This window comes from Oncorhynchus kisutch, linkage group LG15 (assembly GCF_002021735.2).
Source record: "Oncorhynchus kisutch isolate 150728-3 linkage group LG15, Okis_V2, whole genome shotgun sequence".
In the NCBI taxonomy this organism is placed as follows: domain Eukaryota; kingdom Metazoa; phylum Chordata; class Actinopteri; order Salmoniformes; family Salmonidae; genus Oncorhynchus; species Oncorhynchus kisutch.
Window position 1 is genome coordinate 72,888,165 of NC_034188.2, and position 142,323 is coordinate 73,030,487.

General features: G+C 45.2%; 5 protein-coding genes across 6 annotated transcripts in view; 3 read left to right on the plus strand and 2 right to left on the minus strand.

Annotated features, from left to right (window-relative positions):
* The window catches only part of LOC109905843 (uncharacterized), an 8,230-nt gene extending 5,007 nt beyond the window's left edge, over positions 1-3,223 (minus strand). The window contains exons 1-4 of the mRNA XM_031791438.1: positions 3,073-3,223; positions 2,392-2,438; positions 1,461-1,501; positions 1-30 (exon numbers count right to left, since the gene is read on the minus strand). The exon at positions 1-30 is cut by the window's left edge and continues 72 nt beyond it. Of these exons, the coding sequence (XP_031647298.1) occupies positions 1-30; positions 1,461-1,501; positions 2,392-2,438; positions 3,073-3,219 (265 nt within the window). The 5' untranslated portion in view covers positions 3,220-3,223. The remainder of the gene's footprint in view (positions 31-1,460; positions 1,502-2,391; positions 2,439-3,072) is intronic.
* A 21,533-nt stretch (positions 3,224-24,756) lies between these two features.
* On the plus strand, positions 24,757-33,300 carry LOC109906104 (V-set and transmembrane domain-containing protein 5-like). The gene is made up of 4 exons (XM_020503762.2): positions 24,757-25,119; positions 32,118-32,444; positions 32,725-32,868; positions 32,987-33,300. The coding sequence occupies exons 1-4, from the start codon at positions 25,053-25,055 to the stop codon at positions 33,016-33,018; spliced, it is 570 nt and encodes a 189-aa protein (XP_020359351.1). The 5' UTR covers positions 24,757-25,052; the 3' UTR covers positions 33,019-33,300.
* A 4,548-nt stretch (positions 33,301-37,848) lies between these two features.
* LOC109905844 (uncharacterized) lies at positions 37,849-51,300 on the plus strand. Of its 2 annotated transcripts, XM_020503477.2 has the most exons (28): positions 37,850-38,649; positions 38,752-38,952; positions 39,136-39,260; positions 39,376-39,469; positions 39,715-39,828; positions 39,921-40,061; positions 40,262-40,445; positions 40,718-40,864; positions 41,022-41,276; positions 41,398-41,498; positions 41,670-41,876; positions 42,240-42,319; positions 43,288-44,083; positions 44,313-44,634; positions 44,759-44,971; positions 45,142-45,221; positions 45,989-46,172; positions 46,290-46,505; positions 46,614-46,759; positions 46,881-47,262; positions 47,408-47,599; positions 47,799-48,346; positions 48,512-48,619; positions 48,780-48,852; positions 48,982-49,368; positions 49,536-49,623; positions 49,732-49,831; positions 51,124-51,300. In XM_020503477.2, the coding sequence occupies exons 1-28, from the start codon at positions 38,551-38,553 to the stop codon at positions 51,163-51,165; spliced, it is 5,625 nt and encodes a 1,874-aa protein (XP_020359066.1). In that variant the 5' UTR covers positions 37,850-38,550; the 3' UTR covers positions 51,166-51,300. The 2 variants fall into 2 exon arrangements, with proteins under 2 accessions (XP_020359067.1, XP_020359066.1); XM_020503478.2 differs by lacking the exon at positions 51,124-51,300 and having other exon boundaries at positions 37,849-38,649; positions 49,536-49,630; positions 49,732-49,820.
* Positions 51,301-51,837: 537 nt separating this feature from the next.
* On the plus strand, positions 51,838-67,581 carry ccdc150 (coiled-coil domain containing 150). The gene is made up of 25 exons (XM_020503479.2): positions 51,838-52,623; positions 52,790-52,968; positions 53,132-53,200; positions 53,353-53,469; positions 53,543-53,672; positions 53,806-53,849; positions 53,956-54,048; positions 56,209-56,316; positions 56,456-56,580; positions 56,713-56,890; positions 57,605-57,673; positions 57,831-57,923; positions 62,460-62,543; positions 63,451-63,558; positions 63,649-63,840; positions 63,958-64,127; positions 64,198-64,291; positions 64,394-64,542; positions 64,666-64,792; positions 64,922-65,113; positions 65,462-65,530; positions 65,616-65,747; positions 65,913-65,999; positions 66,222-66,398; positions 67,154-67,581. Exons 1-25 carry the CDS (start codon positions 52,212-52,214, stop codon positions 67,304-67,306), a joined length of 3,351 nt encoding a protein of 1,116 aa, XP_020359068.2. The 5' UTR covers positions 51,838-52,211; the 3' UTR covers positions 67,307-67,581.
* On the minus strand, positions 67,364-105,412 carry ecel1 (endothelin converting enzyme-like 1). The gene is made up of 17 exons (XM_031791062.1): positions 103,531-105,412; positions 103,308-103,376; positions 103,006-103,116; positions 100,626-100,718; positions 98,230-98,354; positions 86,269-86,491; positions 72,865-72,963; positions 72,476-72,550; positions 72,289-72,392; positions 71,570-71,628; positions 71,120-71,171; positions 70,162-70,229; positions 69,694-69,818; positions 69,532-69,597; positions 69,117-69,212; positions 68,950-69,026; positions 67,364-68,843 (listed from the first exon to the last, which is right to left on the minus strand). Exons 1-17 carry the CDS (start codon positions 104,389-104,391, stop codon positions 68,744-68,746), a joined length of 2,403 nt encoding a protein of 800 aa, XP_031646922.1. The 5' UTR covers positions 104,392-105,412; the 3' UTR covers positions 67,364-68,743.
* Positions 105,413-142,323: the final 36,911 nt, after the last annotated feature.

Here is a 142,323-nt window from a genome sequence, read left to right on the forward strand (position 1 = left end):
GAGCACTATTGCAGACGGCAGAGGCTTGATCTGCAGGGAGAGAAATCAAAACCATTAAGGGGTTTATTTGGCTGACCAAGGTCAGGGCACACCACAGTGAAATCAAAATGGAGGCCCTAAGTACCACAGACAGCCAAGTAGGTAACTGTGACTGGCAATGAGAGTTTAAGCTGGGCTTTCCAATTGTCTTTTTTAATATGTCCTCCCTTCCAAAATGAATTGCTGTAGTAGACTCATGGGACAATCCCAATGATCTTTTTACCTCATTCAGCACAAAAACATCCAGAGGTTTTGGTGCAATGCTCTCTTGGTAATATAACGTTTTGTCTGTGCATTGCTCATGTTTGACAATTTGTTGTAATTGTATGTCCGGCTAATGCTAAACTGTTGATTGATCGTCTTTCAGATGTGACGTTAAACGGGTGTCCTGACTCTCTGTGTTCACTAAAGATCGTAAGAGTAGGGGTGTTAACACCGGTGTCCTGGCTAAATTCCCAATCTGGCCACCTTATCATCCCCAGCTTCCAAAAGTCTCATTTCATCCCCCCTCCTCTCTCCTGTAACTATACCCCTTATCGTTGCTGTAAATGAGAATGTGTTCTCAGTCAACTTACCTGGTATAATAAGGGTAAAATAAAATAAAAATCTATTTTTGATCTTAGTGGTACAGTATATCATTAAGTCTTGAAAAAAATCTGCATGGCTAGCACTTTCTTTTTTATTTATTTTATATTTAAATTCTTTATATATATATATATATATATATATATATGTATTTTTTATATTTCTCTCCAATTTCATGGTATCCAATTGGTAGTTACAGTCTTGTCCCATCGCTGCAACTCCCGTACAGACTCAGGAGAGGCGGAGGTCGAGAGCCGTGCGTCCTCCGAAACACAACCCAGCCAAGCCGCACTGCTTCTTGACACAATGCCCGCTTAACCTGGAAGTCAGCTGCACCAATGTGTCAGAGGAAACACTGTACACCTGGCGATCGTGTCAGCGTGCATTGCGCCCGGATCCGAAACAGGAGTCGCTATAGCGCGATGGGACAAGAACATCCCTGCCGGCCAAACCTTCCCCTAACCCGGACGACGCTGGGCCAATTGTGCGCCGTCCCATGGGTCTCCCTGTCGCGAACCAGGATCTGTAGTGGCAGAGCTAGCACTGCGGTACAGTGCCTTAGACCACTGCACCACTCAGGAGGTCCTATTTATTTGTATTTAACCTTTATTTAACTAGGCAAGTCAATTAAGAACAAATTCTTATTTACAATGATGGACAATGCTGGGCCAATTGTGCGCCAACCTATGGGACTCCCAATCACGGCCGGATATGATACAGCCTAAATTCGAACCAGGGACTGTAGTGACGCCTCTTGCACTGAGATGTAGTGCCTTAGACTGCTGCGCCACTCGGGAGTGCAGTACACGACACAAGCAGACCTTTATCATACATACCTAAAGTTCTGTTTTCTGGTGCTGATTTGGATACATGTGTTCTGAAATGAAAGGACAGAAAAATGTCAGGATTAAGCCCCAATCTGCCATTTCAACAGCCTGATTGACCCAAAGGGATACTGTACACTTAAGACAGCAAGTCCCAGGGATCTTTGCAGTAGATCTGACTACATTTTAAGTGTGGATATTTTTTTAATCCCCAGTCTAACCACAACACAATTGTATTAACAAAGGGATGTGAACCATATTGTGGTCTACTGCTACATATGTATTTAAAGAAATTCCTGGTATGTCTTCAAGTGAGAGAGAATCCCCATACAGTTCAATCATGTACGTTGTAGTGGTTCAACATTTCTCTTTGTAGTTTATAGCTGTATAACAACAGAAAGATCATAGAGTTTGCTCTGAGGCACTGCTTGCGTAGCTTTTGAAGTGGGACATCAATTAGAATAGCCAAAGGTGTTGACTGAGACTTGACTGAGAAATGTACTCAAATTAGCACAGAACCTTGCGCCGCCTGCTTTCTTGGCAAACAACATAACAGGGGATCCTCTTCATCTGATCACATAGATTGCTTTGACAAGTGACACTGAAATGAAAATGACATTTTCCAGTGTGTAATTGATTTAGATTGTGATGTTCCTTCCTTCTCAATCTTTCGCTTTAGAGAGTATTGTATAAATAGACAGATGCTTGGGGGCTTACAGTGTGAAATCTACATAGGGGCAGAAAGTCAGGAAGCTTGGTAAAGAGCTGCGACTTAAAGTATTATCCCTTGGGAGGATAGAGCGCCTTTGGAGCCATTTTACTCTACTGACTAAGGCTGAACTCAGGGCTGCTGCACTTTCACTGTGCTTTTTATTATGGATACACTGCCCTGCACGCACACTCTGTCAAAAGAGACCGATCAGAGCAAATGACATAAACTCACATTCTTTTAATTTTTTTGGTGTTGTTGGTCTGAATTTGGGAGATCTCCTGAAAGCAAAAGAGAACATTATCAATATTTGATTCTACATGCTTAAATGTGGAAGAGTTTGCATATTGGCATGAACAAGTTTGCATAAATATGACAAAACTATTGGTTGTGATGTCCATGCTAACTTAGAAGAACTGAATGGATTGGCGGCTAATGGTAATGACTTTAGGACCAGCTGTAAATTGATTGTTTCATCATCATAATTTCATAATCAGCTTTATTGTTTGGGTCAAATCTGATCCTCTGGCAGACCACAAGTCTCAACTCCTGCATGAACAGGTACCCCACAAGATTTAGCTCTGGTTTGTCCAGATAGCTAACGTATACCCATGACATGGCATTATATAAATTATAAACTATACAGTTGACAATTTCATGAACTCGCTTATCAGTGAGTATGTTGGGCACACAGAGAAGAGGAGCTACAGCTTTTAACATTTGGTCTATTCAAGGTCAAGAGCTTCATTCTGGAAAATTTACTTCCCAATGAAAACTCAATCTAAGGGTACAAAGTGTGTGCGCTCGTGTGTGTGTGTCTGTATGTGTGCGTCGGTGTGTGAATGCATGCATTTGCATAGGTATGTGCATGCGTTTGTGCACAAGTGTGTACAATGCATATGTAAGTGTACTCACCATGGAAATGGACCGTCCCGAGCAACGCAACTTGGGGTTTTCATCTAGCAGCATGGCAAGGCTACAGGAGCGGCTGGAGGAACGGCTGGGGATGGTGTAGACCTGGGCATCACTGGAGTCCTGCACAGCCTCATACAGACTGTCCATAGAACCCTCCTGGACACACACACACACACACACACACACACACAATCAGGGACACACTGTAGACTGCGTGGAATTGGCTTGCTGACTGCAGCAAAGCCCACCAGAGCTGTTGCCAGATAATTGAATGTTAATTTCTCTACTATAAGCCGCCTCCAACATCGTTTTAGAGAATTTGGCAGTACATCCAACCGGCCTCACAACCGCAGACCACGTCTAACCACGCTAGCCTAGGACTTTCACATCCGGGTTCTTCACCAGCCACCCAGACAGCTGATGAAAATGTGGGTTTGCAGAAGCGAAGAATTTCTGCACAAACTGTCAGAAACCGTCTCAGGGAAGCTCATCTGCGTGCTCCTCATCCTCACCTGACTGCAATTTGGCGTTGTAACCAGCTTCAGCGGGCAAATGCTCACCTTTGATTGCCACTGTCACGCTGGAGAAGGGTGCTCTTCACAGGTGAATACCGGTTTCAACTCTACCAGGCAGATGTAGACAACGTATATGGCATCATGTGGCAAGCAGTTTGCTGATGTCAACGTTGTGAACAGAGTGCCCATGGCTGCGGTGGGGTTAGGGTATGGCAGGCATAAACTACGGACAAGGAACACAAGTACATTTTATCAATGGCAGTTTGAATGCACAGAGATAGCATGACAAGATCCTGAGGCCCATTGTCGTGCCATTCATCCGCCACCATCACCTCATGTTTCAGCATGATAAGACATGGCCCCATGACGCAAGGATCTGTACACAATTCCTGGAATCTGAAAATGTCCCAGTTCTTCCATGGCCTGCATCCTCAGACATGTCAACCGTTGAGCATGTTTGGGATGCTCTGGATCGATTTGTATGGCAGTGTGTTACAGTTCCCGCCACTATCCAGCAACTTCCAGCCATTGAAGAGTGAGTTGACTGATTTCCTTATATGAACTATAACTCAGTAAAATCTATGAAATTGTTGCATGTTGTGTTTATATTTTAGTTTAGAAGACATCATTTCTCAGCTGCACCTCTAGAACTTTCTTGATCCATTACATCCATTGATCCATTTTGTAGTAGATCCTGATACACGTGGTGGTGAATAACAACAGAAACAACAACGCTGCAATCAAAAGCCTGAAGCAGCAATCATGCTTCTTCAACCTGATGACCTTGGATCAGTTCTGAGGACATGTTGGTCAATAATCCTGAACTGTGTTCAACATTCCCAACATCTGGCCAAGGAGAGGACTGTACTCCTCTAATACAGTTGTGCTTGTGATTATTTCCTTCTATAAATCTATGAAATCTCCCATATTTCGGTCATCTAAAAAAACACACGTCAAAGCTACTCTCTAGTGTAATAAGTACTGTAATAGCATCACTTAGTTGCTTCCATACACAATCACAGACATTTACAGTACAAGACACAATTGCACTGCTTCCAATGACTAAACTGAGATTTTATAGCATCATAAAATTCATAAAAAGACGCTGAAGTAAAGCCCCACAGAAATCCTAGTCCGTTTCGAGGAAGCCCCCCCCCCCCCCCCATTTTATTGGAATTTATTTTTCCATGGGGAAGATAAAAAAATGTCAAGTGGTACAGCTAATCTCATGTTATTTTACATATTTTGCAGTGAGGCAAATTTTCTGTCATAGAAATAATAAATTAACGCTTGCCACCCCCCTCTTCTTGCGGGGGGGGGGGGGCTATGCTAGTGTGCCTCCGCTGTAATTTTAGGAATACATCAGCCCCTCTTCACCACACACGTCTGAGAGAGAGAGAGCCCGACACTCTGAAGAGAAGTAAAAAAAGAGCCTTACCAGAGAGAAGCAGAAGAGGTTCATCTTTGCGGAGAGGAGAAACTATACGTCTCTTTCCCTTGGAGCTGTTGAGAGCCGTGTAGACTGGACAGAGCTGTAGAGAGCAGTGTGGACTGGACAGAGCTGTAGAGAGCAGTGTGGACTGGACAGAGCTGTAGAGAGCCGTGTAGACTGGACAGAGCTGTAGAGAGCAGTGTGGACTGGACAGAGCTGTAGAGAGTGGTGTGGACTGGACAGAGCTGTAGAGAGCAGTGTGGACTGGACAGAGCAGTAGAGCGGTGTGAAGTCACTCTAACAGAAACACAATAGCCCTCCGCTAGTCGCTAGTCAAGGGCAGGCTGCCTGCCGTCTGCTCAGATTAATACCACAATACCACACCCATCCCATAATCCAATAGAAGTAGGGACCATTACTCCATTCGACCAAAGAGACCTCACTCATTCACAAAAGAAGCCCCTCACTGGAGTACCAGAATACTAGATTAAGCCATGGGGTGGATAGAAAGTCTATGTTTCTGGTGCTATGCTTTCATAGGTTATTTCAGTGGATCACTAGTACTACTGAAGGACGTGAACAGTGATTTAGAGGTATTGAATTCATAATGGTGTGATGTTTTCCACTTCCAGCTTATGCATATTACTGACGTATGTTCTTCTTTTAACAGGTCTGTTAGGGATGGTATAGCTTTGTTCAGTATTTCAGAAGCACAGAGTCACTTCCTCTTTTGGTACCATATCACAACCTTTATAATACTACTGAAAAGGCTTGAGCTCATTTGACTGTGCTGCTGCTCTTTGACCTCCACAATAGTTCAAATAGTCAGGCGTGCAACGGTCACATGGTCACATTTGCAAACTAGCAATTTCCTATTTTCTGTAAACGATCAGAAATGTATTCTAAATAAATTGTACCTGGATAAGCCGATTCTCAATCAACTTCTGGGAAATCCTGGAAGCTCTTTGTTCAATTGGGTTTTGATGTTAATGTGATATGCACGCTACTTCCTGTTTTTTTCTTCAGCTTGGGATATTTAAATGGTATTATTTAAATGTAAAATGTTGGTAAGCTGCCATTTCATAAATGTATTACTCTTATAAGCATTAATACTACAGTATTACCACAGTTGGCTATCCCACAACTCCATGAGGAAATACTACCTTGTTTTAAAGCGCAATGGAAAGGGGACATTATTGAATGTTATTGAACTGCATAAAAGGAATAGTTGAAAATGTTATATGATTCTTAGAAAGGTTTTTTGGGTATAAATTAGTGTTCAGAAAATACCAGTCAAGTGATCTTCTCTCTCTCTCTGTCTCTCCATCTCTCTCGCTCTATCTGTCTCTCACTCTCTCTCTCCTCCCCTTTTTATTCTTTCTTCAGGATTAAAGAAGTAGTCCATATCACAGCTTAAGTTAACTGTCTTTTAAGTGTCTTTTCTGCACCGCTTTCATCTCTTTCCCCTTCTCCTAACCTGAAATGAGCAGAGCAGCGTTACAGTAGAAGCCTACATAGCATGCTCTTCCACAGTTGGCCTGTGGATGTGGAAAACCAGTGGGGTGCATGTTAGTGTTATAGACCCTACTGTGATTCAGTATATAGGATGAGAGACCTAGACAGGCGAGACTGTAGTATGTACTCTTACATCACTGTACAATATCCTCACTTCACTCTCACCCTGGTCAAGCACTCTCCCTCCCAGACACCCACCACTCAACACAGCAGGGGACCTTAACAACTGACAGATCATTTACCCAAGTCATTTTCTCCACCCTTATTAATGTGTATATTCATGTTGTGTACGGTGCATTTGGAAAGTATTCAGACCCCTTGACTGTTTCCACATTTTGTTACGTTACAGTCTTATAACATTTATTAAATAGTTATAATTACAAAGCATTTATTAAATAGCCATAATGACAAAACAAAAACAGTTTTTTGAAATCTTTGCACATTTATAAAAAATGTAAAATGTAAATATCACATATACATAAGTATTCAGACCCTTTCCTCAGTACTTTCTTGAAGCACCTTTGGCAGAGATTACAGTGTTGGTCTTTTTTTGGGTATGATGCGACAAGATTGGCACACCTGTATTTGAGGAGTTTCTCACATTCTTCTCTGCAGATCCTCTCAAGCTCTGTCAGGTTGCTGACAGGATCCTGACTGGGCTCCCAGTCCCTGCCACTGAAAAACATCCCAACGGCATGATGCTGCCACCACCATGCTTCACCGTAGGGATGGTGCCAGGCTTCCTCCAGACGTGACGCTTGGCATTCAGGCCAAAGGGTTCAATCTTGGTTTCATCAGATCAGATAATCTTGTTTTCATGGTCTGAGAGTCTTTAGGTGGCTTTTGGCAAACTCCAAGTGGGCTGTCATGCTTCTTTTACTGAGGAGTGGCTTCTGTCTGGCCACTCTACCATAAAGGCCTTATTGGTGGAGTGCTGCAGAGATGGTTATCCATCTGGAAGGTTCTCCCATCTCCACAGAGGAACTCTGGAGTGACAACCGGGTTCTTGGTCAGCTCCCTGCTCTTGGTCAGCTCAGTTTGGCCGGGCTGCCTGCTCTAGGAATAGTCTTGGTGGTTCCAAACTTCTTCCATTTTAGAATGATGTAGGCCACTGTGTTCTTAGGGACCTTCAATGCTGCAGACATCTTTTGGTACCCTTCCACTCGACACATTCCTGTCTCTGAGCTCATAGCTTGGTTTTTGCTCTGACATGCTCTGTCAACTGTGGGAGCTTATATAGACAGGTGTGTGCCCTTCCAAATCATGTCCAATCAATTGAATTTACCACAGGTGGACTCCAATCAAGTTGTAGAAACATCTTAAGGATGATCAAAGGAAACAGGATGCAGCTGAGTGTCACGCCCTGACCTTAGTTATCTTTGTTTTCTTTATTATACCACGCTGCGCCTTGTTCTCCTCTTTATGAAGACCGTGACACTGAGCTCAAACGGTCTGAATACTTATGTAAATAAAGTTTTTTATTTTTAATACATATGCAAACATTTCTAAAAACCTGTTTTCACTTTGTCATTAAGGGGCACTGTGTGTAGACTGACAAGGAACATTTTAATTGAATCCATTTTAGAATAAGGCTGTAACATAACAGAATGTGGAAAAAGTCAAGGGGTCTGAATCCTTTCTGAATGCACATATTGAGAGGTCTGCAGGTCTCAATATCCTCCCTGTTAAAATGAAGGTAATGCTGATCCTGGTGACTTTTGTTCTTTACTGTAAGTTAGGCAACTGCATGTGTTTATCATAAAGCCTGCTAATAACAGTGTGTCTTATGATTCAAAATAGATATTAAAACAATAATGGAAAGCTGTATACCAGGCCGCTAATTGTCTACATGTGATGTAGTTGTTGGATCACAATGGGAAAAGGAAACAAATCATTTAATTCAGAAATTCATTTGTATAACATTTCGTTAATTTGGTTGAATGCCAAACATGACATTCATGTCATTCATATCATAATGTATTGTTTTAATGCACAATATCTAATCCATTTGAGTGCTGTTTCTGTAAACTGTAAATCAGTTTCTGCCTTTTCTGGACAACTATAAATTGATAAAAGTGCCCTGTAAGATCAGAGAAAGCAAGGTTTTCTGGGATTACATTTGCTCTTTTGTTCATGGGATGTGTGTTTTACACTGACCCCTTTATGAGGACTGAATGAAACACCCTTCACATGATGTGTAAAGGAGTGAAGGTTGTCTGTCTAAAGCTCCAGGGTTATTTTTAACACAAACTGTTGGAGCTCTAATGGAAAAGGAAATAATGGCTGGAAGATAAATAAACATCTAGACGGGACCATTATTTCCCATTTAATTAAGATGACCAGCCACAGACCACCCACTGGGCACGCACTGGCTGAATCAACATTGTTTCCATGTCATGTCAATGACATTTAGTTGAATAGACGTTAGACGTTGAATAGACGAATAGACGTTGAATTGACGTCTTGACGTGTGCTGAGTGACGACATTTAAACATTTGGCTCATCTACAGTTAAGCAGAATAAGATGATTTTTTATGTATGAAGTCTTCCTCTTTTCTCCCTCAAAAACATATGCTTACTTCCTTTTTCTTTGTTCTTAATCTCTCAAAAACAAAGCAAACTACACCATGATCAAGCATACTTTTTTCAGAGGGAGGGAGAGTGGAGTTGAGTTGCCAGGTGAGTCGTACAGGTTCTCCACAACTCCCCCTCATCGGAGGGATTTAGGTAATCCTGCCTGCCCAGATGCATACGGCTACAACAGGCAGGCATTGTCACTGTCTGGCGACCCACATCCCAGCAGGAGGCCATGAGCCAGCATGACCCACTCAGGAGCATCAGGAGAGAGAGGAGATTAGGAGAGGCTACACTAGCTGCCTGGCTGGGGCGCCTCTTAGTATTCATTTATAAAAGTGACACACCAGCATCACAGCTCAGGCATTGGAAATCCTCATTGCTGTAAAACCTCCACATCTTTGAATATCATAGTTTAATGGCATTAATTCAAGCCATAGAAGGACAGCAGAAACAGATTCATCGTTCAAAGGGCTTTCTGTACCCCAAAATATTGATAGAATCATAAGGTTTTGATTTTTTAAGATTATCACAAATAATAGCATTGACTTGCTGATAACTTCTTTATTGAGGAAAAATGTACATACTACGACTGTCATATGTGGTTGTATCACCTAGCTATCTTAAGATGAATGCACTAAATGTATGTTAGATAAGAGTGTCTGCTAAATGGCTAAAATGTAAATGTATGTTATTCAAAGGTTATAATGTATCCCGATATTCTAACGTATTTCCCACACAACATTCTACTGTATTCAAACAGAAGGTGAAAGTGTTTAGTGGCGATAGCTCTCCAGTAGTGTGAAGGATCAACCTGCAACTGCAGCTTTTATACTGGTACACCTTGTACTGCCCCGAGAACTCACTTAAACAGGCTGCTTTATTTCCTTGTGAATTTTTTAATTTGACCTTTATTTAAGAACAAATTCTTATTTTCAATAACGGCCTAGGAACAGTGGGTTAACTGCCTGTTCAAGGGCAGAACGACAGATTTGTACCTTGTTGGCTCGGGGGTTTGAACTTGCAACCTTCCGGTTACTAGTCCAACGCTCTAACCACTAGGCTACCCTGCCGCCCCACAATGCACTTACAGTAAATGCATTCCTTTCCCCTTCATTTTCTAAGAGAAATTCAAGTAATCAACAAGACAATGAGGAGGAGCAACTACAGTGGAGGGACTGATTGGGATCTTTATTTGACAATCAATAATCATTTCAAAGATGATCTGATGATGTTTGATTGTAGAGGATGGAAATTGTAGGATTGAACATGACTTAAACATGTATGTCCTACTAGTTGACGTCTACTAAAATCATCCTAGTCCTGCACTGAAAGCACTTTCAATGAGCTTGATTTTATTGTCCAGGAGTGGGCTTAATCTGTGAAATTTGCCCTTGGTGTGTACTTTTGTGGCGTGTATTTATTTCATAAGTTGACCTGCTTATAGATGGTGAAGTGGTTTTTCAGTCCTCTCTAGGTTCAAAGAATGCGGTCTTCCCAGTGAATCTGGCTGCAGCATCTGGGCATGCAAATCAGACAATAGAGTGTTGTCCCCATTGCTGGGAAATAACCAGGAAATAACCTGGTTAAAGAAGCTAATCAGTTGAACTGAATTTTCTAATTATAGTCCAAACAACTCAATTAATAGAACCTCACAAGCATAGGCCTATTCATTAACTTTAAAAAACATATTCATTTCAGAAGTTTTCATATTGGGATGCACACCTGCCCATTTTTTCTCCAGAGGCCCTATTATTAGCCAAATAATGATACATATGTGCATAAATATCAACTTAGACAGGACCACTGTGCTACAGATGGACCAGCCCATCTGGCATTTGCCCTATGGACAGTCTGCCTCTGTAGAAATGTGTGACACAGATGACATACAACATTACAACCTATAGTCTATACATATGTTTTTCAAAGACTAAATGGAAAAATCTCCCACAAGGTTAAGGTTTGCATGGTCTTGCTCAGACAAGTAGCTGGTGGGGAGTAAAGTTATACCTCTGGCAACCTTTCACTCCATCTCGCATTGCTTTATAGTTGTATTTGGGTCCTTTTTAGGCAAGGCTGTTAGAACAACTTGTACATGCTTACCTATATTTAATTGAAGGGACCCAAATGGCCCGTTGAAACCAAACCACTTTACAGCACAACACATGTTGACTTGCTTAGGACTGAGAACAGTGGTTTGTGGTAAACAGTGCCTTCTTCAGGTCAAATATAGTAAGGTTGGCATTGTGCGAGCTTGCTCCTCAATAATGAAAACTCTCTTGTTTACCAATCAAGGTTATGTCCTCGCCAGGGGAGAACTACTGCCCCCTCTTATTGAAGCCATGGGAGTTCAAGGCCGACCCGGTACTTATTATCTCTCATTATAGTGAATGGAAAAATGTCAATCTTCACGGTCAATCTTCCTGAAAAAAAAACAACATTCTGAGACAATCATCATCAATAACTGCTTCTAATACACTAGATGATTGTCCTTGACCTGATTATTATAAGGATAATTTAGTTGTTAATGGCAGTCTGCAGTACCACGGTCGGCCTTCAACTTGAGTCAAAAATTATTATTATTATTTTTATTTTTTTCACCTTTATTTAACCAGGTAGGCTAGTTGAGAACAAGTTCTCATTAACAACTGCGACCTGGCCAAGATAAAGCATAGCAGTGTGAACAGACAACACAGGGTTACACATGGAGTAAACAATTAACAAGTCAATAACACAGTAGAAAAAAAAGAGAGTCTATATACATTGTGTGCAAAAGGCATGAGGAGGTAGGCGATTAATTATAATTTTGCAGATTAACACTGGAGTGATACATGATCAGATGGTCATGTACAGGTAGAGATACTGGTGTGCAAAAGAGCAGAAAAGTAAATAAATATAAACAGTATGGGGATGAGGTAGGTAAAATTGGGTGGGCTATTTACTGATAGACTATGTACAGCTGCAGCGATCGGTTAGCTGCTCATATAGCAGATGTTTGAAGTGGGTGAGGGAGATAAAAGTCTCCAACTTCAGCAATTTTTGCAATTCGTTCCAGTCACAGGCAGCAGAGAACTGGAACGAAAGGCGGCCAAATGAGGTGTTGGCTTTAGGGATGATCAGTGAGATACACCTGCTGGAGTGCGTGCTACGGGTGGGTGTTGCCATCGTGACCAGTGAACTGAGATAAGGCGGAGCTTTACCTAGCATGGACTTGTAGATGACCTGGAGCCAGTGGGTCTGGCGACGAATATGTAGCGAGGGCCAGCCGACTAGAGCATAGAGGTCGCATTGGTAGGTGGTATAAGGTGCTTTAGTAACAAAACAGATGGCACTGTGATAAACTGCATTCAGTTTGCTGAGTAGACTATTGGAAGCTATTTTGTAGATGACATCGCCGAAGTCAAGGATCGGTCGGATAGTCAGTTTTACCAGGGTAAGTTTGGCTGCGTGAGTGAAGGAGGCTTTGTTGTGGAAGCGTAGCCTAGTGGTTAGAGCGTTGGACTAGTAACCGGAAGGTTGTGAGTTCAAACCCCCGAGCTGACAAGGTACAAATCTGTCGTTCTGCCCCTGAACAGGCAGTTAACCCACTGTTCCCAGGCCGTCATTGAAAATAAGAATGTGTTCTTAACTGACTTGCCTGGTTAAATAAAGGTAAAACAAGAAAGCCAATTGGTTTTAGATTGGAGATGTTTGATATGAGTCTGGAAGGAGAGTTTACAGTCTAGCCAGACACCTAGGTACTTATAGATGTGCACATATTCTAGGTCGGAACCATCCAGGGTGGGGATGCTAGTCGGGCGTGCATTTGGTTTTACTAGCGTTTAAGAGCAGTTGGAGGCCACGGAAGGAGTGTTGTATGGCATTGAAGCTCGTTTGGAGGTTAGATAGCACAGTGTCCAAGGAAGGGCCGGAAGTATACAGAATGGTGTCGTCTGCGTAGAGGTGGATCAGGGAGTCGCCCGCAGCAAGAGCAACATCATTGATGTATACAGAGAAAAGAGTCGGCCAGAGAATCGAACCCTGTGGCACCCACATAGAGACTGCCAGAGGACAGGACAACATGCCCTCCGATTTAACACACTGAACTCTGTCTGCAAAGTATTTGGTGAACCAGGCAAGGCAGTCATTAGAAAAACCGAGGCTACTGAGTCTGAAAACAGACTGTGCAATCTCAGAAACCAGATTGCACAGCGGAGAAGGTACGGTGGGATTCGAGATGGTCAGTGACCTGTTTTTTGACTTGGTTTTCGAAGACCTTAGATAGGCAGGGCAGGATGGATATAGGTCTGTTTGGGTCCAGGGTGTCTCCTCCAGGGTGTCTCCTCCTTTGAAGAGGGGGATGACTGCAGCAGCTTTCCAATCTTTGGGGATCTCAGACGATATGAATGAGAGGTTGAACAGGCTGGTAATAGGGGTTGCGACAATGGCGGCAGATAGTTTCAGAAATAGAGGGTCCAGATTGTCAAGCCCAGCTGATTTGTATGGGTCCAGTTTTTGCAGCTCTTTCAGAACATCTGCTATCTGGATTTGGGTAGATGAGAACCTGACGAGTAGCTTGCTTTCCTGACTGACTGCATGTATTGGTTCCTGACTTCCCTGAACAGTTGCATATCGCGGGGACTATTCGATGCTATTGCAGTCCGACACAGGATGTTTTTGTGCTGGTCGAGGGCAGTCAGGTCTGGAGTGAACCAAGGGCTATATCTGTTCTTAGTTCTGCATTTTTTGAACGGAGCATGCTTATCGAAAATGGTGAGGAAGTTAAAAGAATGTTTTAAAGAATGACCAGGCATCCTCAACAGACGGGATGAGGTCAATATCCTTCCAGGATACCCGGGACAGGTCGATTAGAAAGGCCTGCTCGCAGAAGTGTTTTAGGGAGCATTTGACAGTGATGAGGGGTGGTCGTTTGACTGCGGATCCGTAGCGGATACAGGCAATGAGGCAGTGATCACTGAGATCCTGGTTGAAGACAGCGGAGGTGTATTTGGAGGGCCAGTTGGTCAGGATGACGTCTATGAGGGTGCCCTTGTTTACAGATTTAGGGTTGTACCTGGTGGGTTCCTTGATGATTTGTGTGAGATTGAGGGCATCTAGCTTAGATTGTAGGACTGCCTGGGTGTTAAACATATCCCAGTTTAGGTCACCTAACAGAACAAACTCTGAAGCTAGATGGGGGGCGATCAATTCACAAATGGTGTCCAGGGCACAGCTGGGAGCTGAGGGGGGTCGGTAGCAGGCGGCAACAGTGAGAGACTTATTTCTGGAGAGAGTCATTTTTCAAATTAGTAGTTCGACCTGTTTGGTTATGGACCTGGAAAGTATGACATTACTTTGCAGGCTATCTCTGCAGTAGACTGCAACTCCTCCCCCTTTGGCAGTTCTATCTTGACGGAAAATGTTATAGTTGGGTATGGAAATCTCCACATTTTTGGTGTGGTGGCCTTCCTAAGCCAGGATTCAGACACGGCAAGGACATCAGGGTTAGCAGAGTGTGCTAAAGCAGTGAGTAAAACAAACTTAGGGAGGAGGCTTCTGATGTTGACATGCATGAAACCAAGGCTTTTTCGATCACAGAAGTCAACAAATGAGGGTGCCTGGGGACATGCAGGGCCTGGGTTTACCTCCACATCACCCGCGGAACAGAGGAGGAGTAGTATGAGGGTGCGGCTAAAGGCTATCAAAACTGGTCGCCTAGAGCGTTGGGGACAAAGAATAAAAGGAGCAGATTTCTGGGCATGGTAGAATATATTCAGGGCATAATGCGCAGACAGGGGTATGGTGGGGTGCGGGTACAGTGGAGGTAAGCCCAGGCACTGGGTGATGACAAGAGAGGTTGTATCTCTGGACATGCTGGTTGTAATGGGTGAGGTCACCGCATGTGTGGGAGGTGGGACAAAGGAGGTATCAGAGGTATGAAGAGTGGAACAAGGGGCTCCATTGTAAACTAAAACAATGCTAACTAACCTGAACAACAGTATACAAGGCATATTGACATTTGAGAGAGACATACAGTGAGGCATACAGTAATCGCAGGTGTTGATTGGGAGAGCTAGCTAAAACAGCAGGTGAGACAACAACAGCTAATCAGCTAGCACAACAACAGCAGGTAAAATGGCGTTGACTAGGCAGAGAGGGTCGGATTAACTACACACAGAGCCTGAGTGCGGCTGGGGCCGACAGATAAAAACATAAACAAACAGAATGGAGTACCGTGATTAATGGACAGTCCAGCAGGCATCAGCTATGTAGCCAAGTGATCACAGTGTCCAGCAGGCATCAGCTATGTAGCCAAGTGATCACGGTGTCCAGGGGGCAGCAGTAGATGGGACAGGGAAGCTGCCACTACGCTAGTGACACAGCGTTTAAAGTTAGTAGCCCAGGGGGTGGTAGGGGGGGTTGGCAGGGAGATGTGCCTGCTAGCAGGGAGATGTGCCTGGCTCACAGCTAACTGGTGCTAGCTTCGTGGCAGTGGCGTTAGCCAAGGTCCAGAGTTTACAGCAAGGATCCGGTGGAGTATTGGGTTCTAGCCGTGTATGAGTGTGGTTCGGGTGAACAGCTGAGTAGGCCGGGAAGTGGGACTCAGGGATAGCTTCGGTACTGCGTGCAAGCTAGCTGTGAAGATCAGAAGTAGTGGTCCAGGGATTACAGCAGGAAACCGGCGTTGTTGTGGAGAGACAGTTCGATACTGGTAGACTGGCGAGTATTATCCAGGCAAAAAAAAACCTGGCTGGCTGTGCAGAAGGTAAAAGCCGCTAGCAGTGGCTAACAATGACTAAATAGCTTGTAGCTCGTTAGCTGGTTAGCTTCTGGAGGTTCTTGAATGTGTTCTAAAAATTAAAAATAATAGCGATTCCGTATCACATTGGGTCAGGCAGGTTACCGGAAGGTATAATCAAATTACAAATCGAAAAGAGATTGAAAATAAATATGGGTCCAGTGAGTGGTTGGGCTGGCTGGGGACACAGCGATTCAGACAGTTAGCAGGCCTGTGCTAACAAGCTAACAGTTAGTAGGGCGGGGGCTAAACAAGCTAGCAGTTAGCAGACCGGGGCTAAACAAGCTAGCAGTTAGTAGACTGGGGCAGGCTAGCAGTTAGCAGGCAGAATTAGCAAGCAAGCAGATAGCAAGGGCTAGAAAGTTAGCCTTTGGGGAACGTCGCGATGGGTTAAGTCTGTTTAAGCCTCTTCATGCAGTGACATCGATATACCGGTCGTGGGCCCGGATATTGTAGCCCAGGAGTATGCTTCGGTGGTAGCACAGGAGCTCTGGCCGGGCTAGCTTCAAGCTAAGTGGATGGAAACGCTAGCCAGGAGTAGTCATCCGGGGTTGCGGTTAGCTAGTTGTGAAGATCCAGATGAAAATGTTCCGTTTGCGGTGGGAACCCGGGGATAAAAATAATAGGTCCGTTATACTCTGGTTAGAGTCGCGTTGTTCGAACTGGTGAGAGCTTTCCGAGCTAAAGGTTAGCTGATGACCGCTAGCAATGGTTTGCTGACTGATAGCTGGTAGTTAGCTGGCTAGCTTCAGTTGAGGGGTTCCAGATCCGAAGTAAACATAAAAACTTTAGAAAAAAAGCAGATCCACGCTACATTGGGTGAGGCGGGTTGCAGGAGAGTATTTAGATGTTGAGGTTTAGCAAAATATTTTAAAAGATATGCAAAGAAAAATATGTAAAAAATTATATTTACAAGGGACATGACAGGACAAGACATCTGACTGCTACGCCATCTTGGATTCGATGAGAGGGGTCAGAGGCAGCAGCACTGAACTAGCCTGCAACGTCACTTCCTGAATGAGTTCAAACTGCGGGACGACTGATCCGTGTAAAGGAAAGAATGAATGGGGCCATGTATCGTGAGATTTTGAGTGAAAACCTCCTTCGATCAGCAAGGGCATTGAAGATGAAACGTGGCTGGGTCTTTCAGCATGACAATGATCCCAAACACACCGCCCGGGCAACGAAGGAGTGGCTTCGTAAGAAGCATTTCAAGGTCCTGGAGTGGCCTAGCCAGTCTCCAGATCTCAACTCCATAGAAAATCTTTGGAGGGAGTTGAAAGTCCGTGTTGCCCAGCAACAGCCCCAAAACATCACTGCTCTAGAGGAGATCTGCATGGAGGAATAGGCCAAAATACCAGCAACAGTGTGTGAAAACCTTGTGAAGACTTACAGAAAATGTTTTACCTCTGTCATTGCCAACAAAGGGTATATAACAAAGTATTGAGATAAACTTTGTTATTGACCAAATACTTATTTTCCACCATAATTTGCAAATAAATTCATTAAAAATCCTACAATGTGATTTTCTGGATTTTTTTTCTCCTTTTGTCTGTCATAGTTGAAGTGTACCTATGATGAAAATTACAGTCCTCTCTCATCTTTTTAAGTGGGAGAACTTGCACAATTGGTGGCTGACTAAATACCTTTTTGCCCCACTGTATGTGGTAAACACAGGCTTAGAAGATCTTATAGGTTTTGTTCTATGAGATCATCTTAATCAGCTAACGTTACTTTTTGTGAATTTTGAAAGATTTATGTCATGTAAAAAAGCACATAAAGGCTTCATAATTCATGAGTATCATATTATGTCATAGAGCAAAATGTATAAGATCTCCTAAGCCTGTGTTTATCACATACCTTTTCAACGGTTATCTCGAAACCCTATTCTTTCCCCATAGGATGGTTGAACGAATAAGAGGTGTCATTTCTGGGTTTTAGGACTACAAACTGGCGATCTCTATTAAATCTTCACATAGGGATAAATGGTGGCTTTGATGGCTGTCCATTCATATACAGCCATTGGTCCTCACCCCAAAAGTAGACGAGTCTACAGATATAGGATCTTAATTTGACCAGTTTCGCACAGCAAGAAAATAATCCTGCAGCAACAAGAAATGGGAATTATTGTGTGGTTTATAATTAATTAAAATATGTGTTACTATATTTTTTGTTAGGGTAAATCAAGTATGACATTTTAACGTGGAAATTATGAACTTAAGAAGCCTTTTTAAACTTTGAATACACTTCAAGTTTGCATGCAACAACAGGGTGATCAAATTAAGATCCTACTTCTGTACTTTGATTGGGAGTGGTTGAATAAGTGACAAAAACACGACTCATTTAATCCAATTCATACATAATATAGTGTTACACCAAACCCCTTTAGATAGGATAAAGGCTGACTGCAGACTGAAACAGAAGGATCACAGTTCTTACATTTATCCTTGACTAAACAAAACACATTTAGAGGAAAGACATTACTTTGTTTTCTTCCACTTTAGTTTTAGAAGTGGGGGAGTGGGTATAACCTGGGGGGGGGGGGGGGGGGGGGTCTCTGGATCCTCCCCCAGAATTATTTTAGGCATCTAAAGCTCATTTCTTGCATTTTTACACGATCCAATATGCCGTCTTTATTTAGAACAAAAATAAAGCAAAAATGCCCACAATCATCAAGGTAAGTAAGAGATCATTATTACATTTGTTTGTGATTAATAAGACTGAACTATATCCTAGGAAATTCAATAATACATATTGTGTTAACCAATAGACTTTGATTGTCTTTATTAAGACATCCTCTATATCAAATTTCAGCCAGACCGACCAGCCAGCCTGAGCCTCCTGCGCTCCCAACCCCCAGCAGTCTAGTCTATAAATCTGCTCACTCCCAACACAATTTCCTTCCCAGTTCACACCTAATTTGTTTAATTACCAAGGGAAACGTTTGGAAACAAAAATCCAACAACAAAAAACACAAACACCACAAATATACATTAACACACAGAAACAGCAAATCCTAGGCCAAGGTCAGAGTGCCAACACACAGGATGGCCCCCAGGACCATGACTGAGCAGCCCAGTAGCTAGGGATTGCCTAAATAGGTATGTCCCCTGATGCGGGCATGTTTTCAATACAGACTCCTTTAGTTGTACTGTATTCCATATAAGGCATCCAGAACTTATGAAGGTTGCCCAGTATACCCTTAATCTTATAATAAATCCAATCTAGAGATGCATAACTTGCCATTGGCAATTGTAGGATAAACCAAACTTTCAATTAATGGCAATGCATTTCTTAGTGGCTATAAATGCTTGGTTACACAGTTTATTCTGATAACAGTCTCCAGTATCAATATTTCCAAGCAAACAAAAACAGGGAGAAGGGAGAATCTGTAGACATGCTGAGATAAAGAACATATTGAACATTACATTTCTGAGTGCATGTACAGTGCCTTCGGAAAGTATTCAGACCCCTTGACTTTTTCCACATTTCGTTATGTTACAGCCTTATTCTAAAATTGATTAAATATTATTTTTTATCTCAGCAATCTACACACAATACCCATAATGGCAAAGCAAAAACATGTTTTTAGAACAAATAAATAACAGAAATACCTTATTTACATAAGTATTCAGACCCTTTGCTATGAGACTCAAAATTAAACTCAGGTGCACCCTGTTTCCATTGATCATCCTTGAGATGTTTCTACAACTTGATTGAGGTCCAGCTGTGGTAATTGATTGGACATGATTTGGAAAGGCACACACCTGTCCATATAAGGTCCCACAGTTGACAGTGCATGTCAGAGCAAAAACCAAGCCATGAGATTGAAGGAATTGTCCGTTGAGCCATGAGACAGGATTGTGTCAAGGCACAGATTTGGGGAAGGGTACCAAAACATTTCTGCACCGTTGAAGGTCCCCAAGAACACAGTGGCCTCCATGAATCTGAAATGGAAGAAGTTTCACCACTCTTCCTAGAGCAGGCCTCCTGGCCAATCTGAGCAATCAGGGGGAGAAGGCCTTGGTCAGGGAGGTGACCAAGAACCCGATGGTCACTCTGACAGAGCTCCAGAGTTCCTCTGTGGAGATGGGAGAACCTCTCCAGAAGGACAACCATCTCTGCAGTACTCCACCAATCAGGACTTTATGGTAGAGTGGCCAGACTGAAGCCACTCCTCAGTAAAAGGCACATGACAGCCCGGTTGGAGTTCGCCAGGAGGCACCTAAAGACTCTCAGACCATGAGAAACCAGATTCTCTGGTTTGATGAAACCAAGACTGAACTCTTTGACCTGAATGTCAAGCGTCATGTATGGAGTAAACCTGGCACCATCCCTACCGTGAAGCATGAAGGTGGCAGCATCATGCTGTGGGGATGTTTTTCAGCGGCAGGGACTGGGAGACCAGTCAGGATCGAGGCAAAATGAACAGAGCAAAGTACAGAAAGATCTCTAATGAAAACCAGCTCTAAAGCTCTCAGGATCTCAGACTGGGGCGACAGTTCACTTTCCAACATTCTTTGTCATGCCTCATTTTAGGAGGATCAGATGGTGACTTACCAACATGACAACGACCCTAAGCACACAGCCAAGACAATGCAGAAGTGGCTTCAGTACAAGTCTCTGAATGTCCTTGAGTGGCCCAGCCATAGCCTGGGCTTGAACCCAAGTTAGCATCTCTGGAGAGACCTGAAAATAGCTGTGCAGCAACGCTGGCCTGACAGAGCTTGAGAGGATCTGCAGAGAAGAATGGGAGAAACTCCCGAAAATATAGGTGTGCCAAGCTTGTAGTGTCATACCAAAGAATACTTGATTCTGTAATCGCTGCCAAAGATGCTTCAACAAATTACTGAGTAAAGGGTCTGAATATTTATGTAAATGTCATATTTCATTTATTAACTTTTTTCAAATTTTCAAAAATGTCTACAAACCTGTTTTTGCTTTCTCATTATGGCGTAATGTGTGTAGATTAATGAGGGGGAAAAAATATTTAATCCATTTTAGAATAATGCTGTAATGTAACAAAATGTGGAAAAAGTCAAGGGGTCTGAATACTTTCCGAAGGCGCTGTAATTCAGTTTCACTGGCATGTAGTATGTTCTATGGATGGTCTTAGGGTGTAATTTAAAAAGTAATTTATGTCTGAGATTATATGAACATGATGGAGCATTCAAACCTATCTGACTCCATTCATCATCATCAATAGCTTCTACCATTTTTGTGTCATCAGGAAAAGCCTCTATCAACCATTGATACAGTTTGTAAATCGACTTTGGAGGTTTGTCATACTGTCTTAAAATAGCATCTGGCTTGTCCAGTGTTTGCTGCTAAAACAGAATAAAGTGTTGTATCTTCAAAAATTCACCTCACCTCTGTCATAGACTGGTCTTCCCTGTTTCACATCTGCTCCTGCAACGCCCTCTACTGCTCATCCTGTGTCTCCTAGACCTGCTTCCACTCCTCCAGTACTCTCTCTCTCTCCGTCTCTCTCTCTTTGTGTGAGTATGATTGGGTGGGTGGGGACAGATGTGCTGGAGTCAGAGCAGATCCCCACCAGCTGCAACCTGTTCCATAATCAAGATCTCTACAAACACTCAGCCCTGCCACTTTCACGCTGCCAGATCATAATCTCTGCTCAGTCAGTCTAAGTACCTAGCCATTTGTTAGTATTCAGATCCTGTTATCCTGTTGTGCCTGTTTTCCTTGCCTGATGCTGTTTTCCTCTCCGCTACAGTTCTGCCCGCTCTGACTCTGGTCCTGTCTCCAGTCCCACGTCTCGTCATCCTGCTACTCTGTCCTGGATTCCCCACTCTACTATGCCCTTGGATTCCCCTCCGGACCTGCTTACCCCGTCTCAATCCCTCTCGCTCCAGCCTCAGCCTCCGCACCTGGTTTCCAGCAACCCGCCCGAGCTTCCCCTGACCTGCACTCTATCTCCCCCCTGTGTTTCAATAAATACCTTGGTTTCTTCATCCCAGTCTCCTTGTCTGAGTCTGCTCTTGAGTTCCCCTGTTCCACTCCGCGTAACACCCTGGCTGCCTGAACCTGCTGAGACCCCTGTCACCATCTGATCCTCCTAAAATTAGGCATGACAAAGAATTACCTTTATGTACATTTATACATTATATTATCCAAGAATAGAATATATGGTTCAATAATTGAACTGACCATTATTCCCAGATCCCAGACTGTAGATTTAAGCTGCTGTCCTGTAGCTACTGTAGGTCTACCCATCATTTCAAAATGGAGCTTTGTATCAGTCACTGATACTGTTAATATACTGCAAAATTCACCTGAGCTCCGTAGACTGGTCATCCCTGGCTGTCTGACCCTGCAGGGACATCATCTGATCCTGTCACCATCTGATCCTAAGACATGATGAGCATAGTGTTGTGTACTGAATGCACTAAAGGGCTGCAGGTCCTGACAGAGATCATTGCAGCGCGTTAGTCATTTTTCATGCTGTGGGCGGGTGCTGTCGGTCAGACAGAAGACTTTGGGATGAAAATACTTTTTGTTACCCCATAGGTTATTTGGAGACAGGCCTCTTTCTGCTTTGTATGCATTAGCCTACCTATTGTATTAAAAGCACATATTTTTCACATTATTCACATACTCAGAATTCACTGCTTCATCTTCAGTACCTCTCCTAGTTTGGCGTGCGAGTTCAAGTGCGCCTAGTATGTGTGGTCCCATTGAAATAGAGTAGGCTGCCTACATGGGTGGTGAATAACGTGGCAGTTAACTTGAATATGAAATTAACTTAAATATGATTAGACTGTAGTTTCCTACAGTGTCTTTAAATAAATATTGACAATGGAAAGAATTGGAGGGCATCCAACCAAAGCGAGTCGAAGTCAAAATATGTAATCATCAATAAAAAAGAAAATGGCACAATGCGCACATAGCGCACATAGCTTAGGCTACTAACATTTTCAATAAGTATTGATTAATCTCTCCCTGCAAATCGTACTCCTAAAAGGTAGGCTATATCCTATAGGCCTATGCAAAACGTAGCAAGTGTCAATGTCATCATTCTTGCTGCTTCCAGTTCAGCAGCCATACCTGCCAGATCAGGTGCACATGTGGTCTCAATTAAATAGAGTAGACTATAGCCTATGCACAGGAGGTTGGTGGCATCTTAATTGGGGAGGACAGGCTTGTGGTAACGACTGAAGCAAAATAAGTGGAATGGTATCAAATACATTAAACACATGGTTTCTATTTGTTTTGATGGTTTCTATTTGCTCTAATTGCATCGTTCCAGCCATTATTATGAGCAATCCTCCCCTCGGCAGACTCCACTGAGCCTATGCATGGGCGGAGACGCAAGGAAATTTCCAAGGAAATGTACTTCATAAATAGGCCTATGATTAGGCTATAGTTTACTACTTTGCCTAGAAACAGGCCTAAATATTGATCACCCATATTTCTCCGTCTGAAAATCTTCCCACTCCTAAATGGTAGGCTATAAGAAGTCTCTCCAGCTCTGTTCTATTCAAACTACATCTAGCATATTGGCTGATATAGCCCAGTAATACAATGTAAGGGCCATGTGAGAATCTCCGGTAAGTTGACCTATTTCATAAGTTATTTTTGCACATTTGATGTTGCCTATAGGGTGCAAATTTGCTGGCACCATTGCTGGCAAATGAGTTGCGTCACATACACCTAAAACAACTGCGGATGGGTTTGGGAACAGTTCTTGCAGTAGCAGGTGGGAGTCGGACAGAAGTCCAGTGGGTACGGGTCGGAGAGGGATGAAGAAATTGGTATACAGAAGTCTACTGTGCACCATGAGAGTGAAGCCTGTAATGTTAGAGCTGTTTATTACTGTGTCAGTGTGAAAAGTAAGGAAATAGCTAGGGAAACTGACAGGTCAATAACGTTACATAACCATACTGACTAATACAACTCACATTTCACTGAAAAATCATCAGAATATCAATCTTCAATCATTTGGCCAATGGTTTCATCATCTGATTCAGGTCTAGTGTGATTGAGGCAAAAATAATAGCTACCGTTAGTCAACATTTGGCCAGGTCTCTCTCGAATGATAAATCAACTGGCGAAAGCTAGCCAAGTTGATTTACTTCTGAAACAGGACAAAACAAAGGCTACAAAGCATGTCCATACAAACAACAGCTGTTAGATAGTAATAATAGCCAGCTCATATCGCTATCTGACAGATAACTAGAGGCTAGAGCTGACTTGGCTGTGGTAGCTACTAGCTAGGGTAGCTTATTCATTCACCTCAGTCAAGAGGGGATGAAACATTAACTAACGTTACATGTCAGTTAAAATAATAGCTCAGCACTGCGAATAAAGTTAAGATAAACAACAGTTACCTTGCCAACTACATCAGTCAACTAAATAGTATCCACTTTCTGCTTGGTTTGGTTTTACAACTCTGTAAAAGAGCGCAACACATACACACTGAACTATGCTCAACTCTCCTGTGCAGGTCCAGCCAGCCTAGTCCTAAAGCACACGTTGTCGCTTTCTGTATCACATTACAATGATGAAACTGGGGGGGACAAATATGCAATTTCAGAATGTGGGGGGGACATGACACCCCCGTCCCCAGTGAAAGTCGCACCCCTGATTATCTGCCTCAAAAATAAGCTATTGCAACAGTGACCAGGCAGCATATATACTATATTGTAACTTCTGTTAATGTGGCCATTGTAAAGAAGTGCAGTCATCTCAGAATAGACACTCCTCCCTGTCTGACCTGCTCAGCAAGGTGTGTCCAATACCACTTATTCATCCCACGTGGTGCATTTGTGGGAGGCAGTACAGGGAGGCCATACAGGCGTGTCTCTCTGTGTGTTTCTGCATGAGTATTTACTATGTTATTGGCTCCCTCTCTCTTACTCTCTCTCTCGCTCTCTCAGTGCTTGTTTCTTAGTATGAATGTTTGCACAGTAATCTCCTGCTGATCCTGTCTGATGGGTGAGGTGCCACAGAGCTGAGAAGGACAGAAGAGAACATCACCAACAAGAGATACTCTTTTCCACCAGATTAAGACATTAACAAAAATAAAAAGGAAGGAGGAACACAGGAAATAATGGATTTTGAGAGAAGAGCAAAGCGAATGCTCCAGAATGTGGAATGACCCAGTAGACACTCCGTACTGGTGAGAATAGATGGACCTGGGGTTCTAATGTGGCTCTGGGACACACAGGAAGTCGCTCTTTTCTTCAGCATCACATTGTATGTGTGCCACCTAGGTATGTGTCCTATCCATACATGGAAACACTTCTGTGAGCATGTATCCATATATGGACATACTGATTTGTATGTGTTTAAATGTGAGTGCTTGTGTGTTTAAGGGCATGCCTATGTTTGCCTCAGAGTGTATGGTGTATGCCAAGCAATTTCAGAAGAAACTTTCTTCTGGTATCGGTTGACTAACTTTGAGTATTTCTCAACTTTTGCTCTGATGTGGTTTGTACCGGTGAAACAGAATGATAGTCCACTTAGACACACAGTGGTTTGTTAATTCCCCAAAACCTGGATAGGGTGTGATGGTTTCAAGGCATACCTCTGGCAGCCATAATGTTTCTCTGTCATTCTTTGCATGCTTTAACTAAATTCTTTGTGCATGCTTCATCTTGTGTGCACACACCTTGAGTTGGACTGGTGTGTCTGAGTCAGTAATTCACATTGATTGAAACACATCTTACATGAGAAAACAACCGAAAGCAGGTGGCTATGAGGGCAATTCAAAACCAATCAATCAATCAATCAATTTATAAATCCCTTTTTAAATCAGCACATGTCACAAAGTGCTTATAGTGAAACCCAGCCTAAAACCCAAAAGAGTAAACAATGCAGATTTGGAAGCACAGTGGCAAGGAAAAACTCCCTAGAAAGGCAGTTACCTAGGAAGAAACGTAGAAAGGAACCAGGCTCTGAGGGGTGGCCTGTCCTCTTCTGGTTGTGCCCGGTGGAGATTATAAGAGTACATAGCCATTTAGGCCAGATCATTCTTCAAGATTTTCAAACGTTCATAGATGACCAGAAGGGTCAAATAACAATCACAGTGGTTATAGAGAGAGAACGAGAGAGACAGCAGGTCCGGGACAAGGTAGCACATCAGGTAAACAGGTCTTGGGACCGACGAATTGCCACAATCATACCCTGGATCTAGTTTTGTGTAATAAATTACACAAAACCATTTTATTACATTTGCAATCGCAACAAATAATTTGCTAAGACCCCAACCAAGGATTATCAAAACACGTGCTATAAATTCTCGGACAACCCAAAGATTCCGAGATGCCCTTCCAGACTGCCCACACCTACCTAAGGACTCCGGAGTACAAAATTCAAAATGCACCTAACCAAGGATCTAAACTTAACCTTGCGTAATACCCCAGATGCAGTCGCACCGTTAAAGACAAAAACATTTGTCACAAGAAACTAGCTCCCTGGTTTACAGAAAATACCCAAGCCCTGAAGCAAGCTTCCAGAAGATTGGAACGGAAATGGCGCTCCACCAAATTGGAAGTTTTCCGACTAGCTACACGGACAAGTTCCTGCCTGGTTTAGATCTTATCTGTAGGAAAGATATCAGTTTGTCTCTGTGGATGGTTTTAGGACCACTATTCTTTTCACAGTGTATAAAACATTAGGAACACCTTCATAATATTGTGTTTTGCCCTCAGAACAGCTTAAATTCTTCGGTGCCTGGACTCTAAAAGGTGTCAAAAGAGTTCCACAGGGATGCTGGCCCATGTTGACTCCAATGCTTCCCACAGTTGTGTCAAGTTGGATGGATGTCCTTTGGGTGATGGACCATTCTTGATACACACGGGAAACTGTAGAGCGTGAAAACCCCAGCAGCGTTGCAGTTCTTGACACAAACTGGTGCGCCTGGCACCTACTACCATACCCTGTTCAAAGGCAATTAAATATTTTGTCTTGCCCATTCCTCCTCTGAATGGCGCACATACATAATGCCTCAATTGTCTCAAGGCTTAAAAGTCCTTCTTTAATCTCCTCCCCTTCATCTACGCTGATTGAAGTGGATTTAACAAGTGACAACAGTAAGGGATCATTGCTTTCACCTGGATTCACCTGGTCAGTCTATGTCATGGAAAGAGCAGGTGTTGCTAATGTTTTGTACACTCAATGTATACTCTGCCTCTTGGGTATGTCATTCGGAAACTCAATGTAAACTTTCACTGCTATGCAGACGACACACAGCTGTACATTTCGATGAAACTTGGTGAAGCCCCAAAATTGCCTAGCCTCGAAGCCTGTGTTTCAGACATAAGGAAGTGGATGGCAGCAAATGTTTTACTTTTAAACTTGGACAAAACAAGATGCTAGTTCAAGGAAACAAAGAAATCTTCTGTTTGATCTGACAATGTATCTTGAGGGCTATACAATCGCCTCAAATAAAACTTTGAAGGACCTCAACGTTACTCTGGACCTTATATTTAAAGAGCAGCTTTTTTCCTGGAGTGATGAACCACCCTGGCTGTGTCTGCCTGGCTGGCTCCCCTCTCTCAACTGGGATTATCTGTCTCTGACCATATTACGGGGGCTTAGTCACTGGCTTGATAATGCTCTTCCATGCCGTCCCGAAGAGGGGTGAATCATTTTTTCTCTCTCGATAAACTCGACTTGAATGGGTTGAGTCACTGGCATGATCTTCCTGTCCGGCTTTGCGCCCCCTTCGGGCCTGTGATGGGTGAGATCAGAAATACCTTATTTACATAAGTATTCAGACCCTTTGCTATGAGACTCGAAATTGAGCTCAGGTGCATCCTGTTTCCATTGATCATCCTTGAGATGTTTCTACAACTTGATTGAGGTCCAACTGTGGTAATTGATTGGACATGATTTGGAAAGGCACACACCTGTCCATATAAGGTCCCACAGTTGACAGTGCATGTCAGAGCAAAACCCAAGCCATGAGGATGAAGGAATTGTCCGTAGAGATCTGGGGAAGGGTACCAAAAATGTCTGCACCATTGAAGGTCCCCAATAACACATTCATCATTCTTAAACGGAAGAAGTTTGGAATCACCAAGACTCTTCCTAGAGTTGGCCGCCCGGCCAAACTGAGCAATCGGGGAGAAGGATCTTGGTCAGGGAGGTGACGAAGAACCCGATGGTCACTCTTACAGAGCTCCAGAGTTCCTCTGTGGAGATGGGAGAAACTTCCAGAAGGACAACCATCTCTGCAGCACTTCACCAATCAGACCATTACTGTAGAGTGACAATACGGAAGCCACACCTCAGTAAAAGGCACATGATAGCCCACTTAGAGTTTGCCAAAAGGCACCTAAAGACTCTTAGACCATGAGAAACAAGATTCTATGGTCTGATGAAACCAAGATTGAACTCTTTGGTCTGAATGCCAAGCGTCACGTCTGGAGGAAACCTGGCACCATCCCTACAGTGAAGCATGGTGGTGGCAGCATCATGCTCTGGGGATGTTTTTCAGTGCGAGGGACTGGTAGGCTAGTCAGGATCGAGGTAAAGATGACCGGAGCAAAGTACAGAGAGATCCTTGATGAAAACCTGCTCCAGAGCACTCAGGACCTCAGAATGTGCTAAGGTTCACTTTCCAACAGGACAACAACCCTAAGCACAGTGGCTTAGGGACAAGTCTCTAAATGTCCTTGAGTGGGCCAGCCAGAGCCCGGACTTGAACCCGATCGAACATCTCTGAAGAGACCTGAAAATAGCAGTGCAGCAATGCTCCCCATCCAACCAGACCAAGCTTGAGAGGATCTGCAGATAAGAATGGGATAAACTTCCCAAATACAGGTGTGCCAAGCTTGTAGTGTCATACCCATGAACACTCGAGGCTGCATTCAAATCAAATCAAATTTTATTTGTCACATGTGCCGAATACAACAGATGTAGACCTTACAGTTAAATGCTTACTTACAAGCCCCTAACCAACAATGCAGTTAAAAGTAATTAAAGAGCAGCAGTAAAATAACAATAGCGAGACTATATACACAGGGTACCGATACAGAGCCAATGTGTGGGGGGCACCGGTTAGTTCAGGTAGTATGTACATGAAAGTTGTTTAGAAGCCTCTTGGACATAGACTTGGCACTCCGGTACCGCTTGCCATGCAGTAGCTGCCAAATGTGCTTTAACAAAGTACTGAGTAAATGAAGGGTCTGAATACTTATTTAAATCTGATATTTCCGTTTTTTATTTGGAGTAAATTTGGCAAAACGTATAAAAACCTGTTTTTGCGTTGTGTGTAGATTGATGAGGGAAAAAACTATTTGATGAGTTTTAGAATAAGGCTGTAACCTAACAAAATGTGGAACAAGTCAAGGGGTCTGAATAGTTTCCAAAGGCACTGTTTACTGTCCGTACCACATTGTCCCTAAGCCACATTCAGACCCCTTGACTTGTTTCCAAATATATATATATATATATATATATATATATATATATATATATGTATATATATATATATATATATATATATATATATATATATACAGTTATATAGTACCAGTCAACTGTATATATACAGTTGAAGTCGGAAGTTTACATACACTTAGGTTGCAGTCATTAAAACTCGTTTTTCAACCACTCCACAAATTTCTTGTTAACTTTGGGATTGGGGGCAGCATTTTCACTTTTGGATAAATAGCATACCCAATTGCAACTTCCTGCTACTCATGCCAAGAATATAAGATAAGCATATTATTAGTAGATTTGGAGAGAAAACACTCTGAAGTTTCTAAAACTGTTTGAATCATGTCTGTGAGTATAACAGAACTTATGTAGCAGGCAAAACCCTGAGGACTAACCATTCAGAATTATTTATTTTTGAGGTCGCTGTCTGTTCAATGGGTTCTCATGGGGAAATTATATTTCTTAAGCACTTGTTTGCTGTTCCTACCGCTTCCACTGGATGTCACCAGTCTTTGAATTTGGTTGAGGTTATTCCTTTGTGCAATGAAGAAGTACGGCCATCCTGGAAAAGGGTAACGCTGTTGAGAGTTGGCCAAGACTTGAAAAGTAGCGTTAGTTTCCTCTCGTCCTCTATTGAAAACAGATAGACCCATCTTCAATTTGATCGATTATTAACATTTTAAAATACCTAAAGTTGTATTACAAAAGTATTTTGAAAAGTTTACAGGTAACTTGAGATATTTTGTAGTGACTTTGCGCAAATTGGAAGCTGTTTTTTTCTGGATCAAACGCGCCAAATAAATTGACATTTTGGATATATATGGATGGAATTAATCGAACAAAAGGACCATTTGTGATGTTTATGGGGCAAATTGGAGTGCCAACAAAAGAATCTCGTCAAAGGTAAGGCATGTTTTATATTTTATTTCTGCATTTTGTGTAGCGCCTGCAGGGTTGAAATATGCTACTCTCTTTGTTTACTGTTGTGCTATCATCAGATAATCTGACATGTTGGCTGGATTCACAACGAGTGTAGCTTTAATTTGCTGTCTTGCATGTGTGATTTAATGAAGGTTTGAATTGTATAGTATTTTATTTGAATCTGGCGCTCTGCATTTTCCCTGGCTTTTGGCCAAGTGGGGCATTTGCGTCCCCCTATCCAAGAGAGGTTAACAAACTGTATTTTTGGCAAGTCGGCTAGGACATCTACTTTGTGCATGACACAAGTCATTTTTCTAACAATTGTTTTCAGACAGATTATTTCACTTTTTTCAGTTGTATCACAATTCCAGAGGGTCAGAAGTTTACATACACTAAGTAGACTGTGCCTTTAAACAGCTTGGAAAATTCCTGAAAATTATGTCATGGCTAATTGACATCATTTGAGTCAATTGGAGGTGTACCTGTGGATGTATTTCAAGGCCTACCTTCAAACTCAGTGCCTCTTTGCTTAACATCATGGGAAAAGACGCGTTCTGTCTCCTAGAGATGAACGTACTTTGGTGCAAAAAGTGCAAGTCAATCCCAGAACAACAGCAAAGGACCTTGTGAAGATGCTGGAGGAAACAGCTACAAAACTATCTATATCCACAGTAAACGAGTCCTATATCGACATAACCTAAAAGACTGCACAGCAAGGAAGAAGCCACTGCTCCAAAATCGCCATAAAATGCCAGACTACGGTTTGCAACTGCACATGGAGACAAAGATCAAACTTTTTGGAGAAATGTCCTCTGGTCTGATTAAACAAAAATAGAACTGTTTGGCCATAATGACCATCTTTATGTTTGGAGAAAAAAGGGGGACGCTTGCAAACCTGACTCAGTTACACAAGGTCTGTCAGGATGAATTAGCCAAAATTCACCCAACTTATTGTGGGAAGCTTGTGGAAGGCTACCCGAAATGTTTGACCCAAGTTAAACAATTTAAAGGCAATGCTACCAAATACTAATTGAGTATATGTAAACTTCTGACCCACTGGGAATGTGATGAAAGAAATAAAAGCTGAAATAAATCATTCTCTCTACTATTATTCTGACATTTCACATTCTTAAAATACAGTGGTGATCCTCACTGACCTAAGACAGGGACTTTTTACTAGGATTAAATGTCAGGAATTGTGAAAAATGTAGTTTAAATGTATTTGGCTAAGGTGTATGTAAACTTCCGCTATATATTCTGGACTCTGACATTACTCGTTCTGATATTTCTTAATTTCTTTCTTTTTACGTTTTGGATTATGCATGTATTGTTTTGCATTGCTAGATATTACTGCACTGCTGGAGCTTGAAACACAAGCATTTCGCTGCACCTGCATTAACATCTTGAAATCTGTGTACGTGACCAATAAACTTTGATTTGAGATGAAGCGACGTGGTAGAATCACATGCCAATGTGTCATCTCAAAGTAATTTGATGGCAGCAAACCCATCATACAGTATAACAATATGTTATGTAATGTCTGTGGACTGAAAACATTGTCTTTTGTGGAGAGGTTGAACATTAACTGGTGGTTATGTAAGGGAGTAGGGTAAAGGGGGGTATTTCTTCTGTCAGAACTGAGTGGACAATTGGGCTCTAAAAAATAAAAAACTGAAGGTAGTTGATCCATTGCTCATAAAAAGGGCAAGTGGGAAGTCAGAAAATGACTATGGTGGTAACATGTCAATAACACATCAGTGTGTGGGTAATAATATGTTGACTTACTGTATCTGATTCTAAAATACAAATCAGATATATCAACTTCTCTTTATCTGTCATACATTAAAAAACACTGTTCCTCTTTCTTTCCCTTCCTCCCTCCACTATGTACTTCCTCCGGCAGCTGGAGCCATCTCAATACGGTCTCCTCAGCAGAGTCTGACCAGGCCTGTCCAACAGGATGTATTGTTCTCTGTGGACATCTCCTGTGTTGGGATTCCCACAGTACAGTGGACTTTTATGTCTGGCAGGGTGAGCAGAGACATTGGGGCGTGGCAACCTGGGGGGTTTACCAATGTATCAGAGGACTACATGGACAGAATCCTCACGTACACTAATGGATCTATGGGACTGTCGGACCTACGTATTCAGGACACTGGCTTCTACGTGATCACTGTGACTGAACTGTCCGGGAGCAGCAAGGATGCAGGATTTGTCTTGAATGTGGAAGGTGAGTGAATGGTGGGTGAAGGCCTGTATCACAATGTGGCATTTTACTTTAAGTTACAGTGTTAGTGTTTCATCATAGTTGACATTTACAAGAACTCCTTTATGGAACTGTTTTCCTCTCAGTCCTAGAGGCAGTTTCTGTAGCGGCCTTATGGTGTTATTGAACAATATCTTTACGAGTAGTTCAGTACAAGTGACCTTCATTGAACTCTACCATTATGAGTAAGCTAGTTAGTGGAAGTGAGAATGAACATGGTGTGTTCTCCCTCCCTGTGTTGTAGAGGTTCTGTATGAGGACCTCCAGTACCTGGCAGTGTTTGCTGTAGTGCTGGCCTCCCTGGCTGGCTTCCTCATGGTCTCCATGTGGCTCATGGACAAAGCCTACAGCCAGATCAATGCATGGAGACAGAGGAGGCAGATGCCAGGTAAATACCTTTAGAATGATTTTGGTCATTTCAATAATTAGTAATTCAATGACTCAAGTTTGATTGTTCTTGTGTGTACGTGGTTCATTGAATTTCTCATTTTTTTAATCATCTCCAGTGAATGATGTAACTGAGCTGCAACCTCTCTGATATGAAGATCTGAGAAAGCCAGATGGGACTGCCCAACAACCAACATGAGCTAAAAATGAAAGACTCATTTTATAAATCAATGAAAGCCTCCACAGAGTGTAAATGTCACCAAGTTACTGATTCTAGGAACAGATGAAGGATTATCAACCTACGTGCATCAAGACGAGCTGCATGTATTATTTTACTGTGCATGGAAACTGTATAGACAACTGATATTAGTCCACCAGATTTAATGTAAGGAAACACACTGACAAGTGGAAACAAAATATATTTTTATTTTCACAGCTGTTTTCAGTTTCTTTTACTGTAACATTTAAAATATACAGTTGAGGTCAGAAGTTTACATACACTTAGGTTGGAGTCATTAAACCTTGTTTTTCAACCACTCCACAAATTTCTTGTTAACAAACTATAGTTTTGGCAAGTCGGCTAGGACATCTACCTTGTGCATGACACAATTTTTCAAAAAATAGTTTGCAGACAAATTATTTCACCATATCGCTATTCCAGTGGGTCAGAAGTTTACATACACTAAGTTGACTGTGCCTTTAAACAGCTTGGAAAATTCCAGAAAATGATGTCATGGCTTTAGAAGCTTCTGATAAATGAAGTAAATTGGAGGTGTCCCTGTGGATGTATTTCAAGGCCTACCTTCAAACTCAGTGCCTCTCTGCTTGACATCATGGGAAAATCAAATGAAATCAGCCAAGAACTCAGAAAACAAATTGTAGACCTCTACAAGTCTAGTATATATTAATAATAATACTACATTGGCACAGGTAAGTCAAATGTCCAAGCAAATCAACCGACATCAATGCATGATTTCCACAAAAGTGGGTCAAGTTAGGATTCAGCCCATAGAACAAAATCAGAGATAGCGAGACAGTGTGATAGTGGCCGGACCTAAGGACAGGGAGTGAGGGCTGCCATCAGAAGATCCATCTTGTAAACAAAGTTGCTTCCCTCCATCTAGCTCCAGTGGACCTCTTTGTAGGGCCCTCGCAGGTGGTTCCACTTCCCATCCTGGATGACGTCAGACTTGGGCAGCTCCTTGTTCTGGCTGCGTGGGAAACTGGACCAGGAGCTTACAGCCACTCTCTGGACCAATACGCACTGGAAAAGATACAACACATTCATTTGGACAAATATTAGCATTATCTTAAGTTTCAGTCATTCAGATCATCACATTAGTTTTCAGACTAAATGAGCTGTTTAAGGTGCATGACGGCCAATATGCCAGTGATTGATTGAAGGACTGCGAGATTGCGTATTTCCTGTTGGAGGAGGCAATGGTGATGGCCCAGGCGCTTTCGATGCTCTCCACAGAGCCGAGGCACAAATGGTTACTGAAGCTCAGAACATGCCAACTCATCACTTTAGCCAGCTGCTATACCGCATGGACCTGCTGCTGAGACATCTGCAGTACCAGGGGACAGGGAGGCACTGTTACTCACTAGTTCAGACAGGAAACTACAAAAAGGCTACGTCAATACTTTGAAATAGATTTGAATGAAAGTTTCCCTGGAGCAATAGGCCGTGAAGAACTACAGCAGGTCTAGCAAATGCATCTAGTCATGCATTTTAGAACATACAGCAAGCATTTTAGGTGGCTTCTAGCTATACTTGACTGTAATACAGAGTACATAAACAGAAGGTGGTGATGTGAGAGCAGTCACTCCGTCCCCTGACCTGGGAGAGGAGGAAGTCCTGCAGCTCCGGTTCCTGGTGAGAGAGGGTGATGACACAGCCGTCCCTGTGCACCACTCAGATCTGCTCAACCCCTGTTCAGCTGCAGCTGGATAGACCTGCACACACACACAGAAGGTCATGGTACATTCTTTCTCCATGGTCAAAGTTTTATCTAGACAAGACCTTTACCGAACATTGACAAAGCGGAATAATTGCAGAATTAAATAGTTGGTAATTCATTAAGGTGAAACCTCTTCTTCTGTTGTTTGAACATGGAACCTACCTTTTTCCTTTTAATGAATTCTCTACTCTCACCAAATGTTCTATTCTAGAGGATATGTCACCAATTCCTGGCCAGTCCTCCTGGCTTCAACGGTACTCTGCCTCTGTTACTCTGGCTTAGCCAGTCCTCCTGGCTCCTGCTCCACTTACTTGCAGATCTGCTCGTAACCCTGGGAGGTGTAGAGGACTTTGACACTGGACTCGTACACGTCATTGATGTTGGACCAGTGGGCCTGGATCTGGGGGTCTTCTATACGATGGTCCGCTCCGTCCTGAAACAGACACGAGGGGTAGACTTTCAGTCAATGTTGAGTTGCTGTCCTGTAAAATTCTAATTAGGTATCAAACGGTTTCATTGTGCCAACATTGTGGTTCTTCTTCTCTCCAGTGGAGTGACACCGAGAAATGGACAACTGGAGACCTGCAGGGAGGATAGACAACCTTAACGGTGGTGTAATACAGGAATCTCCAAGAGTAGGACTCTGCACACCTGACGAGGGGTTAATAACAGCAAAAGCATCTCCGGACACTTAGAACGTACTACTCAAGGTAACACAGACAAAAAAAACATTTAAATGCATTAATTTTGCATGGTTTCATGGAGTATGAATTTTCCATAGGCTACAATAACCCTCCTAAAAGCATTGTAAAGAGTCCTCACCTGGAAAGGGTTGGGAGATGATCTGGTTCTTGACTACGATGTGGGACTTGATCTGAACCGCCTCCCGGGACAGCAGAGAGAAGATCTCCTTACAGAGCAGCACGTTCTGAGCAGCTCCCAGCTTCACATGCCACGGCTGAGTGCCTGCTTTAGCTTTAGGCTGCCTGAACAGGCTCACAGTGCCTAGCTCACCTATGTCAGGGGCTCGTTTCTGGATTGAAACCTTGAAGACAACACATAACAATATTTAAGAGGCCAGGCCGAACATTGACATCACACTGACGTATGTTCTCTGAGCTGAGAAAAGTTCAAGATGGCCAGCAGTCTTTATTCACTTTGATGTAAGCTGATCCCCAGTGATCTGGACGTTCAGTGGACAGTAATCCTCCAGGAGCTTCTTGTCAAGGTCGAAGTCCATGTTCTTTATCACCTTAAAGGTGCCGGTAAGAGGAAAAAAGGATCCTGCAGAGAGAGGCATGGCATTAGAAATAAGCTATAATGAAATGAGCTATAATGTCAGAAAACACTGAATGTGCAGAAGGTGGTAAATACTGCAATGACACTAAATGAGACATTTGAGCAGAGTTAAAGCCTCCATACCTGCGCTCTTGTAGCTGAGGTCTCCCGGGATCTTGTCTCCTACTTTGCGGAGCCGCTCTGAGTTGAAGTCCCTCTGTCTTCTGTTCTCCTGGTTCTCTGCCACTGACTTGGTTAGTTTCTCTGCCCCCTTCAGGAGCAGCTGAGCTGCTGTGGCCATCTTCTTACAGATGAGCTGGAACACCAGGGGTGTGAGGTAGGGTGTGAGGTAGGGATTGGGGAGGTCAGGGGAGAAAGAGTGAGGTCATAGGTACATGTCAAATAGTCCAAAGTGGCTTCCTCTCCTTCATCTGCAGTGACCTCAAAACACAGGATAGGTCAAAATAAGCAATATGTTGGATGTATATTGTGTACCAGGAATTTGCTTTCATTGCCATTCTAGTTCTTCCACATCAGTGCAAATGAAGAATGAACCACTTGAGACTACAGAGATCCATTGAAAAGATTGAAGTCATGAGTAAAACCACTTATCGAGGCCAACCTTTCCGCCTGAGGGGTCCTGGGACACTGGGTCCAGGGCCATGTACTTCTTCTCCTTGACTATGCTGAGGACGTCGTATAGCACACATATCTCTGTCAAGGACGGCTGGAACTTCACTGTGGCTGGAAGGAGGAGGAGCAAGTATCAATCAACCATTCTGCTCAGACCAACTCCCTACAGAGAAACATAAATGTTGCTACAGATTAGGGCCAGGACCATACCTGTAGCATGGCAAAGGAAAGAAAACACGAAGCAGATTTAACTTCTTTAGGAAAACAGCCCTAATGTTGGAAACAAATGTCATGTTGTCATTCAGAGCCACATTTTTCCCCAAGTTATAGCACACAATATTTTACAAACAGCTTGTTTTTAAAGGACCAAAAAGTGAGTTCTGCTTCGTGTTTTCATTTTTGCCATGGAACAAATATTACGATGTTGGTATCGTCACAGCCCTGCTACAGATGTCTATCAGATGGTCTCAGGAACACGTGTGGTGGTTTTTCCATAATAACTCTCCAAGGCAGAAATAATCACTTTACAGTCAACTAATGAAGCTGGTGTAGACATTCAGTGTATGTGTCCATGGGGTGACATACATTCATCCTCCTCTGGCTTTTGCTTCCCCCACTCCTGGGGGTCCCTGGGCTCTGCTTCCATCCCCTCTTCATCGGAGTCTGTTACCTGGCCAAAGTCGATCCTCTGGGCTAGCTAGGCCAGGTTTTGGGACATGGACGAGGGAGGGACATATGTCTTCATGGCATCTTGAGACACCTCCTAGGCCTGCTTCTCGCAGGACAACTCGATGCCGACATGCACTGCTGGACCACCCGACATGATGATGGTGAAGAGTAGTCACACCTAGAACTTCACACACAAAACCATTCGATTCACTACATTTTACCCACCATGACTATGGTCACAGACCAGGGCAAGTCTAGACAAATAAGTAGCTTGCTAAACAGACTACAGCTAGCTATGTAGCAAATATATACTGACCAAAAATATAAACACAACATGCAGCAATTTCAAATATTTTACTGGGTTACAGTTCATATAACTCTTGAGAGGAGTGGTGTGAGTAGTAGATCTGTACCAGTACAGAGGGTTAGTGATATGTTTCAGTAAGATTGTATTTTTAACATTTATAGCAATGGTTATCAACAGTAGGGATGGAACGTAAGTCACTGAAAATTGAGGTTGTGGTGGCATTTGCAAAGAGGTACTTGGGTGTGCGAGACTTGACATCAGAAGAGTTACAGGGTGTTTAGTGGTGATGTCCCACCCTGTTGGCATGAGGTAGGACTAAATAGTAGAGATAGTAGGGTGGTGTTATTTTTGTGAGTGTGGTGTTAAATGGTAGGGTATTTATTTATGTTTTCAAGCAAAGTATAAGGGAGTTGTACTCCAGTCTAGTAGGTGGCGGTAATGCAAAATCGGCCACCTTTTGGGCATGGTGGAACGCATCCAATCACATGATTTAGCGCGGTTTAAAATACAGGAAGTGACGTTTAACAACGAAATAACGCTTTCACTCGTTGGCATGGATTTCGGCTAATAAACAACACTTTGGAGGGGGATTTTGTAACGAATTTGAACGTTAGCTACTTCAAATTAGCATAGTGTTTTGTTTAGCTAATCCATCAATATTTAAACAATCTAGATTGCGAAAACCGGAATATTTTTCCTACTCCGAAGTTTCTGGTGCTAGCCAGCTAGTTTAGCACAACTGGCTGGCCTTTGTTTGGCATGGGTGTTTTTCAGACAGTGCCGTTGATCAGCGAACTAATATTTTCGCCTTTCAACATCCCTGAATTTTATAAAGATGAAGAGAAATGTGTCTCGATTACGGTTAAGTCCAAATGAAGAAGCTCAACTCATTCGAGAGGAACACGAGAGGAGAAGGAAGCTGCGAATACAACAGGTATATAGTAGCTAACACCTAACACTCGCTCTCAGTGACGATGCTTACATCCTGTCAATGCATACACTACCAAATGGTAGCTAATGATCAGCACTCTCACAGGTGCGGGAACAGGAGCGGTATATCGCTCTACAAATCCGCACGGAGGTGCAACTGCGAAGGGAGCGCGAGCTACAAAACCTGGCAGAGGAGTTGAAGGGGGAGTGGGAACAACAGCAGAGTGAGAAACTGAAGACCCTGCAAAAGTTATACCAGGACAATCTCCGAGTTTTGGGAGAGGGACATAGAAGTGCCAAAGAAAATGTAAACACTCAACTCTCAACCTCTGTCTTAGCAATGTGTGATACATTACAGGCTGCCAGTGTAACTTGACTGGGTTTTGTAAGATTTTTTAAGCAACTTGGGTCATGCCCCAGATCATAAAATACCTGTGTCTTTACTTCACTATACAACTGGTTGATCAATGCACACTTCTTGTTTCCCCAGGAGCCTGACTGGGAGGCAATTGCACAGAAAAATGAGGAGAATCATGTTCGGGCAGATGAGCGCTATCGAGTAGCCCTCAAAGAGCTCAAATCACAGAGACAGAAAGATCAGGAGGAACAAAATCGGTGAGGCTATCAACAGGATTTTATTTGGTCAAACAAACATGTGCTTGTTACATTGTTTGATATTAAATCTGGAATGTTTGATATTAAACCTGGAGTGTTTTTCTTCTCCCTCAAGTTTTATCAAGGCTAGGAAGAAGTCCATACAGGTGGAGAAGCAGAGGGCAGCAAAAGTGGCCAACTTCCCATCCCTTCCACCCAACCCAATTGAGGTACAATTTAATGTTAAGGAATCGGGCACATTGTGAACTATGGTCATTGCGATGGAAAGTTCTTAATCAAAGGCACTGTAACAATGGAATATAGAGCTCTCCTTCCAAACCCACATACCATTCTTAAAGCACACATTTAATTAACAATATTCTATTGTAGTATGAGCAAACCACAGTCTCAGTAGATCTTACAATTCCAGCAAATATATTCTCACATTTTGTGCATTTCTTTTTACTGTTAACAGAGTATTGAGTCAAGGAAGCTGCATGCAGTGAAGAAATCAGACGTGGATGCCTTCTCTGTGACTCACTATCATATGCCAGAGACTGCAGTGGACAGGGAAGTCTACACAGCACAGGTAATCTATCTTTAAAAGTTCAAAAAGATGCAATGGCCCAGTGTGATATATTGTCCTCTTTCTATTGTAACCGGTGTGTTTTGTTCCCCAAGCCAAACGCACAGGTGGCGGCATTGGAGGAGATGCAGCGCCTGCAGGAGCTAGGACAGGAGGAGCAGAGCGAGAGACGGGAGCAGCTGGAGAAGGCTCGTCTCAGGGGTAACCACGCGCTGAGGAGGGAACAGCTCACACAGGTACATACTGCTACACAAACACACTCGCCTTGTTCAAGACGATTCAAGTGATAACATGAAAGAAAAGTCAATGTACAACTTTCTGCGTAACGAGGCTAAACCTGTCCTGAGATGTTAAATGAATTCCTGAAATCCTTTGAATGCATATTGTATGCGTCAAGGCCAAAACAACAGCAATACCTGTTTGTTTTGGCTGTCAGGACCGAGCGCGCCTCCTGGTGGAGCTTGAACACATGCATCAGACAGACCTTTTGAGGCGCAGGCAGGTGATGGCTCAGATGCCTGCCCAGATCTTCCAGCCGCTCCACAAGAGACAGGAGATGAGGGAGGACTGGCAGAGGGATATGGAGTTCGCCTTCGAGGACATGTACACTGGAGAGAGGAGTAAGGAGGGGTGATCCAAATCATAATAAATTTTTCATAGTTTTCTCTGCAGCAATGTTTTTCTACTCTGGCCCAGAGGACAACATTTGTTGGTATTGTCATGGTGCGTAGATAAGTTTTACTTGATTGAAATGGAGATATTGACTCTATCCTAGACAGAGTAGTGTGGACACACATTATTATTATGGCACCTAATTAGTAATTACCATTAGTATGTTGGACTGGAGTTTCTCTTTCGTCTAATTAAACCTGTACTGATCTCTTGCCTGCAGGAGTGAAAGGTGACCTGGTGCTGCAGCTGGTCCCAGAGCCTCTCCTAGCTGTGTCCACTGGCAGCCAGGATGAAGACCTAGACCTGACCCAGGAGGCCACCCCTGACCTTACACCCTTGGCTGGGGCAGAGGAACAACAGGATGAAGGTGAAGAGATGGATTGGACTCCGGCTTTGGTTAATGTTTGATTTACTGACTATCAGACTATGACCATAGTGTTGTCAAGAAAGGTTATGTGGAAACTGTAATAAATGGAGTTGGATCGTGTGTGCGAAATAAACTATTGTTTTGTCTGTCATTGTAGAACCATCCAGGCCTCTAGGTGGCGCTCCCAGACAGGCCTTGAAGAAACTATTGACCCGCATCAGGTCACAGAGAGACCAGTGGAGCTACCGGAGGCTGGCTGATCCCCCAGGTGACTGCCAAACTACTCCGACAGCAGAGTGCGACACGTCCGCAGGCATTACGACCATTGAGACAGGTTCTCTGGCCAGTGAGGAGAGGGGCCGTCCTTTGACCACTATTTCCAGACTCCCAGACCCCTCTCAGTCAGCCCAAGGTTAGTGAGCCCTTTATAGAACTTCTTGATTTGCTGCTATAAGGTTGAAGGTTCAAGAAAAGCATTTTTTTCTGTAGTGTTTTTTTCTTAATGATCCATTTCATGTATTTTATCTGATTAGCTATAGAGACAACAGAAGAGTCCATAGTGGCTGGTACCCTGCTCCATCCTGATAAACAAGTCATCAAGATCCACACATTTGAAACTGAGAGGAAGAGGAGGGTGTGTGTCTTTGTATCTATGTATTCATGCATGTCCATAACATGTCTGCATAATAGATCTGTCTTGAGTGGGAGGGGGGTGTAAAATAAAGTGAATGTATTAACCTTTCTGGGAAAGTGTCTCTAAAGCTGAAAGCTCATAGTTTGCCCTGTGGTTGCCTCTGTTGTCCAGGAGGAGGAGCTGGAGAGGCAAAAGCAGGAGCAGATAGCCCTGCTACAGGAGTTAGAGGAGAAGAAGAGCAGGCTGGAGCTGCTGCTGCAGGAGGCCCAGCAAGAGAGAGAGCAGCTGCAGACGGCCATGAACCAGGACACACCTGCCACATCTGGAACACAGAAAACACCAGCCCAAGACGTCAGCCCTGCTGCTCCAACTCCCGAGGTGGGTGGGATTGTGTGTGAAGAGATGTGGTTGTGGTGGGATTGTGTGTGAAGAGATGTGGTTGTGGTGGGATTGTGTGTATTTATCTGAGCCATGATGTGAATCAATAATACCCTGAATTATATTTTTAAATATATTTCATGATGGTTTCTACACTTGAACTGAGCTGTGTGTATGTGTGTGTGTGTGTGTGTGTGTGTGTGTGAGCCATGATGTAAATCAATATTACCCTGAACTGAAGTATATTTTCAATATATTTCATGATTGTTTCTACACTTGAACTGAGCTCTGTGTGTTTGACTGTGTGTTTCCACATATGCAACACATGCAACACTGACTTGTTCTGTGTTTGTCCCTGTGCAGTCTACTATACACTCAGCTGCTGAGGATGACCACTCCAGGAGAATCAGAGAGTATCAGCAGCGTCTCTTTGACCAGAACAGGTGTGTTTCTCACCATGGCTGATTCATATGATGAAATTAAAACAGCTGCCTATTGCTGATTTGTGTCTCATGTGGCAGGTAGACTAGCGGGTTAAGAGCATTGGGCCAGTAACTGAAAGGTCACTGGTTCAAACCTTGAGCGAGGCACTAAATGCTCATTTGCTGTGGCTGACCCTATCTGCCGTATTTGACTCAGGTGTTTAAATATATACAGTGCCTTGCGAAAGTATTCGGCCCCCTTGAACTTTGCGACCTTTTGCCACATTTCAGGCTTCAAACATGAAGATATAAAACTGTATTTTTTTGTGAAGAATCAACAACAAGTGGGACACAATCATGAAGTGGAACGACATTTATTGGATATTTCAAACCTTTTTAACAAATCAAAAACTGAAATTGGGCGTGCAAAATTATTCAGCCCCCTTAAGTTAATACTTTGTAGCGCCACCCTTTGCTGCGATTACAGCTGTAAGTCGCTTGGGGTATGTCTCTTATCAGTTTTGCACATCGAGAGACTGAAATTTTTCCCTATTCCTCCTTGCAAAACAGCTCGAGCTCAGTGAGGTTGGATGGAGAGCATTTGTGAACAGCAGTTTTCAGTTCTTTCCACAGATTCTCGATTGGATTCAGGTCTGGACTTTGACTTGGCCATTCTAACACCTGGATATGTTTATTTTTGAACCATTCCATTGTAGATTTTGCCTCTTTAAAAAAGTTTGAAATATCCAATAAATGTCGTTCCACTTCATGATTGTGTCCCACTTGTTGTTGATTCTTCACAAAAAAATACAATTTTATATCTTTATGTTTGAAGCCTAAAATGTGGCAAAAGGTCGCAAAGTTCAAGGGGGCCGAATACTTTCGCAAGGCACTGTATATATATATTTAAACACCTAACTTATGTCTACTTTTATGGATGTTTTGGTCATTTATCTAAAACAAATCTTTTCAATGTTTCAATCTCTTAGGCTTCATAAGCAGTCCGTGGAGGAGGCTCGCCGGCGTCTGGAAGGGTACCAACGCACGCTAAGAAACCGCTACTCTGGTCAAACTAGCTCAACATGTCTCCCTCCTGGTACCACAGCCCGTCCTCTACCACACTTTAAAGGATTAATCAATCCCCCAGCAGTGCCCCTAGAACTCCCCTCTGGTTCTGCCCTGCTCCCCTGTCTCCCTGTAGCACTTAGTCCCTACTCTAGAGCTCACACCCCTTTGGACCTCCCCACACAGGAGCCCTCCATCTTGGCTCAAACTCTCTTCCTCCCTGGCACTACAGTTGGCTCGCATATTAACTCCAGAACCTCACCAGTGCAGCTAGAACCCACCTTTGAAAGCCTAAGGGACCAAAGAGCAGGTGTATGGCTGGCGGAAAATGTGTTTAGTAGGGTGACAGAGGATGTCCCTGAGAAGCTACCGCCACCCTCTACCTCGTTAGACCCCCAGTCCTACAGACCACGTCCTGTTTCCCTCCATCCTACTCCACACATCCCACTCCCATCAAGAACTGACCCCATCCCACCCATCAGCCCAACCCTTTCAGAAGTGGGGGCCCCGGTAAATCCTGGGTCTGTCCTGCGGGCCCCGGACAAGTTTGGGGAGGAGGTGGAGAGGCAGAGGCAGGAGCTACGGGAGGCCCAGCGGCGGGTGGAGGCCCAGAGGGAGGTGCTCTTCATGCAGCAGAGGGAACTGGAGGAGGAACAGAGGGAGCAGAGGAGGAGACAGAGGGAGGCGTTACAGGCACTGCTCACTGCTGATGACACACAGGTAAGGAAACAAACGACACCTTAAGGGTTTTACCTGCTGTTACTAAGGCAGGTCTGCTATTGGTTTAAAGTGATTGAAAAAGTAAGAGTAACACTAACATGTAGAGCTAATAGTTAGCCCAAACATGTACATTATGTCCATGAAATTGCATGGATATACTCTGCCTACTGACTATAAAGTAGCTTACCAGCCATATCTGCCTGTCTCGATCTCTGTGTGGCTCCACCAGCCTGATCCAGAGACCACTGATGGTTTGGGGTCAGAAGTCCTGGGGTCAGAGCGTCTCCGTCTGATGGCAGCTCTGCTTCGGGCCATCGAGGAGTCCAATGGGCAAACCTCAACATCGGTAGAAACCAGTCAGAGCCAAGATGACACACTCTACGTCCAGAGTTCACACTCAGACAGACCCGCCCCTCACCCACTCCCCCACCCCCGGGCAGCCAAACCCCCGGTGGCCCGTGCCAGGCTGGCCGTCATGGAGATGACAGAGCAGCACGAGCTCAGTGCCATCCAGGAGGTGGAGACGCCAGCCAATGCCAGCCTGATCACAGGTCAGCCAGCCACACCCACAGGGGGCACCATACACCACACGGCAGTGGTCAACTCTAGTAACCACTTGTATACATCCTTCATAAACAAGCGTGTATCTCTAACCGGCTTCTGTGTATTGTGCAGAAGAGAGTGTGGCGGTATCTATTGAAAGGGCAATCGCAGAAGAACAGGACCACTCGGGCCACTCTGAAAGAGGTCACTCCAGCACCTCTGTGTCCAGTGCATGGGAACACACAGCTGGGACTGGGAGTGAGACATTAACCGGGTCTGGTAGATCCAGCAAGCTGTCCTGGAGAGAGAGACTACAGCTGGAGGCTGGTGCCTCTCCTGGACCTGGTAAGGAAAGGAGGACTGGATGAAGGGGAATAGAGAGATATCTTATGCCAGGATGGTTACCACAGGAGTATAAGATAAGGATCCTTTCACTTTTATAAGCTTTAGACTGATGGTCATGGAGTCCTCTCAGACATTTTTAATTACTCTAATGCAACTGTCCTATATCCTAGATCCCACCACAGCACTCCCAGAACGGTCTTATCACTCCTGTCAGTTTGGGAGAGGTGTCCTTGGTAAATCTCCTACAGAGGTAAGGGTTTTTACTGGTTCTATTTCCCCCCTCAGAGGTCCACCATGTTGTGGATAAATGATAAGTTGCCAAATCTGAGGGTTTGTGGTCTGTCCTACAATACCATGATATTGCATGAGAAGCAGTTTTTTGTTGTTTGTCTTGTGTTCGTGACTGTTTGGGTTTCTGTTTCCTTTGAGCATGATGTCAATCAATATTACCCTGAACTAAAGTATATTTCAAATATATTTCATTATGGTTCCTACACTTGAACTGCGCTGTGTGTCTTCTTTCTGAGCCATGATGTAAATCAATTGTTCCTGAAGTATATGTGAAAACATATTTCATGAAGGTTTCTACACTTGAACTGAGCTCTCTGTGTCCGTGTATCTTTGTGTGTGTATCTTTGTGTGTGTATCTTTGTGTGTGTGTGTGTGTGTATTTTATTTCTGAGCCATGATGTAAATCAATTGTTCCTGAAGTATATGTGAAAACATATTTCATGAAGGTTTCTACACTTGAACTGAGCTCTCTGTGTCCGTGTATCTTTGTGTGTGTATCTTTGTGTGTGTCCGTCCGTGTGTGTGTGTGTGTGTATTTTATTTCTGAGCCATGATGTAAATCAATTGTTCCTGAAGTATATGTGAAAACATATTTCATGAAGGTTTCTACACTTGAACTGAGCTCTTTCCAGTGTTATTTATATACCGTCGCTATGTTATTATACCCTTCCTGTCTAACCCTGGTGTCTTCCTGTGTATTGTGTCCCTGTCATCTGTGTTGTCCAGTTGGAGAGCCTGTCCTTCCAGTCAGCCTGTAGACCCTCAGAACCTGACTACCTGTCCTCTACCACCATCTCTTCTGGAAGCTATGCCACCACGGACCCTGAACACACCTCCACGGACCCTGAACACACCTCCACGGACCCTGAACACACCTCCACGGACCCTGAACACACCTCCACCCAAATAGGTGTGTGTGACTTATCTGTAGGCCTGATCAATTGAGTATATACCAATTCGGTCTTGTCAGAAATGAGTTACATTTCAAATATATATTTTATCCTCTTCTCTTTTTTTCCCCCATAAGACTCTTCCCTGCTCATGGCTGGGTTTGGAATGGGAGGAGGAGGAACAAATAAAAAGACATCGGTCAATGGCTCCTCTTCATCCAGACACAGTCCTTGTAGGGGTGTATCTGGTACCATTTTAGACTCACTCATACACAGCAGCAGTATCCAGCGCATCATAGACAAATACACCAGGGAGCTCAACTTTTCTCTTAGTACTGCTGGGAACCAGACAGGTACACACACAATCTCTCTCTTTTTGATTATAGTATCTTATTGTAGTGAATTTCCAAACGGCAGCCTCTTACAATTCCCCTTTTCATACTCTTCCTCCTCCCATCCAGGTCCATCTGCAGTACTAGAGGGGTCAGTGTGTGAGGAGCCAAGCTCCTCTGTGTCGCAGCAGAAGCCCTGGTCTAAGCTACTGCAGGAGAATGAGGGACCAGACAGATCACCTGTTTGGGAGTCAGGAGCTCAGGGGCAGGACCAGGTGGGTCCATCAACACCCTCGTACTCCATTCAATGGCATTATGGGTTCAGAGTAAATATTCAAATTTTTAGTATCAACATTAACTAATTCAAGGCATCTCTTTTTAAAATGTTTTGTTAAGGAATGGGACAACACTGTCAACCGGATCATGGATCGCCTCTCAGACAAGTCCTCCTCATTGGTTCTGGACCAGGGGCGGGACTCCACTTTCAGCCCAATGACTGGCCAGCCCTCGGATAAGTCATCCTCGCCGGGCCAAGGTTGGGACTCTACTTTGAGCCGAATGATTGGCCAGCTCTCAGGTCAATCAACCTCACTGGACCACGGGTGGGATTCGACTTTGAGCAGAATGATTGGCGGGCTCTCCAATCAGTCAATCTCTGTCAGCCAGCGACTGGACCAGTCATCCCAGTGGCTAGATGAAGTCCAGGATGAGAGCCGGGTGATGAGGCCTCTGGCTGGAGAGCTGGATGAGTCTGCTGCCCAATGGAGTGGGAGCTCAGGTAACCGAGTCAATGAATATGGATGAAATATTACTGTGTGTTGGCTTGTGTTATTGCATGTCTTATTTCAGTGTGTAAGTGCACATTTCTTGCTAATGCTATACTGAAACCTGATTTTGTTTTTTTGTTTTTTTTCCTACATTAGAAGCTGGTGGTTCTAACTCCCTAGGCTGGGTGGATCTGAGGGTCTCGGGCCAGACAGGAGTGTTTTCTGATCCAGAGGGAGCCCCTGAATCCCAGTTACTGAGCAGCTCCTCTCTCCCTGGACGGGAGCCTCCACACTACCAGAGCCTGCAGCACTCTGGGGCCTGCTCCAAGGAAGCAGACAGGACTGGGGGTGAGTCTATTAGAGTCGTTTTCTAATGATGAATCGGAATTCCCTGATATTATTTTTTCATCCTCCATTTCCTGCGGCATTCACACTGGCCCACCAGCTAACTAGTATTCCCCAATCCCTCATTTGTTGTGATGATATGGCTTAGGTACTAGGTTCTGACTGTTAATATTTTTTACCTCTGTTCTGTCTCTGGATCCAGCCTCCGACTCCTTCCACCCCCTCCTGGCTGAGGTCACGCATAACGAGACAGCTGAACCCTTCATGACCTTTCACCTTCCAGAAGAGGAAGTGGAGGGGCTATGTTCCCACGACGAAGATGGTGACCATGAAGCACCTGCAGGGGACCTTGAGCTCTCTGCATGCTCAGAGGAGTTTGAGGATGACACAGACCCCTCTGTCACCTCTGAACCGTCTCCTGAGCGCCTGAGAGGAGCGGAGGAACCACCTCAGCCCTCGCCCGCCCTGCACGACTCCTTGTACCAGCTGACCATATCCCAGTGCCTCCCCCATGACTCTGCCCTGCAGGTATCCCCTGGAGCAGAGGAGGTTGGTCTAGCAGCCTGTGAAGATGTCTCCACTTTGGACATGCCACTTGAAGGAGGGGACACTGATATGGAGAGTACCCCAACACCTCAGAGACTTGACAAAAGAGGTGCTATTAAAATTGAGGACCTGGATGCAGGAGAGCCAGATGACCAGCTATGTTCAGAGTCAAAGATCAGCCCTCCCATCTGGGAGAGAATAATGGTATGTATTTCATGACATTTTTTTCACTATTAAAATGTTTCCCAGACTTTGGGTTCAGTGAAGGGGTTGTGTTAATGGATGTCACTCGAGAGGTGGGCTTTGAGAAAGGAGTCTTGTGTGCTGCTATTGGTTGATCTGTGTGATGTCTTTCTCCTCCTCTCTTAGGAGGTGGGCAGTGTGAAGGGGATTATGAATGAGTCCATGCTGACCCTGGTGAGCCTGACAGACACCACACTACAGGGCCAGGAACTCACTGAGGAAGGAGAGATAGAGGTATAAGAAGAAGACGCTGAGAAACAATACATTGTGGAAAAGTTGATTGCCCAATGGCCAGAGGAGTCTGAAGACTGAGTAACTGAAATCTCTTCTGTTAACCTCCTCCGCTGCATGCATTTTGTTGGGTAGTCCCTGAACTTGGTGTGATGTTTTCTAGGAATCAAAGTCGACGATGTTGCCAGAGGAGGACGCCAGTCTACAGGAGAAAGAGACAACCCCCTCTCATGCAGGTGAGAATCAGAAGACCTGAAACTTCTCTGGTTCCTACTCTTCTTTCATTCTCTGAATCCTTTCTTGGTCTTTAAATGCATACATGAATCCTTGGTTATACTTCTTTTTTTTAAAAATTTTATGGCAAGTGATGCTACTGGAGTTCCAGTCGTGTCCCAGCGTGAATCTACAGGAGGCCTTCCAGCCGAAACGCAGGGCCCTGATCCAGAGGTCTGCCCGCAGGGTGGAGGAGATTCAAGCCAAGAGGGATGAAGCCAGAGCCAACACAATCACCAGGGCCCAGTCTGACATCACTGAGAGTAGGGCCAACACAACCACCAGAGCCCAGTCTGACATCAGTGAGAGTAGGGCCAACACAACCACCAGGGCCCAGTCTGACCCAACCACTGTTCAGTCAACCGCTTCTAAACCCAGGAGAGAGGAGAGGAGTGCAGAGTCAACCCATGCAGGAGGATATGCCAAGCAGAAAAAGCAACAGCCAAAGCCCCAAACTCCCTTGCAGCCTCCCATGCTAGGTAACAATAGAATAGACTAAAATAAGTATAATATTGTGTTAACAACCAACCAACACATGGGAACTCTTGGGGAAGGAAAGTGGGGTTAGTAATGGGTCAAAGACTTGGTCTTATGTGTTGTAGAGTGTTACTGAACCGAGTCCTCTCTTTGTCCTCGGTGAGTGAAGCCAAGCTGAAGAAGGTTGGGGAGGTGAGGATCAGCACTCCTGAGATAAGGAAACAGGACGTGGCTGAGATGCATAAGAGAACAGAGAGGTAACAGGTTATTTCTGTTCGAACAAGACCCAACCACACATCACATTAACATGATCTGATATCCAACATGTTTCTCTCATGACCTCTCTCTTGGTTGTCTCTCTGCAGGTTGTACAGCCGACTAGATGAGGTGAAGCTTCAGAAGGAGGTCAGGAGCAGACAGGTGGCATATGCCAACAACAGGGAGAAGGCCAAAGAGTTTCATAAGGTAACATTTAAAATACCCCAATGTTTAAATGAATGAAATGTGATATTGGTAGAGCATGGCGCCAGGGTTGTGGGTTCGATTCCCACGGGGAACCTGTATGAAAAAAAGTATAACTTCTTATGGATCAAATCCCGTTAGCGGGATTGATTTGACAACATCCGGTGAAATGGCAGAGCTTCAAATTAAATTATTAGAAATATTTTAACTTTCATACAATCACAAGTGCAATACACCAAAATAAAGCTTAACTTTAAACTTGTTAATCCAGCCACCTGGTCAGATTTCAAAAATGCTTTACGGCGAAAGCAAACCATGCTATTATCTGAGGACAGCACCCCACCAAACAAACACATGACAATCATATTTCAACCCGCCAGGCTCGACACAACTCAGAAATAACTATATAATTCATGCCTTACCTTTGAAGATCTTCCTCTGTTGGCACTGCAATATGTTCCATAAACATCACAAATGGTCCTTTATTTCAATTAATTCTGTGGTTATATCCCCAAAATGTCCATTTGTGGCGTTTGATTCAGGAAAAACACTGGTTCCAACTCGCCCAACATGACCACAACTGATCTAACCAGTTACCTGTAATCTTGGTCCAAACATTTCAAACAAATTTCCTAATCCAACTTTAGGTATTTTAAAACGTAAATAATCAATCAAATTTAAGATGGGATAAAATCAAAGTGGAGCGAGCTTCAGGTCACACGCCCTAAACAAAACAGTCCACTTGGCTCGACTCCCAGAAAGGAAAGGGCTACTTCTTCATTACTCAAAGGAAAAACATCAACCAATTTCTAAAGACTGTTGACAACTAGTGGAAGCCATAGGAACTGCAAGCATATTTCTATTAAAACGGCTTGCCATAGAAAACTAATGGAAAACAGATTGACCTAAAAAAAGAAAATCCCTGGATGGATTGTGCTCGGGGTTTCGCCTGCCAAATAATTTCTGTTATACTCACAGACATTATTCAAACAGTTTTAGAAACTTCAGAGTGTTTTCTATCCAAATCTACTAATAATATGCGTATCCTAGCTTCTGGGCATGAGTAGCAGGCAATTTACTTTGGGCACGCTTTTCATCCGGATGTGGAAATACTGCCCCCTAACCCAGAGAGGTTTTAAAATGTATGAACTCATTAACGTAAGTCTCTCTGGATAAGAGCGTCTGCTAAATGACTAGAACGTAAATGTAAAATGATATTGAAATTTAAAGTTGGTTGATGTACTTCAACATTAGTCCGTTTGAAATTATATGAATTCTGTTTTCTCTCTTTACAGAAAACCTTACAGAAGCTACGGGCCAAGCAGTCTTCGCAATGATTTTGAAGATCGATTGCTGTTGTCATGTGTGTTTGCACGTATTTTGTACTTGCGTGTATACATTGTATTTCTGTGCAATTTGTAATCAGTAATTTAAAATATAATATTTGTAATAAAGTGTATATACATAAATTAGTGTTCAGTCTATTCATCACTACTTATTACTGTGTTCACACAACAAAAGCAACCAGTGCACGATTACACACTATATGCTGTAGATACCTGTAAAATAATTTGTTGTTTTAGTCTTTATATGATTTTTTTCTGCTGCGTTTGCAAATCCTTATACGTGTAATGATTGCAGGCCCCTTGAATAAACTGAAATTAAAGGATTCGTCTGTGAAATAAAGGCCTCCCACCATATTAACCAGTGATAAACTGGGGCATATTCATTACGCCGGTTCTGTTGCAAAACGTTAATTGAACGAAATGGTGAGGGACCTACATGAGTTTGTCCAATAAATCTCTTTTCGCTGTTTTTCCGTAATGGAATACGCCCCAGCTCGAGGCAGTTGCAACTTGAGCTGGTCCTCCAACGGTGGCCTTTGTGATTTATTGAGGCAGTTTCCGAGCGCTGTCGGTTTAAGGGGAAGCTGTGAAGACGCGTCGCTATAGAAACAAGTGCAGGAAGTTGCTGCGGGCGATTTCTGGTAAGCAGTATATTCTGTAATCAGGAGTGTTGTGATACGTATTTTAGGCATTTATATTAACGTTACTGAATTATGGTGCATGTATTGGTTTTCACATTAGGAAGTTGTGCGGTTGCTTGGCTCATGTTTAGACGCAAGCTAATGTTAACTTTAGCCAAAACTGTGATTTAGCTAGTACTATCGGTCGTCGGTTCAAATGTTGCACGGGCGGGACTATTGATTCTGGGTTGATACTGACGACGACTTGGTGGTGTTCGTAAGCACACTAACTACGTTAGTTCGTTAACTTAACAAGCCAGCATATTTGTTTACCTACTTGTCAAAACAGATAGGTTTATTGCAACCGATACATTTTACTAAAGTAAAGATGTTCGTCAGCGCATATGTGGGCATCATATGCGCATCTTGATGCTGTGCCCCTTCTCTACCCCCTCCCGCTCACCAGTAATGTCCCGCCCAGTGATCCAGCCCCTGAGTGCAGGGGCCACTGCCCCAGAGGCGTTTTCCCTGCTACACCAGCGTCTCTTGGTGGCGGAGGAGCAGGCAGAGTCTCTCATCAGAGAAATGGGCAGTCTGGGAGTGTCTAGAGAGCAGCTCCTGGAGCCCGTGGAGAGGGACCCCATTCAGCGTCCCATTAGCCCCTTGAAGATGCACCATGCCCTAAGAGAGCCCGGAGGAGAAGGGCTACTGTGGCGCCAGTGTGATGGGCTAGTGAGCAGGGTATGTCGCATGGAGAGCCTCCTGCAGACCCTCAAGCTCACAACTTTTCGCTTGGAGACTGAGAGAGACCTGGATCCCTCACACTCGGGTAATGGCTTTGACAACCTGAATCAAAACAATGTCACAAACACATTAGGGAAGTCAGTCATTTTATATTTTGCTAATGATGTGTCAACACCATTCTGTTCCTTTTTGGCTCAATCAGTCTTTCTCTTATTTCCTATCCATATCTGTCCCTCTGTCTGCCTGTGCAGCCCGTCTGAAGGAGCAGCTGTCTGCGCTGCAGCAGGAGAGTGATGAGGAGCAGCGGGTCTCCAGAAGGGAGGTGATGCGGCTGAGGGACCTGCTCCGCGAGGCCTGTCTGGACAGGGACAAGTCCCGGGGGGAGGTGCAGAGACTGGGGGAGGCCCTGGAGGTCGCCACCACCTCCAAGGTACCCAGACCAACCACATTCCATCTCTCAGCAACACACAGTCTTTATGTCAGAGTTTACCCACCTTTTGTTTACTAATACAGCCAAGATGAGTATATGGCAAATATAGGCATTTTCTGATATTTAGATAATAACCCAATACGTTCTGGTACTGTTGTTGCAGATGGATGTGGCTCTGGCTGCAGAGGAGCTGAAGATGGTCAAAGTCCAGATGAGTGAGAAGCTGCTGCAGGTGCGGTCACTGTAGGGGCATCATGGGACAAGGTGGTGGAGTAGGGGATGTCACATGGGCCATCTGACAGAGAAGGGAATACATGACTCGTGATTTACCTGTGTACTTTAACAAAAAAAACTTAAACTCTAATGATCCCTAACCTTTTTTAGCTGAAGGAGCAGATGTCCCAGGAGTCTGCTCGGTCTTTTGAGAATGAGAAATCCCACAGTGCACTACTTCAGAGGGTGGAGGAGATGGAGAGAGTGGTGGAGATGGAGAGAAGACAGGTACGGTAGGTGTGAAGCAATACAAGTTGAGAAAGAAAACAACCATTGATATCCTGTCCCTCTCTGACCCCAGGCCCACACAGTGCAGGCAGACTGCCATGCCCTGCGTTCTGATGGACAGGCCACTAGACAGAGACTACAAGAGGAGAAGGACAGAGGCCACAGGCTGCAGGAGCAGTGTGAGCAGCTCAAAGGGCAGGCAGGTTAGCAGCACTGCATTGTGGATGTTTTCATATTCTGCTTTACAGTGTGGTCCCATCATTTGATGTGCTAGTGTTCCTGAGTGACAGATTTCATATGGACAATTAAATGGTTGATATCTTCATCTATTTACAGAGGTAAAAGATTCCCTTGTTTTGGAGTTGACAGGTGAACTAAAAGTAAGTGCCAGCACTTGAGTGATATCAATCAACTGTGTTGAGTGTGTCTACCTGAGTGTGTGTTGTGTATGCAGTGTGTGTTATTTAGTGTGTATTGTGTATGCAGAGTGCACGGCTAGCCCTGCAGAAGCAGCAGCAGGAGAACAGCAGGTTACTGAGAGATGGGGGAGATCTGAGGACTGCAGCTGACAAAGTCCAAGTCAGTGGCCCAGAATATACATACTATACATTAAAGGCCATTATAAACCGGGTGGTTTGAGTTCTGAAAGCTGTGGTATACCAGACCGTATACCACAGGCTTGACAAAAAATAACTTTTTACTGTTCTAATTTTGTTGGTAACTAGTTTATAATAGCAATAAGGAACCTCAGGGGTTTGTGGTATATGGCCAATATACCACAGCTAAAGCCTGTATCCAGGCATTCCGCGTTGTATCGGGCTTAAGAACAGACCTTAGCCGGGGTATATTGGTTATATACCACACCTCCTCGGGCCTTATTGCTTAATTATACCATGGCATTGTTGAATACTTATTTCTTATTGGCTTGAAGGTCATTCTAGAGTGTTCATTATTTCCCTATAACGCACAGTATATTTGCACGATATAATTCAATGGCTATAGTTCATTCTTACATGTTCTACAGTTGAAGTCGGAGGTTTACATACACCTTAGCCAAATATTTAAACTCAGTTTTTCACAATTCCTGACACTTAATCATAGTAAAAATTCCCTGTCTTAGGTCAGTTAGGATCACCACTTTATTTTAAGAATGTGAAATGTCAGAATAATGGTAGAAATAATTATTTCTTTCAGCTTTTATTTCTTTCATATTTTTGTTTCATCAGACCAGAGGACATCTCTCCAAAAAGTATGATCTTTGTCCCCATGTGCATTTGCAAACTGTAGTCTGGCTTTTTTATGGCGGTTTTGGAGCAGTGGCTTCTTCCTTGCTGAGCGGCCTTTCAGGTTATGTTGATATAGGACTCGTTTTACTGTGGATATAGATACTTTTGTACCTGTTTCTTCCAGCATCTTCACAAGGTCCTTTGCTGCTGTTCTGGGATTGATTTGCACTTTTTGGACCAAAGTACGTTCATCTCTAGGAGACAGAATGCGTCATTCCTGAGCGGTATGATGGATGCGTGGTCCCATGGTGTTTATACTTGCGTACTATTGTTTGTACAGATGAACGTGGTACCTTCCGGCATTTATAAAAAATATTCACAAAAGCTCTGACGAAGGCCGATACGTAAGCTTATTAAATATCAGTGATACTATCAAGAGCTGTGTGCAGTTTCCTTTTTCCTTCATCTTGTTCAACTGTTGCCATGCACCTGCAAAAACGATTGCTCAGATGTACGAGTGCCTTTTGAATTTTGACCTTCAGGCATTTGAAAATTGCTCCCAAGGATGAACCAGACTTGTGGAGGTCTACAATTTATTTTCTTTTGATTTTCCCATGATTTCAAGCAAAGAGCCACTGCTTTTGAAGGTAGGCCTTGAAATACATCCACAGGTACACCTCCAATTGACTCAAATTATGTAAATTTGCCTATCAGAAGCTTCTAAAGCCATGATATCATTTTCTGGAATTTTCCAAGGTGTTTAAAGGCACAGTCAACTTAGTGTATGTAAACTTCTGACCCACTGGAATTGTGATACAGTGAATTATAAGTGAAATAATCTGTAAACAATTGTTGGAAAAATTACTTGTGTCATGCACAGAGTAGATGTCATAACCGACTTGCCAAAACTATAGTTTGTTAACAAGAAATTTGTGGAGTGGTTGAAAAACTAGTTTTAATGACTCCAACATAAGTGTATGTAAACTTCTGACTTCAACTGTATGTTTGAGCTGCTTTTGAAAACAAAAGTCAAATTGGAAACATTATTGGCTTTGTTGAATGCCATTATGAAAATCGTAATCTAGGACTGATGGTTTGGTTAACTAGCAAAACTAGCAAGTCTTTGTTTGGTTATCATGGCAACTACTGTGGCTATCTAGTAAACCCCCTAGCAACTTAATTGGATGTTGAACACATTTCCACTGGCAAATTAACACATTTCTAGTGGCAAATGTGGTAAATCATGGTATTAAAGGGATAATCAACTTGGGACTTTATGTAACTAATGTAACTCTGTGGAAGGTCAGTTCCACTCCGCTGGCACGTCGTAGAACACACCTTCCACGTCATTCATTATTTTCCATAGAATGCATATCCCATCGTTGGCTATCCCTTATTTTTCTTTTTTAAATAGATTGCATTATATTTCTAAGACCATGTGTAGATTAACATTTAATCATGAAAAATCTCAGGAATAAATGGTGACATTTTGCTCTCTCATTTCCTCTCACAGGCATTTAACAACCAGTTGGAGAGTCAGTGCTCTGAGTTGAGTTCAGCCCTACATTCTCTTACTGTGGAGAAATCCAAGCTACTAACTGAACACCAGGCTAGCATTAAGGTACTGCCTCTAGCCCTTCACTCACTCACTCACTCACTCACTCACTCACTCACTCACTCACTCACTCACTCACTCACTCACTCACTCACACTCTCTCTAGTACAGGCTACATGTTATTCTGTTCCTGTGTCTCTCTCAGGCAGAGAGAAGTCGTGTGACCAAGCAGTTGCAGGAGCAAGACCTCCTGCTGGATGCAGCCAGACGCAACATTCAGGCAGAACTGCAGGGGGCGCTATCAGCTAAAGTTAAATTGCAGATGGAACTGTGGGTGATAAAGCTAACTGCAAATACTCATAGGAATGAATAATTTCTATGAATGAGGAATGAATAGGCTCTCAATGATAATGCTAGCCACACACATCCACTAATAACAGCTCCTGTCTTTCTGCTCCACAGGGAGACTCTGAAGGTTGACCACACCCAACTACTTCAGAGTTCCACGGTTGCCCAAGAGACAGTTGCCACTCAGCGGGAGCTGTTGGAGCGTACCATTGAGAGGCTGCGGGGGAATCTGAACTCGGCTGTAAAGGAAGGGGAGGTCATGAGGACAGACCGGGACTGTGCAAAGACTGAGGTGCAGCTGCCTTGTCTCTTAGAAAATACATAGCCTAAGAGTACAAGGTTGTGTGATAGAAAAATTACAAATTATGTTTAATACTGTTTATGCATCGAATGGTTGTTTTATGCAATAGAATAGTACTCTTAGTACGCTCTCATCTGTGTTTGTGTGAACTGAGAGATGCCTCTGAGGCTTAACGCTGACAATTGATTTATGAATCCTTTGGTTTCATAGAATACATTTCATAGAATGAGTTGGTGTTTGTTTAATGTAAGAAACTTTGGAGAGATGGCTCAGGTATGGGTAATGATGAGAGGAACCTTGTCTTAGGGGCCAAACTCTGGTTTCTATACAATAACAACAGTCTTCACAGCAAATGCTATCTGTCTGGGGGATACTCCTCTTTCATATGTCAAGTCTCACCCTTTGACCCATTCCACACATCTGCTGTTTGTCATGTAGACTAAGAGGGTGTATCTTTGCTATAAAATATATTTGTATTCTTTCTATGTCAGAGCTCTCAGCATAACACTCAAGAGTGTTGGGTTGACCAGCCTCATTATTGAAGAGCACTTACTCTATGCTCCCTTATTAATACGTTTTGAAAAAATTAATATCCTGATTGGTGATTGCCCTTGTCTCTCCTCGTTATTGAGAATGTCTCTTTTTATAGTTTCTGTGGATGTCCTTAAATGTTATGCCCCTATCTCCTCTGTTTTTGGGTCACAGATGTGCATTGTGGTCACCAAGCTAGAGGGTGAGAGGAGTGCTCTGGAAACACAACTCGCTAATGTCAAGGTACTGTACTGCCAATGACCTCTGACAACGATTCAGACTGATCTCAGACCTGTATGAAAAGGACCTCCTCATTCACAGTGAACACACTTCTTGTCTGAATCTGACCATAGCTTTCTTAACTGTCCTCTGTCCACTTTGCATCCTGTGTGATTGACAGCTGGAGGCAGGATCTCTGAACTCCACCTTGCAGAAGCAGGAGGAAGAGAATAGGAGGCTCATGGGAAAACTGGCTGTCATGGAGCATCAGCAGGTGAGAGATCCATTCAGTATCTAGAGACTGAGGTCACACTAAAATTCATACCAAGATGGCATAGCAGTCAGATGTCCTTTGTGTATATATATGTATATATTTACATCTTTCTTCGCATATCTTTTATATATTTTATTTTCCAAAAACTCAACTTCAAAACACTCTCCTGCAATCCGCCTCACCAAAAAAAAAAGTATTATTTACCTCATCTGAAATCCACAATAGAAGCTAGCCAGAAGCTAGCCAGAAGCTAGCCAGTTTACTGGCTAACGTTTGTATTCAGCTAACCACTGTTTGTGGTCATCAGGTATCCTTTAGCTCGAAAGCTATCGGCAGTTTTGTACAACGCAACTCAGACCAGAACATACCGGACCTATTTTTCTCTCCATATCCCCGGATTTCAACCCCAAGCTCTGGACATTTACACCTGGATCTTGCAGCTAGCTAGCTGCTATCCGTGTGACTATTGGCTTACGTCGATCCCGGAGCTAGTCCTGGGCTACAATCACCTATCCGGACCCGTTTTACTGCCAATGCGGAGCCCCACCGGGCCTTCACGACTGGACTACCGACGTTATCTGCCGGAGGGAGTTATCCAACTGGCCCCTCCGTCGCGACGTTACCTGAACGCCCATCTGTGGCCCGCTAATCGTTAGCTGTCTTATCGGCTGCTATCTGAATAGGTCTATCGGACAATTTTTTTTGGTTCACTATAACTATATCTATTTTGCCAATTGGATTGATCCCCTCTACCACACAGAACCCCACTAATCTACCGACAGAAACGCACGAGGTGGCTAAAAACAGACCTCCATCCTATGCTAGCATGCTACCGATGGCCCGGCTAGCTGTCTGAATCACTGTGACCCCAACCAACCTCACTACTCACTGGACCCTTATGATCACTCGACTAAGCATGCCTCTCCTTAATGTCAATATGCCTTGTCCATTGCTGTTCTGGTTAGTGTTTATTGTCTTATTTCACTGTAGAGTCAGTTACACCACCCACACATGGGATGACATCACCTGGTTTCAATGATGTTTCTAGAGACAATATCTCTCTCATCATCACTCAATACCTAGGTCTACCTCCACTGTATTCACACCCTACCATACCTTTGTCTGTACATTATACCTTGAAGCTATTTTATCGACCCCAGAAACCTCCTTTTACTCTCTGTTCCGGATGTTCTAGACGACCAATTCCCATAGCTTTTAGCCGTACCCTTATCCTACTCCTCCTCTGTTCCTCTGGTGATGTAGAGGTGAATCCAGGACCTGCAGTGCCTAGCTCCACTCCTATTCCCCAGGCGCTCTCTTTTGATGACTTCTGTAACCGTAATAGCCTTGGTTTCATGCATGTTAACATTAGAAGCCTCCTCCCTAAGTTTGTTTTATTCACTGCTTTAGCACACTCTGCCAGCCTGGACGTTCTAGCTGTGTCTGAATCCTGGCTTAGGAAGACCACCAAAAATTCAGAAATCTCCATCCCTAACTACAACATTTTCAGACAAGATAGATCGACCAAAGAGGGCGGTGTTGCAATCTACTGCAAAGATAGCCTGCAGAGTTCTGTCCTACTATCCAGGTCTGTACCCAAACAATTTGAACTTCTACTTTTAAAAATCCACCTCTCTAAAAACAAGTATCTCACCGTTGCCGCCTGCTATAGACCACCCTCTGCCCCAGCTGTGCTCTGGACACCATATGTGAACTGATTGCCTCCATCTATATTCAGAGCTCGTGCTGCTAGGCGACCTAAACTGGAACATGCTTAACACCCCAGCCATCCTACAATCTAAGCTTGATGCCCTCAATCTCACACAAATGATCAATGAACCTACCAGGTACCACCCCAAAGCCGTAAACACGGGCACCCTCATAGATATCATCCTAACCAACTTGCCCTCTAAATACACCTCTGCTGTTTTCAACCAAGATCTCAGCGATCACTGCCTCATTGCCTGCATCCGTAATGGGTCAGCGGTCAAACGACCTCTACTCATCACTGTCAAACGCTCCCTGAAACACTTCAGCGAGCAGGCCTTTCTAATCGACCTGGCTGGGGTATCCTGGAAGGATATTGATCTCATCCCGTCAGTAGAGGATGCCTGTTTTTTATTTTTTTAAATGCCTTCCTCTCACCATCTTAAATAAGCATGCCCCATTCAAAACATTTAGAACCAGGGACAGATATTGCCCTTGGGTCTCTCCAGACCTGACTGCCCTTAACCAACACAAAAACATCATATGGCGTTCTGAATTAGCATCGAACAGCCCCCGTGATATGCAACTTTTCAGGGAAGCTAGAAACCAATATACACAGGCAGTTAGAAAAGCCAAGGCTAGCTTTTTCGAGCAGATATTTGCTTCCTGCAAAGTTCTGGGAAACTGTAAAGTCCACGGAGAATAAGAACACCTCCTCCCAGCTGCCCACTGCACTGAGGATAGGAAACACTGTCACCACCGATAAATCCACTATAATTGAGAATTTCAATAAGCATTTTTCTACGGCTGATCATGCTTTCCACCTGGCTACCCCTACCCCGTCAACAGCACTGCACCCCCCACAGCAACTCGCCCAAGCCTTCCCCATTTCTCCCAAATCCAGTCAGCTGATGTTTTGAAAGAGCTGCAAAATCTGGACCCCTACAAATCAGCCGGGCTAGACAATCTGGACCCTTTCTTTCTAAAATGATCTGCCGAAATTGTTGCCACCCCTATTACTAGCCTGCTCAACCTCTCTTTTGTGTCGTCTGAGATTCCCAAAGATTGGAAAGCAGCTGCGGTCATCCCCCTCTTCAAAGGGGGGGACACTTTAAAGGAACACAAAGAAAGTACAAATAAAGTAAAAAATAAAAAATAAAAAGATCTTGCAGTTACAGTGCACTTCATACCTTCATCATCATATCGTATTAGTTACATTGACATCTTTGAATTAGTCCTTTTCCAAGTACGAAACCCATATTTTCCAGTATTCTTGATCTCTCTCCTGTTGAGTTCTTAAAGCAAAGGTCATGTGGTGTATTTCTTCTACAATGTCTATCCATTGTGTCACTGTGGGAGGGTCTTTTTGTAGCCATTTCCTAGTGATAGCCTTTTTACTGGCTGCCAGTAGGACCTTTAAGAGGTACTTTTCTCTATTGTGTAAGTTATCAGGTATTTCACTCATGTACAAAGAAATGAATGTCAAATCCCATTATTTTTCCAATGTTAGATCTTATTTCTCCCTGGCCCTTCTTTGGACACTGTGTTAACAACCCTCCAGACAAACTTAATGCCATACAACTCTCCTTCCGTGGCCTCCAATTGCTCTTAAATAGAAGTGAAACTAAATGCATGCTCTTCAACCGATCACTGCCTGCACCTGTCCGCCCGTCCAACATCACTACTCTGGACGGTTCTGACTTACAATATGTGGAAAACTACAAATACTTAGGTGTCTGGTTAGACTGTAAACTCTCCTTCCAGTCCCACATCAAACATCTCCAATCCAAAGTTAAATCTAGAATTGGCTTCCTATTTCGCAACAAAGCATCCTTCACTCATGTTGCCAAACATACCCTTGTAAAACTGACCATCCTACCGATCCTCGACCTCGGCGATGTCATTTACAAAATCGCCTCCAATACCCTACTCAATTAATTGGATGCAGTCTATCACAGTGCCATCCGTTTTGTCACCAAAGCCCCATACACTACCCACCACTGCGACCTGTACGCTCTCGTTGGCTGGCCCTCGCCTCGTGGCCATACCCACTGGCTCCAGGTCATCTACAAGACCCTGCTAGGTAAAGTCCCCCCTTATCTCAGCTCGCTGGTCACCATAGCAGCAACCACCTGTAGCATGTGCTCCAGCAGGTATATCTCTCTGGTCACCCCCAAAACCAATTCTTCCTTTGGCTACCTCTCCTTCCAGTTCTCTGCTGCCAATGACTGGAACGAACTACAAAAATCTCTGAAACCAAAAACACTTATCTCCCTCACTAGCTTTAAGCACCAGGTGTCAGAGCAGCTCACAGATTACTGCACCTGTACATAGCCCATCTATAATTTAGCCCAAACAACTACCTCTCCCCCCTACTGTATTTATTTATTTGCACACCATTATTTCTCTCTACTTTGCACATTCTTCCACGGCAAATCTACCATTCCAGTGTTTTACTTGCTATATTGTATTTACTTTGCCACCATGGCCTTTTTTGCCTTTACCTCCCTTATCTCACCTCATTTGCTCACATTGTATATAGACTTATTTTTCGACTGTATTATTGACTGTATGTTTGTTTTACTCCGTGTAACTCTGTGTTGTTGTATGTGTCAAACTGCTTTGCTTTATCTTGGCCAGTTCACAATTGTAAATGAGAACTTGTCTCCCTGGTTAAATAAAGGTGAAATATAAAAAATAAAATAACATCACTTTAAATCTGTCCATCCATAGTGAATGTGTGTTTGTATGTAACATGCTCTCTCTATTTTCTTTCTCCATCCTGACCGTTTCCTCTTTCCCCTCACCTCTCAACTCCTCTTTACCCAGAATGCTCAGCAGCAGGTGGAGCAGATGCTTAAGGAGCTGACGGATAGTAAGAACAACCTGGCCTATGAGAAAGGGAAGCTACAGGTAAGGAGTTTACACTAAAACCATTGGTGGAAAAGGTACCTGATTTATCATACTTGAGTAAAGGTAATGATACCTTTTATAGAAAATGACTCACATAAAAGTGAATGTCACCCAGTAAAATACTATTGGAGTAAAATTCTAAAAGTATTTGGTTTTAAATGTAATTAAAAGTATCAATAGTAAATGTAATTAAAAGTATCAATATTAAATGTAATTAAAAGTATCAATATTAAATGTAATTAAAAGTATCAATAGTAAATGTAATTAAAAGTATCAATAGTAAATGTAATTAAAAGTATCAATAGTAAATGTAATTAAAAGTATCAATAGTAAATGTAATTAAAAGTATCAATAGTAAATGTAATTAAAAGTATCAATAGTAAATGTAATTAAAAGTATCAATAGTAAATGTAATTGCTAAAATATACATACGTATCAAAAGTGAAAGCATCAATCATTTCAAATTGCTTACAAATATTTTCTTGTCTTTTAATTTTATTTATGGATAGTCAGGGGCACACTTCAACACTCAGACATAATTGACAAATGAAGCATGTGTGTTTAGTGAGTCCATGAGATCAGAGGCAGTAGTGATGACCAGCAATGTTCTCTTAATAAGTGTGCGAATTGGACAATTTTCCTGTCCTGCTAAGCATTCAAAATGTAACGAGTACTTTGGCATGTCAGGGAAAATGTATGGACTAAAAGGTAAATTATTTTCTTTAGGAATGTAGAGAAGTAAAAGTACTCAAAAATATAAATTGTAAAGTACAGATACCCTCCAAAACTGCTTTAGTACTTTAAAAGTATTTTTTACCACTGACTAAAACACACCTCTTAATGTGTGTGTGTTCATGTATCCTCATGTTGAAGTGTGTTTCCTCCTAATGCTCTTCCTCTCAACCAGACCAGGGTAGATCAACTCCAGGAGGAGCTGCAAGCTTTAAGGGACACCCATGTAGAAAGTGTCCAACAATGCAAGCTGAGCTCTGTGTTAGAGAACAAGTACACACAGGTACACACACTCATGGTAGTAATGTGGTAATGTAGTAATGTGTCAAAAACAAGGTGACTCCCTAACATACACCTGTCTACTCCCTTACAGGTCAGCTCTGAAATTAGCACCCTGAAGACAACCTGTCATAAACTGGAGGCTCAGCTCAGACAGGCCCAGGCTGAAGTCCAGGTGAAGGAGGGGGAGGCGATGTCGGTGGTGGCAGCCAGAGACGAAGCTCTGCGGGACAGCCAGGCCCTGAGGGGACAACTGGACAAACTGCAGAAACAGCACAGGGACAAGGTCAGAGGGCTAGTAAAATGGTTCCCCAACCTGGGTCCTGGACAGCTACAGGGTGTGTGCAGGCTTTTGCTCCAGACCAGCACTAACCCACTTGATTTTGCTCTGTTTGTCCTGTAGCTGTGTGAGCTGGAGGGCTGGCTGGGTGTGTCTCGTCAGGGTGGGGGCAGTGTGGCTCAGACCCTGGAGAACGTTTTGGTCTCCCACTCCCGTCTGCAACACAACACTGAGACAGTACAGAAGGAGCTGGGGAGACGAGAGCAGGAGCTGGCCTCACTCAGGAGAGACAGGTCTGTGTGTCTGTGTGTCTGTGTTGTGCATGTATATGGGTGTATGTTTGAACAATCATGTATTTTTCAGACTGCAGGGTCAGCGAGAGATTCAAAAGCTACAGGCAGAGGTGGAAAAGCTCCAAGACATCATGGCAACAAGTAACTCCAAGAAAAACAAAATGGTAACTACATCATTAATGAGTCATATACACACATACCCACAAACAGCTCTTAGCTTTCAGTAGTAATAATGGTAGTTTACAAAGATATGTTTGATTGTCTAGCTGGAGCCCTTGCGTAAGGCCCTGGATGTGGCAAGGCTAGATAACAAGAAACTAGCCCAAAGTTTAGAGCAGGCTGTGTTGGCCAACAGCACTCTGCAGGCCAACCTGGACCGAGCCAGAGACCAACACCAGAGCACCATCACACAGAGGTAACTAACAGGGACTAATGTGGATAGTGGGAGTTTATTTAAGTGTGGTTTAAATATGTGAAAGCGTACATGGTTACTTTGCATGAATGTGACATTCATGTCTATATTTTGCATGTATGTCAGAGAGGTGGAGCTGGCTGAGGCCAGGGCAGAGATTGGTCGATGGTCGGAGCATCTGGAATCGATGAAGCTTCGGATGAGGAAAGAGAGGGACTCTCTGAAGAGGATGTCACAGAGAGAAATCTCTGAGGTAGTGCACACTCTCTCATACACCATCGCTTCTGTCCATCAGTCAGAACTCTAAATATCATCCTTCCTCTTTCCTCACCCCTCTTTATTTCTCTTTCCCTTCTGTTTGTGTGTGTCTCTCTCTCTTCAGTTGAGAAAGGCTCTTGAGGACTTGTCATCTAGGTCAGGTGACCTCTCCAGGGCAAATCGGGAGCTGCGGGAGAAGACCTCTGAGTTGGAGAAAGTGGTGTCCAATCAGAAAGCCCGTCTCAGAGATCAGAAGACACAGCTCAAGCAACACCTAGATAATAGAGCCACTCTGGGCAACTCTCAGAAAATAAAAGTATCTACAGTACTGTCTACTATATCAAATCAAAGTGTATTGGTCGCGAACACATTTTAGGAGATGTTATAGAGGGTGCAGCAAAATGCTTAAGTTTCTAACTCCTAACAATCCAGTAAAATGTCAAACAAGTGCACATAATCATAGTAATAATAATAATACAATAAATCTTAATGTCTGACTAGAAACGTTCTGCGCAAATAATGTAAGAATTGACACACAAAATACTTCAAAGTTAGCTAGGAGTCAGAAACAGGGAGGCTGGGTCTGGTGGTGCCATCTTGTAGACAAGCACCTGCTAAACCAGATGTCCTATTTTTGTGACTCATGTTCTCCCTCTGTACTCAGGACATGGAAGGTGAACTAAAGAGCCTCAAGACCTTGAAGGATCAGTATCAGAAGAAGAACTATGAGCAGGTAGGACACCTTACTCACACTTTCTACACCTGTGGATGTTTACAGTATGGTATACATCAGTCACCATTGTCCTGTCTGTTTTCAGAGTGAGTTGATCCAGCAGTTCCGGTCCGAGACATTATCCCTCCAGCGGGAGCTACGGCGCCTGTCCTCCAGCCAGGAGGGGGAGCTAGAGGCTGAGAGGGAGCTGAGACACGTCATGCAAGACAAGTGTCAGGTTAGCAGGGGTTACGTATCTCTGTCATAAGCTAGCCTCGCTTAACTCAATGTTTTTAAATGGCTTAATTTAATCTCCTTTACTTCTTGACTTTGATGGCATATTGAGAGACAGCCATGTCTGTTCATAGTCTGCATATGTGTATTTCTGTGTTTGTCTGAGCAGAGGCTGGAGGAGAGCATCAAGAAGCTGCAGGAGGCCAAAGACCAGGCAGAGCAGAAAATGAAAGAGGTCAGCCTGGAGTCACAGCAGGTAATCTCTCCCTCAACCACCCAGAGTCATTTGTCCTTCTCCCTCAACCACCCAGAGTCATTTGTCCTGCTCCCTCATCTTCATCACCTCCTTGCTTGGTCATTAATTCTCTTACTCTGTATCTCTGTCTGTTAAGCGTGTACACCCAAATAGCCCCTGACGGGTGAGTGAAGTTGAACTGAATTGGAATTCTCCTGACATCATGCTTGTCCCCACACTCAGATATCAGAGAACCTAGAGGAAGCTCACAGTTGGTTCCGGTCCAAGTTTGACAGCCTGAAGAGTGATGGAGAGCCAAACAGATCCATGGGGGACGAGGAACCACAAGAAAATGGAGACCACACCCCGGGAAGCAGTAAAGGGGGTGCACACAGTTCATCATGCAAACGCAACAGAAAGGTGCTTTTCTCTCATATCACTTCATCAACTCTCACTAATAATGAGTCTGCAGTCCTCAGCTGTTATACCTTCCTTGTTTGGTGTTTCAATGGTACCTCTTTACCACAGTTCTCCATTAAACTCAATGAAAGAGACTCTAGGGAGTGCTAAAATCCCTGAGTGAAAAGTATGTCTTAACTGGCTGAGAAATTCAGAGAATTGTCCAATCTGTAGGAGTAAGAATTACAGCTATTCATTAACTTATAAATAGTCCTCAAACCTCTTAGCTCTATTGGGTAAATGTTTGGTTCTCTTGGGGGGGGGGGGGGGCACAGACTATTCACATTTTTCAGGGAAGGACATTTCTAGTAAAAAGGAGGTACTGAGTAAATTTGCTGTTCAAAAATATCTCATTGTAGTGCTGATTTTAAAGCCCTCCACCAAAGTTAAGACGACGTGCAGAACTATAGCTGGAAAAACATATCAGGGTTTGAACCAACCATATTTTTGACTTTGCCCTGAGCATTTTTTATGCACGCACCTTATTGAAAGCCCTTGGTGGGAATTTTAACACCAGTTGTGTGATCCAAATACATTTATCAGACACTTTATGAAAATGGCCTGAGGTGTTAGTCTCAATGGCTTTATTCTGTGTCTTGTCAGAGAGAGTGGTGTTGTCTTACAGACAGTTACCCAGTGGCTATGGGGATGTGTACTTGAACAGGATGAGAGTGGTTCTGGACATAGACTCATAATTTCTCCTTGTCATGTTACAGACTCTGTGTGATAGCAGGCCTCCAGAACCTCCAGAGTGGGAGAGATGGAGATCCACCATGCAACGCTGGGAGACCAAGAGAGAGCTGGCTCGCATTGCAAATGGATACAAACCTGGTGGGATACATGCACTGACACACTCACACACACAATAAGACACTCATACTGTATAGTACACGCACTGGACCAAGGCACATGGAGAAACCAACCCCTCACACAATGATCCCTTTTATTTATCCAAAACATTGAACACCAAGAAATATGAGCGAGATAGCAGCTGAGAACTGTGATGTCATCCTTTTATCTCAGTCTGCACTGTGTAAAGCTGGTTTTGAACATGCTGTTTTCAGAATAAGAACTGTACAATTATAACTATACAAAGATTGTTCTTATTTTTAGATTCTTCATACAAAATTATAATATTACTGTGTACAAATGTTTTTTTGACTGGATTCACAGTTTTGTATGTACAGAAGATAGATGATTTGTTATGACATTGATCCTTCCTTTGAAAGCTTCTTGGCTGTGCAGGCCAGGGGCATTCAGAGTGAGTATGCGCTGTATCAAGGAAGGCCCTAGAGTTAACATAAACCAATAGGAAGGGCTCAGAGTCCAATAGGATGGATGATGTTGTTCAACAGGTTCATGCTTCTATCTTAAACACAATCGTCATGCTAAAGAATCCATACTCTGGGGTGTGACAGTGAGACATTGGGAGATTGGAGTCTCCGGTGGATTGAGAAGCATAGTTCACCTTGATGTACACTAAGGTGTGAAGGGTTAATGGTTCAGACAGACTAGTCCATGATGTTCCATCACTATTCTTTGCCACTGGGGACACACTTAGCTTCAAATCCTGAGCAAAAGGTCACTATTCAAAACCATACAAACGCACAGGAACACCATTCCAATGGTGTCCACTAGGCCAGACAGGTAACAACAGTCAAGACGAACAAGGTCTCCACATCGGAGACCACTTCTCTGTTCAGCCACTGGACAGCAGCACAGTGTCCACTATTTACCTCATAGAACAGACTCCCAAAAACATTGGCAGGCAAAACACTGATCTGAGTGAATGCAGTCCATACTGGCAGTACAATCCCCAATCCCTTCAATAACGCTCTTTACTACTGTCAACATCTGATGTTTAAGTGATTCAAATAATGAATGAATTGACATGCCAATTCAAAACCAAAAAGATAATCCCATGACACAAAAAGTAAATCTAAATAAATGATGTGCTTGACTTGGATTGAAATAGGTGCCGGTACTCATTTTGGGTACAGGAGCTCCACAATACTTTGAGCTAATACTATTCTATAAGAGGAACAGGAGCTCAAGCGGTAGAACATTTGAGGTACCAGTGACCTCCTGCCCAAGTCAAGCACTGGATATGTACATGAGTAGACAGTGAAGTGATCATGGTTTTGCCTGGTGATGATGACATTATTTGCAAATTCTGTGATAAGAGAAAAAGGTAGTCCCAGGATTGAGATGGAAGTGAATCTGAACAGAACACCTCAGACAGATTGGTGAGGAGAGTTGAGGTCACAGGTAAGTTCTAGTTGTTGGTGGGTGGAGGAGTTCAGAGGTCACCATACAGAACACTTGTTGACAGGATGCATGGGGGAACCCTTTGGACAGTGAAACACTCGGGCAAACTCATCAAACTGGGACACGCTGCCAATCACCCTGCAGGGGTGGAGGGGAGAGATAATGGTCCAATCAGAGAGGCGATTCATTATGTACGGCCTGTGATAGGCTGATGCACATCAGAAAAGTGAGGAAGTGTATGTACCTGTAATGCTCTGGTGCGTGCTTGTCAGTCAGTAGCTGCAGGTATATGGACTGAGACCGTCTCTTCATACACCAGTTCTAATAGGAGACAGTTTGCAGTAAAAAATATCATCTTTACTCCCACAACAAAAAGATTCCCAGGCCGAAACAACACTACATAGTTTGTACCTGTGCGAAGGCGATGAAGAGTAATTGTTCATGTGTGTATTTGAGTCCAGGGAGAGGTCTTTCTGGACCATGTTCTCTGATCCACTTCTGATATGCCTGGAGAGAGTGAAACAGAAATGGATAGAGGTAGAGAGAGATGAGATTTGAGTTCTGGGTTTACAGACAGCTTGTCGTTAGTCCATAGAGACAGTGACTGAGGACTCTATTCAATGCGATAGAAACTTAAAGATCATTTCCGATTGAGCCAACATACAGTGTTTACCATGAATGCATTCTCCTCTAAAGCAGGAACATTTCTTTTAAATGTCAATGATGCGTTAAAGCTGAACTTCCGTAATGCGGATTGAATAGATCCCTGACAGAGTAATCAGTCATGATTGACAGCTAGCACAGTCTATTGGAAGATTTCACTCACAAAATAAGACAGTTTAAGGCCTCCCATGTCTGCTATATTCTCCCCCAGAGTCAGACGACCATTCACCTGCAGACACACAGGGGAAAGATACCATTACAACTCCCATTACAGGTGTGTGTGAGTGTCCAGTAAGCAGTACAACAAGGTATGCTATGCACCCACTTTCTGGTTATAGACGGTGAAGTTGTCGTAGAGTTTGACGATGCACTCTGCTTTCTTCTGAAACTTCTTGTATGACTCCTCCGTCCACCACTGCTTCAGGTTGCCGTGGCGATCATACTGTCCCCCTAAGAGTAAGGTTACATCACTCAGCATGGGGGGTCACTATTTGGCCACGCTGCAAGGTACAGTTGGCTATAGCCTTTTACTCTGTCTGAAGTAATTGACTGATTTCATTGGTTGGGATAGGGGGAGGTGGAACTTCTGTACCTTGCAGCATGGCCTGATAGTGACAACCCACTTAGATGGGGGGGTAAGAGGCTTAAGTTAGGATGACCAATGTGGACAAAGACATGAACCCCTTATTCAGAACTGATATTATACTGACATTACAGTTTTACTACTGTTACATACCCTATTGGATTTTAGGCTTTTCTAGGACACATTTAAGACAAGGGGAAGTTCTCTCACCCCAGTCATCATATCCATGTGTCAGCTCATGACCGATGATGGCTCCTATTCCTCCATAGTTCAGAGATCTAGAGGGGGATAGGGGAGGGATGAGTTACTAATCACTTAACATTTGAGGACATCAACATAATGTATATTTATAATAACACAGTATAACACAAACTGATAAACTTTTGTTCAGCCTGAAGTTCTAACCCCCGTCCTGAAGGGGACAGTAGAGTATTACATGCATCATAATCTGACCTGTTGACATCATATCTAATGTTAATAACTGAAGAGCGTGAGAGTCCTGGCCACCTCTCCTTGACCCGGGTTGGTGAGGAGTGTTTAGTGTAGTCTGGCAGACCATGCAGATGGAGACTGATACGATGCAGGGACGGCCAGAGGCTCGGGGCTATTCACATGGCTAAGTCTGAAAATGACTTTCTGACAGGATGTCGATACCCTGCTGAGAGTTGCCCTCCAAACCTGAATAAAATAACTGGCTGAGTGAGGCTTCATTACCTGGGGCCTGATAGCAGCGCTGGGCTAGCCTCTGTCTATATGGCAGGTTAGGGATACTGTAGTAATAACTGCAGGGAACGGGACCACGCACACACATCTAATATCATATTCCATTCATCAGTATGCATGGGTGGATGCAGCGGTCGTTTATGTGGAGTGGTGGTGATCACTTCTAATGGAATAAGTATGTGAATAAATAATAACGTGCTGTGAGAGTTGAGGGTTGCAGTATAACTGTGACCATTAACGGAAAGCGGAATGGTTTGGAGGTAGAATACGAGGGGTAATGTAGGAGGAAAGCATTGGTAATGCTGTAGAAGGGTTGTCCTGGAGTGCTACAGTACAGCGGGTGCAGGCTTTCGTTCCAGTCTAGTAGGCCATTAACCAACTCACTTGATACAACTAATCAGTGTCTTAATTAGCAGTTGATTAAAATATTCAGAGTTGTACTCACTGTGGAAAGTCGGGGTCGTACAGCGTGGGCTGAAGGATTCCAGCGGGAAATACTACAAGTAAAGAAAGAGGTGAGAGCAGAAGATAAAGAGAGGGGTAGGGAGGCAGTGATGCAGTATAAGAGGAGTAGATAGAGGTAGGGTAACCATTAGCTCTTGTGGCTGATGGCTGTGTTTGTCTGGCCCTCTCTGTCCTCTGCTGCCTGCTCTGTAACTCACCATTGATTTTTCTGTGAAGTAAATCCTCGAGGCAGATACAGACACCACTAGAGGCCAAGACTGAGGGGAGATGACAGTGTGTGTGGGGGGCTGGTGTAAGTAAGTGAATGCAGAATAAGTGTGTTAGGGCATGTGGGTGCCTCATCACATGGATTGACCAGAAAGAAGAAGGAGTGTGTTATCTTGTATTTACTAAGAGCGTTGATGTGCTATGGGATCACACACTGACTCACCCATTTGGTTCTTGTTTGGGAGATGGTAGGCATTGAGGGCCTGAGGGGGAAGGAGCCACCTGAGAGGGAAACAAAGTCAATCAGAGATGTATTAATCCTACATTCACTAAACATCTTCAAACAACAAGAGACACAAAGACACTTAAGTGTCACAGGCAATTTGTTTCAAAACTTTTGAGTTTTTTTTAAGGTGAAAATATTCTATAATTAGTCCAATATTGATAATTCCTGTCTGCATAAGAAAACACTCCCTTAGTCATAATCTTTAAATCCAGGCGCATCGATTTGAGGACATTTCCCAAATTAATAACTTTGAAATTCAGAGATGCCCTTGTTCTGGTGGGAAAGACGGATGGCCCTACAGACAGCGGAGAGATGGGCGACGGGTGGAGGGATGAGGACATGTTTTCTCTGCAGAGGGAGAGATTAATGATGAAAGGAGTATATTTGTGATAGAGGAAGTCATGATTTGGCAGTACTGGGTGGAGGGCTTCAGCTTGTTTTGAGTTCTGTCCTAGGAGCACATTTTAAACACTTACACAAAAGACGAGCTTATGGTTTCTTCAATTTGTGGGTACATCACTTGTATACTCTTCACTTCAGTTACTCTTGTCATAAAATGTACGGTTTTGTGTCAAGAGGAGCATCAAACTTTGAATCTGTGTGTAGTTGTGTTATTGTGAGACTGAACATCTGGAGCAGTTGAAAGCATCACTTACGCGGTCTTGTCCACCTGCTTGTGGATCTTCTTGACAGACATCTTGATGTTAAAATTAATACTGTTGAGGATGTTTTTGAAATAGGTATTTTCATCCACATCAAACTGGAGAACAAATAACAGAGATGGAGAGAGTCAATGAGAGCGAGAGAAAGAGGGAGAGTACGTCTGAGTAAAAGTGGTCTCACCCCATACTCCTGGTCTATGAGCTCTGGTTTGAGTAGGAAGTCTGGATAGCCTGTCATCACCATCATATGCTGCAGCTGAGAGAGGGAAGGGAGGAAAGGGTCAGAAAAAAGAGGGGAAGAGAGTGAGAGAGTGCACATATTGAGGCGACATATCCTTCATAGACCACACACACACGACCAGCTAATCAAGCAGACTGTTATAATGGGATTACACTGGAGCACTTTTGTTTCAGCAAGTGCTCTAAAAGGATGAAGACTTTACATTCTGAACGTATCAGACAACATACTGAGATAGGGATTTAATTCAACTGATCCAGAATAAGACAACCCCTGCTTTCATCCTACGTTGTACTACAGTAGGCCTATTTGAGATGGTGTGGTATCCTGACCTTGGCCCTGGCTGCCTCCTTGGTCACCTCATCCATCCAGTCCAGCTCTTGCAGCCGGAGGTTCAGTGAGTGCTTTATGTCCTCTACCAGCTCCTGTACCTGAGGGAAGAGAACAGGGGTTAGAGGTCAGTTGTTTTTAAGGATTCTATTGGGAATGGGCCAGAGAGATAGCTGTATCAGGTAAGCCCAAAGTCAGATGGACCCTTCCTCCTATTCCCAGGGACTTTTCATAGATCTGAAACTGAAAGGATGGGTTAGCTGTTATATGAAGGAAATTCCTACATCCAATGGCTAGGGTTTGGGGGTTGAGGCTATGTTGGCATTGAACACAAGTGAGGGAAAGGGGGGAGAAAGGAAGGGAGGAGTGAGAGATGATGAAGAGCTTAAATAAAGATAAGGGTCAGAGGGGTTAGGAATGCCATTGGAAACCATATCCCCTAGAATGAACAAGCTACTATATACAAGCAGACTAGGATAGAGAGGGATAAGGTGTGATGATGGAAGGCTTAGGGTGGGATGGAGATAAAGGCATTTTCAGTTCTACTTCATATAGAATCACCAGACCATTACAAAAAGAAACAAAGAAAGAGGGACAGAGATAGAAGCTGCCCCACCTTGGCCCTGCTGTGAGGAGAGAGTGAGAGACAGAGATAGAAGCTGCCCCACCTTGGCCCTGCTGTGAGGAGAGAGTGAGAGACAGAGATAGAAGCTGCCCCACCTTGGCCCTGCTGTGAGGAGAGAGACAGAGATAGAAGCTGCCCCACCTTGGCCTTGCTGTGAGGAGAGAGTGAGAGACAGAGATAGAAGCTGCCCCACCTTGGCCTTGCTGTGAGGAGAGAGTGAGAGACAGAGATAGAAGCTGCCCCACCTTGGCCCTGCTGTGAGGAGAGAGACAGAGATAGAAGCTGCCCCACCTTGGCCCTGCTGTGAGGAGAGAGACAGAGATAGAAGCTGCCCCACCTTGGCCCTGCTGTGAGGAGAGAGACAGAGACAGAGATAGAAGCTGCCCCACCTTGGCCCTGCTGTGAGGAGAGAGTGAAAGACAGAGATAGAAGCTGCCCCACCTTGGCCCTGCTGTGAGGAGAGAGTGAGAGACAGAGATAGAAGCTGCCCCACCTTGGCCCTGCTGTGAGGAGAGAGTGAGAGACAGAGATAGAAGCTGCCCCACCTTGGCCCTGCTGTGAGGAGAGAGTGAGAGACAGAGATAGAAGCTGCCCCACCTTGGCCCTGCTGTGAGGAGAGAGTGAGAGACAGAGATAGAAGCTGCCCCACCTTGGCCCTGCTGTGAGGAGAGAGACAGAGATAGAAGCTGCCCCACCTTGGCCCTGCTGTGAGGAGAGAGACAGAGATAGAAGCTGCCCCACCTTGGCCCTGCTGTGAGGAGAGAGACAGAGATAGAAGCTGCCCCACCTTGGCCCTGCTGTGAGGAGAGAGACAGAGATAGAAGCTGCCCCACCTTGGCCCTGCTGTGAGGAGAGAGACAGAAATAGAAGCTGCCCCACCTTGGCCCTGCTGTGAGGAGAGAGACAGAGATAGAAGCTGCCCCACCTTGGCCCTGCTGTGAGGAGAGAGACAGAGATAGAAGCTGCCCCACCATGGCCCTGCTGTGAGGAGAGAGACAGAAATAGAAGCTGCCCCACCTTGGCCCTGCTGTGGGGAGAGAGACAGAAATAGAAGCTGCCCCACCTTGGCCTTGCTGTGAGGAGAGAGACAGAAATAGAAGCTGCCCCACCTTGGCCCTGCTGTGAGGAGAGAGACAGAGATAGAAGCTGCCCCACCTTGGCCCTGCTGTGAGGAGAGAGACAGAGATAGAAGCTGCCCCACCTTGGCCCTGATGTGAGGAGAGAGACAGAGATAGAAGCTGCCCCACCATGGCCCTGCTGAGAGGAGAGAGACAGAAATAGAAGCTGCCCCACCTTGGCCCTGCTGTGAGGAGAGAGCCAGAAATAGAAGCTGCCCCACCTTGGCCCTGCTGTGAGGAGAGAGACAGAGATAGAAGCTGCCCCACCATGGCCCTGCTGTGAGGAGAGAGACAGAAATAGAGATAGAAGCTGCCCCACCTTGGCCCTGCTGTGAGGAGAGAGACAGAGATAGAGATAGAAGCTGCCCCACCTTGGCCCTGCTGTGAGGAGAGAGTGAGAGACAGAACTAGAAGCTGCCCCACCTTGGCCCTGCTGTGAGGAGAGAGACAGAGATAGAAGCTGCCCCACCTTGGCCCTGCTGTGAGGAGAGAGTGAGAGACAGAGATAGAAGCTGCCCCACCTTGGCCCTGCTGTGAGGAGAGAGTGAGAGACAGAGACAGAAGCTGCCCCACCTTGGCCCTGCTGTGAGGAGAGACAGAGATAGAAGCTGCCCCACCTTGGCCCTGCTGTGAGGAGAGAGTGAGAGACAGAAAGGTGCCCCACCTTGGCCCTGCTGTGAGGAGAGAGTGAGAGACAGAAGCTGCCCCACCTTGGCCCTGCTGTGAGGAGAGACAGAAATAGAAGCTGCCCCACCTTGGCCCTGCTGTGAGGAGAGAGACAGAAATAGAAGCTGCCCCACCTTGGCCTTGCTGTGAGGAGAGAGACAGAAATAGAAGCTGCCCCACCTTGGCCCTGCTGTGAGGAGAGAGACAGAGATAGAAGCTGCCCCACCTTGGCCCTGCTGTGAGGAGAGAGTGAGAGACAGAACTAGAAGCTGCCCCACCTTGGCCCTGCTGTGAGGAGAGAGACAGAGATAGAAGCTGCCCCACCTTGGCCCTGCTGTGAGGAGAGAGACAGAGATAGAAGCTGCCCCACCTTGGCCCTGCTGTGAGGAGAGAGACAGAGATAGAAGCTGCCCCACCTTGGCCCTGCTGTGAGGAGAGAGACAGAGATAGAAGCTGCCCCACCTTGGCCCTGCTGTGAGGAGAGAGACAGAGATAGAAGCTGCCCCACCTTGGCCCTGCTGTGAGGAGAGAGACAGAGATAGAAGCTGCCCCACCTTGGCCCTGCTGTGAGGAGAGAGACAGAGATAGAAGCTGCCCCACCTTGGCCCTGCTGTGAGGAGAGAGACAGAGATAGAAGCTGCCCCACCTTGGCCCTGCTGTGAGGAGAGAGACAGAGATAGAAGCTGCCCCACCTTGGCCCTGCTGTGAGGAGAGAGTGAGAGACAGAGATAGAAGCTGCCCCACCTTGGCCCTGCTGTGAGGAGAGAGTGAGAGATAGAAGCTGCCCCACCTTGGCCCTGCTGTGAGGAGAGAGTGAGAGACAGAGACAGAAGCTGCCCCACCTTGGCCCTGCTGTGAGGAGAGAGACAGAGATAGAAGCTGCCCCACCTTGGCCCTGCTGTGAGGAGAGAGACAGAAATAGAAGCTGCCCCACCTTGGCCCTGCTGTGAGGAGAGAGACAGAGATAGAAGCTGCCCCACCATGGCCCTGCTGTGAGGAGAGAGACAGAAATAGAAGCTGCCCCACCTTGGCCCTGCTGTGAGGAGAGAGACAGAAATAGAAGCTGCCCCACCTTGGCCTTGCTGTGAGGAGAGAGACAGAAATAGAAGCTGCCCCACCTTGGCCCTGCTGTGAGGAGAGAGACAGAGATAGAAGCTGCCCCACCTTGGCCCTGCTGTGAGGAGAGAGACAGAGATAGAAGCTGCCCCACCTTGGCCCTGCTGTGAGGAGAGAGACAGAGATAGAAGCTGCCCCACCTTGGCCCTGCTGTGAGGAGAGAGACAGAGATAGAAGCTGCCCCACCTTGGCCCTGATGTGAGGAGAGAGACAGAGATAGAAGCTGCCCCACCATGGCCCTGCTGAGAGGAGAGAGACAGAAATAGAAGCTGCCCCACCTTGGCCCTGCTGTGAGGAGAGAGACAGAAATAGAAGCTGCCCCACCTTGGCCCTGCTGTGAGGAGAGAGACAGAAATAGAAGCTGCCCCACCTTGGCCCTGCTGTGAGGAGAGAGACAGAGATAGAAGCTGCCCCACCTTGGCCCTGATGTGAGGAGAGAGACAGAGATAGAAGCTGCCCCACCATGGCCCTGCTGTGAGGAGAGAGACAGAGATAGAAGCTGCCCCACCTTGGCCCTGCTGTGAGGAGAGAGACAGAGATAGAAGCTGCCCCACCTTGGCCCTGATGTGAGGAGAGAGACAGAGATAGAAGCTGCCCCACCATGGCCCTGCTGAGAGGAGAGAGACAGAAATAGAAGCTGCCCCACCTTGGCCCTGCTGTGAGGAGAGAGACAGAAATAGAAGCTGCCCCACCTTGGCCCTGCTGTGAGGAGAGAGACAGAAATAGAAGCTGCCCCACCTTGGCCCTGCTGTGAGGAGAGAGACAGAGATAGAAGCTGCCCCACCTTGGCCCTGATGTGAGGAGAGAGACAGAGATAGAGGCTGCCCCACCATGGCCCTGCTGAGAGGAGAGAGACAGAAATAGAAGCTGCCCCACCTTGGCCCTGCTGTGAGGAGAGAGTGAAAGACAGAGATAGAAGCTGCCCCACCTTGGCCCTGCTGTGAGGAGAGAGTGAGAGACAGAGACAGAAGCTGCCCCACCTTGGCCCTGCTGTGAGGAGAGAGACAGAGATAGAAGCTGCCCCACCTTGGCCCTGCTGTGAGGAGAGAGACAGAAATAGAAGCTGCCCCACCTTGGCCCTGCTGTGAGGAGAGAGACAGAGATAGAAGCTGCCCCACCATGGCCCTGCTGTGAGGAGAGAGACAGAAATAGAAGCTGCCCCACCTTGGCCCTGCTGTGAGGAGAGAGACAGAAATAGAAGCTGCCCCACCTTGGCCTTGCTGTGAGGAGAGAGACAGAAATAGAAGCTGCCCCACCTTGGCCTTGCTGTGAGGAGAGAGACAGAAATAGAAGCTGCCCCACCTTGGCCCTGCTGTGAGGAGAGAGACAGAGATAGAAGCTGCCCCACCTTGGCCCTGCTGTGAGGAGAGAGACAGAGATAGAAGCTGCCCCACCTTGGCCCTGCTGTGAGGAGAGAGTGAGAGACAGAGATAGAAGCTGCCCCACCTTGGCCCTGCTGTGAGGAGAGAGTGAGAGACAGAGATAGAAGCTGCCCCACCTTGGCCCTGCTGTGAGGAGAGACAGAGATAGAAGCTGCCCCACCTTGGCCCTGCTGTGAGGAGAGAGTGAGAGACAGAGACAGAAGCTGCCCCACCTTGGCCCTGCTGTGAGGAGAGAGTGAGAGACAGAGATAGAAGCTGCCCCACCTTGGCCCTGCTGTGAGGAGAGAGACAGAGATAGAAGCTGCCCCACCTTGGCCCTGCTGTGAGGAGAGAGACAGAGATAGAAGCTGCCCCACCTTGGCCCTGCTGTGAGGAGAGAGACAGAGATAGAAGCTGCCCCACCTTGGCCCTGCTGTGAGGAGAGAGACAGAGATAGAAGCTGCCCCACCTTGGCCCTGCTGTGAGGAGAGAGACAGAGATAGAAGCTGCCCCACCTTGGCCCTGCTGTGAGGAGAGAGACAGAGATAGAAGCTGCCCCACCTTGGCCCTGCTGTGAGGAGAGAGACAGAAATAGAAGCTGCCCCACCTTGGCCCTGCTGTGAGGAGAGAGACAGAGATAGAAGCTGCCCCACCTTGGCCCTGCTGTGAGGAGAGAGACAGAGATAGAAGCTGCCCCACCATGGCCCTGCTGTGAGGAGAGAGACAGAAATAGAAGCTGCCCCACCTTGGCCCTGCTGTGGGGAGAGAGACAGAAATAGAAGCTGCCCCACCTTGGCCTTGCTGTGAGGAGAGAGACAGAAATAGAAGCTGCCCCACCTTGGCCCTGCTGTGAGGAGAGAGACAGAGATAGAAGCTGCCCCACCTTGGCCCTGCTGTGAGGAGAGAGACAGAGATAGAAGCTGCCCCACCATGGCCCTGCTGTGAGGAGAGAGACAGAAATAGAAGCTGCCCCACCTTGGCCCTGCTGTGGGGAGAGAGACAGAAATAGAAGCTGCCCCACCTTGGCCTTGCTGTGAGGAGAGAGACAGAAATAGAAGCTGCCCCACCTTGGCCCTGCTGTGAGGAGAGAGACAGAGATAGAAGCTGCCCCACCTTGGCCCTGCTGTGAGGAGAGAGACAGAGATAGAAGCTGCCCCACCTTGGCCCTGATGTGAGGAGAGAGACAGAGATAGAAGCTGCCCCACCATGGCCCTGCTGAGAGGAGAGAGACAGAAATAGAAGCTGCCCCACCTTGGCCCTGCTGTGAGGAGAGAGCCAGAAATAGAAGCTGCCCCACCTTGGCCCTGCTGTGAGGAGAGAGACAGAGATAGAAGCTGCCCCACCATGGCCCTGCTGTGAGGAGAGAGACAGAAATAGAGATAGAAGCTGCCCCACCTTGGCCCTGCTGTGAGGAGAGAGACAGAGATAGAGATAGAAGCTGCCCCACCTTGGCCCTGCTGTGAGGAGAGAGTGAGAGACAGAACTAGAAGCTGCCCCACCTTGGCCCTGCTGTGAGGAGAGAGACAGAGATAGAAGCTGCCCCACCTTGGCCCTGCTGTGAGGAGAGAGTGAGAGACAGAGATAGAAGCTGCCCCACCTTGGCCCTGCTGTGAGGAGAGAGTGAGAGACAGAGACAGAAGCTGCCCCACCTTGGCCCTGCTGTGAGGAGAGACAGAGATAGAAGCTGCCCCACCTTGGCCCTGCTGTGAGGAGAGAGTGAGAGGCAGAGAGAAAGGTACCCCACCTTGGCCCTGCTGTGAGGAGAGAGTGAGAGACAGAGATAGAAGCTGCCCCACCTTGGCCCTGCTGTGAGGAGAGAGACAGAGATAGAAGCTGCCCCACCTTGGCCCTGCTGTGAGGAGAGAGACAGAGATAGAAGCTGCCCCACCTTGGCCCTGCTGTGAGGAGAGAGTGAGAGACAGAGATAGAAGCTGCCCCACCTTGGCCCTGCTGTGAGGAGAGAGTGAGAGACAGAGACAGAAGCTGCCCCACCTTGGCCCTGCTGTGAGGAGAGACAGAGATAGAAGCTGCCCCACCTTGGCCCTGCTGTGAGGAGAGAGTGAGAGACAGAGAGAAAGGTGCCCCACCTTGGCCCTGCTGTGAGGAGAGAGTGAGAGACAGAGATAGAAGCTGCCCCACCTTGGCCCTGCTGTGAGGAGAGAGACAGAGATAGAAGCTGCCCCACCTTGGCCCTGCTGTGAGGAGAGAGACAGAGATAGAAGCTGCCCCACCTTGGCCCTGCTGTGAGGAGAGAGACAGAGATAGAAGCTGCCCCACCTTGGCCCTGCTGTGAGGAGAGAGACAGAAATAGAAGCTGCCCCACCTTGGCCCTGCTGTGAGGAGAGAGACAGAGATAGAAGCTGCCCCACCTTGGCCCTGCTGTGAGGAGAGAGACAGAGATAGAAGCTGCCCCACCATGGCCCTGCTGTGAGGAGAGAGACAGAAATAGAAGCTGCCCCACCTTGGCCCTGCTGTGAGGAGAGAGACAGAAATAGAAGCTGCCCCACCTTGGCCTTGCTGTGAGGAGAGAGACAGAAATAGAAGCTGCCCCACCTTGGCCCTGCTGTGAGGAGAGAGACAGAGATAGAAGCTGCCCCACCTTGGCCCTGCTGTGAGGAGAGAGTGAGAGACAGAACTAGAAGCTGCCCCACCTTGGCCCTGCTGTGAGGAGAGAGACAGAGATAGAAGCTGCCCCACCTTGGCCCTGCTGTGAGGAGAGAGACAGAGATAGAAGCTGCCCCACCTTGGCCCTGCTGTGAGGAGAGAGACAGAGATAGAAGCTGCCCCACCTTGGCCCTGCTGTGAGGAGAGAGACAGAGATAGAAGCTGCCCCACCTTGGCCCTGCTGTGAGGAGAGAGACAGAGATAGAAGCTGCCCCACCTTGGCCCTGCTGTGAGGAGAGAGACAGAGATAGAAGCTGCCCCACCTTGGCCCTGCTGTGAGGAGAGAGACAGAGATAGAAGCTGCCCCACCTTGGCCCTGCTGTGAGGAGAGAGACAGAGATAGAAGCTGCCCCACCTTGGCCCTGCTGTGAGGAGAGAGACAGAGATAGAAGCTGCCCCACCTTGGCCCTGCTGTGAGGAGAGAGTGAGAGACAGAGATAGAAGCTGCCCCACCTTGGCCCTGCTGTGAGGAGAGAGTGAGAGACAGAGATAGAAGCTGCCCCACCTTGGCCCTGCTGTGAGGAGAGAGTGAGAGACAGAGATAGAAGCTGCCCCACCTTGGCCCTGCTGTGAGGAGAGAGTGAGAGACAGAGACAGAAGCTGCCCCACCTTGGCCCTGCTGTGAGGAGAGAGACAGAAATAGAAGCTGCCCCACCTTGGCCCTGCTGTGAGGAGAGAGACAGAGATAGAAGCTGCCCCACCATGGCCCTGCTGTGAGGAGAGAGACAGAAATAGAAGCTGCCCCACCTTGGCCCTGCTGTGAGGAGAGAGACAGAAATAGAAGCTGCCCCACCTTGGCCTTGCTGTGAGGAGAGAGACAGAAATAGAAGCTGCCCCACCTTGGCCCTGCTGTGAGGAGAGAGACAGAGATAGAAGCTGCCCCACCTTGGCCCTGCTGTGAGGAGAGAGACAGAGATAGAAGCTGCCCCACCTTGGCCCTGCTGTGAGGAGAGAGACAGAGATAGAAGCTGCCCCACCTTGGCCCTGCTGTGAGGAGAGAGACAGAGATAGAAGCTGCCCCACCTTGGCCCTGATGTGAGGAGAGAGACAGAGATAGAAGCTGCCCCACCATGGCCCTGCTGAGAGGAGAGAGACAGAAATAGAAGCTGCCCCACCTTGGCCCTGCTGTGAGGAGAGAGACAGAAATAGAAGCTGCCCCACCTTGGCCCTGCTGTGAGGAGAGAGACAGAAATAGAAGCTGCCCCACCTTGGCCCTGCTGTGAGGAGAGAGACAGAGATAGAAGCTGCCCCACCTTGGCCCTGATGTGAGGAGAGAGACAGAGATAGAAGCTGCCCCACCATGGCCCTGCTGTGAGGAGAGAGACAGAGATAGAAGCTGCCCCACCTTGGCCCTGCTGTGAGGAGAGAGACAGAGATAGAAGCTGCCCCACCTTGGCCCTGATGTGAGGAGAGAGACAGAGATAGAAGCTGCCCCACCATGGCCCTGCTGAGAGGAGAGAGACAGAAATAGAAGCTGCCCCACCTTGGCCCTGCTGTGAGGAGAGAGACAGAAATAGAAGCTGCCCCACCTTGGCCCTGCTGTGAGGAGAGAGACAGAAATAGAAGCTGCCCCACCTTGGCCCTGCTGTGAGGAGAGAGACAGAGATAGAAGCTGCCCCACCTTGGCCCTGATGTGAGGAGAGAGACAGAGATAGAGGCTGCCCCACCATGGCCCTGCTGAGAGGAGAGAGACAGAAATAGAAGCTGCCCCACCTTGGCCCTGCTGTGAGGAGAGAGTGAAAGACAGAGATAGAAGCTGCCCCACCTTGGCCCTGCTGTGAGGAGAGAGTGAGAGACAGAGACAGAAGCTGCCCCACCTTGGCCCTGCTGTGAGGAGAGAGACAGAGATAGAAGCTGCCCCACCTTGGCCCTGCTGTGAGGAGAGAGACAGAAATAGAAGCTGCCCCACCTTGGCCCTGCTGTGAGGAGAGAGACAGAGATAGAAGCTGCCCCACCATGGCCCTGCTGTGAGGAGAGAGACAGAAATAGAAGCTGCCCCACCTTGGCCCTGCTGTGAGGAGAGAGACAGAAATAGAAGCTGCCCCACCTTGGCCTTGCTGTGAGGAGAGAGACAGAAATAGAAGCTGCCCCACCTTGGCCTTGCTGTGAGGAGAGAGACAGAAATAGAAGCTGCCCCACCTTGGCCCTGCTGTGAGGAGAGAGACAGAGATAGAAGCTGCCCCACCTTGGCCCTGCTGTGAGGAGAGAGACAGAGATAGAAGCTGCCCCACCTTGGCCCTGCTGTGAGGAGAGAGTGAGAGACAGAGATAGAAGCTGCCCCACCTTGGCCCTGCTGTGAGGAGAGAGTGAGAGACAGAGATAGAAGCTGCCCCACCTTGGCCCTGCTGTGAGGAGAGACGGAGATAGAAGCTGCCCCACCTTGGCCCTGCTGTGAGGAGAGAGTGAGAGACAGAGACAGAAGCTGCCCCACCTTGGCCCTGCTGTGAGGAGAGAGTGAGAGATAGAGATAGAAGCTGCCCCACCTTGGCCCTGCTGTGAGGAGAGAGACAGAGATAGAAGCTGCCCCACCTTGGCCCTGCTGTGAGGAGAGAGACAGAGATAGAAGCTGCCCCACCTTGGCCCTGCTGTGAGGAGAGAGACAGAGATAGAAGCTGCCCCACCTTGGCCCTGCTGTGAGGAGAGAGACAGAGATAGAAGCTGCCCCACCTTGGCCCTGCTGTGAGGAGAGAGACAGAGATAGAAGCTGCCCCACCTTGGCCCTGCTGTGAGGAGAGAGACAGAAATAGAAGCTGCCCCACCTTGGCCCTGCTGTGAGGAGAGAGACAGAGATAGAAGCTGCCCCACCTTGGCCCTGCTGTGAGGAGAGAGACAGAGATAGAAGCTGCCCCACCATGGCCCTGCTGTGAGGAGAGAGACAGAAATAGAAGCTGCCCCACCTTGGCCCTGCTGTGAGGAGAGAGACAGAGATAGAAGCTGCCCCACCATGGCCCTGCTGAGAGGAGAGAGACAGAAATAGAAGCTGCCCCACCTTGGCCCTGCTGTGAGGAGAGAGACAGAAATAGAAGCTGCCCCACCTTGGCCCTGCTGTGAGGAGAGAGACAGAGATAGAAGCTGCCCCACCATGGCCCTGCTGTGAGGAGAGAGACAGAAATAGAAGCTGCCCCACCTTGGCCCTGCTGTGAGGAGAGAGACAGAAATAGAAGCTGCCCCACCTTGGCCTTTCTGTGAGGAGAGAGACAGAAATAGAAGCTGCCCCACCTTGGCCCTGCTGTGAGGAGAGAGACAGAGATAGAAGCTGCCCCACCTTGGCCCTGCTGTGAGGAGAGAGACAGAGATAGAAGCTGCCCCACCTTGGCCCTGCTGTGAGGAGAGAGACAGAGATAGAAGCTGCCCCACCTTGGCCCTGATGTGAGGAGAGAGACAGAGATAGAAGCTGCCCCACCATGGCCCTGCTGAGAGGAGAGAGACAGAAATAGAAGCTGCCCCACCTTGGCCCTGCTGTGAGGAGAGAGACAGAAATAGAAGCTGCCCCACCTTGGCCCTGCTGTGAGGAGAGAGACAGAAATAGAAGCTGCCCCACCTTGGCCCTGCTGTGAGGAGAGAGACAGAGATAGAAGCTGCCCCACCTTGGCCCTGATGTGAGGAGAGAGACAGAGATAGAAGCTGCCCCACCTTGGCCCTGCTGTGAGGAGAGAGACAGAGATAGAGATAGAAGCTGCCCCACCTTGGCCCTGCTGTGAGGAGAGAGTGAGAGACAGAAATAGAAGCTGCCCCACCTTGGCCCTGCTGTGAGGAGAGAGACAGAGATAGAAGCTGCCCCACCTTGGGCCTGCTGTGAGGAGAGAGACAGAGATAGAAGCTGCCCCACCTTGGCCCTGCTGTGAGGAGAGAGACAGAGATAGAAGCTGCCCCACCTTGGCCCTGCTGTGAGGAGAGAGACAGAGATAGAAGCTGCCCCACCTTGGCCCTGCTGTGAGGAGAGAGACAGAGATAGAAGCTGCCCCACCTTGGCCTTGCTGTGAGGAGAGAGACAGAAATAGAAGCTGCCCCACCTTGGCCCTGCTGTGAGGAGAGAGACAGAGATAGAGATAGAAGCTGCCCCACCTTGGCCCTGCTGTGAGGAGAGAGTGAGAGACAGAAATAGAAGCTGCCCCACCTTGGCCCTGCTGTGAGGAGAGAGACAGAGATAGAAGCTGCCCCACCTTGGCCCTGCTGTGAGGAGAGAGACAGAGATAGAAGCTGCCCCACCTTGGCCCTGCTGTGAGGAGAGAGACAGAGATAGAAGCTGCCCCACCTTGGCCCTGCTGTGAGGAGAGAGACAGAGATAGAAGCTGCCCCACCTTGGCCCTGATGTGAGGAGAGAGACAGAGATAGAAGCTGCCCCACCTTGGCCCTGCTGTGAGGAGAGAGACAGAGATAGAAGCTGCCCCACCTTGGCCCTGCTGTGAGGAGAGAGACAGAGATAGAAGCTGCCCCACCTTGGCCCTGCTGTGAGGAGAGAGACAGAGATAGAAGCTGCCCCACCTTGGCCCTGCTGTGAGGAGAGAGACAGAGATAGAAGCTGCCCCACCTTGGCCTTGCTGTGAGGAGAGAGACAGAAATAGAAGCTGCCCCACCTTGGCCCTGCTGTGAGGAGAGAGACAGAGATAGAAGCTGCCCCACCTTGGCCCTGCTGTGAGGAGAGAGACAGAGATAGAAGCTGCCCCACCTTGGCCCTGCTGTGAGGAGAGAGACAGAGATAGAAGCTGCCCCACCTTGGCCCTGATGTGAGGAGAGAGACAGAGATAGAAGCTGCCCCACCATGGTCCTGCTGAGAGGAGAGAGACAGAGATAGAAGCTGCCCCACCTTGGCCCTGATGTGAGGAGAGAGACAGAGATAGAAGCTGCCCCACCTTGGCCCTGCTGTGAGGAGAGAGACAGAGATAGAAGCTGCCCCACCTTGGCCCTGCTGTGAGGAGAGAGACAGAGATAGAAGCTGCCCCACCTTGGCCCTGCTGTGAGGAGAGAGACAGAGATAGAAGCTGCCCCACCTTGGCCTTGCTGTGAGGAGAGAGACAGAAATAGAAGCTGCCCCACCTTGGCCCTGCTGTGAGGAGAGAGACAGAGATAGAGATAGAAGCTGCCCCACCTTGGCCCTGCTGTGAGGAGAGAGTGAGAGACAGAAATAGAAGCTGCCCCACCTTGGCCCTGCTGTGAGGAGAGAGACAGAGATAGAAGCTGCCCCACCTTGGCCCTGCTGTGAGGAGAGAGACAGAGATAGAAGCTGCCCCACCTTGGCCCTGATGTGAGGAGAGAGACAGAGATAGAAGCTGCCCCACCTTGGCCCTGCTGTGAGGAGAGAGACAGAAATAGAAGCTGCCCCACCTTGGCCCTGCTGTGAGGAGAGAGTGAGAGGCAGAAATAGAAGCTGCCCCACCTTGGCCCTGCTGTGAGGAGAGAGACAGAAATAGAAGCTGCCCCACCTTGGCCCTGCTGTGAGGAGAGAGTGAGAGACAGAAATAGAAGCTGCCCCACCTTGGCCCTGCTGTGAGGAGAGAGTGAGAGACAGAAATAGAAGCTGCCCTGCTGTGAGGAGAGAGACAGAAATAGAAGCTGCCCCACCTTGGCCCTGCTGTGAGGAGAGAGACAGAGATAGAAGCTGCCCCACCTTGGCCCTGCTGTGAGGAGAGAGTGAGAGACAGAAATAGAAGCTGCCCCACCTTGGCCCTGCTGTGAGGAGAGAGACAGAGATAGAAGCTGCCCCACCTTGGCCCTGCTGTGAGGAGAGAGTGAGAGACAGAAATAGAAGCTGCCCCACCTTGGCCTTGCTGTGAGGAGAGAGACAGAGATAGAAGCTGCCCCACCTTGGCCCTGCTGTGAGGAGAGAGTGAGAGACAGAGATAGAAGCTGCCCCACCTTGGCCCTGCTGTGAGAGGAGAAGTGCTGCTGGACGAAGAGTGCTCCCAGGGCCATGCCGAAGTGTTTGTTGGCCTGGGTGAAACACAGCCTCCCCAGCTCCAGTTGACGCTCCGTACCGTCAATCTCCCGGGAAAACTCATGGATGGTGCTCCGGAACGCTGTGGACAGGTGTTCACTGAGAGCTGCTACAATCCGCCACAGCATGTAGTTATGGAGAACCCTGGCAAGAGAGATTGAGAGAGGGAACGATGACTTTATTAGTTTTTAACAAGGCTTTATTGTATAATTAAGGATTCAATGTGGAAACTTCCGGAAAAAGATGAATGCAAAAAATATAGGAGAAGGGTAAAGACAGAAAAGGTGGGCAAAGAGAGAGGGGGAGTACAGCAAAGGAGATACAAGCAGGTTAGAGGAGAGAGACAGAGTATGGACGGGGGGGGGGGGGGAAGAGAGGAGTGATGGATAGAAAATGAAGAGAAAGGAGATACAAGCAGGTTAGAGGAGAGAGACAGAGTATGGACGGGGGGGGGGGGGAAGAGAGGAGTGATGGATAGAATATGAAGAGAAAGGAGATACAAGCAGGTTAGAGGAGAGAGACAGAGTATGGACAGGGGGGGGGAAGAGAGGAGTGATACAAGCAGGTTAGAGGAGAGAGACAGTATGGACGGGGGGGGGGGGGAAGAGAGGAGTGATGGATAGAAAATGAAGAGAAAGGAGATACAAGCAGGTTAGAGGAGAGAGACAGAGTATGGATGGGGGGGGAGAGAGGAGTGATGGATAGAAAATGAAGAGAAAGGAGATACAAGCAGGTTAGAGGAGAGAGACAGAGTATGGACGGGGGGGGGGGAAGAGAGGAGTGATGGATAGAAAATGAAGAGAAAGGAGATACAAGCAGGTTAGAGGAGAGAGACAGTATGGACGGCGGGGGAAGAGAGGAGTGATGGATAGAAAATGAAGAGAAAGGAGATACAAGCAGGTTAGAGGAGAGAGACAGAGTATGGGCGGGGGGGGGGAGAGAGGAGTGATGGATAGAAAGGGGGGCATAAAGGAAGGGTCCAAGAGTGACTCAGACAAGTAGAAGTAAAAAATATATTTCATTCATGTATTCAAACATTATTTTCCCTTCACAGTAATGTAAAGTTGTGCTTAATGAGTTGAGGGGTCCCACAGAGTGAACATATCCATTCTGCCCTCAGGACAAGTGGCCCTGTCTCCAACTGCGAGACTCCGTTCCACGTTGTTTTCGGTTTTTATTTTTGATGCGTGCACTGCATATTAAATCAAAGCAGTCCAAGTGTCTCGCCAACAAAGCGCTTCTGAAGTGAAATTAATTGAGAAGAGGGGGAGTGCAAGGGAAAGAGAGAAAGGAGGAAGAGGAAGACTGAGACCATGTCTGTTCTTTTATACCTCTAATAATCAGTACAGATCAATGTGTTGTAGTTGTTGCAGCTTCGCTTGGTTTTGTGTTTGAGTTTGTTTACTCTGTTGAATAAAACACCTGTTTTATTCATTTGTTGTAGATGTGTGTGAAAATCTAATCCCATATGGAGTTGTGTGCTGTGGTAGGTAGCTTTAGGAGACCTGGGAGATTAGACAGAAATGAAAAGGCTTTAGTTAAATGTATTCTAATGATAAAACAATAGCCCTGAATCATCATGGGATGGGAATAAAAAAACACTAGAAGACTGGATTGTAATGCTCATTGTTAAGATAAAATACATTGTCCCTTCCAGAATACTTGCAGATATTACCCTCTGTAATAATGGTCCTACAGCTCCTACCCACAGTCTAAACACACACACACACACACACACACACACACACACACTCTTCCCCTTGAGACGAGCATGAGTGATAGTGACAGATGGATGAGCAGAGAGGAAGGTGGGAATAAGAGGGAGAGGAGGAGAGTTTGTAAAGAGACACTGGTGTTGTCATTACTGTTTCAGCCTCATTGGACACCAGCTCATCTGGTTAATGGGATTGGATGCAGTTGTCTGGGTCTTGTCAATAGAACCCAGCAACATGGGCCTTACACACACTGCCAGGGGAGGGTGGGGGAGAAAGAGGGAGTGAGGGTGGGTGGGGGAGAAGTAGGATGGGGAGAATGAGGGTGGAGGAGAAGGAGGGTGGGTGGGAGGGAGGAGAAGGAGGGTGGGTGGGAGGGGGGAGAAGGAGGGAGGGTGGTTGGGGGGAGAAGGAGGGAGAAGGAGGGAGGGTGGTTGGGGGGAGAAGTAGGATGGGAGGGAGGGTGGGTGGGGGAGAAGGAGGGAGGGAGGGTGGGTGGGGGGGGAGAAGGAGGGAGGGTGGGTGGGGGGAGAGGGTCGGGATGAAGTGGGGAAAGAGATGGGACGGCACAGGGTTTGCAAACAATTAGAGAAATTAATTGAGGGTGACAGAAAGATGAGACCCACACAAAGGTCTTGTAAAAAGTGTGTGTACTTTTTCTTCTCCCTCTGACTACGACACACAGGGGCCAGAGCTCCACATAAATCTGGACTGTCTGAATGACAGGAGGGGGACACAGGAGGGGAACACGAGGGGCACACGTACTGTTCTGGAACACAGTAGATGTGTGTTTTTGTTTCTTTCTCTGTCTGACACCATTTTGCCTCTCAGCAGGTAGAGAAGCTCAGTGAGTGCCCACTGCGAGAACAGACTGACTGACACCCTTTTGCCTCTCAGCAGGTAGAGAAGCTCAGTGAGTGCCCACTGCGAGAACAGACTGACTGACACCCTTTTGCCTCTCAGCAGGTAGAGAAGCTCAGTGAGTGCCCACTGCGAGAACAGACTGACTGACACCCTTTTGCCTCTCAGCAGGTAGAGAAGCTCAGTGAGTGCCCACTGCAAGAACAGACTGGCTGACACCCTTTTGCCTCTCAGCAGGTACAGAAACTCAGTGAGTGCCCTGAGTTGAGAACACCTTTATTTAACCAGGTAGGCTAGTTGAGAACACCTTTATTTAACCAGGTAGGCTAGTTGAGAACAAGTTCTCATTTGCAACTGCGACTTGGCCAAGATAAAGCAAAGCAGTGTGACACAGACAACAACAGAGTTACACATGGAGTAAACAATAAACAAGCCAATGACACAGTAGAAAAAATAAAGTCTATATACAGTGTATGTAAAAGGCATGAGGAGGTAGGCAATAAATAGGCCATAGGAGTGAATAATTACAATTTAGCAGATTAACACTGGAGTGATAAATGAGCAGATGATGGTGTGCAAAAGAGCAGAAAAGTAAATAAAATAAAAACAGTATGGGGATGAGGTAGGTATATTGGGTGGGCTATTTACAGATGGACTATGTACAGCTGCAGTGATCGGTTAGCTACTCAGATAGTTGATGTTTAAAGTTGGTGAGGGAAATAAAAGTCTACAACTTCAGTGATTTTTGCAATTCGTTCCAGTCACTGGCATACAGGTCGCAGCGGTGGGTGTTTTAAGGGGATTTGGTAACAAAACGGATGGCACTGTGATAGACTGCATCCAGTTTGCTGAGTAGAGTATTGGAAGCTATTTTGTAGATGACATCGCCGAAGTCGAGGATCGGTAGGATAGTCAGTTTTACTAGGGTAAGTTTGGCGGCATGAGTGAAGGAGGCTTTGTTGCGAAATAGAAAGCCGATTCTTGATTTGATTTTGGATTGGAGATGTTTACAGTCTAGCCAGACACCTAGGAACTTATAGTTGTCCACATATTCTAGGTCAGAACCGTCCAGGGTAGTGATGCTAGTCGGGCGGGCGGGTGCGGGCAGCGAACGGTTGAAAAGCATGCATTTGGTTTTACCAGCATTTAAGAGCAGTTGGAGGCCACGGAAGGAGTGTTGCATCGCATTGAAGCTCGTTTGGAGGTTAGTTAGCACAATGTCCAAGGAAGGGCCAGAAGTATACAGAATGGTGTCGTCTGCATAGAGGTGGATCAGGGAGTCGCCCGCAGCAAGAGCGACATCATTGATATATACAGAGAAAAGAGTCAGCCTGAGAATTGAACCCTGTGGTACCCCCATAGAGACTGCCAGTGGTCCAGACAACAGGCCCTCCGATTTGACACACTGAACTCCGTCTGCAAAGTAATTGGTGAACCAGGCGAGGCAGTCATTGGAAAAACCAAGGCTATAGAGTCTGCCGATAAGAATACGGTGATTGACAGTCGAAAGCCTTAGCCAGGTCGATGAAGACGGCTGCACAGTACTGTCTTTTATCGATGGCGGTTATGATATCCTTTAGTATCTTGAGCGTGGCTGAGGTGCACCCGTGACTGGCTCGGAAACCGGATTGCACAGAGGAGAAGGTATGGTGGGATTTGAAATGGTCAGTGACCTGTTTGTTGACTTGGCTTTCGAAGACTTTAGATAGGCAGGGCAGGATGGACATAGGTCTGTAACAGTTTGGGTCGAGGGTGTCACCCCCTTTGAAGAGGAGGATGACCGCGGCAGCTTTCCAATCTTTAGGGATCTCGGACGATACGAAAGAGAGGTTGGATAGGCTGGTAATAGGGGTTGCAACAATGGCGGCAGATAGTTTTAGAAAGAGTGTCCAGATTGTCTAGCCCAGCTGATTTGTACGGGTCCAGGTTTTGCAGCTATTTCAGAACATCTGCTGTCTGGATTTGGGTGAAGGAAAAGCTGGGGAGGCTTGGGCGGGTAGCTGCGTGGGGGGGGGGGAGCTGTTGGCCGGGGTAGGAGTAGCCAGGAGGAAGGCATGGCCTGCTGTTGAGAAATTTGATTATCATGGATTTATCAGTGGTGACCGTGTTACCTAGCCTCAGTACAGTGGGCAGCTGGGAGGAGGTGCTCTTGTTCTCCATGGACTTTACAGTGTCCCAAAACGTTTTGGAGTTAGAGCTAAAGGATGCGCATTTCTGCTTGGAAAAGCTAGCCTTTGCTTTCCTGACTGACTGCGTGTATTGGTTCCTGACTTCCATGAACAGTTGCACATCACGGGGACTATTCGATGCTATTGCAGTCCGCCACAGGATGTTTTTTGTGCTGGTCTAGGGCAGTCAGGTCTGGAGTGAACCAAGGGCTATATCTGTTCTTAGTTCTGCATTTTCTGAACGGGGCATGCTTATGTAAGATGGTGAGGAAATTACTTTTAAAGAATGACCAGGCATCCTCGACTGACGGAATGAGGTCAATATCCTTTCAGAATACCCGGGCCAGGTCGATTAGAAAGGCCTGGTCGCAGAAGTGTTTAGGGAGCGTTTGACAGTGATGAGGGGTGGTCGTTTGACTGCGGACCCATAGCGGAGACAGCCAATGAGGCAGTGATTGCTGAGATACTGATTGAAAACAGCAGAGGTTTATTTGGAGGGCAAGTTGGTCAGGATAATGTCTGAGGGAGCCTATGTTTACGGATTTAGGGTTGTACCTGGTGGGTTCCTTGATGATTTGTGTGAGATTGAGGGCATCTAGCTTATATTGTAGGACTGCCGGGGTGTTAAGCATATCCCAGTTTAGGTCACCTAACAGAACGAACTCTGAAGCTAGATGGGGGGCGATCAATTCACAAATGGTGTCCAGGGCACAGCTGGGAGCGGAGGGGGTGTCGATAGCAGGTGGCAACAGTGAGAGACTTATTTCTGGAGAGGTTCAAACTGTTTGGGTATAGACCTGGAACATATGACAGAACCTTGCAGGCTCTCTCTGCAGTAGATTGCAACTCCCCCTTTGGAAGTTCTATCTTGATGGAAAATGTTGTAGTTGGGTATGGAAATCTCAGAATTGTTGGAGGCCTTCCTAAGCCATGATTCAGACATGGCAAGGACATCAGGGTTGGTGGAGTGTGCTAAAGCAGTAAGTAAAACAAACTTAGGGAGGAGGCTTCTGATGTTGACATGCGTGAAACCAAGGCTTTTTCGATCACAGAAGTCAACAAATGAGGGTGCCTGGGGACACGCAGGGCCTCGGTGTAACTCCACATCACCCGAGGAACAGAGGAGGAGTAGGATGAGGGTACGGCTAAAGGCTATCAAAACTGGCCGCCTAGAGCGTTGGGGACAATAGATTCAGGGCATAATGTGGTAGAATAGATTCAGGACATAATGTGCAGACGGGTATGGTGGGGTGCGGGTACAGCGGAGGTAAGCCCAGGCACTGAGTGATGATAAGAGAGGTTGTATCTCTGGATAAGCTGGTTGTAATGGGTGAGGTCACCGCATGTGTGGGAGGTGGGACAAAGGAGGTATCAGAGGTATAATGAGTGGAACTAGGGGCTCCATTGTAAACTAACCTAAACTACAGTATACAAGGCATATTGACATATGAGAGAGACCTATAGCGAGGCATAAAGTAATCACAGGTGTTGATTTGGAGAGATAGCTAAGAAAACAACGGGTGAGACAACAGCTAATCAGCTTAAACAACAACAGGTAAAATAGCGATGAATGGGCAGAGAGGGTCGGTTAACTACACACAGGGCCTGAGTTCGTGGCTGACAAAAAAATAAACAGAATGGAGTACCGTGATTAATGTAGGGTCCAGTGAACAGCAATAGATGGAACAGGGAAGCCGCGGGGTAGTTGTTACTAGTTGTTACTAGTTGTTACTAGTTGTTACTAGTTGTTACTAGTTGTTACTACGCTAGCACGCGGGAGACACAGCGTTTAAAGTTAGTAGCCCGGGGCTAGTAGAAGCGTCTGCTCCGACGTCCGACGGAGGCCGGTTGAAGCCACAGCGGATGGAGTATTCGTCGGCAGACCAGTCGTTGTGGTGTGGCGGTGCGCCATGTCGACTAAGGATCCAAGCCAGATGGCAAAAGAGGTATTGTAGTTGTAGTAATTTAGTTTTCTAGCCGGGAGATGCGCCTGGCTCACGGCTAACTGGTGCTAGTTTCGGGGCAGGGGCATTGGCCACTATAGCCACTCGGTAGCAGCGGGGATCCGGTGGAGTAGTGTGTTCTAGCAGTGTTTGGGTGGAGTCCGGGTGAACAACTGAGTAGGTCAGGAGGTGGGCCTAATGGATAGCTTCGGTACTGGGTAACTCGGTGGGTGCTATCCTAGCTGTGAAGATCAGGAGTAATGGTCCAGGGATTACGGCAGGAATCCGGTGTTGTAGTGGAGAGACAGTCTGTTACTGGTAGGCTGGCGAGCATTGTCCAGGCAAAAAAAAGGGGCTGGTATCTGTGCAGAAGGTAAAGGCCGCTAGCAGTGGCTAACAATGACTAAATAGCTTGTAGCTAATTAGCTTCTGATGGCTAGGTGGTTCTTGCTATAAGGTCTAAAAATGTAAAATAATAGCGGTTCCGTATCACATTGGGTGAGGCAGGTTACCTGAAAGTATAATTGAACTCAAATGGAGACGAGATTGAAAATAAATGGAAATGTACACAAAAAAGACGAAAAATACAAAAGTACACGAGAGGACGAACAAAACACGTCTGCACTGCTACGCCATCTTGGAAATCTGACATTGTAGACATTGTTAATGTTGTGAATGACTATGGTAGCTGGAAGCGGCTGATTTTTAATGGAATATCTACATAGGCGTACAGAGGCCCATTATCAGAAACCATCACTCCTGTGTTCCAATGGCACGTTGTGTTAGCTAATCCAAGTTTATCATTTCAAAAGGCTAATTGATCATTACAAAACCATTTTGCAATTATGTTAGCACAGCTGAAAACTGGCCTTCTTTAGACTAGTTGAGTATCTGGAGATTAGCATTTGTGGGTTCGATTACAGGCTCAAAATGGCCAGAAACAAAAAACTTTCTTCTGAAACTCATCAGTCTATTCTTGTTCTGAGAAATTAAGGCTATTCCATGCGAGAAATTGCCAAGAAATGGAAGATATCGTACAACGCTGTGTACTACTCCCTTCACAGAACAGCGCAAACTGGCTCTAACCAGAATATAAAGATGAGTGTGAGGCCCCGGTGCACAACTGAGCAAGAGGACAAATACATTAGAGTGCCTAGTTTGAGAAACAGACGCCTCACAAGTCCTCAACTGGCAGCTTCATTAAATAGTACCCGCAAAACACCAGTCTCAACGTCAACAGTGAAGAGGCGACTCCGGGATGCTGGCCTTCTAGGCAGAGGTCCTCTGTCCAGTGTCTGCATTCTTTTTGCCCATCTTTTATTTTTATTGGCCAGTCTGAGATATGGCTTTTTCTTTGTAACTCTGCCTAGAAGGCCAGCATCCCGGAGTCATCTCTTCACCCAGGGATGTGTGTGCTTTGTGGATCTATAACAGAATGTGACTGGCCGGGTGTTGTATGTGGAGGATGAGGGCTGCAGTAAATATCTCAGATAGGGGGGAGTGAGGCCTAAGAGGGTTTTTTAAATGAGCATTAACTAGGGGGTCTTGCAACAGGTATACAGAGATGACCAGTTTACAGAGGAGCATAGAGTGCAGTGATGTGTCCTATAAAGAGCATTGGTGGCAAATCTGATGGCCGAATGGTAAAGAACATCTAGCCGCCCGAGAGCACCCTTACCTGCCAATCTATAAATTACGTCTCCATAATCTAGCATGGGTAGGATGGTCATCTGAATCAGGGTTAGTTTGGCAGCTGGGGTGAAAGAGGAGTGATTACGATAGAGGAAACCAAGTCTAGATTTAACTTTAGCCTGCAGCTTTGATATGTTCTGAGAGAAGGACAGTGTACCGTCTAGCCATACTCCCAAGTACTTGTATAAGGTAACTACCTCAAGCTCTAAACCCTCAGAGGTAGAGAAAGCTTGTTGGACACTAAGAAAGCTTTGTTGTAGAGCGTTTAACACAAAATCCAGGGAGTGGCCAGCTGAGTATAAAACTGTATGATCTGCATATAAATGGATGTGAGAGCTTCCTACTGCCTGAGCTATGTTGTTGATGTAAATTGAGAAGAGCATGGGGCCTAGGATTGAGCCTTGGGGTACTCCCTTGGTGACAGGCAGTGGCTGAGACAGCAGATGTTCTGACTTTATACATGTGTGTGTCTGCCCGCCCACTCTCTCCAGGCAGTTTGTGGTGGTGTGTTAGTGGCAGTAACCCATGGGGAGGCCCCACCCCAGCGTGTTTAGAGTCCAGATGAAGGCCTGTTTCTGGGCTGCATTATTGACCTCCCAGGGCCTCAGCTCTGCTGCTCCATAAAGCAGGCAGACATATGGTTGGCCTTTGTCAAACCCCTCTGTCACGGCCTCACCCCCTGTTGGGCCCAAATGGGACTGTTTGTGTCCCAAATAGGTGTGTGTGTGTGTGTTTATATCGATGGGATTGCTCTCATGTAGGTGTGAATGTTCGGTTGTGTGTGTGTGTGTGTGTGTGTGTTGTGGGGGTTGGGGGGGGGGGGGGAATCCCATACTGAGAAGCACAGGGGCATTTCACGTCAGTTATGCAAATGAACAAGTGGTGCACAGTGGGTGGCGGTAGGAACAGAGTCTGCCACACCCAGTGGTGTGTGTGTGTGTGTTGTGTGTGTGTGTGAGGGAGGGAGAGAGGAAACAGCGACCCTAACCTTTGATTAAACACAGATAATGGACTCAGCAGGAGTAATTCAGAGAGACAGAGAAACAGAGAGAACAGGGGAGAGAGAGAGAGGTAGGGAAAAAGAGAACAGAGTAAAGGGAGAGAGAGAACTGAGAACAGCCACAGGATGATAGAGAGAGGTATGAAAGATAAATGAGATAGCGATGAGAGAGAAGCAGCAAGAGAGACCGTAGGAAAGATGACAAGGGAAGAGAGATGCAGCAACGGAGGGAAAAACAGAGTGGACGAGCAAGACTGGAAAAAGAGAGAGAGGACAGATTGAAAAAGAACAGACAGTAAAAAGAGGGACACGGGAGAAGGAGGAAACAGAGAGAGGAGGGAACATGAAAAGAGGTGTTTATTACTGAAATCACCAGGAGGGAGAGAGAGATGGTGAAAGAAAGAGAAGTAGAGAAAAGTAGGGAAAAACAACAAAAGAAAAGACACAGAAAATCTCCGGAGCCTCCAGGGGATTGGCTGTAATGCTGGTTGTCACCATGGCGATGATAATAAGGGTGATTATAGCAAAGAGCATTATGATAAGATTATTATTACATTATCTGATATTAGATAACATGCCATTTTATGAGAGCACTCACCCCATTGTGTGTCTCTTTTCTCATTTCAAAGAACATCTCACTCAAGAACTGATATATCAGAAAGAAGGAGAAAAGGAGATAAGAGCGGGAGAGCTGGAGGGTGAGCTGGAGAGAGAGAGGGAAGGGGTATGAAGGATGAGGGAGGGAGGGAGGGAGGGAGTTGTAGTATTGAAAAAGAAGAGAAAAAAGCTAAACAGACAGACATCAATTGAAATGAATTGTAATTATATGAACTGAGAGCCAGTCAGAGTATACTGTAGAGTATAACACCAGTCAGTATTGGAGAGCTGTCAGAAACAGGCACCCTGACTCCCACTAGCCTCCACAGCCACCTCTGGAGTTTGTCAACAGCTGTCTTTGAGAGCACAACACTATGTGTGTGTCGAGGTAGGGGGTCCAGATCGATACTAATCATCCACAGTAGAGTTCACCCACCAGTGATACACTCAACAACAAATGTATACACACTATGACACTTCAATATGACACAATGTATAGAAACAGCCCTAGTAAAGGTCTCACAACTGAATTTAGCAACTCTTACAAAATGCTTACACATACTAAACTCAAGCATCTGGATTTTTCATTAAACTCTCTAACCTTTACATTATTCCTCTGTCTCTCATTCACCCTCCTCTCATTCACCCTCCTTCCTCCTCTCATTCACCCTCCTTCCTCCTCTCATTCACCCTCCCTCCTCTCATTCACCCTCCTCCCTCCTCTCATTCACCCTCCTCCCTCCCCTCATTCACCCTCCTCCCTCCCCTCATTCACCCTCCTCCCATTCACCCTCCTCCCATTCACCCTCCTCTCATTCACCCTCCTCCCTCCTCTCATTCACCCTCCTCCCTCCTCTCATTCACCCTCCTCCCTCCTCCTCTCATTCACCCTTCCCCTCCTCCTCTCATTCACCCTTCCCCTCCTCCTCTCATTCACCCTTCTCCTCCTCTCATTCACCCTTCTCCTCCTCCTCTCATTCACCCTCCTCCTCCTCCTCTCATTCACCCTCCTCCTCTCATTCACCCTCCTCCTCCTCCTCTCATTCACCCTCCTCCTCCTCCTCTCATTCACCCTCCTCCTCCTCCTCTCATTCACCCTCCTCCTCCTCCTCTCATTCACCCTCCTCCTCCTCCTCTCATTCACCCTCCTCCTCCTCCTCTCATTCACCCTCCTCCTCCTCCTCTCATTCACCCTTCTCCTCCTCCTCCCATCCACCCTCCTCCTCCTCCCATCCACCCTCCTCCTCCTCTCATCCACCCTCCTCCTCCTCTCATTCACCCTCCTCCCTCCAATCATTCACCCTCCTCCCTCCAATCATCATTCACCCTCCTCCCTCCAATCATTCACCCTCCTCCCTCCTCTCATTCACCCTTCTCCTCCATCTCTCATTCACCCTTCTCCTCCTCCTCTCATTCACCCTCCTCTCATTCACCCTTCTCCTCCCTCCTCTCATTCACCCTCCTCCTCCCTCCTCTCATTCACCCTCCTCCTCCCTCCTCTCATTCACCCTCCTCCTCCCTCCTCTCATTCACCCTCCTCCTCCCTCCTCTCATTCACCCTCCTCCTCCCTCCTCTCATTCACCCTCCTCCCTCCTCTCATCCACCCTCCTCTCATCCACCCTCCTCTCATCCACCCTCCTCCCTCTCATCCACCCTCCTCCCATTCACCCTCCTCCCTCCTCTCATCCACCCTCCTCCCTCCTCTCATCCACCCTCCTGTCTCCTCTCATCCACCCTCCTCTCATCCTCCCTCCTCATCCACCCTCCTCCTCCCTCCTCTCATCCACCCTCCTGTCTCCTCTCATCCACCCTCCTGTCTCCTCTCATCCACCCTCCTCCCTCCTCTCATCCACCCTTCTCTTCCCCCTCCCCCTCCCTCTCCTTCTCCTCCCACCCTCCCTTTCTCACCTTTTGGAGGTGGTCTTGATGATCTCGGAGACTTTCTCCATGTAGTCAGTAGCCAACACCACGATCTCTTCATCCTCGGAGAAGTTATCATGGAAAATTCTGTCCAACAAACGTTTCCAATGCAGCTGAAGAGGGCAAGGAGAGGAGAGGAAGGGGGAGAGGAGAGGGCAGGAAGAGGAGAGCATAGGAAGGGGGAGAGGAGTGGAGGGATAGGAGAGTAGAGGTTTTAGGTTTTAACAAGTGTGAGAGAGAATTTTGTTTGTGCTTTTCTAATAACCAATTCAATTGTGTTCATGCAAGTGACCGATTGATTGTGTCTGCGAGGATTCCTCACTATCAGTATAAGCAATTTGGCAGTAAGCCCAGAACATTGCTTTGAGGACCAAAAAGGGTGTCTCAGTTTCAAGGTCTCAGCTTGGAAATAAGAAGCCTTGTGAGGTATTGGTTGGCTACATGCAAGGAACCAAACGTTAATGATGAATTAATTATGAATCATGTAAATCATGCAAATATAATTTGTCTGTGTAAGCAGTATAAGAGAACTAACAGGACTGCCCCGGCGGATCTCCTGACTGATTTGTACTACTTGGTTTCATTAAGTTTGTTGGAACCTCTCCAGCTTGCTGATAAAAAATAATTGGATTGAATGTTTTATTTAACCTTTATTTAACTAGGCAAGTCAGTTAGGAATAAATTCTTATTTACAACGCCAGCCTACCAAAAGGCAAAAGGCAAAAGGCCTTCTGTGGGGATGGGGGCTGGGATTACATTTTTTAATATAGAACAAAACACACATCACAACAAGAGAAACACCACAACACTACATAAAGAGAGACCGAAGACAACAACATAGCATGGCAGCAACACGTGAAAATGCACCATGGTAGCAACACAACATGACAACAACATGGTACAGTAGCAACACATGACAGCACAAAACATGGTACAAACATTATTTGGCACAGACAACAACACAAAGGGCAAGAAGTTAGAGACAACAATACATCACGCAAAGCAGCAACAACTGTCAGTAAGAGTGCCCATGATTGAGTCTTTGAATGAAGAGATGGAGATGGTCAATTTAATATTGACTTTGAGTCCCTGGTGGGAATTTCCACAAGATAAGAAAACAGGATCGTTGTCACCCTGCTCTGATGAAAGGGGGATTCCAACAAACCTTTATTGTACCAGTAAGGAGTGCAAATGCTGCCTCCACATTATCAAAGATATATAGAGGATAACAAGAAGGTAAAGCCATAAAAGAAACCCTGCTCATAACTTAGGCCATCCACAACACAAAGTTCCTCTTTAACTACTGACCATACAGCATCCCTGTAATGCCAAAGTGTCTCATAATCTCCCACTATTATTAACAGGCAATAGTGGGATAGCAGAAAAGAGAGAGTGAAAGAGGGATAAATCAGTATGAACGTAATTGACATGTCTGTCTGAATGTGTTCTGATGTAGGATCTTAATTTAAACCAGTTTGCTACAGCAGGAAAATAATCTCTCTCACTCTCCATTTGCACCTTTTTAGTAATCTTTCGCATTTCTTTCATTCATTCTTTCTTTCTTTCTTTTTCTCATGTTTCTTTCTCTCGTTTTATCAGTGATGCTAGTGAAGCTCACTTCATTCATCTCTCTCTCTGTCCATGTCCATTCCCCCATTCACTCCCCTCCCTTCTTCTCCAATCAGAAGTGATGGAGCAGCTCTGAATTCTCCATCAGTTTCCTGCTGCTGTCCAAGTCACCTTATGGCTCTCCCCTCCTGACTTCCCCCCTGATTCTCTACCCCCCTCAGTCCCTCTTTCCCCCATATGCCCCCCCATCAGTTCTCCCCCCCCCTCCCGTCCTCCTTCTGAAGTCCCCCCCTATTTATCCCGTCCTCTCCCTTCCTCTCCCCTCTTTCTCTACCCCTCTCAGTCCCTCTTTCCCCCATATGCCCCCCCATCAGTTCCCCTCCTTCTGAAGGCCCCCCTATTTATCCCGTCCTCTCCCTTCCTCTCCCCTCTTTCTCTACCCCCCTCAGTCCCTCTTTCCCCCATATGCCCCCCCATCAGTTCCCCTCCTTCTGAAGTCCCCCCCTATTTATCCCGTCCTCTCCCTTCCTCTCCCCTCTTTCTCCTTCCTTCCGTAGCCCCCCGTTGGTCTCCTTCTGTCCCCGGAAGGCGGACAGCTTCGCTGAGCCACGGAGGCGTGGGTATGAGAGGTTCACGGGGCCTAGAATGGCCCCCCGCCTTACACACACACTTCACACACTTCACAATGCTCTGCTGGAGATCAGCTCTTAATCCATCACACTTCTGCCCACACACACAACACAGATGTGTGTGTGTGTGTGTGTGTGTGTGTGTGTGTGTGTGTGTGTGTGTGTGTGTGTGTGTGTGGTACTCACACTAGGAGCGATGCGCTGTAGTTGTCTCAGGGTGATGCGGTTGTACATAGTGTTGATGTCCTTTCTCTGTTCATCATACTCAGACACAGTGATCTGAAACAGAGGGGAAGAAACATTACAACTGAACACACACGCATATAGACATGCACACACACACACACACACACACACGCATATAGACATGCACACACACACACACACACGCATATAGACATGCACACACACACACACACACGCATATAGACATGCACACACACAAACACACACGCATATAGACATGCACACACACACACACACACGCATATAGACATGCACACACACACACACACACGCATATAGACATGCACACACACACACACACGCATATAGACAAGCACACACACAAACACACACGCATATAGACATGCACACACACACACACGCATATAGACATGCACACACACACACACGCATATAGACATGCACACACACAAACACACACGCATATAGACATGCACACACACAAACACACACGCATATAGACATGCACACACACAAACACACACGCATATAGACATGCACACACACACATGCATATAGACATGCACACACACAAACACACACGCATATAGACATGCACACACACACACACACGCATATAGACATGCACACACACACACACGCATATAGACATGCACACACACACGCATATAGACATGCACACAAACACACACGCATATAGACAAACACACACGCATATAGACAAGCACACACATGCATATAGACATGCACACACACAAACACACACGCATATAGACATGCACACACACAAACACACACGCATATAGACATGCACACACACAAACACACACGCATATAGACATGCACACACACACATGCATATAGACATGCACACACACAAACACACACGCATATAGACATGCACACACACACACACACACACGCATATAGACATGCACACACACACACACACGCATATAGACATGCACACACACACACGCATATAGACATGCACACACACACGCATATAGACATGCACACAAACACACACGCATATAGACAAACACACACGCATATAGACAAGCACACACATGCATATAGACATGCACACACACAAACACACACGCATATAGACATGCACACACACAAACACACGCATATAGACAAGCACACACACGCATATAGACATGCACACACACAAACACACACGCATATAGACAAGCACACACACGCATATAGACATGCACACACACAAACACACACGCATATAGACAAGCACACACACGCATATAGACATGCACACACACGCATATAGACATGCACACACACGCACGCATATAGACATGCACACAAACACACACGCATATAGACATGCACACAAACACACACACACGCATATAGACATGCACACACACAAACACACACGCATATAGACATGCACACACACAAACACACACGCATATAGACATGCACACACACAAACACACACGCATATAGACATGCACACACACAAACACACACGCATATAGACATGCACACACACGCACGCATATAGACATGCACACACACAAACACACACGCATATAGACATGCACACACACAAACACACACGCATATAGACATGCACACACAAACACACACACGCATATAGACATGCACACACACAAACACACACGCATATAGACATGCACACACACACACGCATATAGACATGCACACACACGCACGCATATAGACATGCACACACACGCACGCATATAGACATGCACACACACGCACGCATATAGACATGCACACACACAAACACACACGCATATAGACATGCACACACACAAACACACACGCATATAGACATGCACACACACAAACACACACGCATATAGACATGCACACACACAAACACACACGCATATAGACATGCACACACACAAACACACACGCATATAGACATGCACACACACAAACACACACGCATATAGACATGCGCACACACAAACACACAAGCATATAGACATGCACACACACAAACACACACGCATATAGACATGCACACACACAAACACACACGCATATAGACATGCACACACACAAACACACACGCATATAGACATGCACACACACAAACACACACGCATATAGACATGCACACACACAAACACACAAGCATATAGACATGCACACACACAAACACACACGCATATAGACATGCACACACACAAACACACACGCATATAGACATGCACACACACAAACACACACGCATATAGACATGCACACACACAAACACACACGCATATAGACATGCACACACACAAACAAACACACACGCATATAGACATGCACACACACAAATACACACCAAACACACACACACACTTACGTTGGCTAGGAGTGTTTCCAGCTGTAGGATCTCTTTGGACTTCTGAGTGGCATTGTGAGCCCCCAGCATGCTTAGCAGACGCTCCATCAGGGCCTTGTAAGCCGCCAGGATCTGTCCATGACATCATCATTAATGGTCAATGGACAGCAGTGTGACATGTGGCAGAGCAGACAGGATAACAAAGGGAACAGAGATGACAGGAACAAACAGGTGGATGGATGGAGAAGAAAGGAATTGGTCGATAAGTGAACAGATGGAGAGATGGAGTGGTGGATAGAAAGAGGGAGGGGGTAATCCTTTACCTTCACACTGTCCTCATCCTGCCCCAGGTACAGAGTCCTCTCAGGCAGTGTGAGCCCCTCCTGATCAATCTACAAATACACACATACGATTACAGTCAAGGGAATACATATGGACATGTGTAATCAACACAGACATGTAAGTAAACAGATGGTATATCAGTCAGATGATAAACAGTAAGGTGTTCACACACGCAGAGAGACACTCTGACAGAGACACTCTTACCCTGATAGCGTTGCGTGAGGAGTTCTTATCGTCCACGTTGACAGTCAGAGAGAAGAAGACCGCAGTGCTGTACACCCCCTGGGTCCTATAGAGCAACTCGTTAAAGTCTGGTCTGGCTGGTGCAGTACTGCTCTCCCACCCCGCACCACCAGAGGGCACTCCAACCAGGTCCCACCCGCCACAGCTGTCAATCACCTCCGTCATGGGTCCCGACCCCAGCTTGTCAATCTCCTGGATATTCACACAGGAGCGGTAGAACTCTTTCACCTTGCGTTCCGCAGAGTCCACGGTGTGCCGGTGCACTGGCTCCAGCAGGAGACGTTGTAGCTTCTCCTCATTGTGCTCTCCGATGGCGGTGATGATGCCATAGCTCAGCTTGTCCTCTGGGATGCCATGGCGCTGTAGCCAGCCACCACAGGCAAAGCTGTAGAAATCCTGGCAGGGCTGGATGGTGGGGTCGATGTTGGCCTGGATGAAGCGTGCGGCGCGGACTAACGAGCGTTTCTTCTGGCAGTCCTGTCTGCAGTGCGCCTCTTGCTGGAAGTCCAGGGAGATGTATTTGAGTGCCAGCATGCTGCCCAGGATGACACACATCCCCACAGCAAACACCAGAGCAGAGAGCAGGCAGATCTCCCTGCGGCTCCAACGAGGAAGTCCCTGTCCTCTGTTGATGCCACTCAGGTCCCGACACCGATCACTGGCCCCGCCCCCTTTGCCTCGGCCACGCCCAATATTTCGGTCTAGGCTCCCGCCCAAGTGCAGGCTCATGCCGTTGCTAAGGGTGCCGCTGCTATAGCGACCACCATACTTGACCTCCTGGAACTCATCGTAGTGGGCTGTGAGGGAGTATGTCTTCTCCATGGCAACGAGAGTTGATTACAGTTACGTTGTTGAAAAAAAGAGACTGATCGAGGGAGTGGTGGTAGAGAGAAGAGTCTTTCAGATCGCCATGTCCCTTCAGGCCTGATATGGGCGAGGGCACCCACTAGAGGGCTAAAGGGGTAACGCAGCCCAAATGCCCTGGGCTCTCCTAAACACACTCACTGCCTCTTGTATGTCTCCTCTGCTACCCTTACAGAGTTAGGGAACACTGAGGCTCTCTCTTTGTTTCTCTGTCAGTGTATCTCTGGGTCTTGGTCTCTCTTTCCAATTTTTGCCCTGTCTTCCTCTCTTCCTTTTCACCCAGTGGAGCCTCAGCCTGTCTGTCAATAGAAAAGGAGGAGAGGAAGAGGGAGGGAGGGAGTGGATGAGACAGAAGATGGAATCCATGATTACAGCACTGAGATAAGACAAAGGGTTCTGTCTCTTTTGAGATGCTCTTCTTTCAGTCTGTCGTTCTTTCCTAAAGTTCTTTGGATTGATTTCTGACACCCATCCATCAGGGAGATGATTTCGTCTGTGGCTCATGACTTTGGATGGATCGATAGGGAGTAGGGGAGGCAAAAGGGAGGGAGAGGTAGGAAGATGGAGAGAGAGGATGAGGAGAGGGAGGGAGAGAGATAGGATGGGGGAGTGTGCAAAGGGAGGGGAGAGGGGTAGATAAAGATGCAGAAAAGGGGGAGAAGGAAGAAAGAGGGATGGAAATGGCATGGAAGAGTTATTTAGACAGGCAGGAATAGACATTCTGCAGGACTGGTTGTGAGGACACACATACCAGCCAGGTCTTCCGTGGTACAAGTCAGTATTCGACGTCCATCCATGTCTGAGGACATCAGGAGATGATGTGGAAGCTGGTCACTAGGGGTAACAGTGAATGCTGTTACCTTCAAGTAGGTTTCAGATTTGCTAGGGCGATGGGGATGGTGGATAGACGTAAGCATCTGCCTCTGATTCCAAAGGTTGCAAGTTTGAATTTATAGGTAGAAAGTGTTTTTTTATATTTTTGTTTTAAGTCTATCCCAAACCTTAACCATTCTGAGTCTATCCCAAACCTTAACCATTCTGAGTCTATCCCAAACCTTAACCATTCTGAGTTAATGCCAAACCTTAACCATTCTGAGTTAATGCCAATCCTTAACCATTCTGAGTTAATGCCAAACCTTAACCATTCTGAGTCTATCCCAAACCTTAACCATTCTGAGTCTATCCCAAACCTTAACCATTCTGAGTCTATCCCAAACCTTAACCATTCTGAGTTAATGCCAATCCTTAATAATGCTGAGTTAATATCCTGAACTTAACCTTAAACACTTTGAATGCTGATGTTTGGAACAACTTCAAGTATTTATTTACTGTGATAAATTCACAAGCACATAAAAAACACTTAGCAATAGAAGAAAAGGCTGTTAAAGACATCAGAGCCAAAGTTTTAAACTCTCAGAGGAGATATTGAGTATCAATTCACAAAGATCGCTATCCCAGCTTTCAGAAGTTCGATCAGTCTGAGACTGGCTTATTCACTACAGTGGAGTGAGACAACACACAGACACTCTCTTTCTTTGTTTTGCCTCAGGAAAGTGAGCGGAGAGGTCAAAGATTTAGAAAGAGGGCAGGGTGTTGAGTCCAGGGTGCGTGTTGAGGCCAGGATGCGTGTTGAGTCCAGGGTGTGTGTTGAGTCCAGGGTGTGTGTTGAGGCCAGGGTGCGTGTTGAGGCCAGGGTGCGTGTTGAGGCCAGGGTGCGTGTTGAGGCCAGGGTGCGTGTTGAGGCCAGGGTGCGTGTTGAGGCCAGGGTGCGTGTTGAGGCCAGGGTGCGTGTTGAGGCCAGGGTGCGTGTTGAGGCCAGGGTGCGTGTTGAGGCCAGGGTGCGTGTTGAGGCCAGGGTGCGTGTTGAGGCCAGGGTGCGTGTTGAGGCCAGGGTGCGTGTTGAGGCCAGGGTGCGTGTTGAGGCCAGGGTGCGTGTTGAGGCCAGGGTGCGTGTTGAGGCCAGGGTGCGTGTTGAGGCCAGGGTGCGTGTTGAGGCCAGGGTGCGTGTTGAGGCCAGGGTGCGTGTTGAGGCCAGGGTGCGTGTTGAGGCCAGGGTGCGTGTTGAGGCCAGGGTGCGTGTTGAGGCCAGGGTGCGTGTTGAGGCCAGGGTGCGTGTTGAGGCCAGGGTGCGTGTTGAGGCCAGGGTGCGTGTTGAGGCCAGGGTGCGTGTTGAGGCCAGGGTGCGTGTTGAGGCCAGGGTGCGTGTTGAGGCCAGGGTGCGTGTTGAGGCCAGGGTGCGTGTTGAGGCCAGGGTGCGTGTTGAGGCCAGGGTGCGTGTTGAGGCCAGGGTGCGTGTTGAGGCCAGGGTGCGTGTTGAGGCCAGGGTGCGTGTTGAGGCCAGGGTGCGTGTTGAGGCCAGGGTGCGTGTTGAGGCCAGGGTGCGTGTTGAGGCCAGGGTGCGTGTTGAGGCCAGGGTGCGTGTTGAGGCCAGGGTGCGTGTTGAGGCCAGGGTGCGTGTTGAGGCCAGGGTGCGTGTTGAGGCCAGGGTGCGTGTTGAGGCCAGGGTGCATGAGCATCTTGCTCTGTGTTTGTTTGGCTGTTAGTTGTCTACCAAATGAACCCAGTGAATTGTGGGTCCCTTGACGTTAGACTTGGCAGCCATCAGTAACTTGGTACTTGTGATTGTCTTACCTTCTCTACAGTTCAGCATTAAAGAGTTTATTTCTAAAATGATATATCCACACCTTTTCCACAATGGGTTTTTTCATCAGAAATTATTGCTTACCTTCATGTGTGTGTAAATTATTATTGTTCTCAGATTTTTCATTCACAGATTTTAGATGTGTATGAAAATGTTTTTTTTGGGGGGGGGGCAAACACTATACTGTATATCCATTGTTTAGCTGGAATAGAATGTTAGTATCCTGTATATTTGATTGTGATATGTGGTGGTCTCACCTAGCTACAGTATCTTATGAACCCACTTACTGTAAGTCACTCTGGATAAGAGCATCTACTAAATGACAAATGTAAAATGCAAATGTTTTACATTCAGATCTCACATTACTCAATTTAATTAGAATTTTTAATTATATTTTAAAATATTGATAATAGAAATGTATAATTTGTACATCTCTTATTGAAAGTGTAGTTATTTGTTACATTTGTCTGGGTAAAACCTAGCAGTAGCTAGGAGCTTTTAAAAACAACATTATTTGTCTCTCTGAAATGAAACGATCAAGTGATAGATTTTAAACAAATATAGTTATATGCCTGTCATTGAACAACCCCATGCCATGATTAGATCATGTTAAAAACACACCTTTCATTATTTATTTCAACAATAAAAGCTAATTTACCAACATTTCTGAAAATGGATACATAGCGTTTGGAACGAAACTTTTCAATATGTACTCTATGATGACCTGTCGTCCACTATGGTCCAGTACACCAAATATTGTTTTTGAGTGTAAAAAAATAAAACAAAACCCTGTGCACAGAAGTGGATCTAGGTCCAGTGCTGGTTTTGACAGGAACAACTATATATATATATATATATATATATATATATATATAGTTGTATATATATATATATATATATATAGTATTCATAAACAAGAGGAAAAAAATAAGAAATACACACCAAAGTCATTGTTTTTGAGTGTGAGAAAGAACGACACACAGTCTGCATTATATCAGCATATGTGTGCGTGGAATCTGAATTTGAGCATGTCTGTATATAAATGAATCTAACTATAATTGTGGTTCACGTCATCTGGAACAAGAGAGGAGGAAGATGTTTGTGCGGAGGGAGAGACAGTAGGGACACAGACACAATCACATTGATGACCTGCCTCCCACTGATGAGATACCAGACTGCAAATCAACATTGCTATTCACACCTGCTCAACTTTAGCCAGTACAGGAACTATAGAGAGGGAGAGCAGAGGAGGAGAGGAGAGGAGAGGGGGAGTAAGAGTAGTAGAGGCAGAGTTGTTTCTCAGTGTGTAAGGAGAGAACACACTGGGCACAGACGTCAGTTCAACATCTAGTTTTGATTTACATTTGTCAACTATCATAAATTCAATGTGAAATTAACCAAAAATGTCAGCATGTCATTGGATTTAGGTTCAAAGTTAAACACCTAAATGCCCTTACGTTGATGACATTTTGCAAATCCAGTTTTCTAAATAGATTCAACATCATAACATAGATTTTTTGGGTTGAAATGATGGGGAAACAACTTTGACTCAACCAGTTTTTGGCCAATGGGAAAGGGGGAAGAGAGAAGGTGTAATTGAGGGAGAGAGGTAGTGAGGAAGAACATATGTTGCTCTTTTTGTGGAACGGTAAAAGAGGAAGAGAAAAGGGTTGACTATAAAGGGGAGTGGGAAGAGGGTGGGGGGAGGGGCTTTGTGGAAGGGTAAAAGAGGAAGAGAAAAGGGTTGACTATAAAGGGGAGTGGGAAGAGGGTGGGGGGAGGGGCTTTGTGGAAGGGTAAAAGAGGAAGAGAAAAGGGTTGACTATAAAGGGGAGTGGGAAGAGGGTGGGGGGAGGGGCTGGGATGAAAGATGAAATGAAGGGGGAGGAAAAGTGAGAATTGTGTTTCTTCACAAGATGCCATTATCTACCCTATCCATCATCCATCACAAGTCACGACTCTCCCCCTCTGTCACACACACACATGAATGTATTATAAACACTGATATTCACTCTTGATGGACCATACATACACTCACCGAATGCGGTATCTCATAACATACACACATAGGCACAAATTGGTAGGATAGCCTCGTGCATGGAGAGGGACACACAATAACATCCAATAAATCCTGAAAACAATTACAGAATCATAACACACACACTAACGGAGTCCTCTTGCAGTGGACAGACATACAATTGTATTGCCCACACTGTGCGGCTAATGGATTGGTTCTGATTGGCATCACTATGAGAGGAGAAGCTGATGAATGGCTGTTTACCAGACATGATAGGTCTAATGTCTGAGAGTGAAATGAATGCTGCTCTGTCCTGCACAGTCCATACACACACATTCTCATACACATATTGCACTTGCGCGCACACACAGCCTAAATGCATCATGAATACACTCAGGATGATGCATAGTACCCCACCAGTTGTCAAGCTCTTCTCATATATAACCTCTCAAACAGAGAACATAGATAGCATTTAGGACACAGTTCAGTTCAAACAACTCTAGGCACACACACAGACACACACAAATAAAACAAACGTTGCACACAAGAAAACCTCTTATGCAAACAGGCCCACTACATCCATCTTGTCCAGAGCATGTCCTGTGTCGCTAACCACCCTTCATAAATCCTAAATACGATCAATGGACCGAAGAGCACGACGCCGGAGGGGTCAGGTTAAGATCAATGCTATTATGATCCAATTAATTTCAGCGCACAATAGGTTATTGTATAGAATGGGGAGCAGGGGAGGAATCACGCGTCTCTGGCTTTCCCGCCGCCTGCCATGTACACGCATCCATCCGGGCTTGGAGACCCAGGACAGCGCCATACTGTAAATTGGTTTATTTCCCTCTAATCAAAGTGGTCACGGACCCTGACGGATCACATTCAGTAGTACTGGAGTTTCTGAGCAGGCTGGTTCCCACCAACTCTTATCACCGCCTGCCAGGGGCTGCGCACACAGCAGAGAGCCGTAGTGATGGTGTAGGGCTACAGACACGCTATAGTGTGAAATACTTTTAGAGAACACTGTTGCATAAGGACCAAAAAGAACCTGAAACAGAAATATTTCTGACAGGAATTTACACTTTTCGTGGCTCTCTTACACACAGCCACTGGCCCTTTTGTGTGACATAAACACACGCCCGCGTTTCCGAGGGATCGTTTAACCACTAGCTGGAACGCTGTTACACAAACGATTGTGCGCCAGACCCTCGATGGCATCCCGGGTCTCTTCCTTTCACCCTTGTCACGCAGCCACCAGGATGCTAATTCAATCGAGGCTCTACACACTCAGTCAACTCGCTCGCCATGGCCACTCGATATCATCAGAGCCACTGAAATGGATACAGTGATAAGCGGCGGAGCTACGACAGTGAGAAAGAGGCAGAAGATCGGAGATCTCTCTGTTTTACTGAGTGTCACATTCAATTTGTAAACGAACTGACGAAAGTCTTATTTAAAATCCAACTTTGTCTGTGGAAAATTCATGGCGCGTGAAATCCCATGTAATAGCCTCCTAATCTTATTCTGACATAACTTTGACAACTGAAGGCAAAATGATCAATGTTCATCTTCATAACTTTCATACTAAACGTTCACACAAACTAATTTGGGATGTAGTAATTGCGTTGGTCCTACTGGAGAAACCAGAACACTGCTCCACGGTTTACATACAGGGGTTATAGAACACATTCATCAAACAGAGCATCCTGAAATAACACATTTCAATTCTACTCTCTGCTAGTGGCTATAAAAGCGATGCAAAACAATATTAATTTAACGCCAGTGCTGTTGCAAACACATTTAACTGCTTGGAATTAGACAGGTATGCCACGATATACACTTAGAATGGGTACACACACACATACCTGCTTGGAATTAGACAGGCATGCCACGATATACACTTAGAATGGGTACACACACACTTACCGGCACGAAGTCAGTGTTCAGAGTCTGTCCATGCGCTTTAGATGTAAGTCTGGTCTGCGACAGTAGTTCTGATCGTGTCCTGTCCATGCATGTACATACGGCAGCTGGTCAGAGGGCTAGACGCTGGAACAAGCCACTCACTGCTGCTCCGCTGCAGCAGCTGACCCCCCAGCATGAAACGCAAATCCAAAAATGCGAGACTTCGTGTGTGAGTGTGAGAGCGTATGTTGACAGACAGGGAGAGAGAGAGAGGAGTTAGGAAAGAGAGAGGGAGAGACAGATGGAAGATTTAGCCTACCGCAACCACGGTTGACAATAAGTGAGTAGCCTGTCGTTCAATGTTGCTTCTATAATAAGTGAATAGCCTGTCTTCAATTCTGCCATTTGATTATTCTCATCAAATATAACATACGCACAAGGCTATAGCCTAAACATAATGAAATAGTCAATTATCAAACGTCAGTTTAAGAGGTTATTCAACTGTTGAGAAACCTAATCCAAGCCCATAGAGCCACACATAATGCAAACATTCAATTTAAAGTTACTATGCAAATCAGTTAAATAACTGCCCATTTCATTACACCTTATCTCATAGGGCGTTTGCCAGAATAAGAGGCGGCGGGAAACCATGCTGTTGCGCCCGATCTTGACACTCTAGACTGACCCAAAAAGTTGTAAAGATGTCAACAGATGGACAAAATAAATCAAACACAGTTTCGTTGCTCTCAATGCCTCCCGGTGACTGGATATACTAACCATTTGCGCACCATGAGCCCTCAACAAAGAAAATGAAAACATTTCAGATGACGTCTGTGTCAAATGACTTGATTCCAGATGATCTATAGCCGTATATCGACAGTTATCACTTTGAACATACCGCCAGTGTGGAGAGATCATTAGCGTTATGTGTTACTAAGCTACTGCCAGTAGCCTAACCTAGCTCTGAGGGGAAACTGAAAGGTAAACACCGGTGGAGAGATCATTAGCGTTATGTGTTACTAAGCTACTGCCAGTAGCCTAACCTAGCTCTGAGGGGAAACTGAAAGGTAAACACCGGTGGAGAGATCATTAGCGTTATGTGTTACTAAGCTACTGCCAGTAGCCTAACCTAGCTCTGAGGGGAAACTGAAAGGTAAACACCGGTGAGAAGCAGCAGACAGACACTGAGCCGGTCCACCATAGACCTGTCTGGTCTGCTCGCGCAGGTGTAACGTCCAAGGGGACTGAGCACTCCGCGAAATTACACTGCGACACCTAGCCTACAGTCATTATCATTATAAAGACCCGGGGGGGGGGGGGGGGGGGGGGGGGTGAAAACAGATGAGCCACGATCGATTAGTGTTTTTGACTACTGGCTTTCGGATGAGTGGCGCGCGCGGGTACCCTGGGACTTTCATTCATCCGAGTTTAATTACGGTGCACCTGCCGCCAGTGCCACGAAGGAGGAAACCCACACCGTGTTAACCTCACCCATAACCATTTCAGGACAAAAATCGAAGAGGTTTTGAGTCTGTGTTTGAGGATCTAAAAATATAAATGAAGTAGGCTACTGGTTCATTCAGGTCCAGGGCACCTTGAAAATGTTGCCTAATTGCCATACATGTAAATAGAACCGAATGTAATTAAAACAAATTAAAATGGAAAATTACATCCAACGTGAAGAGTTTCGATATTTCAAAGCTAAAGTCTGTTTCCAGTTTAAAATGATGTGAATAATTAGAAACAACATCTCTATGGTTTGGGGGAGAGGGGTGATAGTGGGATTAAAGGCAGGTGATTTAACATGAGAAAGAGGGACAAAAGGTTGAGGACAAAACAGAAAGGATGTGTTTTCTGTGTGTCTTCACTCAGCACCACCTGACCCTGCCTGCGCCCTGCTGCCCCATGCTCCCCCTGACTCATCCAGACTGATAGGAAGTGAAGTAGGTAGCCAGCACGTAGCCTAGTGGTTGGAGCGTTGGGCCAGTGGCCGAATGGTTGCCGGATCGAATCCCCAAGCTGACAAAGTATAAATCTGTCGTTCCTAGGCCGTCATTGTAAATAAGAATTTGTTATTAACTGACTCTCCTTGTTAAACAAAGGTTAAAATGAAAATATATATATTCCTGACCTCCCAACAACCAACAGGATCTGCCTCTCAGCTGGAGGCTGTAGGAAAGGCATCCCCTGTGTGAGGAGGTAGCAGGGCTGAGGGGGAGTTTGGAGTTTAGCCAGAGTGAAATTCTCTCACTATATATAAATAACATTTCATTATTTATTTTTCCATATTTTATCATTGTTTCTGTGATTTAAAAAATACAACAAACATTTAAATGAAATCCTTTAAGGTTCCTGTGTATTTTAGTGTTTTGATACTTTGTGCAAGGCAATAGATAAGCATTCAAAACTTTGTGGCTGGAGCCTCCTGAGTGGTGCAGAGGTCTAAAACACTGCATCGCAGTGCAAACTGCTTTTCTACAGATGCTGGTTTGCCCAGTGTCGTCCGAGTTAGAGGAGGGTTTGGCCGGCTGGGATGCCCTTGTCCCATCGTGCTGTAGTGACTCCTGATGGCGGCCAGGCGCATACACGCTGACACGGTCACCAAGATGTACAATGTTTCCTCCTACATTCAATTTTTTTTGGTGGATGGGTATAATTTGTATGCATAAAATGTATAATAGTAATATTTAAAATGATTTGCATCAGGCTGCTTCTGGGGAGATTCTGGTAAGATGCCGTCAAAGTCGGCTGAATTCCGGGAGATGGAAATGGCCTAATGACCTTGGGCCGATTCTGGGCAGTTATTCATTTAGATTCCGGGCTAGTCCAACACGTGATTCCGGGCCGATTCAATCAGTTCCGGCCCCCCAAAAGAGGGCCCCTTCTGGGCTGATTCCTCATTGCTAGCTGGGAAGGTAAAATCCCTCGATTCCAACATGGATTGTCTACTCAGGGAAAACAGGGTTATGAGAGCGTTGCTACTAGACATACAAAGACGTGGCACGCGTGAAAATATAATATTTTCTGGGATTCCTGAAGACACATCCAATAATCCAGAGGGGGCAACCAGAGAATTCATGCAATTCGCCTTGAAACTTCCTCTAGAGACTGTAAGCAAGGTGACTTTTCACCGAGTACACAGACTGGGAGCTCGGAGCGACAAGACCAAGGGTCCCAGTCTTATCATTACAAAATTTTAACAATACCAACAAAAGGAGTTGATCAAAAGCAGAGGAAGTGAGCTAAAATGGACCAAATTCGGTCTCAATGACCAATTTCCACAGGAGATAAACGAATGTCGCAAGAGACTGTATCCTGTACAGAGGCAACAGAGGGAGAGAGGTAGGCGTGCCTTTATCATTGTAGACAAACTCTTTATAGATGGACAGCTCTTCCGAGACAGCTCCATTACACCATGGCTACTAGATTCTACGGTGAAGGCAGGTTATGAAAACTGTAAAAATATGTGAACACCATGAAGTCGATATGAACACACACATACTCAATACACTATGACAGACAAAATGAGAAAAAGTATGAGAAAATCACATTGTAGGACTTTTAATGAATTTATTTGCAAATTATGGTGGAAAATAAGTATTTGGTCAATAACAAAAGTTTAACTCAATACTTTGTTATATACCCTTTGTTGGCAATGACAGAGGTCAAATGTTTTCTGTAAGTCTTCACAAGGTTTTCACACACTGTTGCTGGTATTTTGTCCCATTCCTCCATGCAGATCTCCTCTAGAGCAGTGATGTTTTGGGGCTGTTGCTGGGCAACACAGACTTTCAACTCCCTCCAAAGATTTTCTATGGGGTTGAGATCTGGAGACTGGCTAGGCCACTCCAGGACCTTGAAATGCTTCTTGCTTTGGGATCATTGTCATGCTGAAAGACCCAGCCACGTTTCATCTTCAATGCCCTTGCTGATGGAAGGAGGTTTTCACTCAAATACATGGCCCCATTCATTCTTTCCTTTACACGGATCAGTCGTCCTGGTCCCTTTGCAGAAAAACAGCCCCAAAGCATGATGTTTCCACCCCCATGCTTCACAGTAGGTATGGTGTTTTTTGAACTCAGCATTATTTGTCCTCCAAACACGACGAGTTGAGTTTTTACCAAAAAGTTATATTTTGGTTTCATCTGACCACATGACATTCTCCCAATCTTCTTCTGGATCCTCCAAATGCTCTCTAGCAAACTTCAGACAGGCCTGGACATGTACTGCCTTAAGCAGGGGGACAAGTCTGGCACTGCAGGATTTGAGTCCCTGGCGGCGTAGTGTGTTACTGATGGTAGGCTTTGTTACTTTGGTCCCAGCTCTCTGCAGGTCATTCACTAGTTCCCCCCGCGTGGTTCTGGGATTTTTGCTCACCGTTCTTGTGATCATTTTGACCCCACGGGGTGAGATCTTGCGTCGAGCCCCAGATCGAGGGAGATTATCAGTGGTCTTGTATGTCTTCCATTTCCTAATAATAGCTCCCACAGTTGATTTCTTCAAACCAAGCTGCTTACCTATTGCAGATTCAGTCTTCCCAGTCTGGTGCAGGTCAACAATTTTGTTTCTGGTGTCCTTTGACAGCTCTTTGGTCTTGGCCATAGTGGAGTTTGGAGTGTGACTGTTTGAGGTTGTGGACAGGTGTATTTTATACTGATAACAAGTTCAAACAGGTGCCATTAATACAGGTAACGAGTGGAGGACAGAGAAGCCTCTTAAAGAAGAAGTTACAGGTCTGTGAGAGCCAGAAATCTTGCTTGTTTGTAGGTGACCAAATACTTATTTTCCACCATAATTTGCAAATACATTCATTAAAAATCCTAGGTGGATCTTTTTGAATATGAAAGTGGATGAAAAAGAGATTTGGCTCATTAACCTACAGTTGAAGTCGGAAGTTTACATACACCTTAGCCAAATACGTTTAAACTCAGTTTCTCACAATTCCTGACATTTAATCCTAGTAAAAATTCCCTGTCTCAGGTCAGTTAGGATCACCACTTTATTTTAAGAATGTGAAATGTCAGAATAATCGTAGAAATAATTATTTATTTCAGCTTTTATTTCTTTCATCACATTCCCAGTGGACCAGAAGTTTACATACACTCAATTAGTATTTGGCAGCATTGTCTTTAAATTGTTTAACTTGGGTCAAACATTTCGGGTAGCCTTCCACAAGCTTCCCACAAATAAGTTGGGTGAATTTTGTCCCATTCCTCCTGACAGAGCTGGTGTGAGCTGAGTCAGGTTTCTAGGCCTACTTGCTCGCACACACTTTTTCAGTTCTGCCCACACATTTTCTATGGGATTGAGGTCAGGGCATTGTGATGGCCACTCCATTACCTTGACTTTGTTGTCATTAAGCCATTTTGCCACAACTTTGGAAGTATGCTTGGGGTCATTGTCCATTTGGAAGACCCATTTGCGACCAAGCTTTAACTTCCAGACTTATGCCTTGAGATGTTGCTTCAATATATCCAAATAATTTTCCATTCTCATGATGCTATCTATTTTGTGAAGTGCCCCAGTCCCTCCTGCAGCAAAGCACCCGCACAACATGATGCTGCCACCCCCATGCTTCATGGTTGGCATTTGTTCTTCAGCTTGCAAACCTCCCCCTTTTTCCTCCAATCATAACAATAGTAATTGTGGCCAAACAGTTCTATTTTTGTTTCATCAGACCAGAGGACATTTCTCTATCTTTGTCCCCATGTACAGTTACAAAGCATAGTCTGGCTTTGTTATGGAGGTTTTGGAGCAGTGGTTTCTTCCTTGCTGAGCGGCGTTTCAGGTTACGTCGATATAGAACTCCTTTTACTGTGGATATAGATACTTTTGTACCTGTTTCCTCCAGCATCTTGACAAGGTCCTTTGCTGATGTTCTTGGATTGATTTGCACTTTTCGCACCAAAGTACGTTCATCTCGAGGAGACAGAACGTGTCTCCGTCCTGAGTGGTATGACGGCTTGGTGGTCCCATGGTGTTTATACTTGCGTAATATTGTTTGTACAGATGAACGTGGTACCTTTGGAAATTGGCAATTTGGAAATTGCTCCCAAGGATAAACTAGACTCGTGGAGGTCTACAATTTATTTTCTGAGGTCCTGGCTGATTTCTTTTGATTTTCCCATGATGTCAAGCAAAGAGCCTTGAAATACATCCACAGGTACACCTCCAATTGACTCAAATGATGTCAATTAGCCTATCAGATGCTTCTAAAGCCATGGCATCATTTCTGGAATTTTCCAAGCTGTCAACTTAGAGTATGTAAAATGTTGACCCACTGGAATCGTGATACAGTGAATTATAAGTTAAATAATCTGTCTGTAAACAATTGTTGGAAAAATGACTTGTGTCATGTGCAAAGTAGATGTCCTAACCGACTTGCCAAAACAATAGTTTGTTAATAAGACATTTGAGGAGTGGTTGAAAAACTAGTTTGTAAACTTGTTTATGTAAACTTCCGACTTCAACTGTAAGACTCCAGCTTCAGTGATTTTTGCAATCCGTTCCCATCATTGGCAGCAGAGAACTGGAAGGAAAGGTGGCCAATTAAGGAGTTGGCTTTCGGGATGACCAGTGAAATATACCTGCTGGAGCGCGTGCTATGGGTGGGTGCTGCTATGGTGACCAGTGAGCTGAGATAAGGCGGGGCTTTACCTAGAAATGACATATAGATGACCTGGAGCAAGTGGATTTGGTGACGAATATGAAGCGAGTTACTGCCAACGAGAGCATACAGGTCGCAGTGGTGGGTAGTATATTGGGTTTTGGTGCAAAAATTGATGGCACTGCTATTTTGTAAATGACATTGCCGAAGTCAAGGATCGGTAGGATAGTCAGTTTTACGAGGGTATGTTTATCAGCTTGAGTGAAGGATGCTTTGTTGCGAAATAGGAAGCCGATTCTAGATTTAGTTTTGGATTGGAGATGCTTAATGTGAGTCTGGAAGGAGAGTTTACAGTCTAACCAGACACCTATGTATTTGTAGTTGTCCACATATTCTAAGTCAGAACCGTCCAGAGTAGTGATGCTAGACAGACGGGCGGGTGTGGGCAGCGATCGGTTGAAGAGCATGCATTTAGTTTTACGTGCATTTGAGATCAGTTGGAAGCTACGGAAAGGGTGTTGTATGGCATTGAACCTCGTTTGGAGGTTAGTTAACACAGTGTCCAAAGAAAGGCCAGAAGTATACAGAATGGTGTCGTCTGCGTAGAGGTGGATCAGAGAATCATCAGCAGCAAGAGTGATATCATTGATGTATATGTGAGAAAAGAGTCGGCCCGAGAACTGAACCCTGTGGAACCCCCATAGAGACTGCCAGAGGTCCTGACAGCAGGCCCTCCAATTTGACACACTGAACTCTGTCAGAGAAGTAGTTGGTGAACCAGGTGAGGCAGTCATTTGAGAAACCAAGGCTGTTGAGTCTGCCGATAAGAATGTGGTGATTGACAGAGTTGAAAGCCTTGGCCAGGTCGATGAAGATGGCTACACAATATTGTCTTATATCGATGGCGGTTATGATGTCATTTAGGACCTTGAGCGTGGCTGAGGTGTACCCATGGTTTTCGACCAGCTCGAAAACCAGATTGTATTGCGGAGAAGTGGTGTCATGACGTTGCCCTCTTTGGGTACAGCGAGCACCATCCCCCGCTCTCTGCTTCTACAACCAGACTGCTGTGGTCAGAAGAGAGGTCGTAAATTCCTGAGGAGAAGACCCTTCCTCATGGCCACACAGTATAAGAGACAGAGTGAATTTTCATAAAGAACAAAGGAATTTCTTCCACCTCACAGAACTTGAGGTCCAAACAAATTTCATGTTCCGGAGAAGGTATAAAAGATCCGTGAAGAATCCAGCTACTAACTGGTCCGTTTGTCACAACTTGGGGAAGCTCATGGGAGACGGTGTGGCCACATTACCATAACTCTGTTTATATATTAGCCTCAGATATGAGGTTTACATCTAATTGTTGTATAAGATGAATGAGTGAGTATGATACTGTTTGTATAATTGTGTAATGTGATTTTGGACTGTTTAATGAAGGAAACTCCAATTCCCTTTTGAGTTGAACTATTTAAGACAATTGATGTATGGATGACTCATAGTGAAGACTGGATTCGTGCAGATAACCAACAATTTACGATGTTTGGAATGAGACTAACGTGAGGTAAAAAAAAAATCATTAATCAGAAGACTATTTGATCAGATATAAAATATCAGAAAAATTATTTTAGGAAATTATAACATTGTAATCTGAATATTTTCCTTGGTGCCCCGACTTCCTAGCTAATTACAGTTACATGATTAATCAGTTTAATCGCGTAATACTAATTACAGAAAATCTTTGATAAAAACTAAGTCTTCAATTTAATGATAGTAAAGACACGACAGTGGGATTCAAAATGGTCATTGATCTGTTTGTTAACTTGGCTTTCGAAGACTTTAGAAAGGAAGGGTAGGATAGATATAGGTCTGTAACAGTTTGGGTAGAGTGTCGAAATGGAGGAGGCTTGGGCAAGTTGCTATGTGGGGTCCAGAGCTGTTGACCGGGGTAGGGGTAGCCAGGTGGAATTGGAGACAATTGGGAGTGGAGTTGCTGGATGGGGGATAGAATGATGGTCAAAGATAAAAGTATAAAAAAATTAAGTCAAAATTAAACATAACAAAACTACGTTTCAATGGCACTGAGGGGCAGTGTTTTTGCAGGTAATGCCGTGTTGCCTGAGGCTGATGTCGTGCAGGTGTTTGTACACATGCATATACACACACTCTCATTCAAATGCACACACAGGTAAATAGTGCCATAAATCCACTCAGACATATTCAGTTGGCCTTGCTGTTATGATTTTTGTTGTCCCTGATGTCCTTGTTTTTTGCATTGTTGTCTTTCTCTTTTTCTTCATTTTGTTGGTTGTTGGTGCTTTGGGGGTGGGGGTGGGGGTGGGGGTGGGGAATGGAATGGAATAATTACATTTTGTTGTTTGTTGGTGCTTTGGGGGTGGGGGTGGGGAATGGAATAATTACATTTTGTTGGTTGTTTGTGTTTTGGGGGTGGGGGTGGGGAATGGAATAATTACATTTAGTTGGTTGTTGGTTGTTGGTGCTTTGGGGGTGGGGAATGGAATAATTGCATTTTGTTGGTTGTTGGTATTTTGGGGGTGGGGGTGGGGAATGGAATAATTACATTTTGTTGGTTGTTGGTGTTTTGGGGGTGGGGGTGGGGAATGGAATAATTACATTTTGTTGGTTGTTGGTGGTTTGGGGGTGGGGGTGGGGAATGGAATAATTACATTTTGTTGGTTGTTGGTGCTTTGGGGGTGGGGAATGGAATAATTACATTTTGTTGGTTGTTGGTGGTTTGGGGGTGGGGAATGGAATAATTACATTTTGTAGGTTGTTGGTGCTTTGGGGGTGGGGGTGGGGGTGGGGAATGGAATAATTACATTTTGTTGGTTGTTGGTGCTTTGGGGGTGGGGGTGGGGAATGGAATAATTACATTTTGTTGGTTGTTTGTGCTTTGGGGGTGGGGGTGGGGAATGGAATAATTACATTTAGTTGGTTGTTGGTGTTTTGGGGGTGGGGGTGGGGGTGGGGGTGGGGAATGGAATAATTAAGTTTAGTTGGTTGTTGGTGATTTGGGGGTGGTGAATGTAATAATTACATTTTGTTGGTTGTTGGTGTTTTGGGTGTGGGGTTCGGGGTTCGGGAATGGAATAATTACATTTTGTTGGTTGTTGTTATTTTGGGGGTGGGGGTGGGGAATGGAATAATTACCTTTTGTTGGTTGTTGGTGTTTTGGGGGTGGGGGTGGGGAATGGAATAATTACATTTTGTTGGTTGTTGGTGCTTTGGGGGTGGGGGTGGGGAATGGAATAATTACATTTTGTTGGTTGTTGGTGCTTTGGGGGTGGGGGTGGGGAATGGAATAATTACATTTTGTTGGTTGTTGGTGCTTTGGGGGTGGGGGTGGGGAATGGAATAATTACATTTTGTTGGTTGTTTGTGCTTTGGGGGTGGGGAATGGAATAATTACATTTAGTTGGTTGTTGGTGTTTTGGGGGTGGGGGTGGGGGTGGGGAATGGAATAATGACATTTAGTTGGTTGTTGGTGATTTGGGGGTGGTGAATGTAATAATTACATTTTGTTGTTTGTTGGTGTTTTGGGGGTAGGGGTCGGGAATGGAATAATTACATTTTGTTGGTTGTTGGTGTTTTGGGTGTGGGGTTCGGGGTTCGGGAATGGAATAATTACATTTAGTTGGTTGTTGGTATTTTGGGGGTGGGGGTGGCGAATGGAATAATTACCTTTTGTTGGTTGTTGGTGCTTTGGGGGTGGGGGTGGGGAATGGAATAATTACATTTCGTTGGTTGTTGGTGTTTTGAGGGTGGGGGTGGGGAATGGAATAATTACATTTTGTTGGTTGTTGGTGCTTTGGGGGTGGCGAATGGAATAATTACATTTTGTTGGTTGTTGGTGTTTTGGGGGTGGGGTGGGGAATGGAATAATTACCTTTTGTTGGTTGTTGGTGCTTTGGGGGTGGGGGTGGGGAATGGAATAATTACATTTCGTTGGTTGTTGGTGCTTTGGGGGTGGGGGTGGGGAATGGAATAATTACATTTTGTTGGTTGTTGGTGCTTTGGGGGTGGGGGTGGGGAATGGAATAATTACATTTTGTTGGTTGTTGGTGCTTTGGGGGTGGGGGTGGGGAATGGAATAATTACATTTTGTTGGTTGTTGGTGCTTTGGGGGTGGGGGTGGGGAATGGAATAATTACATTTTGTTGGTTGTTTGTGCTTTGGGGGTGGGGAATGGAATAATTACATTTAGTTGGTTGTTGGTGTTTTGGGGGTGGGGGTGGGGGTGGGGAATGGAATAATGACATTTAGTTGGTTGTTGGTGATTTGGGGGTGGTGAATGTAATAATTACATTTTGTTGTTTGTTGGTGTTTTGGGGGTAGGGGTCGGGAATGGAATAATTACATTTTGTTGGTTGTTGGTGTTTTGGGTGTGGGGTTCGGGGTTCGGGAATGGAATAATTACATTTAGTTGGTTGTTGGTATTTTGGGGGTGGGGGTGGCGAATGGAATAATTACCTTTTGTTGGTTGTTGGTGCTTTGGGGGTGGGGGTGGGGAATGGAATAATTACATTTCGTTGGTTGTTGGTGTTTTGAGGGTGGGGGTGGGGAATGGAATAATTACATTTTGTTGGTTGTTGGTGCTTTGGGGGTGGCGAATGGAATAATTACATTTTGTTGGTTGTTGGTGTTTTGGGGGTGGGGTGGGGAATGGAATAATTACCTTTTGTTGGTTGTTGGTGCTTTGGGGGTGGGGGTGGGGAATGGAATAATTACATTTCGTTGGTTGTTGGTGCTTTGGGGGTGGGGGTGGGGAATGGAATAATTACATTTTGTTGGTTGTTGGTGCTTTGGGGGTGGGGGTGGGGAATGGAATAATTACATTTTGTTGGTTGTTGGTGCTTTGGGGGTGGGGGTGGGGAATGGAATAATTACATTTTGTTGGTTGTTTGTGCTTTGGGGGTGGGGGTGGGGAATGGAATAATTACATTTTGTTGGTTGTTGGTGCTTTGGGGGTGGGGGTGGGGAATGGAATAATTACATTTTGTTGGTTGTTTGTGCTTTGGGGGTGGGGAATGGAATAATTACATTTAGTTGGTTGTTGGTGTTTTGGGGGTGGGGGTGGGGGTGGGGAATGGAATAATTACATTTTGTTGGTTGTTGGTGATTTGGGGGTGGTGAATGTAATAATTACATTTTGTTTTTTGTTGGTGTTTTGGGGGTGGGGGTCGGGAATGGAATAATTAGATTTTGTTGGTTGTTGGTGCTTTGGGGGTGGGGGTGGGGAATGGAATAATTACATTTTGTTGGTTGTTTGTGCTTTGGGGGTGGGGGTGGGGAATGGAATAATTACCTTTTGTTGGTTGTTGGTGCTTTGGGGGTGGGGGTGGGGAATGGAATAATTACATTTCGTTGGTTGTTGGTGTTTTGGGGGTGGGGAATGGAATAATTAAATTTTGTTGGTTGTTGGTGCTTTGGGGGTGGGGAATGGAATAATTACATTTTGTTGGTAGTTGGTGTTTTGGGGGTGGGGGTGGGGAATGGAATAATTACCTTTTGTTGGTTGTTGGTGCTTTGGGGGTGGGGGTGGGGAATGGAATAATTACATTTCGTTGGTTGTTGGTGCTTTGGGGGTGGGGGTGGGGAATGGAATAATTACATTTTGTTGGTTGTTGGTGCTTTGGGGGTGGGGGTGTGGAATGGAATAATTACATTTTGTTGGTTGTTGGTGCTTTGGGGGTGGGGGTGGGGAATGGAATAATTACATTTTGTTGGTTGTTTGTGCTTTGGGGGTGGGGAATGGAATAATTAAATTTTGTTGGTTGTTGGTGCTTTGGGGGTGGGGGTGGGGAATGGAATAATTACATTTTGTTGGTTGTTTGTGCTTTGGGGGTGGGGAATGGAATAATTACATTTTGTTGGTTGTTGGTGTTTTGGGGGTGGGGGTGGGGGTGGGGGTGGGGAATGGAATAATTACATTTTGTTGGTTGTTGGTGATTTGGGGGTGGTGAATGTAATAATTACATTTTGTTGTTTGTTGGTGTTTTGGGGGTGGGGGTCGGGAATGGAATAATTAGATTTTGTTGGTTGTTGGTGTTTTGGGTGTGGGGTTCGGGGTTCGGGAATGGAATAATTACATTTAGTTGGTTGTTGGTATTTTGGGGGTGGGGGTGGGGAATAGAATAATTACATTTTGTTGGTTGTTTGTGCTTTGGGGGTGGGGGTGGGGAATGGAATAATTACCTTTTGTTGGTTGTTGGTGTTTTGGGTGTGGGGTTCGGGGTTCGGGAATGGAATAATTACATTTAGTTGGTTGTTGGTATTTTGGGGGTGGGGGTGGGGAATGGAATAATTAAATTTTGTTGGTTGTTGGTGCTTTGGGGGTGGGGAATGGAATAATTACATTTTGTTGGTTGTTGGTGTTTTGGGGGTGGGGGTGGGGAATGGAATAATTACCTTTTGTTGGTTGTTGGTGCTTTGGGGGTGGGGGTGGGGAATGGAATAATTACATTTCGTTGGTTGTTGGTGCTTTGGGGGTGGGGGTGGGGAATGGAATAATTACATTTTGTTGGTTGTTGGTGCTTTGGGGGTGGGGGTGGGGAATGGAATAATTACATTTTGTTGGTTGTTGGTGCTTTGGGGGTGGGGGTGGGGAATGGAATAATTACATTTTGTTGGTTGTTTGTGCTTTGGGGGTGGGGAATGGAATAATTACATTTTGTTGGTTGTTGGTGCTTTGGGGGTGGGGGTGGGGAATGGAATAATTACATTTTGTTGGTTGTTTGTGCTTTGGGGGTGGGGAATGGAATAATTACATTTTGTTGGTTGTTGGTGTTTTGGGGGTGGGGGTGGGGGTGGGGAATGGAATAATTACATTTTGTTGGTTGTTGGTGATTTGGGGGTGGTGAATGTAATAATTACATTTTGTTGTTTGTTGGTGTTTTGGGGGTGGGGGTCGGGAATGGAATAATTAGATTTTGTTGGTTGTTGGTGTTTTGGGTGTGGGGTTCGGGGTTCGGGAATGGAATAATTACATTTAGTTGGTTGTTGGTATTTTGGGGGTGGGGGTGGGGAATGGAATAATTACCTTTTGTTGGTTGTTGGTGCTTTGGGGGTGGGGGTGGGGGTGGGAAATGGAATAATTACATTTCGTTGGTTGTTGGTGTTTTGGGGGTGGGGGTGGGGAATGGAATTATAACATTTTGTTGGTTGTTGGTGCTTTGGGGGCGGGGGTGGGGAATGGAATAATTACATGTTGTTGGTTGTTGGTGTTTTGGGGGTGGGGGTGGGGAATGGAATAATTACACTTTGTTGGTTGTTTGTGCTTTGGGGGTGGGGAATGGAATAATTACATTTTGTTGGTTGTTGGTGTTTTGGGGGTGGGGGTGGGGAATGGAATAATTACATTTTATTGGTTGTTGGTGCTTTGGGGGTGGGGGTGGGGAATGGAATAATTACATTTTGTTGGTTGTTTGTGCTTTGGGGGTGGGGAATGTAATAATTACATTTTGTTGGTTGTTGGTGATTTGGGGGTGGTGAATGTAATAATTACATTTAGTTGTTTGTTGGTGTTTTGGGGGTGGGGGTCGGGAATGGAATAATTACATTTTGTTGGTTGTTGGTGTTTTGGGTGTGGGGTTCGGGGTTCGGGAATGGAATAATTACATTTTGTTGGTTGTTGGTATTTTGGGGGTGGGGGTGGGGAATGGAATAATTACCTTTTGTTGGTTGTTGGTGCTTTGGGGGTGGGGGTGGGGAATGGAATAATTACATTTCATGGTTGTTGGTGTTTTGGGGGTGGGGGTGGGGAATGGAATAATTACATTTTGTAATTATTATTTAATGATGATTATTTATATTTCTGAGGGGGGGGAATGTGAGGAGGGGGCTCGGATGGTTGAGGGGCATCTCTTGGGGAACTGTGTGGGAGATCTTGGAGTGCTGCCGGTTGGGAACTAGGGCAGGTGGCTGATGGATTGCTGGTTCAGGTCCCCGTTTTTTTGTTGTACATTGTGGGAGATTTGTTGACGTGCCCTTGAGCAGGGCGTTGACTCTGGTTGCTTCTGTGTGTCGCTCTGAATGGGAGTCTGTTAGATGACTAATGTGATGTAGTTGTTGAGCGGCTTCACTGCAAGTATATTGTATGTATTAAACATTTAATAAAAGTAAAAGAAAATACAGAAATATCTCTAACATAAGTATTCACACCCCTGAGTCAATACTTTGTAGGAGCACCTTTTGTGGTGATTACAGCATTGAGTTGTCTGCATCAGCTTTGCACACCTGGATTTGGGTATGTTTTCTCATTCTTTCTTGCATATTTTCTCAAGCTCTATTAACTTAGATGGGGAGTGGCAGTGAACAGAAATCTTCAAATCTTTCCAATGGGATTCAAGTCTGGGCTTTGTCTGGGCCACTCAAGGACTGTCACATTCTTTTTCTGAAGCCATTCCAGCATTGCTTTGGCTGTATGCTTGGGGTCATTGTCCTGTAGAAATGTATATCTTCGCCGCCAGTCTAAGGTCATTTGCACCCTGAAGCAGGTTCTCAAGGATGATCAAGGATCATCTTTTCAGTTCGCTGCTGCTATTGACTGGAACGAGCTGCAACAAGTACTCAAACTGGACAGTTTTATCTTAATCTCTTCATTCAAAGACTCAATTATGGACACTCTTACCGACAGCTGTGGCTGCTTTGCATGATGTGTTGTTGTCTCTACCTTCTTGCCCTTTGTGATGTTGTCAGTGCCCAATGGTGTTTGTACCATGTTTTGTGCTGCTACCATGATGTTGTGATGTTTCTGTGTTGTCGTCTTGGATATCTCTTGTTGTGTTGTCGTCTTGGATATCTCTTGTTGTGTTGTCGTCTTGGATATCTCTTGTTGTGTTGTCGTCTTGGATATCTCTTGTTGTCGTCTTGGATATCTCTTGTTGTGTTGTCGTCTTGGATATCTCTTGTTGTGTTGTCGTCTTGGATATCTCTTGTTGTGTTGTCGTCTTGGATATCTCTTGTTGTGTTGTCGTCTTGAATATCTCTTGTTGTGTTGTCGTCTTGGATATCTCTTGTTGTGTTGTCGTCTTGGATATCTCTTGTTGTGTTGTCGTCTTGGATATCTCTTGTTGTGTTGTCGTCTTGGATATCTCTTGTTGTGTTGTCGTCTTGGATATCTCTTGTTGTGTTGTCGTCTTGGATATCTCTTGTTGTGTTGTCGTCTTGGATATCTCTTGTTGTGTTGTCGTCTTGGATATCTCTTGTTGTGTTGTCGTCTTGGATATCTCTTGTGTTGTCGTCTTGGATATCTCTTGTTGTGTTGTCGTCTTGGATATCTCGTGTTGTCGTCTTGGATATTTCTTCTTGTGTTGTCGTCTTGGATATCTCTTGTTGTGTTGTCGTCTTGAATATCTCTTGTTGTGTTGTCGTCTTGGATATCTCTTGTTGTGTTGTCTCTCTTATTTTATTTGATGTATTTTTTGTTTTGATCCCAGAGGCCTTTTGCTAGGCCATCATTGTAAATAAGAATTTGTTGTTGCTGACTTGCCTAACCTAAAGGTTAAATAAAAATTAAATCAAAAGGATTTTCCTGTATTTGGCTCCATCCTTACCAGTCTCCCAGTTCCCTCTTAAAAGCATCCCCATAGCATGAGGCCGCCACCCCCATGCTTCACGGTAGGGATGGTGTTAGACGGGTGATGAGCTGTGCCTGATTTTCTCCAGTTATAGCAATTTGCATTCAGCCCAAAAAGCAAAATGTTTGTCTCCTCAGACCACAGAATATTTTACCTGCAAACTCCAGCCGTGCGGTCATATGCCTTTTTCTCAGGAGTGGCTTCCGTTTGGCTACTTTTCCATAAAGCCCAGATTGGTGAGGTCCTGTAGAGACTGTTGTCCTTCTGGCAGGTTCTCCCATCTCAGCCAAGGAACTCTGTAGTTCTGTCAGAGTGGTTAATGGGTTCTTGGTCACCTCCCTGACCAAGGTCCTTCTTGCCCGGTTGCGCAGTTTGGTCAGACGGCCAGCTCTAGGCAGAGTCTGCATAGTTCCACATTTTTCCAATTTCCCGATGATGGAGACCACTGTGCTCTTGGAAACATTCAACACTCTAGAAATAGTTGTATACCTTTCCCCAGATATCTGCTTCATCACAGCTCTATCTCAGAGATCTACAGACAGTTCCTCAGACTTCATGGTATAGTTTCTGCTCAGAAATGCACTGTCAACTGTGGGACCTTATACAGTCAGGTGTGTTTCTTTCTAAATCATGTCCAAACAAGTCAATTGTCCACAGGTGGACTCCAATCAAGTTGTAATGGCATTTCAAGGATGATAAAAGGAAATTGGATGCATCTGAGCTCAATTTGGAGTGTCATAGCAAAGGGGGTGTGAATACTTATATTTATATTATATTTAATTTTCAATGAATTTGCAATATTTTCTAAAAACATGTTTTTACATTGTCTTTATGGGTTATTGTGTGTAAATGGGAGAGCAAAACGTCTATTTAATCCATTTTAAATTCAGGCTGTAACACAAAACATTCAAAAATAAGTCAAGGGGTATAAATACCTTCTGAAGTCACTGTAAATACACCATCCACCAGCCATTTGAGGGGCGGAGAGTGTGGGAGAGAGAAGGAGAACTGGATACACCATCTGAGGCAGATTCTGAGAGAGGGAGAACAGGAGAGAGGGAGAACAGGAGAGAGGGAGAACAGGAGAGAGGGAGAACAGGAGAGAGGGAAAACAGGAGAGAGGGAGAACAGGAGAGAGGGAGAACAGGAGAGAGGGAAAACAGGAGAGAGGGAAAACAGGAGAGAGGGAGAACAGGAGAGAGGGAAAACAGGAGAGAGGGAAACAGGAGAGAGGGAGAACAGGAGAGAGGGAGAACAGGAGAGAGGGAAAACAGGAGAGAGGGAAACAGGAGAGAGGACAGGAGTCAGGCCTGATGATAAAAGCCAGCGAGGGAAGGAGTTATAGATAGGGAGGGAGGGAGGGAGAGTAGGAGGGGCAGGGAGGAGACTGGGAGAGAGACGGGTGAGATTCAGTGCCTGCGAGTTAGTGATGTCCTCTCATTGATATTCTGAGCTCAGGCCTTGCTGACAACCGCACTCCTCCCCACTCTCTCAAACACGCCCTAACAGTGTGATGTCATCCTATATGAAGCACTTGATCAGATGCCACTGTCAGTTACAGTTCTGTCACTGTCAGTATCACTGCACCTCCACACCACTTACCCTCACTCCAACCCTGATCCATATTTACCATTTAGCGCAAAGGACATGAATACATATACACCATTAGTGGAGAGAGGAAGAGTGGCCTCAACAATGGATGTGGTTTGGTTAGTAGTATAGGTTCAGACAGATTGTAACCAAAGAATCGCCAACCATCAGGGTGTGGGTAGTGTTTGTATTTACAGTAATGGCATTCAGTCTTGTTTGGATGATGGTAACTATCCAGTGCTGTTATTTTGGCATCTCATCCTCCTCTCCCAGCAGTCTAGATTTGAAAGTGGGCAGCAGCAGGGATGCACAGAGGGAAGCGGGAGAGAGGGAGGGTGGGGGTGTGTCTTGTCTTTTTCTTCCTCTTTAATAGACAGACAGGTCTAAGGGCACTGGGTTGTCCCCTAGCTAGCTTTCTGTTTTATTACACTCTGTACCAGAGACTGACATATGCCAATAAGCAAATGTTATAATGACTTATGTTAAGAAGCAACAACAGCCAAGAGCTGTATCTAGGACTCTCACCCTATAAGGGTTTTGTAGCTAGGCTTAGGGAACAGATTGATTTACTAATACTGGGAATTCCACACCCAATCTTCCAATGTCATATTCTAAGCATCAACAACATCCATGGTGTACACAAACAGAGTTGGGTGAACATTTATGAGATGGAAAGAGGGATGGAGACAGCGATGGGATGGCTGGAATGGAGGAGGTGTTGTGTGTGCAGGAGGGATGAAAAACGCAATTTACTTCACGCTACTGGCTGTCGATTGATTAAGGAGGTCATCTGAAAGTCACACTTTCTCTCTCTCCCTCCCTCCCCTCTCATCCTACTCTTCCTCTCTCTCTCCCATCCCTCTCTTCGTCGCTCCCTCTCTCACTCTCTCTTATGAAACTCCCTCCTCTGACTGGAATTAAAACACAAGGCAATTAAAGCTTGGTGACTTGGTGTTCCGGCTCGTAATTTTTATTTAGTGTAATTAAAGTGTTATGGTGGCAGCAGGATAGGGGGGGTTAGAAGGGTATGGATGATTGACTGACGGTGAGAGCAAGAGTGAGGGGGAGGGGGAGGGGGAAGGGATATAATCAGAAAGAGTGAGGGTGAGGGGGATATATGCAGAAAAAGTGAGGGGGAGGGTGAGGGGGATATATACAGATAGATTGGGGGGGGGATATATACAGAAAGAGTGAGGGGGAGGGGAGGGGATATATACAGAAAGAGTGAGGGGGAGGGGGAGGGGGATATATACAGAAAGAGTGAGGGGGCAGGGGAGGGGATATATACAGAAAGAGTGAGGGGGAGGGGGAGGGGATATATACAGAAAGAGTGAGGGGGAGGGGGAGGGGATATATACAGAAAGAGTGAGGGGGAGGGGGAGGGGATATATACAGAAAGAGTGAGGGGGAGGGGGAGGGGATATATACAGAAAGAGTGAGGGGGGAGGGGGAGGGGATATATACAGAAAGAGTGAGGGGGAGGTAGAGGGGATATATACAGAAAGAGTGAGGGGGAGGGAGAGGGGATATATACAGAAAGAGTGAGTGGAGGGGGAGGGAGAGGGGATATATACAGAAAGAGTGAGTGGAGGGGGAGGGAGAGGGGATATATACAGAAAAAGTGAGTGGAGGGGGAGGGAGAGGGGATATATACAGAAAGAGATAGTGGAGGGGGAGGGAGAGGGGATATATACAGAAAGAGCGAGTGGAGGGGGAGGGAGAGGGGATATTTACAGAAAGATTTAGGCATAGGGAGAGAGAATATTTACAGAAAGTGTGAGTGGAGGGGGATGGAGATTGGAGAGGGGATATATACAGAAAGAGTGATGGGGTAGGGGAAGGGATATATACAGAAATATTGATGGGGAGTGTGTAGGGAGAGGGGATACATACAGAAAGAGTGAGGCGGAGGGAGAAGGGAGAGGGGATATATACAGAAAAAGTGAGTGGAGGGGGAGGGAGAGGGGATATATACAGAAAAAGTGAGTGGAGGGGGAGGGAGAGGGGATATATACAGAAAGAGTGAGTGGAGGGGGAGGGAGAGGGGATATATACAGAAAGAGTGAGTGGAGGGGGAGGGAGAGGGGATATATACAGAAAGAGTGAGTGGAGGGGGAGGGAGAGGGGATATATACAGAAAGAGTGAGTGGAGGGGGAGGGAGAGGGGATATTTACAGAAAGATTTAGGCATAGGGAGAGGGAATATATACAGAAAGAGTGAGTGGAGGGAGAAGGGAGAGGGGATATATACTGAAAGAGTGAGTGGAGTGAGAGGGGATATATACAGAATGACACCGAAGCCAAAAGTCATAGCCTTGAGTTTGATTGGGAAGAGACAGGGAGAGATGAATGAGCCATAAAATTTGAGTGGCACACGGAGAGGGAGAGAGAAAAGAGAACAAGAGAGAGAGAGAGAGGAAGAGAACAAGAGAGAGAGAAAGAGAGAGAGAGAAGAGAGAGAGAGAGAGAAAATAGAGAGATTGGGGGAGGATGGGGGAAAGAATGGGTGAAAAAGAAGAAAGGAAAGAGGTGTGGAGAAGTGAGAGGTAATGTGTAGACTGTAGTGAGGGCTGTCTGATAAGGGGAGAGGGAGGGTGGTGGAGGAGTACTAACAAGTTGACCAGGTGAGGCACAGTTGAAGTCGGAAGTTTACATCCACTTATGTTGGAGTCATGAAAACTTGTTTTTCAACCATTCCACACAAATGTATTGTTAACAAACTATAGTTTTGGCAAGTCGGTTAGGACATCTACTTAGTAATTTTTCCAACAATTGTTTACAGACAGATTATTTCACTTATAATTCATTGTATCACAATTCCAGTGGGTCAGAAGTTTACATACACTAAGTTGATTGTGCCTTTAAACAGCTTGGAAAATTACAGATCATTATTTAGAAGCTTCTGATAGGCTAATTGACATAATTTGAGTCAATTGGAGGTGTACCTGTGGATGTATTTCAAGGCCTACCTTCAAACTCAGTGCCTCTTTGCTTAACATCATGTGAAAATCTAAAGAAACCAGCCAAGACCTCCCAAAACAAACTGTAGATCTCCACAAGTCTGGTTCATCCTTGGGAGCAATTTCCAAACACCTGAAGGTACCACGTTCATCTGTACAAACAATAGTACGTAAGTATAAACACCATGGCATCACGCAGCCGTCCTACCGCTCAGGAAGGAGATGCCTTCTGTTTCCTAGAGATGAACGTACTTTGGTGAGAAAAGTGCAAATCAATCCCAGAACAACAGCAAAGGACCTTGTGAAGATGCTGGAGGAAACAGGTACAAAAGTATCTATATCCTAAGTAAAACGAGTCCTATATCGATGTAACTTGAAAGACCGCTCAGCAAGGAAGAAACCACTGCTCCAAAACCGCCATAAAAAAATGCCAGACTACGGTTTGCAACTGCACATGGGGACTAAGATCAAACTTTTTGGAGAAATGTCCTCTGGTCTGATTAAACAAAAATAGAACTGTTTGGCCATAATGACTGTTGTTATATTTGATAGCATCATGAGGAAAGAAAATTACGTGGATATATTGAAGCAACATCTCAAGACATCAGTCAGGAAGTTAAACCTTGGTCGGAAATGGGTCTTCCAAATGGACAATGACCCCAAGCACACCCCCAAAGTTGTGACAAAATGGCTTAAGGACAACAAGTCAAGGTATTGGAGTGGCCATCACAAAGCCCTGACCTCAATCCCATAGAAAATGTGTGGGCACAACTGAAAAAGCATGTGCGAGCAAGGAGGCCTACAAGCCTGATTCAGTTACACCAGCTCTGTCAGGAGAAATGGGCCACAATTCATTGTGGGAAGTTTGTGGAAGGCTACCCGAAATGTTTGACCCAAGTTAAACAATTTGAAGGCAATGCTACCAAACACTAATTGAGTGTATGTAAACTTCTGACCCACTGGGAATGTGATGAAAGAAATAAAAGCTGAAATAAATCATTCTCTCTACTATTATTCTGTCCTTTCACATTCTTAAAATAAAGTGGTGATCCTAACTGACCTGAGACAGGGAATTTTTTACTAGGATTAAATCTCAAGAATTGTGAAAAATTTGGCTTAGGCGTATGTAAACTTCTGACTTGAACTGTAATTGCTTCTGTTGTTTCCTCATGTCCAATCAATTAAGACAGCCCTTATTTCCCCCGAGGGCCACAAGTATAATTGTGTGTGTGTGTGTGTGTACATGTGTCTGTGTGTGTGTATACGTATGCGCGTGTGTGTGTGTGCATAGTGTGCGTGCGTGCGGGTGCGTGCGAGCGAGCATGTGTGTTTTAGGCATGTATGAATTTCTGAATGTGCTTGTAGGTCAGTCTCTATGACTAGATGTTATTTAATCAGGCGTGAGCGCGTACTCACTGTCTGGACGTTTGTTATTTTATGTCTTCACTATCTTTATAAGAATCTGTAAGAGTACATGATGAGTGAGAGAGAGAGAGAGAGAGAGAGAGAGAGAGAGAGAGAGAGAGAGAGAGAGAGAGAGAGAGTGAGAGAGTGAGAGAGTGAGTGAGTGAGCCTGAGAGTGAGAGAGAGAGTAAGTGTGAGTGAAAGTGAGAGTGATAGAGTGAGAGCGAGAGATAGTGAGAGAGTGAGTGAGTGAGTGAGTGAGTGAGTGAGTGAGTGAGCGAGCCTGAGAGTGAGAGAGAGAGTAAGTGTGAGTGAGAGAGTGATAGAGTGAGAGCGAGAGATAGTGGGTGAGTGATAGAGTGAGAGCGAGAGATAGTGGGTGAGTGAGTGGAATGCGTAAAATAAAGGAGGGGGTGTTAGAACGACACCCTCTTTCTCCTTCCCTCTGTTCTTCCTAAGCCACTATACAAAATTCTATTATCGGGCCCAATAAAAGAGTGTGAAATGAAAACATAATCGGGTTTTAATTTGGCTGTAAAGCTCCAGCCACCCGCTGACAAAGGGCTGACGAGCGAAGCTTCACTGGCTCATTAAGGGAAAAAGACAGGAGAAAAACGATCCTGTCAGAATAGGAATTCTCTCAGACAGAACCGAACCACCACACTGTGGCGCATGTGTGTGTCAGAGAGAGTGACGAGAGAGTGTGTGGTATGCATGAGTGTATACTGTAGGTGTACTAACAAGTGTTCACCCCGCAAATTGGGAACATTCCCAGGACATTAAACGGGCAATCTGCGGTTGCTACATCCCTTTTTGAATTATAAATGAATTATATGTACCCATTGATTCTTTTAAATGCTTAGTTCAACTGTAGTATCCCATCAGAACCCCAAATATAAGCTTGTTTTACTAAAAAGTTTTCGCTATATAGCCTCAAAACACGGTTAAAACTATAATTGTCTTATCATGGATGGTCAGTCCTTGCATCCATAGCTCGGTCTATGAATTTGAGAGTGGTTACATTTCTCTAGCCCCATCCCTCATTTTTTTACAGAAAAGGGGCAGGGAAATGCTTTGTTATAGTTTCAACTACAGATTGCAGCTTTAAACAAACTCTTGAACAGGTCACTCTGGAAAAAATGGGAATAACCTGTTTAAATAATAAGATTACCCGTCTGCACAAGTCTGTTTGTGCCATGTAGACTTTAATGATTGTAGCCTGGGTACCAGTCTGTTTGTGCCATGTAAACTATTGTATGTTTGTAGCCTGGGTACCAGTCTGTTTGTGCCATCATGAGTGACAATAAGTTGACAGATTTTGGACCAGGCTAGTATGATTGTATATGATTGCAGAATAATCAGTACTATCATTGTATGTGAACCCAGTATCGGAATGTAGATCGTAGTAGTAGTAGTAGCTGTAGTAATAGTAGTAGGTGTAGAAGGTGTAGTAGTAGTAGGTTTCAAATAATAGTAGTAGGTGTGGTAGGTGTAGTAGGTGTAGTAGTAATAGAAGTAGTAATAGTAGTAGTAGGTGTAGAAGGAGTAGTAGTCGTATTAAGTGTAGTAGTAGTAGAAGTAGTAGGTGGTGTAGTAGTAATAGGCGTAGTAGGTGTATTATGTGTAGGTGTAGTAGTAGTAGTAGGTGTAGTAGTAGTAATATAAGTAGTAATAGTAGTAGTAGTAGTAGGTGTAGAAGGAGTAAAAGTAGTAGTAGGTGTAGTAGGTGTAGTAGTAGTAGGTGTAGTAGTAGTAGGTGTAGTAGTAGTAGTAGGTGTAGTAGGTGTTGTAGTAGTAGTGGTAGTAGTAGGAGTAGTATTATAGGTTAGTAGTAGGTGGCAGAAGTAGGTGTTGAATTAGTAGGTGTAGTAGTAGTAGTAGCAGTAGTAGTAGTAGTAGTAGCAGTAGGTGTAGTAGGTGTAGTAGTAGTAGTAGGTGAAATAGTAGTAGTAGGTGTAGTAGTAATAGTAGTAGTAGGAGTAGTATTATGGGTTAGGAGTAGGTGCAGAAGTAGTCGTAGTAGTAGTAGTAGGTTTAGTAGTAGTAGAATTAGTAGGTGTAGAAGTAGTAGTAGCAGTAGGTGTAATAGTAGTAGGAGTAGTAGTAGTAGTAGGTGTAGTAGTATAAGTAATAGATGAAGTAGTAGGTGTAATAGTGGTAGTAGTAGTAGTAGGTGTAGTAGTAGAAGTAATAGATGAAGTAGTAGGTGTAGTAGTATGTGTAGTAGGTGAAGTAGTAGTAGTAGGTGTACTACTAGTAGTAGTAGTAGTAGCAGTAGGAGTAGTAGTAGATGTATTATTAGGTGCAGTAGTAGCAGTAGTAGTAGTAGGTGTAGTAGTATAATTAGTAGGAGTAGTAGTAGTAGCAGTAAGTGTAGTAGTAGTAGTAGTAGGTGTAGTAGTAGGTGCAGTAGTAGTAGTAGTAGAATTAGTAGGTGAAGTAGTAGTAGTAGTAGTTGTAGAAGTAGTAGGTGTAGTAGTGGTAGTAGTAGTAGCTGTAGAAGTAGGTGCAGTAGTAGCAGTAGTAGTAGGTGTAGTAGTAGTAGTAGCAGTAGCAGTAGGTGTAGTCATAGTAGTAGTAGTAGGAGGAGTAGTATTATAGGTTAGTAGTAGGTGGCAGAAGTAGGTGTTGAATTAGTAGGTGTAGTAGTAGTAGTAGTAGTAGCAGTAGGTGTAGTAGTAGTAGTAGTAGCAGTAGGTGTAGTAGGTTTAGTAGTAGTAGTAGGTGAAATAGTAGTAGTAGGTGTAGTAGTAGTAGTGGTATTAGTAGTATAAATAATAGGGGTAGTAGTAGGTCAAGTAGTAGTAGTAGTAGTAGGTGAAGTAGTAGTAGTAGTAGTAGTAGGAGGTGAAGTAGTAGTAGTAGGAGTAGTATTATGGGTTAGGAGTAGGTGCAGAAGTAGTCGTAGTAGTAGTAGTAGTAGGTTTAGTAGTAGTAGAATTAGTAGGTGTAGAAGTAGTAGTAGCAGTAGGTGTAATAGTAGTAGTAGTAGTAGTAGCAGTAGGTGTAGTAGGTGTAGTAGTAGTAGTAGGTGAAATAGTAGTAGTAGGTGTAGTAGTAGTAGTGGTATTAGTAGTATAAATAATAGGGGTAGTAGTAGGTCAAGTAGTAGTAGTAGTAGTAGGTGAAGTAGTAGTAGTAGTAGTAGTAGGAGGTGAAGTAGTAGTAGTAGGAGTAGTATTATGGGTTAGGAGTAGGTGCAGAAGTAGTCGTAGTAGTAGTAGTAGGTTTAGTAGTAGTAGAATTAGTAGGTGTAGAAGTAGTAGTAGCAGTAGGTGTAATAGTAGTAGTAGTAGTAGTAGTAGCAGTAGGTGTAGTAGGTGTAGTAGTAGTAGTAGGTGAAATAGTAGTAGTAGGTGTAGTAGTAGTAGTGGTATTAGTAGTATAAATAATAGGGGTAGTAGTAGGTGAAGTAGTAGTAGTAGTAGTAGGTGAAGTAGTAGTAGTAGTAGTAGTAGGAGGTGAAGTAGTAGTAGTAGGAGTAGTATTATGGGTTAGGAGTAGGTGCAGAAGTAGTCGTAGTAGTAGTAGTAGGTTTAGTAGTCGTAGAATTAGTAGGTGTAGAAGTAGTAGTAGCAGTAGGTGTAATAGTAGTAGGAGTAGTAGTAGTAGGTGTAGTAGTAGAAGTAATAGATGAAGTAGTAGGAGGTGTAGTAGTAGGTGTAGTAGGTGAAGTAGTAGTAGTAGGTGTACTACTAGTAGTAGGAGTAGTAGTAGATGTATTATTAGGTGCAGTAGTAGCAGTAGTAGTAGTAGATGTATTAGTACTAGTAGTAGTACTAGGTGTAGTAGTAGTGGTAGTAGGTGTAGTAGTAGTAGGTGTAGTAGTAGGTGCAGTAGTAGTAGTAGTATAATTAGTAGGTGAAGTAGTAGTCGTAGTAGTTGTAGAAGTAGTAGGTGTAGTAGTGGTAGTAGTCGTAATAGTAGTAGTAGTAATAGTAGGTGTAGAAGTAGTAGGAGTAGTAGAAATAGTAGTAGTAGTAGGTGTAGTAGTAGTAGGTGTAGTAGTAGGTGCGGTAGTAGTAGTAGTAGGTGTAGTAGTAGTAGAATTAGTAGGTGAGGTAGTTGTAGTAGCACTGTTATTAGTAGGTGAAGTAGTAGTAGTAGCAGTAGGTGTAGTAGCAGTAGGTGTAGTAGTAGTAGTAGGTGTAGTAGTAGCATTAGTATTAGTAGTAGTAGTCATAGCAGTAGTAGCTGTAGAAGTAGGTGCAGTAGTAGCAGTAGTAGTAAGTGTAGTAGTAGTAGTGGTAGTAGTAGTATGTGTAGTAGTAGTAGTAGTAGGTGTAGTAGTAGTAGAATTAGTAGGTGAAGTAATGGTAGTAGGTGTAGTAGTAGTAGAAGTAGTAGGTGTAGTGGTGGTAGTAGTCGTAGTAGTAGTAGCTGTAGAAGAAGGTGCAGTAGTAGCAGTAGTAGTAGGTGTAGTCGTAGTAGTAGTAGTTGCAGGTGTAGTAGGTGTAGTAGTAGGTATAGAAGTAGTAGTAGTAGTAGTAGCAGTATGTGTAGTAGGTGTAGTAGAAGGTGTAATAGTAGGTGTAGTAGTAGTAGGTGTAGTAGTAGGAGGTGTAGTAGTAGTAGGAGGTGTAATGGTAGTCATAGCTGTAGTTGTAGGTGTAGTAAGTGAAGTAGAAGGTGTCATAGTAGGTGTAGTAGTAGTAGTAGAATTAGTAGGTGAAGTAGTAGTAGTAGGTGTAGTAGTAGAAGTAGTAGGTGTAGTAGTGGTAGTAGTCGTAGTAGTAGTAGCTGTAGAAGTAGGTGCAGTAGTAGCAGTAGGTGTAGTAGTAGCAGTAGGTGTAGTCGTAGTAGTAGAAGGTGTAGTAGATGTAGTAGTAGGTATAGAAGTAGTAGTAGGTGCAGTAGTAGTAGTAGTAGCAGTATGTGTAGTAGGTGTAGTAGTAGTAGTAGTAGTAGTAGTAGCAGTAGGTGTAGTAGTAGTAGTAGGTGAAATAGTAGTAGTAGGTGTAGTAGTAGTAGTGGTATTAGTAGTATAAATAATAGGGGTAGTAGTAGGTGAAGTAGTAGTAGTAGTAGTAGTAGTAGTAGGAGGTGAAGTAATAGTAGTAGGAGTAGTATTATGGGTTAGGAGTAGGTGCAGAAGTAGTCATAGTAGTAGTAGTAGGTTTAGTAGTAGTAGAATTAGTAGGTGTAGAAGTAGTAGTAGCAGTAGGTAAAATAGTAGTAGGAGTAGTAGTAGTAGTAGGTGTAGTAGTAGAAGTAATAGACGAAGTAGTAGGAGGTGTAGTAGTAGGTGTAGTAGGTGAAGTAGTAGTAGTAGGTGTACTACTAGTAGTAGGAGTAGTAGTAGATGTATTATTAGGTGCAGTAGTAGCAGTAGTAGTAGTAGATGTATTAGTACTAGTAGTAGTACTAGGTGCATTATAGTAGTAGTAGTGGTAGTAGGTGTAGTAGTAGTAGGTGTAGTAGTAGGTGCAGTAGTAGTAGTAGTATAATTAGTAGGTGAAGTAGTAGTCGTAGTAGTTGTAGAAATAGTAGGTGTAGTAGTGGTAGTAGTCGTAGTAGTAGTAGCTGTAGAAGTAGGTGCAGTAGTAGCAGTAGTAGTAGGTGTAGTAGTAGTAGTAGCAGTAGCAGTATGTGTAGTCATAGTAGTAGTAGTAGCAGGTGTAGTAGGTTTAGTAGTAGGTATAGAAGTAGTAGTAGTAGCAGTATGTGTAGTAGGTGTAGTAGAAGGTGTAATAGTAGGTGTAGTAGTAGTAGGTGTAGTAGTAGGAGGTGTAGTAGTAGTAGGAGGTGTAGTGGTAGTCGTAGGTGTAGTAGTAGTAGGTGTAGTAGTAGTAGTAGTAGTAGGTGTAGTAGTAGTAGTATATGTAGTAGTAGTAGGTGTAGTAGTAGCTGTAGTGGTAGCAGTTGATGTAAAAGGTGTAGTAGTAGTGGTAGTAGTAGTAGTAGGTGTAGAATGTGTAGTAGTAGTAGGTGTAGTAGTAATATTAGTAGGTGTAGTAGGTGTTGTAGTAGTAGTAGTAGGCGTGGTAGTAGTAGTAGTAGTAATAGTAGGTGTAGAAGTAGTAGGAGTAGTAGAAATAGTAGTAGTAGTAGTAGGTGTAGTAGTAGTAGTAGGTGTAGTAGACATAGTAGTAGTGGTAGTAGTAGTAGGTGTAGTAGTAGTAGGTGCATTAGTAGTAATAGTAGGTGTAGTAGTAGTAGAATTAGTAGGTGAGGTAGTTGTAGTAGCACTGTTATTAGTAGGTGAAGTAGTAGTAGTAGCAGTAGGTGTAGTAGTAGTAGTAGTAGGTGTAGTAGTAGCATTAGTATTAGTAGTAGTCATAGTAGTAGTAGCTGTAGAAGTAGGTGCAGTAGTAGCAGTAGTAGTAAGTGTAGTAGTAGTAGTGGTAGTAGTAGTATGTGTAGTAGTAGTAGAATTAGTAGGTGAAGTAATGGTAGTAGGTGTAGTATTAGTAGAAGTAGTAGGTGTAGTGGTGGTAGTAGTCATAGTAGTAGTAGCTGTAGAAGAAGGTGCAGTAGTAGCAGTAGTAGTAGGTGTAGTCGTAGTAGTAGTAGTAGCAGGTGTAGTAGGTGTAGTAGTAGGTATAGGAGTAGTAGGTGTAGTAGTAGTAGTAGTAGCAGTATGTGTAGTAGGTGTAGTAGAAGGTGTAATAGTAGGTGTAGTAGTAGGAGGTGTAGTGGTAGTCGTAGGTGTAGTTGTAGGTGTAGTAGTAGTAGTAGGTGGTGTAGTAGGTGTAGTAGTAGTAGTAGTAGTATGTGTAGTAGTAGTAGCAGTAGGTGTAGTAAGGGAAGTAGAAGGTGTAATAGTAGGTGTAGTAGTAGTAGGTGTAGTAGGTGTAGTAGTTGCTGTAGTGGTAGTGGTAGCAGTTGATGTAAAAGGTGTAGTAGTAGGTGTAGAAGGTGTAGTAGTAGTAGTAGTAGGCGTGGTAGTAGTAGTAGTAATCGTAAGTGTAGAAGTAGTAGGAGTAGTAGAAATAGTAGTAGTATGTGTAGTAGTAGTAGTAGGTGTAGTAGTAGCAAAAGTAGTAGTTGGTGTAGTATGTGTAGTAGTAGCTGTAGTGGTAGTAGTAGCAGTTGGTGTAAAAGGTTTAGTAGTAGTAGTAGTGGTAGTAGTAGTAGGTGTAGTAGTAGTATTAGGGGTAGTATTATGGGTTAGTATTAGGTGCAGAAGTAGTAGTAGTAGTAGTAGAAGGTTTAGAAGTAGTAGAATTAGTAGGTGTAGTGGTAGTAGTAGGAGGTGTAGTATCAGTAGTAGGTGTAGTAGTAGTAGGTGTAGTAGGTGTAGTAGTAGATGTAGTAGTAGTAGTAGTTGTAGGTGTAGTAGTAGGCGCAGTAGTAGTAGTTGTGGTAGTAGTAGTAATAGGTGCAGTACTAGTAGTAGTAGGTGTAGTAGTAGTAGAATTAGTAGGTGTAGTAGTAGTAGCAGCAGAAGGTGTAGTAGTAGTAGTAGTAGTAGTAGGTGTTGTATGTATAGAAGTAGTAGTAGGTGAAGTAGTAGTAGTAGCATGATGTGTAGTAAGTGAAGTAGAAGGTGTAATAGTAGGTCTAGTAGTAGTAGGTGTAGTAGTAGTAGGAGGTGTAGTGGTAGTCGTAGCTGTAGTTGTAGTAAGTGAAGTAGAAGGTGTAATAGTAGGTGTAGTAGTAGTAGTAGTAGAATTAGTAGGTGAAGTAGTCGTAGTAGGTGTAGTAGTAGTAGTAGAAGGTGTAGTAGTGGTAGTAGTCGTAGTAGTAGTAGCTGTAGAGGTAGGTGCAGTAGTAGCAGTAGTAGTAGGTGTGGGAGTAGTAGTAGCAGTAGGTGTAGTAATAGTAGTAGCAGGTGTAGTACATGTAGTAGTAGGTATAGAAGTAGTAGTAGGTGCAGTAGTAGTAGTAGCAGTATGTGTAGTAGGTGTAGTAGAAGGTGTAATATTAGGTGTAGTCGTAGTAGGTGTAGTAGTAGGAGGTGTAGTGGTAGTTGTAGGTGTAGTAGTAGTAGTAGTAGTAGTCGTAGGTGGTGTAGTAGTAGTAGTAGTAGTAGTAGTAGTAGTATGTGTAGTAGTAGTAGTAGTAGCAGTAGGTGTAGTAAGGGAAGTAGAAGGTGTAATAGTAGGTGTAGTAGTTGCTGTAGTGGTAGTGGTAGCAGTTGATGTAAAAGGTGTAGTAGTAGTTGTAGTGGTAGGTGTAGAAGGTGTAGTAGTAGTAGGTGTAGTAGTAGTAGTAGTAGGCGTGGTAGTAGTAGTAGTAATAGTAAGTGTAGAAGTAGTAGGAGTAGTAGAAATAGTAGTATTTGTATGTGTAGTAGTAGTAGTAGGTGTAGTAGTAGCAAAAGTAGTAGTTGGTGTAGTATGTGTAGTAGTAGCTGTAGTGGTAGTAGTAGCAGTTGGTGTAAAAGGTGTAGTAGTAGTAGTAGTAGTGGTAGTAGTAGTAGGTGTAGTAGTAGTATTAGGGGTAGTATTATGGGTTAGTAGTAGGTGCAGAAGTAGTAGTAGTAGTAGTAGGTTTAGAAGTAGTAGAATTAATAGGTGTAGAGGTGGTAGTAGGAGGTGTAGTAGCAGTAGTAGGTGTAGTAGTAGTAGGTGTAGTAGGTGTAGTAGTAGATGTAGTAGTAGTAGTTGTAGGTGTAGTAGTAGGCGCAGTAGTAGTAGTAGTAGTAGTAGTGGTCGTAGTAGTAATAGGTGCAGTGCTAGTAGTAGTAGTAGTAGGTGTAGTAGTAGTAGAATTAGTAGATGTAGTAGTAGTACAGCAGCAGAAGGTGTAGTAGTAGTAGTAGCATTATGTGTAGTAAGTGAAGTAGAAGGTGTAGTAGTAGGTCTAGTAGTAGTAGGTGTAGTAGTAGTAGTAGGTCTAGTAGTAGTAGTAGGTGTAGTAGGTGTAGTATTAGTAGTAGGTGAAGTAGGTGTAATAGTAGTAGTAGGCGTGGTAGTAGTGGTAGTAGTAGTAGTAATAGTAGGTGTAGAAGTAGTAGGAGTAGTAGAAATAGTAGTAGGTGTAGTAGTAGCAAAAGTAGTAGTAGGTGTAGTAGTTGAAGATGTAGCGTAGTAGTAGGTGTAGTAGTAGTATTAAGTGTAGCAGTAGGTATAGTAGTAGTAGTAGTAGTAGTAGTAGTAGTAGTAGTAGTAGGTGTAGCATTAGGTGTAGTAGTAGTAGGAGTTGTAGTATGTGTAGTAGTAAAAAATAGGTGTAGTAGTTGTAGTAGGTGAAGTAGTAGTATTGGGTGTAGTAGTATTAGT

Bases quoted from the DNA above. Each gene is read 5' to 3' on its own strand.
- LOC109906104 (XM_020503762.2), top strand. From the start codon at position 25,053: ATGTGGCTCTGGGACACACAGGAAGTCGCTCTTTTCTTCAGCATCACA. The intron at 32,445-32,724 runs GTGAGTGAATGG...CCTGTGTTGTAG, and splicing joins ATTTGTCTTGAATGTGGAAG to AGGTTCTGTATGAGGACCTC. The intron at 32,869-32,986 runs GTAAATACCTTT...AATCATCTCCAG, and splicing joins ACAGAGGAGGCAGATGCCAG to TGAATGATGTAACTGAGCTG.
- LOC109905844 (XM_020503477.2), top strand. From the start codon at position 38,551: ATGAAGAGAAATGTGTCTCGATTACGGTTAAGTCCAAATGAAGAAGCT. The intron at 40,062-40,261 runs GTACATACTGCT...TTTGGCTGTCAG, and splicing joins GGAGGGAACAGCTCACACAG to GACCGAGCGCGCCTCCTGGT. The intron at 44,635-44,758 runs GTCAGCCAGCCA...TGTATTGTGCAG, and splicing joins CAATGCCAGCCTGATCACAG to AAGAGAGTGTGGCGGTATCT.
- ccdc150 (XM_020503479.2), top strand. From the start codon at position 52,212: ATGCGCATCTTGATGCTGTGCCCCTTCTCTACCCCCTCCCGCTCACCA. The intron at 62,544-63,450 runs GTAAGGAGTTTA...CCTCTCAACCAG, and splicing joins ATGAGAAAGGGAAGCTACAG to ACCAGGGTAGATCAACTCCA. The intron at 65,114-65,461 runs GTATCTACAGTA...CTCTGTACTCAG, and splicing joins GCAACTCTCAGAAAATAAAA to GACATGGAAGGTGAACTAAA.
- ecel1 (XM_031791062.1), bottom strand. From the start codon at position 104,391: ATGGAGAAGACATACTCCCTCACAGCCCACTACGATGAGTTCCAGGAG. The intron at 71,629-72,288 runs GTAAGTGATGCT...TTTCCCTCTCAG, and splicing joins AAGCAGGTGGACAAGACCGC to GTGGCTCCTTCCCCCTCAGG. The intron at 71,172-71,569 runs GTGAGTCAGTGT...CTTTACTTGTAG, and splicing joins CCCAAACAAGAACCAAATGG to TATTTCCCGCTGGAATCCTT.